General features: G+C 38.6%; 10 protein-coding genes and 2 pseudogenes across 14 annotated transcripts in view; 4 read left to right on the top strand and 8 right to left on the bottom strand.

Moving 5' to 3' along the window:
• Positions 1-2,998, top strand: part of LOC145487052 (THO complex subunit 3-like) — an 8,197-nt gene extending 5,199 nt beyond the window's left edge. The window contains exons 9-11 of the mRNA XM_081465763.1: positions 435-513; positions 1,123-1,233; positions 2,233-2,998. Coding sequence (XP_081321889.1) covers positions 435-513; positions 1,123-1,233; positions 2,233-2,295 — 253 coding nt within the window. The 3' untranslated portion in view covers positions 2,296-2,998. The remainder of the gene's footprint in view (positions 1-434; positions 514-1,122; positions 1,234-2,232) is intronic.
• A 1,100-nt stretch (positions 2,999-4,098) lies between these two features.
• LOC145487039 (extracellular tyrosine-protein kinase PKDCC-like) lies at positions 4,099-13,773 on the top strand. 2 transcript variants are annotated; one of them, XR_014049350.1, is made up of 5 exons: positions 4,099-5,466; positions 9,300-9,434; positions 9,899-10,328; positions 11,374-11,801; positions 12,320-12,407. XR_014049350.1 is itself a non-coding variant. In XM_081465749.1 (5 exons), the coding sequence occupies exons 1-5, from the start codon at positions 4,855-4,857 to the stop codon at positions 12,433-12,435; spliced, it is 1,494 nt and encodes a 497-aa protein (XP_081321875.1). In that variant the 5' UTR covers positions 4,099-4,854; the 3' UTR covers positions 12,436-13,773. The 2 variants fall into 2 exon arrangements, 1 of the variants encoding a protein (XP_081321875.1); XM_081465749.1 differs by having other exon boundaries at positions 11,374-11,574; positions 12,320-13,773.
• Positions 13,774-17,552: 3,779 nt separating this feature from the next.
• LOC145482872 (RYamide receptor-like) lies at positions 17,553-18,956 on the bottom strand. Its single transcript, XM_081461513.1, has one exon. It carries the CDS (start codon positions 18,627-18,629, stop codon positions 17,661-17,663), a length of 969 nt encoding a protein of 322 aa, XP_081317639.1. The 5' UTR covers positions 18,630-18,956; the 3' UTR covers positions 17,553-17,660.
• Positions 18,957-25,012: 6,056 nt separating this feature from the next.
• Positions 25,013-32,503, bottom strand: LOC145487029 (endoplasmic reticulum mannosyl-oligosaccharide 1,2-alpha-mannosidase-like). The gene is made up of 7 exons (XM_081465739.1): positions 32,036-32,503; positions 29,720-30,550; positions 28,769-28,957; positions 28,188-28,375; positions 27,900-28,023; positions 27,246-27,446; positions 25,013-26,619 (listed from the first exon to the last, which is right to left on the bottom strand). The coding sequence occupies exons 1-7, from the start codon at positions 32,147-32,149 to the stop codon at positions 26,293-26,295; spliced, it is 1,974 nt and encodes a 657-aa protein (XP_081321865.1). The 5' UTR covers positions 32,150-32,503; the 3' UTR covers positions 25,013-26,292.
• A 15,133-nt stretch (positions 32,504-47,636) lies between these two features.
• LOC145482863 (melatonin receptor type 1B-like) lies at positions 47,637-51,595 on the bottom strand. The gene is made up of 2 exons (XM_081461504.1): positions 50,734-51,595; positions 47,637-48,042 (listed from the first exon to the last, which is right to left on the bottom strand). Exons 1-2 carry the CDS (start codon positions 51,574-51,576, stop codon positions 47,851-47,853), a joined length of 1,035 nt encoding a protein of 344 aa, XP_081317630.1. The 5' UTR covers positions 51,577-51,595; the 3' UTR covers positions 47,637-47,850.
• Positions 51,596-56,769: 5,174 nt separating this feature from the next.
• Positions 56,770-57,833, bottom strand: LOC145498796 (fibroleukin-like; annotated as a pseudogene).
• Positions 57,834-58,875: 1,042 nt separating this feature from the next.
• LOC145487020 (protein GPR107-like) lies at positions 58,876-74,948 on the bottom strand. Its single transcript, XM_081465730.1, has 20 exons — positions 74,785-74,948; positions 74,581-74,691; positions 74,369-74,419; positions 73,448-73,557; positions 71,793-72,342; positions 71,024-71,128; positions 70,412-70,459; positions 69,471-69,556; positions 69,181-69,256; positions 68,646-68,719; positions 68,152-68,269; positions 67,718-67,786; positions 67,381-67,442; positions 66,670-66,713; positions 66,157-66,206; positions 65,135-65,182; positions 64,160-64,195; positions 64,025-64,068; positions 63,043-63,126; positions 58,876-62,477 (listed from the first exon to the last, which is right to left on the bottom strand). Exons 1-20 carry the CDS (start codon positions 74,881-74,883, stop codon positions 62,396-62,398), a joined length of 1,947 nt encoding a protein of 648 aa, XP_081321856.1. The 5' UTR covers positions 74,884-74,948; the 3' UTR covers positions 58,876-62,395.
• A 6,238-nt stretch (positions 74,949-81,186) lies between these two features.
• Positions 81,187-93,248, top strand: LOC145462018 (uncharacterized). The gene is made up of 2 exons (XM_081445684.1): positions 81,187-91,964; positions 92,737-93,248. The coding sequence occupies exon 1, from the start codon at positions 82,663-82,665 to the stop codon at positions 91,936-91,938; it is 9,276 nt and encodes a 3,091-aa protein (XP_081301810.1). The 5' UTR covers positions 81,187-82,662; the 3' UTR covers positions 91,939-91,964; positions 92,737-93,248.
• A 6,054-nt stretch (positions 93,249-99,302) lies between these two features.
• LOC145467515 (apical junction component 1 homolog) lies at positions 99,303-100,807 on the bottom strand. Its single transcript, XM_081451099.1, has one exon. It carries the CDS (start codon positions 100,597-100,599, stop codon positions 99,415-99,417), a length of 1,185 nt encoding a protein of 394 aa, XP_081307225.1. The 5' UTR covers positions 100,600-100,807; the 3' UTR covers positions 99,303-99,414.
• A 1,242-nt stretch (positions 100,808-102,049) lies between these two features.
• LOC145486989 (protein sidekick-2-like) lies at positions 102,050-130,758 on the top strand. Of its 2 annotated transcripts, none has more exons than XM_081465707.1 (19): positions 102,050-103,024; positions 103,621-103,902; positions 109,122-109,430; positions 110,016-110,300; positions 112,552-112,839; positions 113,171-113,437; positions 114,002-114,283; positions 115,286-115,552; positions 115,906-116,154; positions 116,692-116,976; positions 117,870-118,175; positions 118,820-118,890; positions 119,276-119,504; positions 119,597-119,893; positions 120,478-120,753; positions 121,335-121,559; positions 122,476-122,536; positions 124,531-125,358; positions 128,813-130,758. In XM_081465707.1, the coding sequence occupies exons 1-19, from the start codon at positions 102,946-102,948 to the stop codon at positions 129,480-129,482; spliced, it is 5,556 nt and encodes a 1,851-aa protein (XP_081321833.1). In that variant the 5' UTR covers positions 102,050-102,945; the 3' UTR covers positions 129,483-130,758. The 2 variants fall into 2 exon arrangements, with proteins under 2 accessions (XP_081321833.1, XP_081321824.1); XM_081465698.1 differs by having other exon boundaries at positions 122,470-122,536.
• Positions 130,759-130,824: 66 nt separating this feature from the next.
• On the bottom strand, positions 130,825-136,299 carry LOC145487003 (substance-P receptor-like). Of its 2 annotated transcripts, none has more exons than XM_081465720.1 (3): positions 136,080-136,299; positions 132,677-132,735; positions 130,825-132,060 (listed from the first exon to the last, which is right to left on the bottom strand). In XM_081465720.1, the coding sequence occupies exons 2-3, from the start codon at positions 132,717-132,719 to the stop codon at positions 131,102-131,104; spliced, it is 1,002 nt and encodes a 333-aa protein (XP_081321846.1). In that variant the 5' UTR covers positions 132,720-132,735; positions 136,080-136,299; the 3' UTR covers positions 130,825-131,101. The 2 variants fall into 2 exon arrangements, with proteins under 2 accessions (XP_081321846.1, XP_081321841.1); XM_081465715.1 differs by lacking the exon at positions 136,080-136,299 and adding an exon at positions 134,855-135,498.
• A 2,561-nt stretch (positions 136,300-138,860) lies between these two features.
• LOC145482853 (substance-P receptor-like) lies at positions 138,861-142,941 on the bottom strand (annotated as a pseudogene). Its single transcript, XR_014048826.1, has 2 exons — positions 142,859-142,941; positions 138,861-140,553 (listed from the first exon to the last, which is right to left on the bottom strand). The product of XR_014048826.1 is annotated as a substance-P receptor-like (transcript).
• Positions 142,942-143,843: the final 902 nt, after the last annotated feature.

The raw sequence follows: 143,843 nt of genomic DNA, 5'->3' as shown, positions 1-143,843 counted from the left end.
TTACATCGGAGAACTTAGACTACGGGTAGACCCTCTTTCGCTTAGTCCGTCGTGAGTGACACGAAAGAAAACCGCGAGAGAAAAATGGCTGCGTGAAATCTTGGGGGTGATAAGGGCTTCTACTCCCAAGGATTTCGCGCCGCCATTTTTTCTCCTGCGGTTCCCTTTCGCGTCACTCACGACGGACCAAGCGAAAGAGGGACTACTCGTAGTTCTAGTACTTGTAGTACTCGAAGAACTCTTCGTCCCAGTCCCAAATTTCTAGCAAGAAACATAAAATGGACATGGAAGGAAACATATCAGATCTCTTTCACAAGGCTTTACAAAGAATGTCTACAATAGTATATCAGAATGGAGCCTCTAAGAATGGTGCACTGAGAAATCTTTAATGGCTTTTACTGATGAAATTCTTGATTACGTTTTCTGATTCTCAGCTGGCCCGTTAGAACACTGAGTTTCAGTCACGATGGAGAGATGCTGGCGTCTGGCTCTGAGGATCTTATCATTGACATAGTATGTGATAAATATTGCAGTGCTATAAAACAACATCAATAATAACAAGAACAGCTTTCATATCAACAATAACAATTTAATAATAAGAACAACAGTAGAACAATAACAGCAAAAGAACAGCAATAAAAAACGTTACAAGCATGTATCAATACATTGGCAACAACAACTAACAACAACAATAACAACATTAAAAACAACGAGATGACAACAGCAGCAACAGCAATGATTATCAGCTAGCAAGTGTGATAATAACAACAATTGAAACAGTGGAAACCATTACGACAGACTTAGCAACATCAATGGTAACAACAACAACAACAACAACAACAACAACAACAACAACAACAACAACAACAACTATCTACAATGTACATGTAGGCCTAGACCAGTTTCATGTAGGCTATTGACCAGAATTGCACCTTTCGAACCCTTTTCTCGTTTTCACCAATCCCTACTTAGACATTTTCTCCAAAACTCTTATTCAAACTGACGACTGCTTCAACGCCAGGTGAAGTGAGTTTTTCTCCAATGTTGAGGTGCTTTTTATTGGTTTATTCGCGTAGGGCTGTAAGCAACACTTTATAGCGATGTTATTTTATTTATGTCTAGACGATGGTCGAGACAGGCGAGAGGATATGTGAAGTACCATGCAATGCTCCAACCTTTACAGTAGCCTGGCATCCACAGAAACCTCTCTTGGCTTTCGCGTGTGACGATAAGGTAAACACTGAGGCAATCTGTTAGAAAGAAGACGTGATTTTTATGCCATTGGGGCTGTTTTCTTTGGTTTTGCATTAAGGCAGTTTTCAAATTACTGTTGTACATGTAAAAGCCATTATACCAAAGTAATCACACATCACAAAAGATACAGCTAATCGGTTACTTTAGTGGACAAGTCAAGACTTGAAGTAGATACACATAGCTGACGCAAAGCGCGGGAAAACCAGTGAGCCACAGTTGGTTTTGGTTTTACTTCTCACAGAACGTAGTATAGTTATCTTTTTCGAAACTTGTCCAGACACAGCCGGGTGACGATAAATAATGAAAGTTCTGAACTCCGGGATGTTATTATTGAAAATGCCGATGTAAACTACGTACCTTTTTCCGTGAAACTAAAGTTATTCTTTAGTTTTGGATTAAAAAATGCCTAAAGATGCAGGCTTTTGACGGCTCACCTTTGTAGTGTCAACTTAAAAAAGTAACTGAAACTACTCGCCCTTGTTTTGTATGCCTGACTATAATAACTTGAAGCATTGAAATCGACTTCTGTGTCTCATTTTACTATTCAGTCATAGAAAACACGGGCGAGTTGTCTCTTTGTTAATCAGTTACTACACAGCAAAATGCGATCCAAAGTGCGATCGTGTGGAGGCGCGGAGGCCTCATGGTTAGTGCGCTCGTCTCTGGATCGAGCGTCCGGGCTCGAACCTTGGCCGGGGACACTGTGTTGTGTTCTTGGGCAAGACACTTAACTCTCACAGTGCCTCTCTCTACCCAGGAGTATAAATGGGTACCGGTGAATTGTTGGGAAAACCTAACAAATTGCGAGGGAGTGACCTGCGATGGAATAGCATCCCATCCAGGGGGAGTAGAAATACTCCTAGCCACTTCATGCTACAGAAACCGGAGTAAGCGCCGGCAGCTACGAGCCAGTCGGCTCCAAGGCTTCACTTTTTTTTTTTTTTTTTAATGTGATCCAAGTTGTTATTTGTTTTTCAGGATAAACACGATCGTGATGCCGGCACTGTCCGTCTGTTTGGACTGCCAACCAACTCTTCATAACCCTGGATAGCACTGAATTATCACAGTCGGAGACTGTGGTTGTTGTGGAACATACTTTGCAAACGCACTACCGCGTTCAAGACACTCTTAAACTGTTCATTGATGTTATGTTTTGGTCCATTTCTTCTGCGAGAATGAAGATCGCGTTGTGTTAAAATATCTGTACATTTTTAGTCTGGTTTAATGCAATTTTACTGTGAATGAAATGAGGAAAAGAATTTTGAGGATTCTTGTAAGCCTGGATTGAGTGCCTGGAAAATTGGACATCTCGTAACAGACTATTAGGTAAAAAGAGCTTGGTTTATATACCCCAACACTTTTCGTGGACCAGTGCGAATACTGCACAAGGAAATTCGCTTACAGCTATAAGCTTCTTCAGCTTTCATGTGTCGTGGTAGTCGTATGAATGCGGGTGCAATAAAGAATTTGCACTACGAGTGATATGTGAGAATATTTTTCAAAATTGCACGAGCCTTGAGGTTGGTGCAGTTTGGAACAATTCTGAACTAGCACGAGTAGTGTTTCATTATATGAACAAAAACGCCGCCTTGCAGTCCCTCGTCCACCGACCACCCTCCCGTACCCTCACTGCCCTCGCAAATTCGACGCAAGGATTGGGGCTAAGCCACCTCCGAGGCCATCAATGAAGAGGAGACCATACTGTTAGAAGAAATTGATGCTCGGACACGAGCCAACGCCGACGACGATATGACTAAGGAAATTGTCAAACGCGCGCATCAATTTGCACTGCAGTACAAATTAAAAATTAACGATAAATTGGCCTGCTCTCAGCCAATCACAATGAAGTTTTTTTTCTCGGTCATATAATAGCTGAAGTTACAGAGCCTCAAAGGGTTTGTGGAGCTCTCTGACTGGTTAAAACTCGCTATAAACTTCTTTTGACTGCATCGTCAGATCAAACCTTTTGAATGATACCAAAAATCACGCTTAGTGAGTCTATTATGAATTGAAGAGAGTTTTTCGTCCTATTAATTAATTTTCCCGTCGATTTGGACGGAAAATTAGACGGATAAATTTGAGACAGAAAAATCGTCACTAATTTGAATTCGGCAATTGCATTATTTCATTTGTTGTAATCGAGCCAGGGGTCCGTTTCTCGAAAGCCCCGGAAACTTTTCGGGCCCATAAAGCCATTTTTAGTCAATCTATCTAAAAACGGAGAAGTGTATGCGCCTGAAACTCCTTGTATGAAGGGAACTTCTCTTCATATTAAGGATATGTGAATAAAACAGCGCTGTAATCGTAAGGTTCGAGATTTTGCTATGGCTTTACGGGCCCGAAACGTTTCCGGGGCTTTCGAGAAACGGGCCCCAGATGTGATTACTTCTGTTTGACGGTCATTAGAAAAGGGCTTATTCTTTGGAATGGCCATCTTCATGCCATAAATTGTGAAAATGTAACCCTTTCACCCATTGGGTCAGCTATGAGCAAAATTTAGAAAGTAATAGCCTACTTTTTCTTTCTCTTCGAAGTGGAGTGAAATCTCCAGCATTGTTGCCTTCCTTTAATCCCGTAATAATGATAAACAATATTAATATTTTACTAAGAAAACAAGTTTTTCACGGCAACTGGCAAATTACGGTACACACTTTACAACATGCAATGACCTGTGAGAGGGTATGAGCAGAGAAAAATTTCTGTCATTACAAATGTGTCGTAACCCGAGCTGGTAACATATCAAGCGCTCACTCAATTAATTATAATTTCCTTTTGTGATATGTTTTGCGACTGTGATATAGGATAAATAGAAAAATCGGAAATTTCAGACACGGGATCATGAAATAAGCGATTTATGATTTCACCACCATTTCCGTTCGTATTTTCGCGGAGTTGTTCGCTTTAAGTTAATAATAAATGGTTAAATAAAAATAAATAAATAATAAAAAAGCAAAACTAAACTAAACTAAAAGAAACAAAACTTTACAGATTGATTCGGCAGGGTTTGACATACACATATTGATGATTTTAGATTTGCATCTATAAGTAACTTTTAAAACCTCACAAGTTAACAAATTGAAAATTCAATTTTAATTTTTCATGTTCATTGCGCTTTCCCAGAAAAATGTATTCGCCTCAAATTGCGCTGTCAATTCTCCTCTGCGGTGAACGAGTTCTGACAGCTGATATCTTTTTTGTGTGATGTTATTTATATCAGTAGTCGATGATTTGCAGTTCATTATCAAGGAGGTGTGTTTTATATTGTACTAATGGGTGTGATATTTAAAGATATTTAAACAAACTATCAAAGCCTTTGTCTAAATTTTGATGTTTTGCTAATGATTTCCGCTGCCAGACCCACTCTATTATCTACCACGCTTCTTAATCTGTAATAAACGCCGTTTCCCGTTTTTGAGGTCCGATATCCCGGTTTTTGTTTATACTACACATCACTGGAATCCCCGACGTTTGTCAGAATTGACTGAGAGACAGTTTCGAGTACGTCTGCGTTGTCAGAAGCTTAGAAATGGATTATTCAAGCGGGGAAGAAACACTTGAAGTGCATTTCCTTGCCTTAAGAATTACTGGAATCTGATCGCAATGAAGCGATCTCGGCGTGGCTTTCTGGTACGAACGTTGTTAACTATATGTTCTTTGTCATTGTTTTGCTGTCTGGTTGTGATCTTGGAGACCGTACACGAGATTAACACTGACCATCTTCTACGTGCTTCAGAAGTAAACAATCATTTTAGTGGTTTCCCTTCGGCGCTGGCTTCATACAACGTTCAAAACACGAAAGATGAAATATTACTGAATTTGCAATCTGAATTATTGTACCGGGAGCAAGGAAGAGCTCTTAAATCTTTTTCGAAGTTGAAACAATGGGAAGAATATCAAAATTCACCATTGTATAACACAACATTAGGGAAACTACCGTCATTATCAACTGGTCTTCTCGGTTGCAGCGAAATAAAAGCCATTAAAGTGGTGCGAAATATTGGTCGCGGCTACACCAAGACGGTGCAAAAAGGGCTCTACAGGGATGACGAAGTCGCTATAAAAAGCGTTCGCTTAGACAATGAGGATATTAAACGCTGTGTTTTACATCCTACGGGGAATAGAACTGTTGAGGAATGTTTTATTTTCGCAAAATACAAGTTGGCCAAGGAAATAATTATGCTTCAACAGTTGCGACATGCAAATATTGTGAAGGTAAGCTAAGTGCTGTGTCAGAATAATTGATTTGAGTTGCATCAGATGATAAAAATAACCATTGCCTTTTTCGTTGATCCTGGGTATTTTGGGCAATTTATGATTTTCTCTTTCCACAAGGCTAGCGAATGACTTCTTTAAAAAAAAACTTTGTCGCACCGTCGTAAAATTCAGACCATGTTCCTTGTGTACATACAAATTGAGACGCCTGTTTGCTCGCGATATGTTTGTTACCATAATGGTCGTATCACTGATGCGATAAGTCTTGTTATAGTTTTAAATATCATGACAGTATCAGAACTATCTCAACTAGAAGGAGCCATTTGAAAGTCCTGAAACATCTTGCCAACGATAGTGTTGTAAATAGCGGGAGAACAGAACGGAAAAAGGGAAGGGACAAATTACTCGAGGGCCTTTCACGTAACTTGAAATTGTAGAAATGCCCTCCACCACTAAGTCATATTCATATCACATGCTTGCAAGCTGATTATTGTAATCTTGAAGATGTGATTTCAATTATTGGAGGTAGGCCCAACGTTTTAAAGACTTAATTAACCTTTGGAGTGTTCTGTTCACCTTTTAATCCTCTTAGCCAACTAGCTAAAGAATTTGATACTTCGATTAAAAAAGGAAGGATGATCTTGAAATTCTTCTGTGAATAAATATTGAACATTCTATAGAGGAATTGTGTTATGGTCAAGGGGAAACAAACATAATGTCAAAAAAAATTATTGAAGAATTTGAATTGAGACTTGAAAAGTCCGAAATCAAATTAATAAGTAAATCCACTAACTAATGGTAGTGGAACATAACTGAAATTTCTGGCCTGCACAGTTTTTCCTCGTATTTTGTGTGTTTAATTTTGTAACACCAAAGAGTTTGTAGACGAGAAATGACTCTAAACTTTATTTAGCAATTTCCTTATTTCTTTATTTTAGAATTACTTTCATGTACTTTTAGTACTAATTTTATTCCTAATGTTCCAGTTGTGTTTAATGTGAAATTTATTCATGGAGCGGTAGAGATAGCTCTTAAGCATAGAGGCTCTATAAAATAAGGCAATCTTCTTTGAGACTGTGACAATTTAGAGCACTAAAGTGATTGTGTGCACTGGTTTGTTTCGGGTCGGGATTATCCATCGGAACAGGAGGCATTTTTTGTGCGTGAGGTGAAAGTTGATTCAATGAAAGCTGGTTGACTAAAATAGTCTTTCAAGCACTCAGTAAACTCAGTAATGGTTGCAACAATACATTACAGGAAGACAACAACTTCTATTCGGTCCAGCTGCCCAGGACGTTTTTTTATCCGATGCAGGAAACAGAAATAGAAATAGAGCCCAAAAGTGGCCTTTTATATGGTTCATTTAGTGATTCTGAACTATAGTGGATATTAAATGGCGACATTCGATACGGACGTGTGTAAGCTTAAATGCCACCGCATCCAGAGACAAGAACGAATGCGAAATGCGAAGGTTAAGGACCATTTTAAAATGATGTCTAGTCTTGGTGATTTTTTATCTATTCTTTTTTTTATTTTTCTATTTTTTATGTTTTGGAATGGGATGTAAGTCAGGAGAGAAATAAAACAGGAACAAATCAATTCCACCAAATGAATCAGGCTGACAGGAGAGGCTTATTTTAATGCCCATGTATTAGTTACTGTTATGTACACTACAGACACTACCCCATGTTGTCAACTTTACGTGCTTTTTTTATTTCCCATCATGCCTTTGAACTTTACAAGCAGATAAGGTGATAAACGATGACGCATACATGACAGTTACTAGCTTAAATGTTTCAATTAAATCTTCTTTACAAGGTCGTTTTCCCACTATTTAATGCAAACCTATAACTGCACCTTAATAATCATCTTCAAAATCTAAGAAATTTATGAGACCTGCCATTACACACTGTACTGTGGACACTGCACAAACCTGAAAGACAATGAAGTAAAAGTGTTAAAACTGTCATGAAAAACATAACTTCGCCAAATCCCCCTGGCTGTAAAGCTTTTCCTCAGAGCATACTTCAATTCTTTATTTTGATACCGCATTTTTCAAAACAAATATGACAAACAAAGGCTTTCTTATACCAGGAAGAATCGGTTAAACGACTGTGGCAGACCACTGGCGGACTACTGTGGCAGCATTTGCACACTTCTGTAACAGAAGTTACCCAACCCAGTGGCTCTTGAGTTTCCTTGGCGAAATTTCAGGCTCCCACGCTCTCACGGAAGTTCTCTTGTCAGTTTTTGGGGCGTTGCCGCCCGAGGAAAAAAAATAGCCACCCTAAGAAAATAAAGATGTATATTTTCCCATACTAACACTAGAGGAAATGTTTATGTCGCTTTTACCATGATTGTTTTGGGAGATTCCGAGGACCTTTGCGTAGTGGTCTCCGCGCGGTCACTTTTGTTTTAGGGGTTGAGCGTAAAAAACGATTTTTACCCGCTCTGCTGAGGATTTTATCGACTCCCTGACAAGCTAGACGATCAATGTTTACCGGGTCTATATCAGAGAAAATGGTGTTCACGTTTTAATAGGAAAGGCAAAACTAAAAAAAACTGAACGAACAAAATACAACGGTAACCCAGCCCAAAGCAGACAGCTTGGACAGACCTGGACAGTATGAGAGAATGCCTGCCTGTTGAAATATTTTTCCAAATGAAAGCAGATTAGGGAGGTCTACTGAGGGCCAAAAACGCATCTCATCAGGTTCACAATTTTCTTTTCTTCTCGAGGTTTCCAACGTAGAATAAGTTGGTAATATTATGCCATAACAAGACGTTTTCTAAGCGCGTTTTGCTAAGTCGGCACGTATCAAGCGTCATTACCGAAAAAAAAATCGAAATGACTCGCCCATTTGTAATTTTAAAACTGATTGAGGTCAGTAAAAAGTAGTTGAAAATCAATTACTAATGGGAGTCGTTAAGTTATTTTCCGCTCTCCGAAAGTACAATGATTGCTTTTCGGCAAAGATCTTAAAGATACTGAAATCGATGAAATGCGGGATATTTTGTTCGCTGTAATTGCTTTACAAATCGACATTTTCCTGCCTTTTGTCTGACCTTTTAGCTTCTCATCAATGCACCACCCCTGCATTGGTGGCTTAAGAAAACATGCGGTTTCAAGCGATACGGGGACATAACAAAAAATACCTCCATTTGCCACAAAGCACAGATGCACAGAAGACGAACGTTCACTGATGTTTATATGTTCCGATCGATAAAGGAACAGTTTTCTTAGGAAAAACTCGACGAAACTGTGAGTAATAAGATACAGATCATAAATAACTAAGATTTGTAAAACCAATATTGTGTTTATGATCATTCAGTCAATGTTTTCACTCGTGGCCTTGGCCAAGTTGTTAAACGTCTTGGGATTTTTCAGTGATTTTGTTTCGCTTACTAACGCTAATCTTTTAATTATTCTTAAAACGTTCAGTCTACAGTTATATTGGGACAATTGTTAAACGTACGAACGTAACTGCGGCACAACTTTTGAAAACGTGGAGGTATCTCTGGTTGACACCCTCGGGTATTCCATTTGGCTACGTCCCTAGATAGTCACCACTAGGTGTCCCCATTTAGTAGAGGGGTGGTCAACCTCGGTTAGCTCAAGTTTTGATTGATTGATTAATTGATTAATTGATTGATTGATTGATGTACCAGAAAAAAATTGTTCTATTCAGTTCAGTGAGTGCGTTAGTCCCAGAAATAATAATTACAAATTAATGGTTGTAAATTAAACAAATCGTCTCTTGTTCAAAATGATTAAAGCTTATCGCATATCATTGTGCAGGATGATTTGCCAAGTTTAAACTTTTTTCTCTTAGCTTCTAGGTTTCTGTTGGCAAAATGAGCTTAATACCGCTGACCTTATGACCCGTGGCCTTACTATGGTAACGGAAATTGGTTCGACGCTTGATGTCATCACCCTGGTACAGCTGCCTTGGCAGGAAAGATTCCGGGTAGGGATTTTTGTCTTTGTATTTAAGGTGGCTCAAAACTGTTTCCAGCAGTTAGATTTTGATAATTCATTACAACCGCTTTTTATCACCTGATGCTACAATCATGGTACCACAAAACTGTCCAATCATTGGTGAACACGTTGTTATCATTTTCGTGACACAATAGGTTACCATAGCATCAGTATGACCTGCTAAAACTACCCTTAATTACAGCTTTAGGGGCTTATAATTCAAAACGGCACACTGATTTTTTTTATATATATTATCAAATTTTAATAAGCACGATAAGACGCAATTTTTGGCAAAGTTTTGAAAAATTCTGTACATAGGGTTCAGAGCAAACTTAAAGTTGTGAAAATTAGATGATATTAGCTCATGCAATGCACGAATTAAATTTTGGCGTACACCTAGTTAATTCTAATCATACCAGGAAGTATTTCAATCAAATGTTTTTCCCTTTCCAGATCTGCCTTGGTCTTGCCAGATTATTGAGTTATTTAGCCCATTCTCCAATCGGTTCGCTCCTTATCCGGGATTTCAAGCTGTCACAGTTCATTCTGGTCGGCGGAGAGATCAAGCTGACAGACTTTGACGATGTTGACAATGAAGAACCCGAATGTTTGTCAAACAAGGACTGTGTTGTGAGAGGCGCTAAAGGAAATAAAACACTGCAATGTGATCGAGGACGCTGCCAAGGTGTAATCGCCGCCAAAAATTTAGATTACGCGAGTCGTGGTGTAATGAGTCATATTCTCATACCAGGAGCTCCGGAGAAATTACAAAGTTACTTGAACGAGATTAAATACAATCTTCAGACATTGACTTGGAGCAGTGACGAACTTGCGTGGCATTTGGAAAGAGTGCTCGATCTTCTACGTTTAGGAAAACATTTAGGTATAAAATAGATTACAAATTGTAATCCATCAAATATTTTCGCTCGAACGCGATTGGTCTAAACGCGTCACGTGACTAAATGTGCCTCAGCTAAAACTAGGGAATATTTGAGTGATATTCCTCAATTCGCACACTGCGAAAAGTATTATATTTGAAGGATAACAAACAAACCAGTTGCCATTTGACTTAAAAAATATGCTCGGATCGTCCTTGGACATAATCTGTACGCTCTCGGAAAACTGTGAGATTCTCGGAACAAATAATGTCCGCGGACAAATATCCGAGCATATTTTCACGCGAAATGGAGGCTTCTGTTTACTGCGACATAATTCTAAGGGAAAATTATAAATATATCCCATATAACCTCCTAACCCAACCTGGTGATGTTCATTTAACGGCTTTAGAAATAGTGTTGGGTTTCATATCGTTATATATCTTAGTTTTACTATTATATATTTCTTGCACGCATCTAAAATTTTCAAAAGTAACATCCCTTCCAAATCATGATAAACCCAAAAATACTTTTGAAACGCCAAATTGCTTCGAATAAAGAACTTCCCTTCCCTCAACCCAGCTACCCCCACTCTCTAATATGCCCCCCTTATTAAACGCCTTTTAAGCAAGTGTAAAGACACTGTAGGGGGGAAGCTTATTTAAGCCACTGCTTATTATGAAAGTTGACATTTCTTTATTTTCCAAGATGTGCCCCCATCAAGCCTGTCTTCTGAGATATTCGTAATTGAAAGGCTATTAAATAACAGTTCGGACATTTACAACTCACTAAGCCTACGCACATCATAGGTATAAAAAATGCCCATTGATTTGGTATTCTCATGCGTCTGTCCTGTTATTGATCATGAATTTCGTCACAACATCGTCAAAGTAGCTAGCCGTGGGTCCGCAGACTACAGTTATTGTAAAAAGTTTAATTGTTCTCATCCTTTTGAAGCCTTACATTTTAAACTACTTGTAATGAAGTATTATCAGGTCCTGAAAAATTTCCCTTTTAATTTTTACGCTTTTTCTCTTATCTCGATCTCATTAGAACCGTACACAAGTCCGACAAATTTCTACAAGGAACTTCCTAACGCCGACTTCCCAAAGTTACATGATTACGACTGTTTAAATTCGCGTTTGTTCGGCGCATGTCAGCTGGCAGTTTATGACGTCACAGAGGCAAAATACAAGTGCGACATGGACGATCAATGCAAAGCTTTTGTGACTACGGCGGAAACATTATGGACAGGTGAGTGGAGAGAGTCTCTATGATGAACTAGCTGTGCTCCTTGCAAGGCTTGAGTTGGTTATTTTCACGTTATATGGGTAGAGACTCTTCACTCCTGTGGCCTGGAATTGAGTTCGCCTTCACTCCAAGGGATTTAACAACTATGTTCCCAGGCTCCCTCCTTTGCCTCCCACGACAAGGGAAACAAAAGAAAGAGAGACTAGGATCGAGGCTGGGGATTTAACAAGGTTCTGTAGGATTTTTTCTGGGTTTTCGATCAGTTTCCCCTCTTCGAAAAGTAAATACTAATTTTCAGAACATGTTTAATTGATAATTTGTCTAATTGAAAAGAAAAGCAAAACAAAACAAAAAAAGGAACGTCTCGAAAAATAAGGGTGGCATAAATTTCTTTTAAAAGGCTAGTCTGCTAGACTGAGTGGCGTAAGAAACTTGGATTTATGGAGCGCATTAATTTCAGTAATTTTTAACATTTTGGTTGAAATTACTGTTCCCGTTTAATCAAAAAATAATTTTGGAACATTATTTTGAGCATAGATTTCATCTTTTTATTAATTCTTCACCCATTAGTGCATTCTTTAAAAAGTGCCGCTCGATCGATCGGCTTTGTGTTGCACTTCTTTTGGTTTACAAGTGTCGTTTGTTAAACATGTCAAAAGTTCCGCTTAAATTACCAGTGAGTTGCAGCTAAGCACACGGGTAGACAAGTCTATGGACAATAAACACGTCTACGCTCCTTTTTCCTCAGGTTACTTCATCGTGTATTTAAAGAATGACACATCACATGTCCAGCCTAACAAAGACACCACAATTTACATCAAACAGCCCATCCACGTGAAAAGTAATGTAGTTACGTTACCTTGACAACCAACTGCGACCAGCGTCTAAGTAATTAATATCAATCAACACGCACAAAAAGCAAGTTTTCTAGTGTTTACTTAAAGAGAAGTTGTCAACGTTCGGCAGAGGCAACAGGTAACCTTCCTTACTCCCGATATCGTCCCTTTCTGGCAACGAAGGTAGACAACGGTTGCCTGGCCTCTGGAGGAGCCACGAGGCACGTTGTTGCAGAGGTGTATTTGCGATGTGACGTCGTCCAAGTGCCTTCTGGCAGATGGAAGCGTTGCATTTGAGTTATTTGATGTCATTGAAGATAATAAAAGAATAAACCAAGGCTGATGCCGAGTGTTGCTTTCTTTGAACAATATGACGGCCTTGGTACGTTGGCGTTCAAACGGAAATGAACAATAGAAAAGAATAAAGATACCACTGAATGACAAAATCACTTCCAATATAAACAGTAGTCAGAAGTTATTGTTCTATAACAGAGCGCGTAGCATCTTCAGTTCGCGACAGGGGACGGGAGGGGAAGAGGGGTACTCCCACAAATTTAGGCTGGGGACGTGCCACGCACTTCATGAAGCCCTTACGCTATTTCAGACCAAAGCATGCGATTTTCGATACCCTGTTTCATACTGACTCACAATTCGATATCGTGTTCTAGAGCTCTAAAAGAAGCACACGTCTCTAGTCAAGAAATTATCAAAGTAAGCTTACCTTGATAATCTCTCGCTCTAGTACATGACCTCAACTAACCAGCAGGAATGGTATATATTTGCGTAATTCGAATTCCTGATTTTAATGGAAAAACCTAGTTGGCATCTAAACTACATACAAATGCTTAAAGAGAGTGTAAAGCATACCCTTTCACGGACCAAGAGTCAAAATCTACAGTATAATTCAGATTAAAACGGCTGAGAAACCACACCCTTTGGCGCCTTATATACGTATGTAAGAGAGCAGCCCGTTTTATAACCATCAGTTACAACACGTAAATACACTTCTTTATTCTCGTACTAGGCTCATCACGGCGTCCAGTAGAGAAAGGGTGCTTGATCTACGGGCATAATCTTTAAGTTGCACGCCATATGCATGAGATTTTCTTTTGTTCGTGGCCATAATGGCCTTTAAACTTGGTTAGAATTGGCCCTGGAAAAAAGGAACCACCGTAAACGTTCAAAGCCTCATAACATTAAATGACCCACGTAAAATTTGTCTACTAGTGCTACTGTATTTTCTCAATTAAACGCTGGGTCCCAAGATGGTAAATAAACCTCATCGGCATCTTTTTCGAGGTATCGTTTCTTTCATAACGAGTTGTACTTATCACTCCACTAAGTTGTAACGGGTACGACCTCAGAACCAAATTCTCTATAACTTGTTTTATAAATTAATAATAATAATAATAATAATAATAGATTTGTATAGCGCCACATCCATGGCTCATGGCGCTTTACAGTAAAAAATGTTATTAAAAATAAAATTTACATTAAAAATTTACATCAGTGATAAAAAATTACTAACAAATAAAATAGCTAAGCTGTAAAAATGAAAGTAAAACTAGGAATCATTAAAACCTTTAAATAAAAACTGACTAACTTAACTAAGTGACTGACTAACTAACTAGCTAAACTATCTAATCTACTAATTAACTAACTAACCAAAAGTCTAGTTATAAAATTTGTTAAAAAGATATGTCTTTATACAAGTCTTAAAATCTGATAGCGAGCCGCTCCCTCTTATATTGTTCGGAAGAGAGTTCCATAGGCTAGGTGCTACAAAAGAGAAACACCTATGACCATAGCCTATTAACTTGACAGGTGGTACTTTCAAGAGGTTTTTGGAGGAGGATCGAAGATTTCTGCTTGGTACATAAGGCTCTAGCAGTTCAGTAATGTAATTAGGGGCCTGGCCGTTGAGCGCTTTATAGGTTAAAAGTAAAATCTTATAATTGATGCGCTGGCTTATTGGAAGCCAGTGTAGCTGCTTTAAAACCGGCTTGATATGATCGTATTTCCTTGTTCTAGTAACAACGCGAGCCGCAGCATTCTGGACATTTTGTAGACGATCTATCAAAAATTTTGGTAGTCCATATAGAAGCGAGTTGGCGTTATCTAGTTTGGAAGTGATGAATGCATGTACTAACTTTTCAGTGTCTGCTAGAGATAGACAGACTCTTATCCTGCTAATGTTTCTAAGATGGAAGAAACAGGCCTTGCAGGTACTGGTAACATGCTTTTCCAGTGACATGTACTCATCAAAGATGACTCCAATGTTCTTTGCAGAAGTAGATGGCTCGATCTGTTCACCAGACACATCGACGTGGTCTATTAATGGGGGTGGACGATGTCGTGCGCTCAAGATCAAAAGCTCCGTCTTTCCTCTGTTTAGTTTCAGCTTATTGCACACCATCCACGAGTCGATCTCAGAAACACATGCTTCTATTTTAGCTATAGAACCAGGTTGTTCGGCGTAGTTGGGCTTAAATGAGAGGTAGAGCTGGGTGTCATCAGCGTATAGATGGTAGTTAAGTCCGTGCCGTTTGATGATGTCCCCGATGGGCGATGTGTATAACAAATACAGGATTGGCCCTAAAACGGATCCCTGGGGAACACCGTAGCGAAGTTCTTTCATCTCTGACTTGGTTCCGTCAATCATTACAAACTGCTTCCGGTCTTGAAGATAGGATCGAAACCATTTTAGCGCATTTCCTTTCACGCCGTAGCGTTTTTCCATTCTTTCTAGTAGCAGTTTATGGTCGACGGTATCAAACGCCGCAGACATGTCCAACAGTAGCAGGATAACGCATTTCTGATTATCTATCTCACAGAGAGTGTCATTTTGCACCCTCAGGAGAGCAGTCTCCGTGCTGTGAAAGCGTTTATATGCTGACTGAAAAGATTCCTCTAGATCATTATCGCGTAGATAGTCGCTCAATTGACAAGATACTGCTTTTTCAATTATCTTAGATACAACCTTCAGATTTGAGATAGGTCTAAAGTTTGAATAATCCTCAGAGTCCAGGTTGTCCTTCTTCAGCTTCGGTTTGATCATTGCTTCTTTCAGTGCAGCGGGCATAGATGCTGATTGGAGAGACATGTTAACGATGTTAGTTAACACGGGTAGAATAGTTGATTTACATTCCTTAAGAATAGAAGCCGGTATAGGGTCAAGATCACAGGATTTTTTACCGATTTTGTCCACAAAACTTTCAATCTCTCTTTCTGATATCACCCTGAACTCTGTGAATTCGGCTTGACATGGCTGTTTGTATACTTCGCAGGACTGGGTACCAGAAGTCACTTCTTTGGATAGCTCCGTTCTTATGGATGCTATCTTCTTGTCAAAAAAGTCGGCAAAATTGTTCGTAAGCACAAACGTTGAGGGTGCGGTCGGATAGCGTCTATCTACTCTGCGGTGTAATAGCTTGTCGACTGCGTTGAAAAGTATTTTTGGATCTGATGCATTCTCTGAAATAATAGATGAATAGTATGAAGCCTTTGCGTCCCTTAGCATTTTGTTCACTACCTGGCACTGGTCGACAAACATCTGTCTGTCGACGCACAGTCTCGACGATCGCCAGCGGCGCTCCAGCCTTCGACGTTTTCTCTTGGCGTTACTAATACCCTCATGGTACCATGGTGCTGATGGACGGAGAGTTATCATGCGTCGTTTTAAAGGTGCATGCCTTTGAAGTATTTCCGTCAGAGTATTTTCGTATTTTTCAGTGAGATCCATAAGATCAAAGGCGTTGGTTGTCAGAAGGTCAGATTGCTTTAGGTCGTCATTAAAACTGTCCATATTTACCGAGCGCAGTTTACGATAACTAATTTCCATTCGTTCCAGAGGTGGTTTCTTTAGGCGTAGCTTGCAGTGTACAGCAGAGTGATCGGACAGCATTGGATCGCGTATTTCAACGCTAGTAACTAGCTCGTCCTCGGCCCTAGTTATGATCAGGTCTAAGGTGTGGCCTTTCTTATGGGTGGGTCCATTTACATGCTGGACTAGACTGAGCGATTCTAAGATCTTGTTAAATTTTACAGTCTCCAAATTGCTGATTTTATCCATGTGATAATTGAAGTCACCCACTATTAGAAGGTTGCCAGGGGAAACAACGAACTGTTCTGCGAGGGTGCAAAATTCTTCAAAGAATAGAGAACAATTTAATTGATTTCCCTTGGATGGAGGCTTGGATAAATTACTGACTACAGACGAAGTCGGTGACACTATTTTCGGGATTTCTAGATGTTTTCTTGATAAATTTGCATTTGACTCATCAAACTCCAAGTATTTATCTCAAAACAATACTAGAGTATACTACTATAGAGTTTAAAGTGTGTAATAATATTCACTTATGTTCTTAAAATAAAATTTCCTGAAATTAAAGAGAGTGTGCAAATATCATGTTCATTCAGCTAGAATAAGTAGGATCTTTTGTGAACTTTACATAAAATAGGTAGTTGTTAATTTGACAACGTTTTATTTGCAATGCCTTTTATATGCTTTGCTGGGCTGCAGTGTATGTATGGTTGTATCCGAGTTCCTCTCAAGCAAGGGTGTGTACGTAACACTTCACGTTCGTTAGGTAACGTGAAAGGCTCTTTATGTCTTTCTTCTGGCCTATTTTTCCCAGTTTTAGCTAAAGCTTTAGTTAAAACTGTGGGCCCCAAAATTATATCACGCACAAAATATGTTACGCCTTGCCGAAATTTACCGCCTGTTTCCTAGACGCATTACCGCCGAGTTTGTCTTTCCTATATGTATATCCCAAGGTGTGTTATTACGAAATGTAAACTTTAGTATGAGTTAGGTATATATACCGGCACTTCGTGTTGTATTATACTCCCTGACGAAGTGTGCGTTAGCCACACGAAACGCGTAGGAGAAATAAAGAAGTTATTCAACTGCGTATACAGTTCGCAGAGTGCTGCTCACTAGTTACGTTTTCATTAAATTGTCACCTAGTAAATATGTGGACAACTTGAGCGAATTTATTTGGGCAAATGGCTCACCGCCCTCCCCCCCCCCCCCCTTGGGAAAAAGTTGCCCGTACGCCTCTGACGTGATGGCAAACTCAAAGACTGAAAGACTGAAAGGTTTAAAACTGTTCTGCAAAGTTTCTTCAAGCCATAGTGTACATTGAATCGAATAAAAGGCAGTTTTAAATCAACGTTTTTTACAAGTTTTAGGTCGACTGGACCTCTTTACTGCACATAAGTATCATCAGCTATTGCGCAGGTCGAAATCATTTATCTAACGAGAGCCTTAAGTTCTTTACGATAATTTCCGCTGAAAATAAAACAGATACAAGGATTTATGGCACAATTTGCTAGAGCTATGAAATGAGCCGCACAGACAAAGTGTAGGAAGCCACAATTCGCCAGGGGGTTGGTGGTCGTAAAGGAGGTAATAATCCAGCCGATAGCGAAGGGCAGCCAGCGTACTGGAAACCCTACCACAATAGCAATGGCCATCTTTAACACATTTCGCTCCCTTTGCTGACGTTGTTGTCTAGCGTTGGCCGATTGCTCGCCTGGAATCTTCTGCGACTTGAGCTTTAGATAGATGATAGTGTAAAGTATGGCTATCAACACCAACGGGATAAACTTGAATACAACTATATAGGACGCGATGTAATTCTCAGAGGATGAGGACTCTCTAAAGACTTCATTCCAATGCCGCTCACAAACCAGTTCCCCGGGATATTCAACAAGTTCGTGGACGAAGAGCTTTGGGGATTGGAAAGCGATCGCGACGATCCAAGTGGCGAGAATGAAGAACGGGCACAGTTTTGAACTGATGAGTGGGGAACGGAGGGGATATACCACAGCACCAAATCGATCGACTGCTATCAGAACCAGGCTCTGAACAGACACAGCAGCGGAGATTTCTAATATGAAGCCATCCATCTTACATAAGGCCTGGCCAAGGGGACCACCGATCAGCCAGGAGTTCATATAGAGCCTTTGTATCTCCTGAGGGATGAAGAAAATCGAAAACAGCAGATCGGACACGGCCACGTTTATAATGAAAAAGTTGATGGGTTTTCTCATGGTTTGCGTCTTGTAGACAATTATTCCGATGACGCTGTTCGCTGCCAACGAAACAATAAAGACCAGGCAGTAAGCGAAGGTCAATCCAATTTTTTGTGCTGTAGGATTCCAGTAGCAGCTCGATGGCTGTGTTCCATTCATCGTTGTACTCACGTTTTCCGACATTGCCGTTCGGTTTCTTTTTCCACTTTTATGCTCACAAATTAGTTTTCTTCTGGTTTGTTCTCTTAGCAAAGTCACTCTATTTATTTTCTAGCGAAGGCAGGATCTCTATTCGGCTTGTTGTCGTCATTCGCGCGGAAAGGATGATCGATTAGAAAATTTCCACGACATGTTTAAGGATTGGCAGATCTTTGTTGCAGCTGTCTGATGCTTATTTGCACCAATAGTTAGGGTTTCTTATTTCGTGCGTAGCTCAACAAAATGAAGCGACCTATCAGCTTGCGCCACAAATTGCTTTTCATTTCACATCTTAACGTCAATGAACTAAACTGGAAGCAGACACCATCCTATGACGGCAATTACATTGTCAGGTTATATTGTAACGTGACATAACAAAGCCACGCAATGAACACGATTTTATATCTTAATTTAATTTAAGGTGGCTCAATAGTCCCAAAATGGCTATTTGTAAGACATTTTCTACGAAACTTGTGTACCCATTACTGAAACGTTTGTTACAACACCAGATACAACACTTCTTGAAGTTTCTAATTCTCAAAGTTGAATTCCTTAATTTCCTAAGCAACCGCAACCATAAATTGAACCACACCCAATTTGGGGCTTTTCAAAGCTGGGTTTACGTTTAATTTTTCTGAAGTGAAGAAAGATAAAGAGCTGAAACTTGGCAGGCATTATCATCTTATATAAAGCTATGCAATGACCCACTTTAAGGGGAATATACACAACCAATCAGTGTTTATATATGCAAGAAGAAAGTGAACAAAATGAGCGTAAACTCTGACCAGGTAAAATGAACTTCCACTTGAAGTACTAGTCAAAATCTCGTAAAAGTGGGTCATTGCACAGCTTTTACACACCTAAAAGCACTGGGAAAATTTCATTGGATTATCTAAAATACTTTTTAAGATATTAGGTTTCTTAGTGGACAGAAACCTTGAAAACGGAAAGCGGAAAAAAAAAACAATACAGTTTCCATGGTAACCAAGTCTATGGCTTTCAAAAACTTTGAAAATCGACCAAAATAGCCCGCAAATACGGAAAAAAAAACAAAGTGATATTGATCATACTATGTCTAAACTTACCGAAAATTATTTTTCCCAACATTTGAAAATTTTTACCATTTTGGGATTATTGACCTTAACGTCAATGAATTGAATTGGAGACGGACATTATCCTATGACATCAATGCTGCAACAGATGGAGTAGTGGTAGCTGGCTGGATTGTTTTTAAATCTTTTTCAAGCATGATAAACAGTCGCTACATTTTCTTCTTCCTGCCATTAATTGGTCGTGCATCAAATTGTCCATCAAGACGAGTCAGTGAGAACACAGGATGTTCAACGATGGAACCCGAGTTCAACAAGAAAAACAAAGCAATCATCCTGATGCCTTATAAGAGAATGCGTGTTGTCGGCGTTTAAAGGAGCTCAGTCACTGTTTGCGCATATTGAAAAGTTTAGCCTCAACTTTTCAAATTCGTCGTTTGTAATTCGTGTGAATCTTCTCCATCCTTCGCCATTCTTGTTCCTTTATGGTTTATCATTATGTCTTTGGTTTTTTTTCTAACTTATTAAACTGTTATTTTCAGGTTTCCTACCATTTAAAGGTTATTTGGTATTTGGCCAAAATAACTCCAAATGCAGTGACAGAGCTCCTTTAAATTTAGAAGTTTAATGTCCAATTGGTGGTTTTCAGTGTCACGCCATAAAAAATAGATTAACATAAAATTCAAAACCGTTGAACAGATAAAGTCCAGAATCTGAGAAAAGAAAGAAGGTAAATATGCCAAGACTCTCGCCAAGATTCGGGTCACAACAATTTTTCTTATGCAAGATATGCGGAAAAACTTTTTACCTAAATTTACAGAGATTTGTATGGAGACGCCATGTTGGTGCCCATCCGGATGGGCACCAACATGGCGGCCGGAAACCAACAGAAACATCTGTCACTGAGTTTTGCTACAAAAGAGTGCATTTATCCCTCGAGGAACTCAAAAACATTAAAATAATACTTTTTCTAATACAAGAATTGTTCAGATAGCCCAAATTCCCCGCAATAAGTCCCTTTTTTAACCAACATGACAGCTCTCTTCACGTCATGTAAATGCCGCGTCACGCAAAAGCTTAGAAATTCAAGCGCAGTCTATCACAAAACCAAGAACCCATTCGGAGCAAAACTTTCTATGATTATTAGTTTTCAGCTGCTCTTATACATCATTAAAGTAAAATCTCAGGAAGATCAATAGTTTTGTAGTTTGAATTTTAGTGACGTCATGTGAAAACCGGCAATATAAAGACAACCTAAACCACCTAATCAAAGGCTGCCGCGCAAATGTGATATGAGTTTACTCTACAGAGACATAAAGTTTTCTCAAGTATCCAAGTCAGTCTTTTAACAACGAAACTCTTCTGTGCATTGCATATGACGTCAACACTGGCTAATAATTTCAGAATCGGATCTAAACTCGGTTTGTATCACACGAGAGTCTTTCTTTAAAAAAGGTTTTACACCTGTGTATGAAAATTGATGGATTTGGGTGGAGAGGAGAGAGGACAACGCGTTTAACTTGTTTTCTCAAAATGAAGGAAAAACCAAAAATATAATCATTGATGTCAAACAAAGAAGTATTCAATTACTTTTCTATCGATTATTTTCCCGAAAAACCCCATCAGGTCTACGGTGTGGGATTACTGGACCAGCTTAACTTCAGTTTCCATTTCATGTTTGTTGATAGCGTTTCACAGGCCACTAAAAACGATTGGTTTTATACGAGGCCTAGGAGCGCGCCCAAATTTCTCTCGGCCATATTTCCCCTGTTCGCTTTTTCCTATTTTCACCTAACAATCTGTGAGTAGCGACTGAAGTGAGCACACTTTGGGATAGCGACGAAGCGGCGGAAAAAAAATGTTTTTTTGTTGTTTTTTTTTTTTTAAACCAATGAAACCAGAAAATGGTTTCATTTTTGGAAAACTATAAGAGCGTTTGAATATATTCTGAATAAAATTATATTCTTTTCAAATGGTTGCGTGACATTTCCTCAGAAAAAAACAGGAAGTTGATGATCTCATCTCTTTATGGACTTTCCCGAGGAAATGAGTCATCAAATCAGCAATTAGCAGATGCGTCTTGCATAAAATTTTGGGGATTAAGCTATATTTACATTTGTATTGTCTTTCGAGCTGTGCGAACAAGCACTTTTAGTAAACGTTATGAGTAAATTTTGCTTCAATATAAATATCTTATATCATATTATAGAATGGCATGTGATAAAGAAATTCACGATGAATTGGCTAAAACAGAAGTAATATGTATATTTTGCAATGAACATATTGATAACATATTGCTAATAGAGATGATGCTTGTTGTGAAAATCAAATGATTTAAAATATAAATCATCAATATACTTGCATTCGAGTTCATGGGTTTGAATTTGCTAATGAGTATATGGATTTTCATGAAAATAAGTTCAAATGATCAAGAAATCAGTCTACCATAGAAAGTATCATCTTAACAATATAATAAATCAAATATGTGATAAAAATGAGTTGCATATCTCAACTTCCAATCTAATCAAAATACATCAAATTTTTCAAGACATTGATAAAATAACTACCTCAGATTAATGGAGCAAGAAAAAGAATGATTTCTATCTCTTGTCTATTGAAAAAGATCTTAAAGTTGATGAAGTTGGATTCCAAAAAGATATCAATCAGTCAATCAAAAAGGACTTTAGCTTTTTATGCTCAGTATTTTAGAAAATTTTAGTGAATTATATTCCAATTTGAATTATATTCCTTTTTATATGAAGTGATTCCATCAGTAAGATCTCTTGCGAAATTGTCTATACTGGACGTCATATCAATTAACGATTGTTGATTGTATTCACCAGATCTAAAAGAATCTTTTAAACTGACTAGCAAATGTTGATATGAATCAGAGCAGTACTTATGATTCTGTATCTTTAGATCCAGATCTTTGTATTTCATACAAACTTGTAATAAGAAGAATTCCTCCTGACGCTATAGCAGAAATGATTCCTAAGCTTCCAAATAAAATTGATAGTCTCCAATGTACCTTAGTCTTTTATATTTTTTATAGGCCTTTTTATGGCCATAAGCGCTAAGATGGTAGGTTTTATAATATGCTTTTAATTCTTGTATTTGTGGTTTATTTAAAGCGTTATTTATATGATTGAAATCAATATTTTTATTTTGTCTTTCATATATATAGGATAGATAAAATCACTCAAAATTATGTGCCTTTTGATTTCTACGAAACTAGGATTTTATGAAACTCTTTACTGTTTAAATCATAAAAATTTTTAGTGATGCCAATTCTTTGAATTTTATAATGCACATCTATTGAAAATATTTTTGTTGAATAAGGAGTTTGACTAAAATTATCAGTTGTTTGGATATTCGGGCAGCGAAGTTCTGCACTGCTTGAAGTTTGAGGAGGTTAGCTAGTAGTTGCTGCATTTGACCTGACCGACGAACAATTCTCCAGCCAGGTCTCGCTTAGTGAGAATGAAGTGGTTCCTATTCTTTATAGAGCGAGCATTCAAATGAGCTATTGTGATGTTCTCTTCACGACTGACGTTTCGAAGCGTTCGCGTTGCAGCGTTCATTAGAATTAGTCGCGACAATCATTCCAGGATTCACTTCAACGTCACCCGATAGCAGAATGCGTGCGATAGCGAAGGAAGCAGAGGAATTCGAGTAGTAAGGCACTTTAGATTTGAAGAGACCTTTGAGAGTGAAGTTCGTGGTCCTTCGAATTGCAGCCTTGCTTTCAAGTACAGCAAATATGGAAGATGTTCACGTTAAAGTTACATTTGATTCAGCAAATGTCAAGTATTTATCTCTAAAAATTGGGCCAATATATACAGGATGAAAAGTACTCTTCTTAAATAACGTAACCGGCGCTTGGCCTCCAAGAAAAGCCTGGTCTCAGAGGCAAGCTTTTTAAATGAGTCCCCGACGTTTGATCGAAAATAGGCAATAGGTATGTGGTGTGTCTTTACATTTGTCGATCCTTCCATCAACTCTTTCCATGCCATGTGACATAAACTATAAGCTCTGAACGATTCACAATTTGCCGAGTCCATATAATTTTTTCTTGGTTCTCCAGACCTGTCCTTGAAACCATACGGTTTACACGAAATTTTATGATTATTAATGGTAATAGGACTGAGTGGAGTCCAATTCGGTCTGTAATCATACGAGTGATTAACAAAATCGGACGACCGCGAAGCGGGAATCCGATTTGTTAATCACGAGTATTATTACAGACTGAATTGGACGACGCGAAACCCTGTTACTTGTTTACAGTAGTAGAAAAAAACTGTTGTTATTATGACAAAATTCGAGAAACGAACAAACCATCGATTGAGCGCTGAACGATTAAACGTCGTTATGAATGCTGAAAAACACAGCAGCTTACTCAACAAAGTGCACCGCAACAGCGCGCGCAAAATGACGCGTACTCTCCAATTACAAGCATGACGCGTACACCGTCCAATTAATGCTCAAATCGGGCTGCTGATAGCCAATCACGTTCGAGAATTTTGTCATAGTTTTGATTAGTATATTAATCATAACAATTACAATTTCCTCAAATGTGATTGGTACATAAACTGCTGTATTTTGCTCTAATTAATCTGCAAAGCTGTAATCGGACAGTTTAATCGGACAGTTGGCTGTAATCGGACACCTGTAATCGGACAGTTACATGAGCCAATCATTTTAAGTCCTCTCCACTAAATCCACCAATCACAACATTGATTACAATAACTATCGTAACCAATTCAAGAGACTGACTGTAAAATTACGGAGGTTTAGTCTCTGGTGACTGGTTTGAAAGAAACTTAACAGCCATTTTGCAAGCTATTCTCCATATTTTTAATTATGATATTTAAAAATGACTATTAAACGCTCTTTTTCAAATGAATTTTTGCTTTTGTGGGAAATTGTAATTGTTATGATTAATTGGTAATAGGACATCGTGTCGTCCAATTCAGTCTCTAATAACACTCGTGATTAACAAATCGGTCGTCCGATTTTGTTAATCACTCATGTGATTACAGACCAAATTGGACTCCACTCAGTTCCATTACCATTATTAATCGTATCTATAACAAAATTCTCGATCATGATTGCTTCTCCGCGCGCCTATTTGTCACGTAAATCGGAGCGCGATCACATGGGTGTCCAATTACAGGTGTCCAATTTGAACTTTTTTGGTAATTGGATACCTGTAATTGGATACCCACGTGATTCACACGTCAATAACGCGCGATTTAATGGCTTCCTTCGCAATGTTTCGTTCAGTTTTCAAAACTTAAGAAAAGGCATTTTCGCTCAAAAGAAGTTCTCAAAAGACATTTTTAATTCCGAAATTTGTATAGATACGATTAATTAGTAATTGGACCTCGTGTCGTACAATTCAGGGAGTAATAGCGCGAGTAATTTCAAATCGGCGTCGCGCTTTGCGCCCGTCCGAGTTTGAAATTACTCCCGCGATTACTACCTGAAGTGTGCGACACAAGGTCCAATAACTATTACTAATTCAAATACAGGTTGATCCCGCCAATTAAAACTCAGTTATTTCAAATTCCCCGTACGTTGTTTCTAACTCAAAACCATTTCCCATGGACTCGCTCTTTAGTCCTTTCCTATCGATTATTTCGAATTCTCACTATTTCGAACTATTTTCCGTTTCCCCTTAGAATTCGAAATAGCGAGACTCAACTGTATTTGATCACGAGAGATTTGGAAAAACATTTCAGGATAAAAAGTAGCCGCCGGCATGTCACCATTATCTGATGTAAATTATTGTAAGTTCAGTAGTGTAGTTTCACACTTTCCTTTCTTTATATAATAGTCGCCAAAAATTATGTGACCGAGCACTAACGTGACCTAATTAATATAGCCTAATCTAGCGTGACAATATCTTTGCATGACAAGCCGTGGAATACGTCCACGGACGGCTATCACGACATGTGAACCTTAAATAACCGGTAAAATTTTCATAGCATTACAAAACATACGGTTTCCACATTGTAAGTATATAAATTACATCATTCCTTTTTCTGACTTAAAATACAACCAGTTTGTACAAATCCAGGCGAGAAACTAACAATCATGGTCAAAAGTCTTGGGACAAAGTTCACACTTTTGGCGCTTTTGCACACACGCCAGACAAACAGTCGCGCGAATACAACTTCATCTACCTAGCCTCTCCCACCGCCCCACATACAATGTTGGAAACTAGCACCTGCAATAGGTCATATCTGAGTTGCCTTTTGCCACTGTGCCAAGTCAAAACGAGTCTTCGCGCTAAACCATTCGTATGAAACTGTGTTCCACCTGCAGGTTCATTTTCATGCAAATCAAACTCATAAATTTTCATATGAAAGGTTTTGCATGAGCATTCGCTTTTGAAACAGAGGCTCAAGATAACTCGGAAATGGCCTATCTCCTGATTTTCATCATTGTATTGGGTGGGGAGTGGGGAACAGCAACGCATTTTTAAAAGGATAGCAGTGCTTCAGTTGTAAAACACGGATAATCCGTTGCATTACATCAGTGTCCTAAGATTTCTGTCCGCGATTGTAGTCGATAATTCCTAAAATTAAGTTAGTACGTTAAGATTTCCTAATCGGCAATAAATGAGCCTCTGTATTGAATACAAACTTATCAAGAGGAACAATATCCACATCGCTCAGTAATAAGAATAAATATTTGAGAGTTTCTCCGAGAAAGAAGCTCTCCATTTTATCTCTAAACCCTTGCCTTGGGTCTTTGACGCTATTTAGAGATGAGTAGCCTCCGGTAGAGATTTTGGCGTGTTTCTCAATGGCCTGGAATATGTCCCAGCCATATTCCTGGTATTTCTTGTCTCCCGTGAGGCGGTAGAGAATAAATAAAGATTCCAGGGTCTCTGGTCGCAGCAGACAGTGAGCATCTAAAGGCTAAAGAGATTAAATAAAGAAAAACCCTTAAGCCTAAGTGACTCACAGTTCCCGGCGCTTAATTCCGGTTTCTGTAGCATAAAGTAGCTAGGAGTATTTCTACTCCTCCCTGGATGGAGTGAAAGTCCATCACAGCTTACTCACAGAATTCTGTCAGGTCCCCAGAACAATTTGCTGTTACACTGTACATAATGTATTAAATAGATACAATGTACACCTGGGTGGGGGGGAGGGGGGTGGAAAAGGCACTGTGAGAGTAAAGTGTCTTAACCAGGAACACAACACAACGTTCTCGAGCAGAACTAAAACCACTTGATCCACATTTCAGCGCACAGAGCATTAGCCCATCGTGTCTCCCACAACTTTTCTGGCCCAATCTTCCACTAGGGGCAAGGAACTGAAGTCTCCCACAAAAAGATTGAAGAGATTGAGAGAGATGTAGTTCAATAACTTAACAAAAGTAGAACTTAGGATCTCATCTGGGCACTTTTTGGTTGAATGGAAAGTGTCCTAGTTTACCTTGGGTGTAAAAAGACAACAAAATTGTGCGTCTAAATGCAGGGTAGGGCAACCTATTAATTCAATATGCCCGACCAAAATTTAAAGTACATGGTTAAAATACTTACCCTAACAGTAATGTCTTGCTGTCCTTGTGCAGACGGCCCTTGGTTGAAGTAAACCAGCTCAGCACTCAACCCAGTCGGCATTCGTTTGTACATCTGCACGCAGGTCTCTAACAGATCCTTAGCAAACTGTTCATATTTTTTGTCAAGGCCATTGTGGACAGCTAACATTAAAGTACCAGGAAGAAAACACACAAGGTGATCCTGCAAGGAGTTCAAATCACATGAAAAATCAGACCATTAGTTTTGTAAACAAAATATTAGACTGTGCTGGAGAACAGACACCAACACCCTTTGCAAAAGAAAGTCACATTATAGGGTACATGTAGCTGGACATAAGGAGCAACTGGGTGACAGTGTACTATAACACTTTTTAAGGGCTTGAAGGATTGACATGTCAGGAACTTAACTCCAGTTTTCCAACATAAAGAGCAGTGTTTCTGTCAAGTCACGCTGAAAATATGCCACGAGGGGCTGATTTAAGTGTCAAGGAACAAAACATGATCCCAGCCAGCACTGACACACGCCAGCCCTATAAACCTGGAGTCCTGCAACAGAATACACCATAGTCTAACTACTTGGCCACCACAAACACTGCTTAGCATCTACATGTCCATGTATTTGTGCAATAAGACTACCAATAGTTAATACATGTACCATTTTAGGGCTAAATGTTTGACCATGAAGAAGTTCACCAATGTAAACCAGATTGCTTGGTTGGGATTCCCGCTTTAAAAGTAACATCACTCCACCCATGGACTCTGTAAAATCATTTCTAAGCCTGAAAATGAGAAATTACACTGTTTCAGTTTGACCTGATTCTGAATGTTATGAGGTCACACCATATTTCTTAGTCATGAATATTTTGTGCCCAAAATACATGTAACTTGACCTCACAAACTTTGGACAATTCTACTTCACAACTTCACAACTTCACAGCCTTACCAGTCTTCTGTCTTTCCACTCTGTAACCACTGTTTTAACAGGTACTCATAGTAACTGTCACCACGAGCACCCAGAGTGATTGTTGCCGCTGGCCGGAACTTGCCAGTATCAGCATTTACAAAAATTGGCACTAAGCCTACTCGTTTTGGAAGGGCATGGATATGGTTTGACACTGTATCTACAGCTGCCTGAAAAAAAAAGTGACCAAACATTCTCCATCAGACAATAATACAAGTACATCAATCAAGGAGGGGGGCAGGAATGACTTTTAGATGTAGCCAATGTACATTGCACTGCACATGTACATTTTTAGCCATAAAGATCATTTGAAAGAAGGAAAACAGTACATTTAACATGTACACTGCATGTTGTACTTAACTTGATCATAAATACATCATAAAAAGTTCACTGAGAAAAGGAAAAATTGAATAAAAGATAAACAGGTTTGAAAAATTTAATGAAATGCAAAGATGTCACTAACAGGTGCACAGTTTTCACAGTTTCAATCTACAAACATTTTTAAATTTACAGTAATCTATTCAAAACATTGGTGGTGTACATGAAAAAGTTTAAATAGTTACCTTGTATTTGGTATTGCCCGTTGTGTAACTAAGATCTCTGAATTCTAGCTGTATGGTGGTCACCTCTGACACAGAACTATCAGGACCCCAGCGGGGAGGGTGTGCGGCATGAGTCAGTAGATTAACATCTGAATAAGGAATATTGGATCTTGACTCAAAAGCTGGCAAGAGACGATCTCCAAGATCAATCTGCAAAAATGTATCGACCTTAACTTGTATCAACTGAGAAATGTTTTATCTAAGACATTTTAACATTAGACACTACACTTTTAATTGTTTTCTTATGTAGTACTGTTCAATATACTCAGTGCAGTTTCAACTGAGGAGCCAGATGTGAGCTAGAAAATTCGTTTTACATGATTCATGTACACTATTTTATAACTTGTTTCATGTGTGGTATCAGCAGCTCTTCTCTTGACCATGAAGTACCTACAGTGTATAATGGCTCATTGAGCTATAAACACATGTAATATGCACATCATGTACTGTACATACTTTCAAGTTAACATAAAATTTTAGCTTTTTCAGCAGTTCTCTCAATCCCCATCAAAGAAGGTTAATTCCTCTTGTAAATACAACTCTGAGATTTCTTGTTAATAAAAACTTAAAATAAAAGTCTTACGTTTTGTTACAAGTGAATAATGGACAACTGAATGTTGAAATGACACAGTCGTTTACTTTTCAATTCAAATACAAACACATTAAATTTCAAATTATGATAATTACTATGATATTATGAGAATTTATCAAGGATTTAGATAACTGCATCTAAAACATCCTTGTTAGAAACATTCAGATTACAAATTCTGATTGGGGGAACTACACTGTACATGGAGATAAGAACATATATGTAGTTACTGTGCCTACTGTAGAGCCTAAAATTGGTATCATTACCAGTCCAGACCTACATGTAACTATTAAAAAAAACCCTTTTGTCAAATATATACTTACTGCCTTCTTCAGAAACAAGTCATCCTGTGACAAGTGATAAGCACTCAAAAGTCCTCCAAGTACACGAATGGTTGTCTCAAATAAATTCACGTCAACATTCTTCTCAAACGTCAAGCTGTTGGCAACCCAGTCACGTGCCTGTTGAAATTCCTCATGTAGATTCATAAGCAGCATGGTATCTAAGGAATCGATGATTGTAAGCCCTAAGCCAAACCATTCACTGCTTGACTTAGAAATCGGGCGCAGTTCATCATGACCCCATGCATATTTTCTATAGCCTTCCCAGGCATGTTTAAAAGCTTCTACAACTTTCTTTTGCCGCTCATTATGTTTCTCTGGTGGAAGGACGTTGACTCCGTTTATGTTTAAAGCAACGTTCTCGTGACTTTCCATAAGATTTGCTTCACCATCACCAGCAGTGTCTGCACCATTTTCATCAGGTTTGTCCTCATGGTGAACTACAGTATCTCCATGTATCTTGTTTTTGTTATCATTTTTACCATCATCATTGCGATTAGTGGCAAGCACTCCAGCATCATTTCTATTCTTTAGCTTTGGAGGTCCCTTCTTTAATGCCATGGCACGTTGCTTTTTGAGCTCTTCCAGATCTCTTAAACTGTTGTCAATCATTTCCTGCTTATTGACTCTGTTAAATTTAGGAGAATGTTTATCGGAAATCTTGTGACCTTTATGGTCTCCAGCTTCTTCCAAGCCCTCTGCATCGTAACTCAGTGACATTAGTCCCTTACGCCAAATCAAAAAAGTTACACAAGCAAGAACAAAAAGCAAGATAATCAGTGACCTTTGAAATGAAGACATGGCTCGCCATTTCTGCAATAGAAAAAGAAAGAAAGACTCATTCTACTTCAGTGATGGTAAATAATTGTTATTACATGTACCTGGCTAACTGGTCTGTGATAATTAGAAAGGAGAATTCTGCTGTTTCCCTAAGTGGTCTAAATTTTGCAATATGGACTGCTAAGATGGACCACCCACAAATTTATTTTGCCAAATTGTTTTTTCAATTCATAATTTGTGCAGTACCAGAAAATATCCATACTACCCCAACAGAAGGGATTTGAATTTCCTGGGGCGTGGGGGGTTCTCTAAGACCAAACAATTTAAAGAAATGTATCAAGTTCAATTGGAATTTCCAGAGGGGAGCAGGGGGCTCTTCGAAAAAATCCCTTCCGTGGGGGAAGAATGGATATTTTCTGGAACTACGAATTGCAAAAAATAAACAGTTTTTATGCTCAGTAGAAATCTGTTTGCATTCATGTTTGGAGGACACTGAATTTCAATTAAATGTTCACAAAACCTAAGTGAGAAACGTGAGTAAATCCTAATGTTTCACATGTGCCAATACTTTTTTATGTACATGTAGAAAGCATGCGATTATGAATGATGATAATCCATAATTTTAAAATGAGACACAAATAATCCAAAATATCTAAATTTAGTGGCCAATAATCTGTATCCCTTCTCTAAAATCCCGTAATAATCCATAATCCTAAAAACCTGAGAAAGATCACATCACAGAGATGAATCAATTTATTAACAGATTAAAAAGAGTCATTAATTACTTTATTGAACTAGATTGTTTAGTCTGTATTAATTGGCAAAAAAAATTGGTCTCATTCATTTTTTAGCAACTTTACAGGCCTCTGACTGTAAACCTACAACAAAAAGAACTTGACCAATATTCCTCCAAATAAATACGGACACGTGTCACACTCGTTTAATAACATAAATATTTTTGGTAACAAATTTATATGCTCCCATACACGGTGAACAAGTTCACTGAGGCAATCTACCATATGAGCTGCAAATGGTAAATAACAAACGATATATTTGAAATAGAATTTTTTTTTTCAAACGAAGTGCAAGATACATGAATGACCGCGAAAAAAATCATCTAAATAATTATGCTGCCACTGCAGAATAATATTTTGAAATTTCAGACGATAATATAATTGACTCTTGCATATATTTTTTAAATCGCAGAAAGGCTGAATTTGAAGGAGTAAAACACGTACGTTATGAATTATGTCACATTAAAACACAGTGAATGTTAATTAATTTTGAACCACCATACGTTAAGAAGTCACATCGAAGTCATTCTTCCCTGCTTCGAAGCGATGTGATGTTCTACAGAGCAGCTACATGTACGTTCTTATAAGCTAATTTCTTTAATAGTTTATCGATGTTTGTTTAAGAACATGGAACACAATTATGATAACAATGGACAATACAGGCACCAGATAGAGAAAACTGGTTAAAATGCTCGCATTGCTGACCAAAACCTAACGCGCTTACCCGATAAAGCGAAGTGTGCCGGCGTACTTTGCTGTTATCATCGCCACCTTCACTTCTCCATGGCATGGAAACCGAGATGAATTCCCTCGATCCTTCCCGCTGAGTGGAATTCATATCTTATACGAACTTCGAGGAGGAATTTTCAACAAAAACAGGTTATCTGTCAAAGGGAAATTATAAATGCTTGATCCTTTTCATTGTCAACAACGCCGATTGTCCGCCATCTTTAACATAATTGTTAGTACCCAGGCACTTGGCAACCACCTGTACAGCTACGTCAAGCTACGTCATATTTCATGAGACACTGGGGCGGATGAGTCCCAGGTCCCAATCAGCCAAACGAAACGACAATGGAGGAACGTTGCTGCCTTGAAAACACTAAAAAGACGATATCAATTATAAGATTCTAACGTCATCATACCACTGAAATATATATGGTGTAAAACTGTTGGAGCGATCTGTGCCCATGATTAAAGTTCTAAAAAAGGAGTTGAAACATCTAAAAAACGTTTAAACTGAATTTTAGATCGTTCTTCTGCGGTCTTCCTCAGAAGCGCTGGGCTGTGTCAATGGCAATCTAAATACTTGCTCGTATGTGTAGCCTTGCGATATATAAAACCTTGATGGAGTGCGCTAAATGCATTTCATCAACAACTGCGCAAAGACAGAGCGAGGAGCGACGTGTTATCAACGACCTAAAAGCTAATGGCTATCCTGGAAAGTTTATTAAATCGGTCGATCAACCAAATAACACAAAACCAAAGCCTCTGGAGAACCCAAAAGCATATGCGTCAATTCCATATGTTAAAGGGGTGTCGGAGCGAATAAGATGGATTTTGAAACGCGAAAACATCAAGACAGCTTTTAAACCACTAAAAACACTGGGTAATTTTTTAGGTAATTTTTTTTTTTGACTGGCCGACAAAAGAACAGTTGAACAAAACAAGTTGGAAGTCTCGCGGGGCTGAATGCAAGACTGGAACGAGTGGGAATGTCGGCTCCGCGGTAAACAGCATGCCAAAATCTCTGGTCGCGACTTACACCCAAATTATGCGAGCATTTTGCAAGCAGCGTAAAAACAAGGACAAAATGCTTTTTCTAGAGTCATTGCACTCATTCCTGGACAGGAACTTTGTTAGTCTTCTCACCAACCAGACACCTGTGAAAAATTTTACAACTTGGTGCTGCACGCTTTGATTCATCAATTAAAAGTGACCATCTTGAATTTCAGAGTTGCCAAGAAACGCACAATACAGACGACTATTTCTGGTTACCAAGAGGAAGATTGAACAACAACTCGTAATTTCGTGCAGCAGATGGCTGTCACCAAATCATTAACTGTTTTGTAACAACACTAAAGGACTCGAACTTGAGTCGAGTTCGAACTTGCTTCATAAAAAGCAACATTTTGTTATTGGTAAATCTCGCAGAGGAGAGGGAAGTGGTATGTTCAGTCTAAACTACACAGACTGAGGGTCATAAATTAGACTGCTGGAGGCCGTGTTCTCTAAGGGTCACTTAGACCAGTGTTTATTTATCGCGAACGCAAAAGGGCGGTATAATCCCTGCTGAATTTCGAGAGAAAAACAGACTGGGAGCAGTCTACTAAGTCCGAGAGGTTTACAATTCTATGATAAGGTGCGAGGCGGTTCTTCTTTTTTGATGGTACTTTGTATTTACGGAACATTAAAAAGAAAGTTTTTCATTAAATTAACTTACGCCGAGCGATGTCGTCAACAGGAATAAAAGAACGGAATGCAGATTTTATTTGTGAGTATGGATAACATCAATAATGCAATGGTCAGCAAGGCTCATCCTTAACAAAGCAAATTAATTGTGGGATGTAGACAGAATGGCTATCATGTATGTAGCAGGAGGTGTAAGCCTGTAGACCTGTGGACCTATGGGTCGTGAACAGAATATGTATCATGTATGTAACACTCGTTTGAAATTTTTAATTTTTCCTTCATCATAAAACAATCCATGTCAATGGAAAGACCACCTCAAAGTGTGATGTGGCAACGTTTTAACACGAAATCGTGCGTAGAATTAAAAGAAGCGACTTGATTCAGTAAAAAACACTCACATCTATCCTCGCTTTTTGGGTAATCATGACGTCACGACAAACCTCACTCAAACTAAATCTTTCAGTTTGGCTGAAATAACACACTTGAAAAATTGAACAAAACAATCAATGTAAATCCCAAATTTAACGGCTAATTTTGTCATCTCCCTACACATTTTACCGCCACTTTTCAACCAGCTCGTCATTAAATTTCAACACAAAAAGCTCAAAAACCCAGCTCTTAAATTTTATTTCCACTTTCGTCGGAAATAGGCGATAAAAAAGACTTTGGGTTTTTCTCGAGGCCCAGTCTTATCCAGATCGTTTTAAGTTTTTTCCAAATCTTGAAATACCTCGTTATATTATTCATATAGTGGTGTAAGTTATTACTACATATTGTGCCATAACGAGTAGCCCTATAAGGGAGGGTTATAACTTCGACAGTTGTTATGAAAATTTCTGATGAATTGAAAACAGAAAAAACAGAAACAAACAAAAAACCGTTTATCGACCATTTATTTCAAGATATATGTTAACAATTTGCTAACTAAAATTGAAATTAAGGTAGTGCAAATATACGAAGCTTGGTCAAGTTTTGATGTGCGTGATATTTTCAGTTCTTTGTGTAAAATGTCCTGCAGTTCTTTTAAATGGCGTGTTTTGGATGAATGTCGTATTCCTCTGCTTCATCTTCCTGATCAGTAAGAGCGTCAATGATGCTTTGTTTAGCATTTTCTGGAATCTCCTCCTGGCTAACATCTGCGGAGACTGGCATCTCGTTTTCGTCCATCTTACCCCTACGACGACGTCGACGCCGTCTTCGCCAAGCGTCACTGAAAAATAAAAGCAACAACTATAGATTACAGCAAATCCTAGATTTGGCCGGTTAAGAAGCGTTAAGAGCAGATCATAAGCTTATCACCTTGATCTAGGTGATATGCTTCTGGAGCAGATTCAAAAGGTTTCGCATAAACAGCTCTATAGAAACTATCGTAGCAAAAAATAGCTCAGGTTGCCAAACAAACAGACAGAGACAGTATATACACATCCAAAATTCGACACGAAAAGAAACTCTTTCAGAAATTATAAATAAAAAAAAAACCTTCAGTTTATTTCTAACCATTTGTTAGAAAATATAATATTTTAAAATCGAATGTAAGATTAATTGAAACCCTTCAAATTACCCCTGAAAGAAAGAAAGCATACGATGTAAAGTCCTTCTTTGTCCTTTCTAGTCTGAAATCACCACGACCCTTTTTTATCTTTTCTCTTTCCCTTTTTAATGGTAGCCCGGACTGCGCTTGACCTTCAAGTGAGTCTTAATACGTTATTAAAATGGTTCATTAAGTAAGGACGCAGGCTGAACTACAAAAGGAGTAAGTCCTTGCGTTCCTGACCAATTACCTTTTAGGTCATTATTGTCAGTGCATGCTATACAGCACATTCTACAAATCCTCATCTGGAGTTTAAGGAAGAAATTCTTTTTAAAAAGAAACGTATAACCCAAGGTTTAGGAAGGAAACTGAGCGAATCTACAGTTTACGTGATGCTATGAAAATTACCTGTCATCGATCAACAGAGATGCAACAACAAACATCAAAAGAATTGCGATCCAAAACTTGTTCATCTTGATAAACTCTGTATAAAATAAAATAACAATTACATTTGATGTTTATCCGTCGACAGTTATTACCTTCAGTTCTAAGGTGAGAACGTTTTATTCATGGGACACAGGAATGTTTGAGCAGAATAAGCAAAAAACAGAAAGGACTTGATACTCAATTTTCGTCTTACCTTTTTGGCGTTTAGTGAACAGCAGAGAGTACTTCTTCGATCACTGAAGTAATTTCAACTGAGTTCAAGCTGGGCTGACGAGTTATTTATATTGCCTGAGTTTAGTGTTGTTATATAACGATTAATGATTTGGTGACAACCATCTGCTACTGGTAAATTATGAGTCTTTGTTCAATCATCTTCTTGCCGACCAGAAAGCTTCTTCTGTGTTGTGCATTTCTCAACAACTTTGAAATACAAGATAGTCACTTTTAATTGATAAATCAAAGCGTGTAGTACCGAGTTGTAAAATTTGTCACAGGTGCCTCGTTGGTGAGAATACCACCATAACATCTGACCTAGTAGAATGGAATCGTATACTTAGACCAAATATGGCTTGTTGTTGAATGGCCTTTTCGTCAAGGGGAAACATGATTTGCGTGAAATGAATTTACACCAGAATGACAATATTTTGACGTACTTTCACTAAACAAATCTCACTGACAGATCACTTCCGTCCCTGCACTTATGTAAAAACTTTTTATCCAATTTAATAGCACAATTTGTGACATTTGGCAATATATTACAGAAGTTGGGAATGAGAAGCTTCGATTGTCAGGGGGAACACTGTTTCTATAACTAACCCAGTATGGTAAACTAATAATCGAACTTCGCTCTGCTAGAGTTTGCTAATTTTTTTTTTTTTTTTATTATGCATGCAAGTTAACCTGCTATTTTAGTGGTAGTTTTTTTTCGACGTTTAAAATCGCCACCAATAATGAAACTAACCATGATGTCCAATTGTGGTTGTTTCTTTAATTGTCCATTTGTATGGCGTGATTACCACAACACCATCTTTAACAACCAAAATGTCACGCTACTGGTGAATGACTGATTGCGCAAACCAAGAGTTATTTTTAGTAAACTCGTATGTTAAGAATGGGCAAGATTTGTTTGCAAAGTTGTAATAAGTAGTCTCGAAATATCTTCAAACATTTCATTAAAATGCAGCACTTTTATCATAAGTTTTGTCCGAGAGAAAGTTTAAAGTCTCCTTCTGAAAAAGAAAAAAAGATGAAATCGAAGTCCGAACAATTTATCATAGCCAGATATTTTAAAGTATTTGGGTTACCATGTTACAGGCCAAATTATGCATACACCAGGTGGCATGGGTGAAGGGATATTGTTCATCGTAACAATTAAACCTACCTGAGTGAACAATCAATATCCCATCACCCTCCCGTGTGTAGGTGATTTGAACAAAAAGACTGGGTGACCAAGCCATTTTCAAAAAAGCGTTGAACGTAACGTACAGTCAACGATAATAAGCTCGTACACCAGCGGTATCCTTACATAACCCCAACTCAAAGGATGCGTTTCTCTAAGAAAATCCAAGATTGGATTCTAAAATGCAAAAACGGATTTTGCGTTTCTTTACTAAACAAATTAATCCAAGATCGCTCGGAGAATCCACTCTGGGCAAAGATTCTTCAGTTCCTTTGATGCTCCATGATCCGAGTTTCCAAGTTCAGCAAAAATCCTAACCCTAACAGTAATCACAACTACAACCTTAATTCGTAAGCCCAATTTTCAGATTATTTTATCCCAGGTAAGACATGGTAAAATACTATATAAAGGGAAAGCACATCAATCAACGACACGTATTGTATTCTAGACTTTAACAGTTGGAGGTATTTACGTTATCATTTAAGTTTACATTAATTGCGCTGTCTATTGATTCAACTTGATAATTATGACTTGCGGATTAACGGTTATCTGTTCATGGCAGTAAACCATGTTAATGAGAATTTTTCAAACCAGGATAGCATTGCCTCAGTGACTCAGGACTCATTCTCTACCTCGACAAATGGACTCAAAAAAAAAACCTTACAAGATAATGTACAGCTACACTTTTATTGAAACAGACAACATCTCAGATACAACGATAATGCAGTGGGTATTCGTTTTAACTAAATCATTTACACAAACATCGAAAATATAATATTATGACAAACCAAACCTCTTCCGAAAACCAGATTATTACCGCAAGGTAAATAAAATAAAATAAACCAATAACTTTATATAAATGTCAAATGTAGTTAGCACTGTTGTGGTAATTGGGGACACTGTAAAAGAATAAACAAATATTTCAAACAGAACCTAAACTATTAAGAATCCCAACTAGTGGGAAGTTGACCAGTTGGCTCAGTTTACACAACCCGATCGAGGAGTTGAACTCGGAACTACCAAGAACAAATCCAGCTAGCGGTAAGACACCTGAAAAATCGCACACAAAAAAATTCAATGTAAAACCCAACTTTAAACGGCTAGTTTTGTTATTCCACTACACATTTTACCGCCACTTTTCAACCAGCTCGTCATATAATTTCAACACAAGAAGCTCAAAGACACAGCTCTTAAATTTTCTTTCCACTTCCGTCGGAAATAGGCGATAAAAAACTTTTTTTCTCGAGGCCTGTGTTTTCAAGATAGTTTTAAGTAGCTTCCAAATCTTGAAAGGCCTCGTTATAGTATTCATATAGTGGTGTAAGTTCTTACTGCATATCGTGTCATATCAACTAGCCCTGTGAGGGAGGGTTGTAACTTCGACTGTTGTTATTAAATTTCTGATGAATTGAAAACAGAAACAACAGAAACAAACAATTAACACTTTATCAACCATTTATTTCAAAACATATGCTAACAATTTGCAGACAAAAATTGAAATTAAGGTAGTTAAAATAAACGAAGCTTGATCAAGTTTTGATGTGCGTGATATTTTCAGTTCTTTGTGTAAATTGTCCTGCAGTTCTTTTAAATGGCGTGTTTTGGATGAATGTCGTATTCCTCTGCTTCATCTTCCTGATCAGTAAGAGCGTCAATAGTGCTTTGTTTAGCATTTTCTGGAATCTCCTCCTGGCTAACATCTGCGGAGACTGGCATCTCGTTTTCGTCCATCTTACCATTACGACGACGTCGACGCCGTCTTCGCCAAGCGTCACTGAAAATAAAAGGAACAACTATTGATTACAACAAATCTAAGATTTGGCCGGTTAAGAAGCATCAAGAGCAGATCATAACCTTATCACCTTGATCTAGGTGATATGCTTCTGGAACAGATTCAAAAGGTTTCGCATAAACAGCTTTATAGAGAGGGTCGGTAAAGGGTACTTTCGTGACCCGTGATCGGCCCATTTTATTTCCTGTGAAATGTGAAATGCCATTTTTTTTCCTCGTGAATCGTGATATCCATAGTTGCCGTGAGCCGTGATTTTCCAAAACGTTCTCTTTTCTTTTCCGTGAAGCGTAAACTGCCAATGTTGTATTTTTCGTGAATTGTGAAAGGGCTGCTTTATTTTCCGTGAAACGTGATCTATACCCCCCCCCCCCCCCTTTACCACCCTCTATAGAAACTATCGTAGCAAAAAAAAGCACAGGTTGCCAAACAGAGAGAGAGACAGTTCATATCCAAAACTCGACACGAAAAGAAACTCCTTCAGAAATTATAAATAACAAGAGCTTCAGTTTTTTTCTAACCATTTGTTAGAAAATGACATATTTTAAAATCGAATGTAAGATTAATTGAAACCCTTAAAACTACCCCTGAAAGAGAAAAACCATACAATGTAAAGTCCTCCTTTATCCTTTCTAGTCTGAAATCACCACGACCCTTTCTAATCTTATCCCTTTCCCTTTTCAGTGGTAGCCCGGACTGCGCTTGACCTTCAAGTGAGTCTTAATACGTTATTAAAATGGTTCATTAAGTAAGGACGTGGGTTGAACTACGAAAGTAAGTCCTTGCGTTCCTGACCGATTACTTATTAGTTCATTATTGTCAGTGCATGCTATACAGCACATTCTACAAATCCTTATCTGGAGTTTAAGGTAGAAATTCTTTTAAAGAGAAACGTTTAACCCAAGGTTTAGGAAGAAAACTGTGAGAATCTACCGTTTAAGCGATGCTATGAAAATTACCTGTCATCGATCAACAGAGATGCAACAACAAACATCAAGAGAATTGCGATCCAAAACTTGCTCATCTTGATAAACTCTGTATAAAAATAAAATAACAATTACATTTTGATGTTTACCCGCCAACAGTTATTACCTTCATTTCTAAAGTGAGAAAGTTTTACTCATGAGACACAGGAATGTTTGAGGAGATTAAGAAAAACGGAATCACTTGATACTCAATTTTCTTCTTACCTTCTTGGCGTTTAGTGAACAGCAGAGAGTACTTCTTCGATCACTGAAGTAATTTCAACTGTGTACAAGCTGAGCTGACGAGTTATTTATAATGCCTGAGTTTAGTGTTGTTATATAACGGTTAATGATTTGGTGACAGCTATCTGCTACTGGTAAATTATGAGTCCTTGTTCAAACATCTTCTTGCTGAAGGGAAAGTGTCTTCTGTGTTGTTCATTTCTCGGCAACTTTGAAATTCAAGATGGTCACTTTTAATTGATAAATCAAAGCGTGTAGTACCGAGTTGTAACATGATTTGTCACAAGTGCCTCGTTGGTGAGAATACCACCATAACATCTGACCTAGTAAAATGGAATCGTATACTTAGACTAAATATGGCTTGTTGTTGAATGGCCTTTTCGTCGAGGGGAAACATAATTTGCGTGAAACACCTGACGGCAGCAACGAAGTTCGTGATTGTTGCATTTAATTGATGAACATAAACATCTTTCTTGTGTAGTGCCGAGTTGTAAAGCGTATCGCAGGTGTGTCTCTTCTGAGACTACCATTACCCATCTGAAATTATCAAACAAAGACGTATATTTCAGTCATGTTCTTGTCAAGCACAAATACTCTCTTGTGCTGTGAATTTCTTGGCTACATTGAAATTCAAGATAGTCACTTTTAATTGATAAATCAAAGCGTGTAGCCCTGAGTTGTAAAATTTGACACTGGTGCCTCGTTGGCGTGAATACCACCATAACATCTGTTTGAGTACAATGGAATCGAATGCTTGGGCTAAACAAAAGTTTGTTGTTTCATAGTCTTGTCGTTCTAAACGCAAACATAATAGACTTTTTAGCTTGGGCGGTTGTTTTCCCATTTCAGACCACGTTATATTCTCTAGGGAATTGTTCTTTTATCCATCTAAAACAGAATGCTTCATTTATATCCACGGGACAATTTGAAAATTGTAAAGCGAGATTTCTCAAGAGCATCATCTCATGGTCGGAAATGGGACAACAAAACGCCCGAACTAAAAAGTTCTATTCGCGTGAAGCACCTGTCTTGTCGCAGAAAGTTCGTGATTTGTACATGTGATTGATAAACAAAAACATTTTTGTGTAGTTACCGAGTTGTTAAGCGTATCGTAGAAGCGTCGCCAGTGAGAGTACTTGTGCACTGTCTGAAATTATCTGCTAAAGGTAGATGTTCCTTTACGAAAAATAGAGGAAAATCAGTTGCCTGTTATTTGTTCAGTACAAGGAACAGATTCCTGGATGATATATCGTGTTTTTAATGTTTTAAGAGCACCAGCTTCCTATAAGCTTGATTAATTTGCAAACAATACGAAAAAAAAAAAATACACGAGTAAAGCAATCAGTAAAATATCGAGTAAGACGGAAGAAAACTAATGACCTTAAAATTGACACCAGTAATTTCTTGACGTACTTTCACTAAACAAATCTCATTGACAAATCACTTCAGTCCCTGCACTACGGTTCTTCATTCTTCAAGAAAATGGTTGTTCTGTTTTGCTCTGTAAAAACGTTTTCTTCAATTTAATAGCATAATTTGTGACATTTGGCGATATATTACAGAAGTTGGGAAAGAGAAATTTCGATTGTCAGGGGAGGGGGACACTGTTTCTATAACTAACCCAGTGTGGTAAACTAATACTTGAACTTCGCTCTGCGAGAGTTTGCTCTTTTTGTTTGATTATGCATGCCAGTTAACCTGCTATTTTAGAGGTAGTTCTTGTTGGCGTTTAAAATCGCCATCAACAATGAAACTAACCATCCTGTACAATTGTGGTTTTTTTTTTTTTCTTAATTGTCCATTTGCATGGCGTGATTACCACAACACCATCTTTAATAACTAAAATATTACGCTACTGGTGAATGACTCATTACGCAAACCAAGAGTTATTTTTAGTAAACTCGTATGTTAAGAATGGGTAAGACTTGTTTGCAAAGTTATAATAAGCAGTCTCGAAATATCTCCAAACATTTCATTAAAATGCAGCACTTTTATTATTTTGTCTGAGGGCGGAAGATTTTAAGTCTCACTGTTGAAAAAAATGTTAGATCGAAGTCCGAACACTTTATTATAGCAAGATATTTTAAAGTATTTTGGTTACAGGCCAAATTACTTGTACACCCGGTGGCATGGGAGAAGGGATATTGTTCACCGCAACAATTAAACCGACGTTGGTGAACAATCAATATCCCCTCACTCTCCAGTGTGTAGGTGATTTGAACCAAAAGACTGGGAGTAGTGGTATGGGCTAGTCCAGTACGGATTTGACAGGTATTGTGATGCAAATGAAAAAGTATTGTTATGGAAAGGAGTTCTATTGTTTTCTCGAGTTTGACGTATCCATGGTAACCAGAAGCCCCGCCCCTTTGACGTCATTAATCTCGTTTCCGTGTTGACCGAGTAAAAAGCCTGGTTTGTAACATAAACAAAGTAATCACGCAATTTTAAAGTTAACCATTAACTTTAATATCAAATGTTTCCCTAAAATTACAGGTCAGAGCCGTGTGCAACTCCCTAGTGGATTGCGCTCAACTTATGAATGAAACTATTTACAAAAGCGTTTACAAATGGCACAACAGTTCAATCATGTCCACGTCCTCATTTGTTATTCTTTCATAGCCATAGGGATATGTTTTGAAGGTGTAGGGATCTATCACTCGTTTTTCGTACACAAGCTGGTACTTTTTCGTCTGAGAGACTGTGGTCAGTGAGTACTCTTTGGAGTTTCGGACGATGTGATAAGGCTTGTAAATATCAGTTTGTCGCGTTTTCTCGAGAGGGCGTTGAATTTCGTCTAAAACATTTTGCCGCAACACTTGATAATTTAACTGCTTGCTACCTTCACTGTTTAAAGAGATTCCCCTCACTTTGCATTCTTCTTTTTCTTTCTTCGTGAGGTAACCATAATTTTTCGGTCCCGCGGACGCAAATTCAGTGATGAAGTCGTCTTCTCCCAACTCGTCCTTGAAATCACCGAGAAAGTCGTCTCCAGTTTACCTCATGAAAACAATCCTCTCCTTGACGACTTTCTCGGTGATAGTATTGCCTTGACTCACCACTGAAAATTCTCTTCCTCGATCGACAAATGGACTCAAACAAAACCTTACAAGGTAATGTACAGGCACACTTTTATTGAAACAGAAAACCGCTCAGGTACAACGATAGTGCAGTGTATATTCGTTCTAACTAAATCATTCACACAAACATCGAGAATATAATACCGTAACCAACCAGACCACTTCAAAAACAAACCACACGCTAAATAAAAATAAGATAAAATAAACCAATAACTTTATTGAAGCATCAAATGTATTTAGCACTGTTGTGGTAATTGGGGACATTGTAAATGAATAAACGAATATTTCAAACAGAACCTAAACTATTAAGAATCCCAACTGATGTGAGGTTGACCAGTTGGCTCAGTTTACACAACGTGATCGAGGAGTTGAACTCGGGACTACCAAGAACAAATCCAACTAGCGGTGAGACACCTGAAAAATCGCACACAAAAAAAGTTCAATGTAAAACCCAACTTTAAACGGCTAGTTTTGTTATTTCGCTACACATTTTACCGCCACTTTTCAACCAGCTCGTCATATAATTTCAACACAAGAAGCTCAAAGACACAGCTCTTAAATTTTCTTTCCACTTCCGTCGGAAATAGGCGATAAAAAACTTTTTTCTCTCGAGGCCTGTGTTTTCAAGATAGTTTTAAGTGGTTTCCAAATCTTGAAAGGCCTCGTTATAGTATTCATGTAGTGGTGTAAGTTCTTACTGCATATTGTGTCATAACAACTAGCCCTGTAAGGGAGGGTTGTAACTTCGACTGTTGTTATTAAAGTTTTGATGAATTGAAAACAGAAACAACAAAAACAAACAATTAAAACACTTTATCAACCATTTATTTCAAAATATATGCTAACAATTTGCAAACAAAAATTGAAATTAAGGTAGTTAAAATAAAGGAAGCTTGATCAAGTTTTGATGTGCGTGATATTTTCAATTCTTTGTGTAAATTGTCCTGCAGTTCTTTTAAATGGCGTGTTTTGGATGAATGTCGTATTCCTCTGCTTCATCTTCCTGATCAGTAAGAGCGTCAATGATGCTTTGTTTAGCATTTTCTGGAATCTCCTCCTGGCTAACATCTGCGGAGACTGGCATCTCGTTTTCGTCCATCTTACCATTACGACGCCGTCGACGCCGTCTTCGCCAAGCGTCACTGAAAAATAAAAGCAACAACTATAGATTACAGCAAATCTAAGATTTGGCCGGATAAGAAGCGTTAAGAGCAGATCATAAGCTTATCACCTTGATCTAGGTGATATGCTTCTGGAGCAGATTCAAAAGGTTTCGCATAAACAGCTCTATAGAAACTATCGTAACAAAAAATAGCACAGGTTGCCAAACAAACAGACGGAGACAGTACAAATCCAAAATTCGACACGAAAAGAAACTCCTTCCGAATTCATAAATAAAAATCCTTCAGTTTATTTTTAATCATTTGTTAGAAAATGAAATATTTTAAAATCGAAGGTAAGATAAATTGAAACCCTTAAAACTACCCCTGAAAGAAAGAAACCATACAATGTAAAGTCCTCCTTTATCCTTTCTAGTCTGAAATTAGACGACGAAGTCACCTCGAACGTTTTAATCTTATCCCTCTTGAAATCAGTGGTATCCTGAATAGCGCTTGACCTTCCACTGAGTCTTAATACTTTTTTTTAAAATGGTTCATTAAGCAAGGACGTTAATTGTTCCACATCTAGCACTTGCTGATCTTTAAGGTGGGCCTGACTTGCAACTACAGAAGGAGTAAGTCCTTGCGTTCTTGACCAATTATAAATTAGTTCATTTTTGTCAGTACATTCTATCCAAGACATTCTACAGATTTTTATCCGGAGTTTAAAGAAGTTCTTTTTAAAAAGAAAAGTATTACCCAAGGTTCAGGAAGAAAACTGAGAGAATCTACAGTTTACGTGATGCTATGAAAATTACCTGTCATCGATCAACAGAGATGTAATAACAAACATCAAGAGAATTGCGATCCAAAACTTGTTCATCTTGATAAACTGTGTAAAAAGAAAATAATAATAATTACATTTGTTGTTTACCCGTCAACAGTTATTACTTTCGTTTCTAAGTGAGAAAGTTTTACTCATGGGACACAGGAATGTTTTTGAGCATATTAAAAAATGAACAGAAATGACGCGATCCTCAATTTTCTTCTTACCTTATTGGCGTTTAGTGAACAGCAGAGAGTACTTCTTCGATCACTGAAGTAATTGCAACTGAATACAAGCTGAACTGACGAGTTATTTATATTGCCTGATTTAGTGTTATTATAAAACAGTTAATGATTTAGTGACAACCATATGCTACTCATAAATTACGAGTCCTTGTTCAATCATCTTGCCAACCAGAAATAGACTTCTGTGTTGTGCATTTCTCGGCAACTCTGAAATTCATCGTCACTTTTAATTAATAAACCAAAGCGGGTAGCACCGAGTTGTAAAATTTGTCACAGATGTTTCCTTGGTGAGAATATCACCGTAACATCTGACCGAGTAGAATGAAATCAAATACTATGACTAAATTGTTCAATGGTCTTTTCGTCATGCGCAAACATAATTTGTCTGAAACACCTAACAGCAGCAACGAAGTTCATGATTGTTGCATTTAATTGATGAACAAAAACATCATTTTTGTGTATTGCCGAGTTGTAAAGTGTATCGCAGGTGTGTATGGTGAGACTACCATCAACTATCTGAAATTACCTCGGTTGTGTGTACAGACCTCACTGCGTTCGGTCTGTACTCGCGACCTCGGTCAAAATTCTCCCATACAGACTTCCTACCCAGTTAATAAGAGTTAAATAAAAAAAAAAAATGGTAACAGCGAGAAATTAAGACTTAAGATTAGGATTATGATTCAAACTTTGACCAAGCTTAACTGGCGTCAATGTTTGATAAATTAGGGCTTGTTGTTCAATCATCTTCTTGTCAATCACAAATACTTTCTTGTGTTGGGCATTTCTCGGCAACATTGAAATTCAAGGCGGTCACATTTAATTGAAAAACAGTGCTAGGCGTGTATCGCAGAGTTGTATATTTTGTCACAAGGGTGTCTCATTGTTGAGAATACCACCATAACATCTGTCCGCGTTGAATATTAATGAAATCGAATACCAGGACTAAACCACGGTTTGTTGTTCAATCGTCTTCTTGTTAAGAGCAAACATAATTTGTGTGAAGCACCTGTTTTCATGGATCAACGAATTCGAAGTTCGCGATTGCTACATGTAATTGATGAACAAAGACATTTTTTTGTGTAGTGCTGAGTTGTATGTAAAAGTGTATCATCGAAGGAGTGTAGCCATTGAGAATACTTGCACACGATCTGAAATTATCTGCTAATTATGCATGTTCCTTTACGAAAATTAGAGGAAAATATGGTCTGTTTTTGGCTAGAAGGAACAGAATCCGGACTGATATATAGTTTTTTTTATTAAGCAACACCAGTAGCTTGCTATAAACTCAGTTACTATTTTGCAGATGATACAAAGACAAATATACGAGTAAAGCAATCAGTAAAACATCTAGTGCACAGAAAAAATAACGAGTTAAAAATTGACACCAGAATGGTAATATTTTGACATACTTTCACTAAACAAACTTCATCGATGCCCTGTGCTCCTGATATTCATTCTTCAACTAAAAACCTGCGTTCTTAAAAAAATTTCAAGTTATCAACTTAATGGTTGATAAGTTTTGCTCTTTAAAAACGTTTTATGCAATTTAATTGCATATTTTGGGTCATTCCGCGATATATTATATATGGAAGTTAGCAAAGAGAAGTTTCGATAATCAGAGGGGACATTGTTTCTATAGCTAGCCCAGTATGATAAACTAATACTCGAACTTCACTCAGTGAGAGTTTGCTATTTGTGTTTGATTATGTGCTATTTAACCCTATAGAAGCAGTTTTTGCTGATATTTAAAATCGTCTATAAGGAAACTAACCATCGTGCCCAATTTTGATTGTTGTAAAATTAAACTTGACCATTTCTGCGGCGTGATCACCACAACACCATCTCAATAAGCATGGGTAAGACTTGTTTGCAAAGTTATAATAAGTAGTCTCAAAACATCTTTAAACATTTCATCAAATTGCAGCACTTTCATCACTTTGTCCAAGAGAAAGTTAAAAGTCTCCCTTTTGAGATAAAGATTGAATCGAAGTCCAAACTCTTTATTGTAGATAGATATTTTAAACTATTTGGGTTACAGGCTACATTCGGTGCACACCCTGCCTGTGAGAGAAGGGATATCGTTCATCGTAACGATTAAACCCACATTGATATACAATATCCCTTCATCCTCCTGTGCGCTTAACAAATTGACATCAGTTTTTCATGCGTCTGTCCTTTTATTGATCATGAATTATAAGGCCCCGAGGTTAAAACCTCTCCACCAACCCACCCCTCTCCCTCCTCCTTCCCCCCCCCCCCCCTTCCCACCCAGCGAGGATTTGTAGGCCCATCTGTATCCCAAAAGAAAAACTATTCCGGTCATTTATTATCCCCACTTGAATATAGGTTCCCTTATAAATGTTTGATACCGGATACAAGGTGTTCTTGATATAAGCCCCTCCCTCCATTTATAGGTTCCCTACACACCTAAAGCTACTAAAACCCAGGGATTATACTATGAAGTTAAAGGGGCTCTAGAAGCCCTAGAACTTTTTCCTTGACATTTTATTTGCTTTCATTTGTGGAGCTATGGCCGTTTGCGGGTGTGTTATCAGTAGAGGGCCCAACAGAGCTGACGCGCGCTATGGCAGCAAACAATTTCTTGTACTCTTTTCGGAAGTTATTATTCATGACACCATAAATGACTGGGTTGATAGTACTGCTTAAGTACCACAGGCAGGTAGCAAATATGAAGACCTGGAACGATGAAAGAAACTTCATGTTAGCTTTAACGGCCTGACTTGTAAATTGATTTACGGGAGCAATTCAGTGTATTTAACGATTTTTCAAGGTAGCTAGATCGCTAAACGTGGCTGAGTGAAGAGAAAGTCATGGGTTGCCTTAAGCCGATCCAGTAATGGTAAATAAAAATTTACCAGAAACTAAATTCATTCCAGCGAAGTTATTGCTGATACGGGTAAATTTACATCGGATGTGTTATCAGTACCCTTTGCAAATAAGATAAAAACGATGCGTTGAATACGAAATTAGATATTTTCTTTTGAAAAGTGTAGAATTTAAATACATTTGAAATTAATGTGTTGAGCCATATAAAAAAAAAAGACTATCAACTTTTACATGTAAATTTTGGAGGCTACTATTTGTTTCCCAACTTACGTTCTCAGTTCAACAACCAGACTATAAAACTAGCAGCAATATGCGAGAAGTTTGTAATATTTGGGCCTGGCTGCCTCTTGTTGCTTAGTATTAGAGCCTTCAACTGATCGGCAGCAGGTCTTGGGAGCGAGGGGGGCGGGGGGCGCCTTGTTTTCAAGAACTTGAAAGGATTCCAAGTAGCTTGTAACTGGCAGATTATAGCACAAGATGTTTCACTGCCAAATTTTCAAGTTGAAAAAAAAAGGGAAAAAACTGGAAACACATGGGTTGCTTTTGATTATGGGGTCTTCCAGTGAGATCTGCATCTAAACTTCACTCACAACAAAGCCTGATTGTCATACCCTTTTCTTACTAAATATCGTGTAAGGATGTAAAAGACTTGGTCAAAATTAACATAATTGGGATTTGAACCTACTATTAACTGAGTAGTGATCGTTTCATTACATTATCATTATAGTTTTCTTTAAAGCTAAATACTTGTGACACTTAAATAAAGTCTTTCATTCATTCATTCATTCATCAGAACTGATCTATTGTAAAAACTGGAAATTATAACATCAAAGTAACGCTTTGAATTTGAAAATGAATCACTTTGCGTTTACATCAAAATGACAGCTCTGATTAAAGGTTTACCGTCATTGCTTTGAAACTGAAAAACAAGAACTAAAACAGGCAAAAGGAATCGACTTGATATTTCAAAAGTAATTATCCTGGTGGCTTAGTTTGTTCTTTGCGGCTCAATAGGTCGCCACCTTCATGGTCGTTACTCGTTAACGAATACGATGCGGTCTTTTGTTCCTCGTATCTCAAGTATAGACATCGCTGTCTATGAGATGAGCACAGATAAATTCCCTGTCACATAAATTAACCACTGACCGGGTAAAATGATTATATAACCACACGTGGAGATTTAATGCGCCCTTGAGAGCACGCGCGCAAAACCATGTCGAAAATCTCCTATCAAGATTTATGCTTTCATCATCAAACGTAACTGTGCTTCTTTTAGTCGATGCAATCCGTCTATTGAAACATTTTGCGTTTTGCTTTGCTTTTCGCCTCCACAAGGTTAAAGGTTCAAATAAACACGTGTTTCGCTCGTAGATGAATGCTAATGTATACCGAGTGTAGGGCTTCTTGGAATACATCTCTTTCGATGGCATAGTGGATATTTTTTTCTTTCGCGAGCACTGGAGATGCACGGTCTATACGATTGATCGTATCCCCGGGCTGACCCTCCCAAACTATGCTTTTACTAATTTTTGTCATAAATGCCTGTGGTTGTAAAACTTTTTCGTTTATATTGGGAAAAATTCACATCCTAACAAATAATGTATTGGACCGAAACTTGCCAGGCAAAAATCAAGATACATCAGTCGGGGAAAACTGTGCCTTACAAAATGATGCTCTCATTAAAGACGAAGCGATTTAGACAATATGCAATCTCGTCGCCTACTGAACAATTTGCAATCTTACGACAAGTCTGCGACACGAATTACCTACATCTGTCGGATACGATGCGAAAAAAATGCGACATTTTACATTTAAGGCACGTTTAATTAATGAAACCCTACAACAGTCCTACTGTCACCATTTCATTGTAAGTTTCCATTCTTGCATGAAGCGGGCAAAGAGCACCACAAACGGACTGGAAAAGCGCGACAAAGGTGCAAAAACGCGGTCCTTGTACTACAGGAAACGTTTGGAAATTATTGAATACTTCCTGGAAAGATTGAAATATTGATATCAAAGTAACATTATCGCATGCAGCGAGGAAACACTGAAATGTTAAAAAACCTTATAGGAACAAACTTCTATTTTCTTCTTCGTGATATTTGCTGCCTATCTATTAGCTGGGTTCCTGAAATATTCAATTTCACAAAAAAACTTGATAAATTATCCTGGTGGCTTTTTTTTTAATATTTCTGTATCTGATTTCTTGGCATTGAATTATAATAAAGATAAGGAAACGTATTGAACATATATTCTTCTTCCTGCATGCACTGTCCTGCATTTTTCTTTTCACATTTTGAATAACTTTGTTAGTATGTAGCGCGAAAGTTAACTGTTTGGGGTCTCCTGTCAACGAAAAGTTTTTTTTATGTTTTTTTTTTTTTTTTTTTTTTTTTTTTCCGGACAGTTTGTTACTTGCTTCTTACTTACCAAAATTAGAAAAAGCAGCTTTAAACTAAATTAAACAAACGAATACGCTTGTTACAAGTTAAATGGAAAGTTCGAATCCTTGGGGTAGTGGAGAAATGCTTGTCTGCTTACCTGACGAGGCAGAAGAAGTGGATTAATCTTGTCCATCGTGTCCATCACTTCTGACAGGATCCAGCAGATGGTGAATGCAAAGATGATGGCTGCTACTGACCTGGCCACCGATGCTTCCTCAGAATAGTTGCCAGCTCGACTGGTTTGGCTCAGAATCGGGGCAACGGCTGCGTTGTGTCGCTTCACGGTGCGGAACACCTTCCAGTAGCAGACCACGATCACTGCGTAGGAGAGGACGAAGGAGCCATAAAGCCAGGCGTTGAACGAGACAATAGCGGCTGGAGCCATCATTCGCCTCCAGCACAGTAGATATCCCGGGCAGAAGAAGAAGTCATCCAAGGACAGGATATTGGGGATGCCGTTGGTGATCAGCGCTATGGCCCAGATAGCTGAGATCAGCAGGAGCGTTTTCTTTTTAGTGAAGATCTTCCTGTAGAGGGTTTGCTTCTTAACACACACGTAACGATTGAAAGCCGTAAAAGCCATGATGAAAATGGAGACCTGAGCCAGGACGGCCGTAGCGAAAGCGTGCGCTTTACAGACGGCGTCGCTGAAACGCCTTTTGCTGTAGATAGCAGCGTCAACTGTTAGCGACATCACGGTCACCGCAGTTAACAGGTCCGTGAAGGCCAGCGCAAAAATTAGCATGGTTGTGGGACTATGAAGTCTGTGATTGCGGTAAACGATACAGCACAGCATAGCATTCCCCACCAGCGAGGCCACATTGATGATTAGGAGAACGGTGGACTCGATCAAAACAGTTGGTTTGCTTCTAGCCTCGAGTTGCTCTTGCAACAGAGCCAGCACATCGACACTAGCGTCTCCTGGGTCAATGTTGTTCATGATTAAACTGTGAACTGCGTTCGAAGGATAATATAAGTTACTGGCCCATCAATAATTAGCAGTGATTGTAGATTCGAAAACTGGCATTGAGCTACAAATAAAACTAGGTTAAACTAAGTGAGCTTTATGGTCATCAAAAGATTACGTGTAAAATCGTTAATTGTACTGCTACCTTTAAACCTGGTTCTGATTGGTTTGAAGTGGATCGATTTATTCCAAATTCTATTGATTCTATAGATTTGAAGAACTTTAAAATGCAAATAAAACTGGGTATAGGGTTTTACACCAGAGAGCCTTAATTATAGTCTTGAAAAGATAATACGTAAAATGGTCAATTATACTGCTAGCTTTAAACTTGGTTCTGATTGGTTCGAAGCGGATCAATTTATTCCAAATTCTACAGCCGAGATAGGAAGATTCATTACCTGACTAGGGAATTCTATAGGAAAATTAAACTCTTTAGGAAAATTCATTACCTGAAGAGGGAATTCTATAGAAAAATTCATTACCTGACCAGGGAATTCCACGTTAAATTTCACGCGAAAAACCAATATCGCACGATGCGCGCGATATCGGTTTTTCAAATGAAATTTAACGTGGAATTCACGAGTCAGGTTATGAATTTTTCATGAATCGCATGGCCTTCTTTTTAAATGAAAGAAAACCCCGTTTCATTTGCGTCTGTGCGAATGTTGCAGTATTCAACGCGCGTTGGAGGGAAACCATATCTCTCCAGAAAGTTGTATTTTAGGTCAAGACAGGGAGAAACTTGAATTCCACTTTCAAATAGACTTGTGTTTGTTTTTGGCTTCGTGGACGGCGAAAATGGTTTTAAAGGTCAGTTTTTCTAATCCTCAGTAGGAAAAAAGATGGCGACTGGTACATTTACCCACAGTTCTTGGCGGACAAAACCTTAACAGCGCTAGCATTCATAAAAACGTACAGAAGAGTTACAAAATCTTCAAACCTAGGCTACACAATGTCCTTAGTACATTGACAAATATTGTGAAAATTTGGCTTTCTTTGTGCCTCGTAGGCTGTGTTTGGTTCGCAAGGTATTGTGGTAAAATGTACATGTGCCATTTTTTTTCCTACGGTGGATTGTTTTTCACTTGTTGTTTTGTTGTCGCTAAAGTGAAATATCACGCAAAGCCTCGCTTTCAAAAGTCGCGAGTCCACGCTGAATACCTCACCTAGGTAACCAATCAGGGTGCGAGAATTCTCTAAGCTATGCGATTCTACCAATAACTGAACAGTTAAATTCGAATTGTTTCGGTCACATTTGAGCATTGTAGCCAGCGCGCTCTACGTAATGAAAGCGAAACTCAAGTAGTTTAAGGCCTGGGTCAAAGGCTTTTACTGGTAAAAATAATTTATCAGTTATATTTCTGAAGGTATAAATGCCAATGGAACCAGATTTAGCACACAGTTAGGTTTTGACGTCCTGAACATTTTAAAGTAGAATTGGTACTTCTGACAGGTCACGTGACATGTCACGTGACGTTTAGCGGAAAATAGCCATTATTTGAGGAATTGGTGGTGGTTTTTAGTAATAACATCCTGCAAAAACGCGTTTTAGATGCAGGTCAATTACTTCCATTCTCTCACGTTTGGAATGCATGACTGTCGCACTTTTCACAGAAAAATTTTATAGGGTGAAAGGTCCTTTTTTTCAACAAAATTCGAGTTTTGATCATTTATATCTTCTATAAACGAAATCAAGGGAGATCATTCCAAACGTAGCAAGGAAGATAATTTAGATTTGCATCGCAAACGCTCATTTATTGTTCAATAGAATGAAAATTCGCCACCAATTCGCCGATTTACCAAATTTTAACAAAATGATCACGTGACATGTCACGTGGTCAAAATAATATGTTAAGGCAAGGCACGACGTCGAGTTTTATAATCAGGGAAACGTTCAGCTTGGTAAAACAAATGTAACAAGAGATATAGCTGCCCAACCATAATTCTACTTTACATTCCTGACCCAGGCCTTAAACTGCTTGAGAACACGTCCCAGATAAACCTTCTAGGTTTGCCGTTTCAGGCAAACATAAACCTACTTATGGAGAAGCAGCAGTAACCAAAGCACAAAGAAAAATCAACTGAAACTTCCACAAAGCTTAAGTTTTTAACCAAAGAAATTGAATGTGATGTTGCAAACCCTGGTTTAGCACGTCTTCGTGGCTCGTTTGCGAAAGAAAGAAACTATTTTACGTAGAACTTCGGCAAAAAGTGTCGAAAGAGTTTAATTAAAGAGAATTAAAATATTTAATCACAGCGTGAGTTCACTTAAGCATTAGCAACCCTCTAATATATATGATTTAGGCCAGCCTAAAAGTGTAGCTCCTGGGCCGGGTTTTTCAAAGCCCGATTAAGCTAACCCATGAAAAGATAGAATTTTGATTTGAGTTTTTTAACTTCGCGGTGAGGTTTTCTGCATATTATGTTTGGCCTTCTGTTTTGAGTCTGAATAATCTCAAAATGCACAAATTAAAAAACATTTGTATAGAAGAAAAAAATATAATTCGGTTAACTTTTAATCCGGGTTAGCGTTAACCGGCTTCCGAACAACCCAGCCCTGTTAGCAACAAGTTAACCTGACATGAGCCTGCGATACAATCGTAAACCAGCACTTGGTCAGCGGTCAACTTAAAAAGCACGTGACCTCGATGAGTTCTAACCCTGAGCCCGCGATATGGTCACGTGGTACTGGTCAGCGGAATTTTGTCTTGACAGGTGTCAATTGACCAGAACATGGATCATCTTGCGCGACTCCGCCGCCGTTGTCGTCGTCGTCGTCCTGCGCACGTGCCCAAGAGCAACACCGCTAGCCATGGTAACAATGATAACATCAATGCATAGGTTTCCTTTGCAATATGGGTATGGTGCTCCGCTATAATGAAAAGACGTCAGATTCTCTGTAATTACGGTTGCCGTATTATTAAAAAGTAATCGGTCTGTTTTACTCGAAACAATTAAGGATTTATTTTACTGGAGAACATTTTGTGATTTTTTCTAATTTCCACCATTGTCTTGCGGTAGCTTAATCCCTAATGGTTTCTCAAACAGACCGATTTCCTACTTCTGATCGTTAAATTATGCGCGACCGTGACCTCAAGAAGCAACCATATGCATCGGTGGAAACTGGTAAAATTGTGAAGGTGCAAGGAGTGCCTAAAGTGTAAATCATTCAAATATATATACGAAAAAACCTTTTTCCAGTTAAAGGGGATGTGGTTTTGGTGGCTTCACACTAGGGCTTGTGAGTATAATCTAAGTACGCTTGTAACCTACTTTGAGTGTGAAGGGGTAAAATGTACTCCTGGGAATGTACTTACTTAGTAACCAAGGAAACTCTCGTAGTTCAAAGAAGCCGAAGTGCGCCGCCAAGCATGGTCTACACCACACTTGAGAATACACTTGACCAATAGGGAATGGAAGCCAACTGAAAGCGATGTACGGCGATTCTGACGAACAGACCGATAAACAACTTGCCAGTTGAGATCGATCGAAAAATTCAAAATGTATGGCTTGAGTCTGGAGGACTCCATGGAACATTCTTTTTTAGTATAAATCTACTAGCGTTCTATCACGAATGCCGTTCTCTGATTGGCTAAGCTACTCACCATCTATTCTGAGTAGCGTGGCAGTGGGTGGCAGTATGCGTTTGTTTACAAAATGACAGCCGTTTCTAGGCGTTTTCGAAGTGTTTGTGAAGGGGATTTAGATAAATTCATGAAGATTTATACTAAAACAAGTAGATTATTCCCTCTCGATCTCCATGCGTGATAGAAATCTCGAGCTCATAATCTAATTGCTTAATATAAGCATACGTAAAAAGGAAAGACAAGTCGATTCAATTTGTTAAACTGATAAACTTATTTAGTTGACTTTCATTTTCAGAGACAGCCTAACCCATCGCTTTCATATCATCCGGCACCAAATACCGTTTCAAGTTTCAACCAGGTCATTTCTTTGCACCCGAACAACTCCTTTGACCATTGGACGACTCACACGGAAATTCACCATTTTCCACAGCGGATCCATGTCTCGGTTAGCTGAAGCCCTACCCGTTGTTGAGCCATTCTAGAGAAATAAGAAGATGCCGCTTGTTCTGTTGTATTGCTTCCACGCACTCGTTAACAACAAAGCACCTATGTGTATTTCTTGTATAGTTAAAACCCCTTGAGTGAAAAGAAACGTTCTTTACGGACGTACTTAGGTACGTTCACGCGCTCGTTCGTTCGTTCGCTTGTTCGTTCTCGTGTTCGTTCGTTCGTTCGTTCACGTGTTCGTTCGTTCGTTAGTTCGTGAAGACGTAATTACGATATTCTCCTACGATATCCTCTCTTGACTGGGGTCAATTGACGTCCCACGATAAAACTTATGAACGTGATTGTATATATTTTTGCAGCTGACAATGAGACATTTTGATAAATATCTGAGTCATTCTCGGGAAAGTGAATGTGTTCATTTAAAGAATTGTCTTGGTAAGGAGACTTTTCTTTCGGCCTGTCTAAGTTGCCGAATATCAGCGCTTTGTTTTGCTCCTGCAGAAAGGCTCCACCCGAGACAAGACGAGTAAAGAAAGGATGAGTTGAAGGTTACAATCTCTACCATCAACACTAAGAAAGTCGAGTGATCCTGACCACTACCAGTTTCTATATGATGGTCACAATAGCTAGGACTAATATTAAAAAAATGTCTGAAATGATCTGGATTACACTTCAATACACTACATGCGACGATATTTATCCTCAATTGCAACGATCGCCTCAATCGTAGCTATCGGAGCGATCTACCTGGCAAATCAGACCAGGTATGAATCGTCCTCTAACGTTAGCCAAAAATATTATCTTCTCAGTTTCTCCCCACTCCCCCGTGCCGAAAAAAAATTGAAGCAAGTTTCTCCATGAAATGCAGTGCCGCCACGCATAAGTTACTACTCACATAATTGTTTTATTTTTTATTGACCGAGTCAGCCATACAGCGACACTTAAACTGCGTTAATACATCGTATAAACGTATGTTTATGTTTTTTAAAATTAAATCTTCAGTCTTACGCCAATTTTGAAACAAAGCGTTTAAAGCCTCTGTAAAGTAACGAACATTCTACAAGGAAGTTAATTTAAGTGCTGCATGAAAAATAGTCCCGACACTGAAACTTAGAATTCCTTAGGACGAATCTTCATTCCAGAGCTCTTAACGACGTAACTGTGCCAATAAATGAATTTACTGGAGTACACAGCATTGAGGTTTGAATGATCGCAATTGTTGTGCCACCAGGCTCCTTGCCGCTGAGAGACACAGTTGTGGGACGACTTGTCATTATCGCGATCTTTGGTAGAAAATGCTGAGCCACTATGATAGGTGAGGCCATCGCCAGCAGTACCTGAATCAATAACAGAGATGAATGAAGGTGGGCACGAACACAGCATGTAATGGCACCCACATCAGCCCGCGCGCAACATATACCGGTAGCTGTGATGTAATTGCGTTTTGCCTAGCAGTTTTCATTCAGAAAGTTAGCCAATTCAACAGAAAAGCTCACCTGAATATTTCCCCACACTCATCTGGTATTTTCCACTTTCTCTCGCTACAAAAAATGAACTGTACTCTGCAAATAATGCTTTCCCATTCCTGTCTTCCAAGTCAACACGAAGCTTGTTACTGCTGCTCACGGTCAGGCGGTGAATCTTGTCCAGTCCGAGCCAAAACTCGCCGTTCAGATTGCCGAAGCTCCGTTTGTAATCATCCCACGCGAGGTAGAAATCCACAGAACCGTCAAATCTCTTCTGAAACACTGTCCATCCCCCACCCGCTGTTTTGTGATCACAGAAGACTTTAAATCCACCAAAACCATCAGGATCGATTTTGTACACTCCACTGATCTTGTGACCGGACTTGTAAACTTTGGCACAGTCCTTGTAAGCTGTAGACAAACAACAAATTTAAGTACCTCGTTTTCTGTTGAGCACGCTTGAAAGTTGACAAAGTTTTACAAAGTTCCATTACAAACCTTTCATTGCGTTTATTTCTTCTCTGAGTTCGGTCAGCTGCTGGTTCACTTCAGCAAACATATTTTCGATTTTCTTGGAGTTTGAACCTGCGATGAAGTAATTGTTATTGAAATTATAAGGTGAAACTTTCTTCGCATTGTTTTCACTTTGTGTTGACGAAAGCGCCGGGTTTGAATTACCAAGCGCTGCTACTATGCATCCTAACAAGATAGTCTGAAAGAAGTATTCCATCATTTGTTATTAAACGGTACCTTAAGCTACGAGATTGAATGAATCCAGGCTATGCAAAATTATTGATGGAGTATTTATTGCTTGAATTCTTCAGGCAAGAGTTTTCGTGTCTCGATCTTTTGTCAATGGAGTACACTTTTCACCAATCGGCTTACTCCACTTTTCTTTGGAACTTCTTGAATAAGCAATGACTGTGGAATGTAAATCGTCATGAAAAACATTACGCAAATTGACAGCATGTTGTTTCCAGGACATGGCCCAAGGATTAACCCCTTCATTATAGAAGATCACGCAGTGTCCAGTACGGTTACCCACCGGAGTGAACGATATCGCATTTATATTAACAGAGATAGTGTTTCGAAACTTTCTACCGGAAGTTTAGATTCCGATTAACAGTCACTCTTCCGACGCCGGTTTTTATCTGTCAAGAGGGTCTTCTTCCATAAAATTTATCGTGGACACTAACTTGTCTCTTTCCGCTCGTGAGGCGTTTCACATATAACCTTAGGGGCTGCATGCTGTACACTGATTGGTTAAAAAAAACTCTCGCACTACTTTTTCAGCCAATCAGAAGTAAACTCAGAACCAACTGCGTCCGCTCGCACACAGTAGGGAGTTTACGAAACCACGACGGCAACGGCAACGGGAACGTCACTGAACAAAAGAATTAATGAGCAGAACAGTGGCTGTGCACGTGCGTTATAATCCTTGGTACATTTCTTTACCGTCCTTTGCAAGACAACAACGTGAAATGACCAAATTTTGCGTTGTCTGGAGAACGTGGACCACGACGGCCAATATCTTAAATTTTTATTTCAAATTTATCGCTGTGTTCCGGATTTAGTTTTGCGATAGTTTTGACAGTGATAAACAACGTAAATGACTTTAGAGTATCGCGAAATTTGTAGGTAAAATATAAATCCATTTTTTTAATCGACGTTGTGCTCGGCGTCGCCGTCGTGGTTTCATAAACTCCCTAGTTTCCCGCGCTTAGCGCCGGTCAGTTGTAAACATAAATTGTTGACACTAAATCGCACATTGAGAGAATTTATTCAGGAATACAGGTTTTACAACTTTATTCTGAAATTCTGAGTTTTCTAAAAAGCTACCTCTTACACCTAAACAGTCAAAACAAACTCTAAAATGTCCTTACACCCAACTAGAACAAGTTCTAGACAATGTAACAACTCTTCCCTCTACATATTGGCATTGGCTCAGTAGGTTAAATCCCTTCTTAGCAAGGAAATAAATTATATAGAGTACATTGTCTTACAACGTATTAGTAAGATAGGCAAAAATAATCTTTCACATGTAATTACGCAAAAATAATCTTTCACAAGTAAACTATGTAGCCATCAGGGTAAAAGATAAATTAAGGTTACTTCAAACCTTCGCGGGACTACATTGGTCGATATTTTTTGGTCAAGAAAATTAAAATCCGCGAAGCTCAAGTTTGCATACTGTGAACGCTAGGGGTTCTGTTATTTCATTGGCTCGCGGCTTTTCAAGTTGACACATTCCTCTGTGAAGGCGTGATGTGTTTATAAATCTTTAGAAGGCGAAAACTCGCACTCGTTTTTCGAGAGAATCCCTTCTCTTTAAATGAATTAATAGGGTATGCAGATTTGACGGTTTTCCGTGAAATTTGGTCAGAACATTCACTGATAGATATGGAACAAAAGCGTGTCGGCGATTTCCCTTATTTTAAATACTTTCCTCGTGGCGGCCTTTAACGCAACAGGTTACGCGAATTTTTCGATGGTCGAACTTGACAGATCTATAAAAATACAACCAATAGAAATAAAAGAAAATGCTGACACGTTTTTGGAGATTGAGGCTTTGTGATAAACACTGCACAGTTATTTTGCATGAACGATCGCATTTGATACCCGATTAATTCGCTGGAACGTCAGTCGGTCATTTTGGAGTTGACGGCCTCTGCCGCCTTTGGAAAGCAAATCCAAAACAAAACATTATTTTATCGAATTCCACAGTCTATAACCTTTCTGTTGATATATAGTTTGTGGGGGTTTCCTTGAAAACAGCGCGCGTACGAATTTTTTTCTGGAGTACACCCGCGAAGGTTTGAAGTAACCTTAATGCAGTGGGGTGTAACGACGGTTTACGGTCGCATCTTTGATGCCAAAAGATCAAATAGCATTATAACAATTTGACCGTTCAGTTAACCAACACTGCAGATATCTCGAGAAGTTTGTAATCAAGCTTCCTTATGTTTAATACTTCCTATGCACGTTTACGACCGACTTAGTTTCACGCGTAGGCCTCTCTATTTTGAAACCGTAAACTTGAAAATTTTGCCAAAAACGACTATTCTCATAACAGCAAAGACGAAACGATTGCTTATGTGCAGTAAACAGCATTAGGCTGCCTGAGGTTTGAGAAAAATTTCGCGTAAACGAAGCTTAAAGAGAGATGGGCAAAAGGGAATGGGGTTAGTGGTGAGTTTTGAGCACCTGTAGTAACCACGAATAAGGCGTCATATCAATCCGTTGTTATACATCTTAGATCTGTGTTAGCTGTGCTACCTGGCTGAAAAAATAATTGCATCACAGACTTCAAACACCAAACTTTATTTTACTTGCTTCATTCATGTAACTGCATGTTGTGCACTCTATTTTCATTTGAGCAAATATTTCACTTGTTTATTTCTGTGAAAATTCAAATTTCAGTTTCCCAATACAAAACTCAAGTTCATGAAAGACTCTGTCTTGTCTCACTCAACCAAACTTAGAGTTACTTTCATTACAGAAACAGAGTTTCAATCAAATTTCAATGCTCTCGTTGATAAGAACATTAAATTTGATAGCGCAGCTTGCAACTAAATATTACATATTATGATCTTAGAGCAAAAAGTTTCAAATTAATGCTCCCGATTTAATAAATTACCGCATCATGCTTTAAAACGCGTTTACAATATATTACACATGCATTCATAGCGCGTGTTTATACTGATAAAAACAGACAGTGGCACGACGAACAAGCAGTTTATTTTGAGAGTTACATCACGAGAATAAACCTCGTAACGTCCTGGAAACTTGTTCTTTAGTGAACACGTAACATCTTGGGACATAAAAAATACAACAACATTCAGTTAGAACATAGTTAATAGAGGAAATGGTTAAGAAGCCCGGTAAACATCAAAGAAGCAAACAAACAGGCTAAGATTTATGTTGGAAGGTCTTTGCCCCTGCACATAGTTTGTTTTATGCTCATTGGCTATGCATGATTACACAATTGCATAATTGCAATGCTTCTATTGGTTAGTTGTACGAGCACACATAGCCACCATCTGTATTTTGCCAGGTTTTTATGCAGGGTCAACCCCCTAAAATAATTTTGCCAGGTTTCAAAACCATTTCCCTCAATTAACTATTGTCAGAATTCCAACTATGGTTAGTGTAGCTTCAACATGCGGTTCATTTCTCCTCCTAGCCGGCATTGGAAGGTCGGATATCTACTTTAATTCCTTCCTACTCAGTTTATACGGTGGCTCGTAACTTGTGGTGCAGCGTAACTTAAGCCCAATTTAAATTTTGCTGAGTAACAGATGTTACATCCTGACTTACTTATCACCAATTAGTATCCTAAAAACAAAACAAAGGAAAACACTGGGGTACCAAGCCCGACGTTCAGTTATAAACACTTAACAAAGCAAATTAAAGGTGTTTTAACAGATCATACTGTTGTCATGGTAACCTGTTATATCAAAAAGATAATCAAAACTTGTCTACTAGTGATTCGTTTGCTACGATTATTATAATACCAATCAATATTTAACAATTAGATATCACGCATAGAAATCGAGAGCGAATAATCTAATTGTTTTAGTATCTAGTAGTCGTTCAAAACCTTAATCTAAATCCTCTTCAAAGACACTTCGAAAATACAAAGAAGCGGCCTCCAGCGCACGCTGCTACGCTACTCACCGTCTACAACAGAATAGATAGTGAGCAGCGTAGCCAAATCAGAGAACGGCATTCGTGATAAAACGCTCGTAGATTTATACTAATAGGTAGTAGTATATGAAAAAGGGATGACAACCATCACAAGCCACCCTATAGAGATCATATAGAAATAAATATCTTTCATTATAACCTTCCTGGAAAGCTCTATTCTAACAATTTGCAACGCAAAACACCTCCGTCAACTTCTCACTACAGAAACAGTTACGCTACTCTCCACAACCACACTTTGGCGGTCGCCGAGTTCTACAAATTAAACCTCAAACCATAAAAATTCAAGGAAATGTTAACACTTTGCTTGAGGTAAACGAGAAGTTTGTACTTGTTCTATATATATTTAATTGATAAATAAGGTCGGGTGAACCTTGTACATATTTCACATTATCAGGTACCAAATATATTATCCATAATGTGAACATCTAATTTGCTCATCTACACTAGACACCTACGCGCATACTGTTTCTGGAAAGAGCCGCACGCAAAACTTGTGGTACGCGCAAAGACAAATCTATACACACAATATGCGAAGTAATTGTCAGTTATTTGAATTAAGGTAGTACACAGTCACACAATTATTATTTATGCTGTTTCGAATATTCTCTTGCCGTTTGACGAAGGTTGTAGTCTGGTAACTCCATCGGCGATACCTGCATTTGTGAGCCTGAAATAATCAATGGAAAGTGTAAAGAACATGAAAGGCTGCACAAATAGTTAAAATCAAAAACTGCACGTTATGCAAGTCTGAAGAAACAAACTTCATTCAACCGTGCTGAACGTCAACAAATGTCCTTGAGCTAAGACGAACAAATTCTCTTTGAGGCGTCTCTACAGAAAGGAAAGTTAAGGTATTTTTCATTGGTGTTTTAAGTGGCAGAGTGGTTTAATTGAATATCGTCTTTAACCTTTCCAAACTAATAGCGCAACAGGTGTAAATATCCAGTCGGAACAAAACCCATGCAGGGGGTGAACCTTTAGCCACTGCACACGGAACACGCAAGAACACTACAATAACCCGTTCGAAGAATTGCGGTGTTCGGTAAGTCCCAGCCCTTCAAACGGGATCAATTAAAAGTATTTCGTCAAGATTGTTACACTTCACAAACATTAATTACCTCGTTCACAGATCAGCACAAACGGGTGAAGTTTTGCATTTTTAACACCTGCTTGCTGGTTGTTAATAATTCGTCCTGATACAGTAATGAGAATTTCTCAGTGAATCAACTTACACTTCTTCCATCTCCATTTCATCATCACTGTCTCCTTGTGGTACATGCAGGTAAGGGTTGTCCGGAGCAGGACGGAATTTATATCTACATCCATCCAAATAACACAACCAAGTATTACAGTTAAAACATACAACAACCTAATAGACAGTAACAAACTAATTTATAGTGTTGGAAGACACGTAAAGCGTCTAACGCTTCCGGGACTAACATTTTCTATTTGCAAGAAAATCCAAGTGTACCTTTCCCCAGTCCAACAAAATGGCGCATGACGTTCGTACGAAAAGAGGCAGCGTGGCCGAGTCGTTAGAGCGCCGGACTTGAAATCCGGAGGTCGCGGGTTCAAGTTCCGCTCTGACCACCAAGCTGGAGTTGTTTCTCGGTAGACCCTCAGTCATGCTTGTAATTAGCCAACTGGTCTGCCTCTCGCCAGTTGGGATTTTTAAGCGTATTATGTTTATCTGAAATATTTCTTTCTTTCAGTTTAAGGGGCATGCCTGAGAACTAGCTAGGTGTAGCTAACAGCATCGACCAGTATAAACATTCAACATTTACCAACATTCTAATGAACATTACCCACCGCATGCACATTAACTAAGGGAGTGTGTTGACCAAAGTATGTCCTCCTTAATTCTCCGACTCCTGTAGATAATTCCCCACACAACATTATAGTGCCCCCTCTCTCCATACCTAGCAGCAACTGTCACAGAGAATTCCCCCTCACGGGTGTAAATTTTCCCTCACTGAAATCCCCTTCCTGAGTAGGACCTTTCACCACAAACAGTCTGCAAGCACTGAGCATGTTTGGTGTAAAATTCCTAACTGCAATAATGGTTTTCTCATCGCACAAAGTAAATTGGGCTATATTTAAAATCTACTCCCATATGGTGAGGTAAATATTGTAAAATATCTCATTGTCGATATAGTTTTTGCTTTGATGCAACAAATAGTGATCCAAAATAAAGGAATAGTTTTCGTTTCTTACCCAGTGAGAACAAAGAAGACATAGGAGGCTGCATTATTGAAGAACTGAAATAAACCAGAAGAGATATTCATGTTAAGTGAAAGATGAAAAACTTGGAAAATCAACGCTGTCAAAGAAAAGAAAGAAAACACTTACATCATCCAACCACATATATTGAAATGGCACTGTTATCTGAAATGAGAGGGAAAAAAATAAATAGCACCAAAACGCCGTCAATTCATCGTCGGGTTTATGCCCGTCTTTTGTAGCCAAAATTGATTAACCCGTACGTTGCCTGCACCATCCCTCACAGGAATCTTACATTAGGATAGCAAAGAATCCAAGTCCAGGTGACTTTGGACACGAGGCAAAAAGAACAGAAACTCACTTACAAGTTATTCACCTGACTACAGGTTACAAGTATACATAATACATATAAGATGTAAAAACAACATTGAAGTAGATATCAAATATTCTTATCTGAGAAAGAACATGCATTTTCTATAGGATTCCACCCCCGTCAAACAACATATTCAATTTTCATTTGAAGCTCATAATCAAATTATATATCATTATGCACAAGCAGTTCAAAAGTGTTCGACATATCAGTTCATGCTATGGGTTGGTATAGAATGTATTGTTAAGGTCATTCCCCAGTATTGCAACGCGCATCCCTACTGCGCATAATTTCACGCGTGATTAGCGCGCGCGTATTAAAAAATGGCGGCTTTTTCTTTACGGCTGGACCTCGCCATAGAGGTAAATCGCCATTTTCTCGCAAACGAGTATGGTGACCTTTCATTTGTTTCTGTTGTTTTGAACTGAGTAATAAATTTCTCTGTGTAAAATAAATATGGACCAATTCTCAGTGTAGAACCAAAACGTGAATTTAACAAGCAATCGTGACTACAATCACGGTGCTAATATAAGGATTTATTGGATATAAACAAGGTGCTGTTGCTCCTAAACGAACATGGGGACCCGTCATTTTTATTTCAAAATTTAAGTTCCTATAACATGAACAATCAATAAGCAAAGTTTCACAAAAATCTCAGTGCAGGTTCTATTTCGGTGGAATGACCTTAAATCAAATGCTGTTGGTTAAACTCACGAGTAGACAGCTGCACTCACCTTGATCAAGTACACGATTATTCTGGTGAAATAGATGTAACAGACAATCTAAAAGAAAAAAAAAATTGATAGATTTAATAAAGAAATGACAAAAAAACTTTCCATGTCCATATTAAACAAACAAAGCCAAGAATTTATCAATCAATAGAGGAAGCAAAACCAAGCATTAACCCTTTGACGCACAAGTAGCCATGCCACTTAATGGTCGTGCTCTTTGTACCACTTGTGACATCATCAATTTAAATGTCACCAGATATTATTGATAAGCAGATGGTAGAGCTAGGTTAGGCCTTTCCGTACAATGGTCAGGTTTAGATATCGACGACATTCCGACGTCGCAAATCGAAAAACAACGTTATCAGTTTTGGTGCAAAAACGGTGGTAAAGTGGTACACTATGCCCATGATTGACCAAGGTCCATTTCTAGGCTTCGCCCGTAATTAACATCCAACTTTTCACGGCACCCAGAAAGAACATGCAGCGCACAAGGTAGCCAGATTAAAAGGGCCGAGCAAAACAGAAAGGAAAGAGGCAACAAACAATATCGAGAACGGGTAATGACAAAAAGGAAAAAAAAAAAGAAAAAAATAACCCTAACCCGAAGTCCAAATTTTGGCTTATGCGCATGCCCGGAATTGAAATCTTGCTCAATTTTGTACGTAATCTTGGAAAAACCTCTCCTTTTAGTAAAAAAAAGCTATCTCAGCAAAACTTAGGCTTATTTAGCGTCATGGCAGCCAAAAGACCTGACTGAACGCTAAAAAACGGAATTCTTGGCGAAAGTTTGGTATTCAGAGGGTTAAGAAATACAAAGTATCAGCCAATTGTGCTACGAATTACACACATTGTATAGCTACTTTAATTATATCAATGAGCTTAATCCATCCTCTGTCATAATAACCAGCTGGGAAATGTAGCCTCCACCAATTACTCACTGAAGTCCATTACGGCAGTTAGTAGTGAGAACAAAAAACATCCGATTCCAAACAGTAGAGGTTCAGGAGCAACGTAGCTTGACTTACCATCACATAGAAATGTCTAAAGAGCTTCAGTTTGGCTAAATTGAGCGCAGCTGTAAAAAAAGGTATTTAAGAAAATTTAGTTTTTTTTTAAGAAAGATAAAACGTACACCAGCCCCATTAATTTAAAGAAAGAACATTTGTAACATACCGGTATGGAAGAGTTAAGAGAATGCAGGTAAAGCGGTGTTGTTAACAAAGTTTGGATGTATGATTTAGTTAGAGATTGTGATCAGGTTCATTTAGTAAACGTGTTTTGTGTTTTCTAAATTATCCTGTAAATTATTATCTTTATTATCCCCTACATTTAAAATTTCTCAGACGTAACATTCCTGATCACTTCTGATATGAAAAATTCCTTGTAATAATACAACCCCTCCCTGCCCTGAAAATGAGCCCAACAAAACAGATAAAATAAGCCTTCTAAACAGATGCACATGAAGGAGCCCAGGACTTATCAGAATTTTAAGGTATTTTAATATTTTACAAGAATGCGTATTTTCACAGCTGCAATACCTTTTCCATCAGTTTGAGATCCTTCTTGTAAATGTCTTATTGACCTGAAATATGAAAGTACAGTATTTTAGCATGTAAAATTGCACAATACAAAATTACATAGTACAACTGTAGCACTAAGGCATTGGCAATCTTTTCAAACATTTCTCCCCTTTGTGACAAAACAAAATGCATGCTAAATTAGCCAGGATCACAAAGACTGATCATCTACATGTACATGCAAACCTTCATTTCTAAAGATCCTGGATAATATTCTTGATCCTGCATACGAGCCAAGTGGCCCATCAGGCCCTAGCTTATCCCAGTTTCTGTAGCATGAAGCGACTTGGAGTACTTTTACTCCCCTCTGGATGGCTGGATGGGATGCTAGTCCATAGTAGGGTTAACCCCAGATACATAATTATGTACCCACTTATACACCAGGGTGGAGAGAGGAACTGTGAGAGTGAAGTGTCTTGCCCAAGAACACAAAACAATTTCCCCAGCCAGGGCTTGAACCTGGACCGTTTAATCTGGAGACAAGCACACAAACCATGAGGACACCGTGCCTCCCACATTGTACATCTACATTGTAGAGCTAGTTAAATAGCTATAAACAGACTTTGAACTGCAGTCATCAAGCCTTATTCAAAATATTATGAAGGAAAAGAAGACTCTCTCACCAGAAGTAGCTATGGTGACAGACTCAAAGGGTACATAGTTGATACTTACCACACAACAGGAAATAGGATTGCTCCACAGCAGAGCAGGTCCACCAAAATAAAGAGCTCTTTGTAAGAACAGTCAAGGAATCAATCTTCAAGTGGCAACATAACTCTTACATTCTACTATTTTGTTCATAAAAAAAGACTACAGAGAGAACTTTAAAGCAGCAACACTGAAAGGAATAAGCACAAATTAAATCAATTTATCTTACAATGCTCAACTGATGCTTGCTGCAAGCCTCTTCAAGACTTGACACACATGATTATTAAAGTCATAAGAGGTTCAACAGTAATTACCAATTCTATTAGTATTGATAATGTCATATTAATAAATGAGAGGATATCCATGTTGTGTACTGCATGTTTGCTTCCTCTGTTGACTCCATCACAATCTGGGCTGTGTTTGCTAGAATCTACATAAAATAAGAAAAACAGAATTAAATTTTTTTTGTTGATATATTATTTCTACCTTCAGTAGGTGTACATGTTAGGTGTAGCTACAGTATGTCTATAATGCAGCCTTGTACATGCACATGTACATGTATGAACAGTGATAAAATAATAATCTTCAGTGAAAAAGCCATCAAACAGTGATCAGCAGAAGTCATATATGTACATGTAAAATCAAAACTACTAGAGATTTAGTGCATCAATGTACTTCACCTGTTTACATGTACATGTAAGCAGATAAAAATTGGTGTTACTGGCCATCTTGTCTAAATCAGAAAATCCCTCAACAAAAGATCACTGACTTATAAAAAAAAAAATGTGTACTTGCCTGTAGTGGTATAACAATCAAAAAAATCTTCTTGTCTCTATCAGACAGGACGTGCTTGATAAAGAAGTACCCGGTACCAATTAAGACAATTGTTGTAAACAGTAATGCTCCTTTTAACCTATAGTGGATCAAAAAGACGGCATGATCATCAAACAAGTAACATACACATATAATTCACGAGCAATTGGATGTACTGTGTGTAGTGTAACTGTTAAACTTATTGGATACTTTGCAAGAATATCATTGTGTTTGCTCCATACCAGTTGATGACAACAAAGTATATGTATTATCAAGACAATGACCAGACAGCTGTGTTGGGCATACAAGGCATGGGAAGGGCTATGTTACTATAGCCCTAGGGATGAAGCTAAGGGTTGGCTGTCTTCATATTTTACTGGCTGAAAGAGACCTTAAATATGGCTGAATTTTCCCACAGAAACAAATACTTAAGGTACCCTTACATTTTACAGTACACAGTTGATTGCATCACTTACAGATGTGTGATGTAGTATAACACTTCCCATGATTCTGCTGGTTTGCCATCTCTATTGATAAAGTGAAAATTGACCTGTTTGGCAAAGAAAGTAAATCAAGTTGACAAAAACCTGGCAAACAGTGCTTATAAAGAAATTACATATAAGTTAATTTACAAAACACTACAGACTCAAGATCTGTTTTTTAATCAATCTTGAAAGGTGGTCGAGTGTTATAGTAAACAATGACTGTGACTGACAAAAACTGTGCCTTGCACTACCTCCCTCCCTTCCACTTTACCTACATGCAGTAATGTCTTTTAATACCTACCAGACATACGTATGAGTGTACTGTACATGTATGCTGTTGTACCTCATTTGAACCCAACTAAACTGTAAACTGGTATGCTGAGAGACTAAATTGAAAGAGTTGTACATGCACATTGCAATTACTCTAAATGTACAAGTACAAGAGACTACTGTTTATTACATGTACTGGTAACAATACATGTAATACATGTACTGGTATACAATTTATGCAATTGACAGTACTTACTGCTTGAAACATCAAATCAAGAGATTTTAACAGGGCTAGAGTAAACATCATATAATGAACTTTGTATGTAAATTCTCTGTTAGAGAAAAAACAATAGAATACTATCAAGGGTGGAATAATGACTCCCAAAGCAGAAATGTAACTTTAAGGACCAAGAGTATTCATTCATGACAAATGCATGCAATTACCAAATGTTACATGACTAAAATTAATATTTTATACTTTCTGCCTGATTTTGAGAGAAAAACAGACTGTCAACAGTCTGTCAAAAAGTTTTCTACCACATTCACCTGTTTTTCCTCAGGATATGAAGCCAGTAAATTGATGTTCCAAAGAACAGCACAGATAGGACACCAAACATATAGGGCAGCGGCTCCTGTAGTACAACATGATTTAACACTGTTTAGGCCCAAACTATGATTGACTTACATACTACAACTGTCCAATTTTCATTTCCAAATGTTAGAGGGCTTTTCAGGGCCAATGGAAACAAACGATGAAACAAATGAATGAACCTAACATACATAAAAGTTCCAACTGGAATGAGACAGACCACTTGGCTATTTACAAGCACACCCGAGGAGTTAAACTTGGGATTACTGAGATTAACAGCGGCTACATGTAGTGATCAGAACGAAACTTGAACCTGTGACCTCTAGATTTCAAGTCCAGTGTCTTGACTACTTGGTCACACTGCCTCCAAAATTCTTAAAGTTTAAGAGTCATAATGTCACTTCGCACTAATTCCATCCCTTGTGATGACAATGTTCTTGACAAAGAAGTCCATTGAGATTTTTTGGGGGGAGGGGAGGCATCTTTCTGGGCAAGTGGATTTTGGGAGTCCCTCGGCCAAATGGCGAGTGCTGACAACATTTAGTTTCCAACACTGAAAATACCTCAGACTTCTCTCCCTTGTGGACAATTGACATGACTTGGATGTCAATTTCAATGTCCACATGCCAGTTCATTTCCCAATAATTTATTGCACCCTGTTAATCAGTCCCAAAACATAGTTAACCCTAACAGTTACAAAATGACTGCTTAATATGTACAGTACTTTACAACTGTGGGTAAGAGAATCAAAGACTTAGTGTGTAGATAATTTAATAAGTTTTTTGGTGTTAACATAACATGATTGTATACAGTACAACAAAAACAACAACAGATACATTTTGCAGCAATGAACAAATAACAATACATGTAACAACAGAAAATTTTCTTGAAACCTCACCTCTCCAGCAGACAAATAGTTGTCCCCATTTTTCTCTTCAATGTTAATCTGTTTAAACCAAAAAGAAATGAAAAAGAGAAAGTTTACAACTACATATGAAAGGCCTGATGAAAAAGAACTTCAGCGGAAAAAAAACAAAAAAACAGGACATTGTTTAACACAGTAAACAAAACTGCATGCAAAATTTAGAGTGTTTTCGACAAAGTTCACTCGTGGCCAAAAATACTTAATGCCCTTTTTTCTACCAGGCCTTTCATATGTGGGTACATGTAAAGGTAAAAGAGCAATAACTGAAGTAGGATACTTACATGTATCACAGACAAGTAAAAACTTAAGCATCTCTCGTGAAGTTAAGTCTTAAGGCTTGATTTCTTGTGATATTTCATGCCACGTTTTTCACTCATGAGTCACCCCCTAAAATTGCTGCATGCATCATTGCACATGACAATTTCAAGGGTACACATAAGATGCAATTTATTCTTTATGTACTAACCAAATGTGAATGTGCCAAGAGAACTGACAAGGCATGACTCTTGTGCAAGCATTAGATCTGAGTATTATTATAAAATAAATTTTAAAGAAATATTTTGAAACAAACACGCCATACTGTACCTGAATTGTCACTGGTACTACAGGATCGGTCAGTCCATTTCGACAGTTGTGGAAGTACAAGTTGTATAATCCCTCTTCAGCCTTGCTTTTAATCTGCACTACAAACTAATAAAAGCACAAGAAACATCTTAGCTGACACTGTACATGTATAAAGTTATCAGCTCACTAACTATAAGTGTGGTTCTCCCAAAAATCTGACGTTTGTAGGAAATAATATGCAGTAGCCAGCGCTGAGCATTCAGAATCTTCCAACCAAAGAAAAGGAACATCATTTCAGTTCTCATTACATGCCCCAATGAAATGCTTTAATGTTTAATGCCAAAGGTATCATCTCCCAGAAATTTACTCTACTGTTCAAACACCACAACCATGGTGAGAGGCCTTATATAACACTTGGCATGAAGAGGAAAGGTAAAAGTGAAAGGTCATAACTGTGGTGAAGCTTGGTTTCCACAATGACAGAAGCATTTTGGCGTAATAAGTACACAAATATCAGAAGTATCATTTTACATGAAGTATAAACCACCGCCCATACAGTGTATGCGAGCCTGAGAGTAATTCACTTGTTGCAATCTGCAATTTTTTGCCACATAGGTGCTTATGGAGAACACAGCTCATTAGCCCACCTTTCAAGGACTTCAAAGCTCCTACAGTAAACTGTACTTCATTCACACTGTGAAAGTTAAAGCTAAGCATCAGCCTATGGTTGATAAAAGTTCTTTTGGGGATACACAACACACACATTGGTACAACTGTATCCAGAACTTACGTTGCCGGAGTACTTGAATTCAGAGACATTAGTTTCCTCTACGTTCAGAGGCAATGATTTGACTTCACTTTTCACAGGAGTCACAGGATTTGTGACAGCATTTCTTCTTCTTCTTTGTGCTCCATTGCCTTCAGCTGTATTTGACTTTTCATGGTCTCCTGGCTGAGCAACAGATGAATGGTTCAGAGCTCCAGTTGTAGATGCTGCTTGAGTTGTTAGAACTGAAATAGCAGTGGTTTGTTTAGTAGAAGGAGAAGATGAAGTGGTGCTGCTTTTTGCAGCAGAAGAACTCGTTGCTGCTTGAGTTGTTAACGCCGAAGTAGCAGAGGTTTGTTTAGTAGAAGGAGAAGTTGAAGTGGAGCTGCTTTCTGCAGCAGGAGAAGAACTAGAGGTCGCATTGTTTGGTACAGTAGATGACAAAACTGGAGTTTTGGAGGTGCTTTGTCCACCAGATGATGACACTGTTGTTACGGTGGCCAGTACAGGCTGAGCAGGTTCATTGTTGATACTCAGGTTCAGGAAATCTTTGCCATATTTATCAATTGTTATACTGAAAAATTAAAAGATCAAAACAAAACAGATTGTACACTGATAGTAAAATTAATTATCGAGTGAATAGGTTGAGGTCTCGTTCACTTAGAATATGATTTGTAAAATATTTACAGTCAAACCAGATATTCTTTTGACTGGAACTTCACAATGTTGCAGAACACTGTTCTAAGACTTATATTATGATTGACAGTTTTCTGGAAGTAAACTTTTGACTTGCAAATTCACCTTTACTTCCACAAGTTCCTCCTGAAACTTGAACTGCTCCTGAAATTCTGGTTTTGATTTATAGTTTCCCTTCAAAATTTGCCTTTTTCGAAGAACCCTTCCCCTTCTTGGAATTTCCAAAAGTCCTCGTTAAAGTGGGTATGAAAATTTTCTGGAACCACACATTTTTTCTGGTGTGTGCTTTTGAACAATTCCCAAATTTACTTTTCCCATATAAAATAAAACAATACATGTACTGCCTCTGTGTCAAAGAAGGCAAAAATAAGTGCTCTACAGTATGATCAAATGCTGATCAACAGATTAACAGAGATAACCCACAGGTTGAGCTCAAATTGCTTCACTGGGAATCATGCTTAAAACATAAAAATCGTCCTTGGCCACAAGTTTTAAATAAACTTGACGTGGGGTTTCAAATTTGACAATTTTAACTGAAACCGTCACTTTTAATTTCTACAGTCTGTTGATAAAATGGTTACTGGTGAATCTTCACAAGTCAGGGTTTTAAAATCCTTATGAACTGCCAAGGCAAGTTTGAGTGTTCATGATTAGAAAGAAGAGACCAAAACTAAACACTTTATTGACTCTACTCACGGAAACCACTTTGTTTATCAAATACTTGTACATGCATTTTCATGCTTTATGTACATAATTTTATATTTATTCATGCTGCCATTTCTGTACTGTATGCATACAGGTGTAATCTGTCACTTAAAAGATGATGAAATGAAGGCATTGAAATGCTAAGCAGAGTTAGAGTTTTTATCTCTAATTTTCTTTTAAAAAGTTTATCAAATTGGATCCTCACTTTCTAGAACTATATTTTCTCTCCCTTTTATACCAAAGCTAAATTCACTTAAGCTCAAAAACTTTGCACTTACTGTTCTTCACGACTCTTTAGATCAAACTTGATAAGTGCCAGAGATATTTGGTTGGTATTAGTAAATGACTGCTGGGTATCCTTAAGAATGCACTTGTCACTGTGCTGTTCCTGAGTAAGGAAAAATATTACATCAGCAGAGAAAGCCTCATTAGTATACACTGGTGTTGCTGTCTTAATTCTGATTGGCTAAAAGCACCCAGATAAATCTTGTTGGCATGGCTTCATTGCATCATGCCTGTAGGCAATTGTTTTCCCATATGAAGAGTAAGCAAACAAATATTAATAACTGAAAAGACCCCTTTTAAATGTGGGTCACCCTCACAAGGCTTTGTACAAAAGTGATTTGTACATAAAGCCATCTCCTAGGATATAAGTATGGCTTTCAACACATGCTTCTCTACAGGATGTTTGCTAAAATGGCATACATGTATTGTTTCTTTAAATTGGCATATTGATAAAAATTAAAGTTTGTCAGGCAAGCTTATAAACAAGACAAAAACACTATGTCTGAGGTAAATATGACAGGAATCAAGTGATCACAAAGCAAGATATCTCCATTTCAAAATTTCACATTTATGCTTTCCACGACTGGTGGAACAGCTATACAAACACAGCAAAAAAACAAAACAAAACAAAACAAAACAAAACAAAACAAAAAACAGCATTTGAAGCAGATTTCAACACACTTCATTTAAAAACATAGCATGGCAGCTACTCAAGTTTTCTTGCTCTTTCTTGGAAGTCTGGTTTATTTCATTACTCTTTGTAATTTTGTTGGAAGAATTTCTAAGGGCGAGATTTAGATGCAGAAAAATTGAAAAGGAAATTCTAGCAAACAAATTAAAGACGTTGAGCACAGCATGTCTTAATTTGTATAATATGTTAATGGCTAGTTTCAACAGAAATAAAATAAGCTTACCATGTAGGGTGAAATTCCGTCGCTTCCTGTCTTCTCCAAGGAAAAACCAAACTAAATCATAAACGAAAATAAGATCTGAAATGACGGTTCATTCATTTCAAATGAAGACAGAAGCTAAGTGTTACTGACCACGAATCAAGTGAACATATCATAATTAAATTTTGAGAGCTTAGATGTATAATTAGAAGTTATAGACACAACTCAATACTTACAAGAACTTTATCATGGTTGCCTCGAACCACCATATCAGAAAAGTTCACTTTGAGGATCCCATTCTGAAGAAATCCGAACTTACTCAACTCGATTGTCTGCCTCACTTCATCCTGTATGTTGCAAGCGAAACTGTTTAGCAATAACTCAACATTTTTGCCAGTCAAACGATACAAAAAATCAATAGATTCATACAATAACTATACCTTTAGTAGTATTTGATGGTTTCTACCGCAGATGGCGGGGAAAAGAAGAATAAATACATGAAAAACAAAGTGAATGTTCCCACTTAAACACGTCGCCATTTTGTTGTGATATCGATGGCGCTGGCATGACGTCACTGCTCCTTTCCAGTCCTTTGACCGGGAGCTTTGTTTGTTTACAGACAAAATGGTGGACATCTTCAAAGACGAGCAGACGTTTTATTTCTGTGCTTTCACCTTCACGTTGGCCACAATAGTCGCAGCTTTCATCCTTTCGAGGTTCATAACGCTTAATCCGTCGTACCACTCATGAAAGGTAATATTTGTAGCAGTAAAAGTGTAAAAGTAGATGGAGGGTTATCCCGGAAGGTTTTGCAAGCAGTAAGCGTTAAGAAACTTAAGCTTACTTAGAGAAAGATAGATAGACAGATAGATAGATAGATAAACTTTATTTAAACACGATAATAATTAAAACTAAAAGCTTGTGGGGTCGTGTATTTAAATTTAACTTTGCTAAAAATTTAAAATTACGATTAAAATGTTTAGATTACAATTCCTAGATTTACAATAAAATTAATTATTTAATTAATTGCTAACTAGAACTATTACTAAGTTAATCTACTATATGATTACAACAAACTAACTAAAACTAATTGTATATAAAGTCACTATGTCTGTGGCGGGTTGTCGAAGCCGACAGGGCGTTAAAGTTAAAATCTTTAAAATAGGCTCTATTCATCCAGAAAACAGCTGGATGATTCGGTCGCTTGTTATTTATATATTTTCTTACTATGGCAAACCTTACCAATATCCTTCATGTTAGATAGCTGGCTCCTGACCTTGCAAAATTAGTGTCTGTTTGATCGCTTTTTTTTTTTCAATAATTATTTAGTATTAAGGCCTTTCCAAGTTTCAGGAAGGTACATGTAGTGTCTACCGGTAAGCATTGTGGTTTTTCCCATCCTCATACCACCTGTTGCTACAGTTGCTCAAAATATGTTTGAAATTCAAGAGATTGTTTTCTTCCGATTATCTATCGTGGTGTATTATTGGAACCCAGGGTGTCCAGTCAATGGAAAATGATGATCAGAGAAGCAATCGATATCAATCTATAAAATTAGTTACTGTAATTGGTATCGATTGGTATTGGTCAATCCATGATCAATCGATAGTCACACAAAAGCCATTCATCGACTGATGTTGATTGGCAAAAAAAGAGTCATACCCAAACTACTCAACTCAAAGGATAGATCATGTTATAGAGCGTTTTCACATGACGTCATCAAATTCTTAAATCCAAACCTAAAGAGCCACCAAAGTTTTTATCCTTATCAGGCATAAGAGATACTAAATTTATGTCTGTTTACATTTTTCCAGCTTAATAGCATTCTCCATTTGGAAACCAGATTTATGGCAGTGCGTGACAAAGCTACGATTGCATTTTTCAAAAAATATATATTTATCTCGTGATTTTAGCCATTTAAAATGTTAAAGTATTTGGAAAAGTGCTTTTTTAAATGTTTGTGTGTTCAGTGCAGATAATCAGTGTCCTAGATAACCAAAGTGAGTTCCAGATGTTAACACTATTTTCTGGCGTCATATTGTTGTAACACAGAGGAACACCAGCATGGCGGCTCCATACTGCTCTTAAGACTCTGTAAATTTGAATGTGCAAAAGATTTCGGCCAATATCTCAACTTTGGGACAATACACACACCTTAAACTTCGAGAACTGTCTTCTTTATTCATCCTCTATAATATCACAATTTCTTGACTTTATCCACTGAATGGTTTTTGGTTTTATTTTTTATTGCATGACAATGAAAACACTCTGTACGTGCTTGTGCCAAGTTGTTTAGTTGCTTGTAACCCAGCCGTCACTGTTCTGGCGATGTTCTTGTTCATTTCAAAAAGGCTCTTAAAAAAGACTCTTTAAACCACAGGAATTTGAAACCCCCCCCCCCCTTTTTTGTTTTCATGTGGACAGAAAACATTTCAGAGATGGAGCTTTTTGAAAGTGATGACCTCGCAGTAATCATGTGATTTCCCTGCTAGGTTTTTTTCAAACGCAAATCCAAAATGACCAGTGATTGTTGCATTTTTAAATTCCTCCTGCATAATGTGGACAGAAAGCATTTGAATCCTCCATTTTCAAATTCCTCCCGTGTAATGTGGATGGGGCCTAACATGTACCTGATGGTCATATCTCCTCGTTCTTCACCATCATCAGGTGAATCATTCAACTAGACTCTCTGACTAAACTCCTCAGGCGTTACCAATAGTCAAACTCCCATGTTTTCCTAGGGATTCAGATCATCTTGGTGGAGCTCTGCACAGCAAAGCCACACCAGTAGAGCACAATCAGTTTGAAAATCTTGTAACCTATGGGTTTTAACTTTGACTCAGTCATAAGCTAAACATTATTATTAAGTTCATTTTCAGGCTTTGCCTGGGTGTATGTTACTTTGCATGTTAATCTGTATAATAATTTGCACTTGTCTTTCTTTAATTCAGAGCAATCAAGTAGATGTTACAGGGTGTAGCTGGCCAGTAAACTAAAGAGACTGCTGCTAAACAGAGCCGCTGGAAACAATAGTATTTATTCATTTATAAGTCAGCAAGAAGAAGAGAACATCATGTACTCATAATCTATTTACTAACTGGGAATTTTTTATAATATTATTGTAAATTACTCAATTCAGTTATTGTGGATATTGACGTTTCTCCAGCTCTTACTTTCATCGTGCAACACTGTTTTGTCAATTTTTCTCGAATAGTGATAATTAAAATGGTTTTATTGAAGATATAACTACTGACTCTGCTACTAACAATATTTAACAAGAGGCCGATGAGCTATTTATTGTACTTAAGATGTAATATAAAAATGTATTTATTAAAATATTTACCTTATCCTTGAACACTTCTTATTTATTCAAATATTGGGTTGCTATGAATGAAAAATAACACCATAGTGCATTGCTCAGCTGGTTCACATCAATTTAGCCTATTGAGATGATCCCAGCTTACAATATTATGTAGTGAAAGATATATTCTACAGAAACCTTAGTTTTTGAAGTTTTTATTTCATTATTAGTTTTTCACTAACTAACTTACATGTAACTAGCATGCTATTCATTGGCTCAAAAATCTTGCACAGCTTTCTTATCCAAATCAGAAGTACAATCAAACCAGTCGTAAGTTTACTACATGTATTGGAGTTTTGATTGGTTCACAGGATTGTCTGTGTTCTTCACGACTAGCCAAAAGTGATAACTTGGGTTTTTGTTGTACGACAGTCATTTTAAAACCGCTTGATGAAACTGTCAAGTTTATAAATCTCACTAACAGGGCATACTGAGAGGACGATGGAAATCTGCTAAGCTGTATGCTCTGTGCTGGCGATTTGTTTTAAAGGATGTTTCTCTTTTGTCGACAGATTTGAATTACCTCTTGCGCCCAAACTTTAAGAGGTCCTGACCGGTCTTAGTTTATCTGGCTTAACCAAATACATTACTACCTTTTACTTCTCCCCCCACTCCTCCCCTCCCATAATGAAAATAACTGCCGTTGCTTTTGTCCAGCTCATTCCTAGTAACTTATCTGAACTTTTATAAAGAAATGCTACATTTCACAAATCGTGCAAACTTCAAGCAATGTGTTTAGAACAGGTGTATGAAATGTAACACCGGGCCTGAGGCTTGAGACTAAAATTACAACGATTTAAACTAAGGGATATGGAATTTAAAATAACTTTGCCATATTGCATAATAGTAGGCTTATCTTGATTTTTTCACTTGTGCAGGCCATGCATCATTGAAACTCGGGGTCCGAATCACTTCGGTGGCTCTTGGGGCAAAATTGAATGCCATCTACACTATGTATTCATTTAGCTTACTTAGGTAGAAAAACCAAAAAGAGGTGATAATGTGCACATGCAACAAACAATCAGGAAACCGTAGACTTGGGAAATTAAAGAGGCTGAATAGAGGTGGTATTTCTTATTAGAATTCCTTTTGCAATCTTTCCTTTGTTTGTTAACCAATCAGATGTGAACAGATAACTCGTGCGTCTGTCCAGGGTCAAGCCTTCCGCCTGCATAATCAGTTCGATGTTCAATACCAAATTCGACATTTTCTGTGTAAATTCGTGGTATCTTCCGCCAAGTTTGGGCATCAGTCATCCAGAGAGCTTACCTAAGTATTGCCTGTGATTGAACTACATGTGGTCGTGAGTAAGACACGAAAAAGGTAGTTTATGCTCGCGCCAAAGCTTGGACATGCGCCGAACTGTGAAACTCTTATCTCTTTCATCATTCCTGAAATACAACCCGAGGGGTTGAACCTCATGTCAAAAGCTGTCTAGACAGTAGATGAATAAGCTAAAAATTTCTCATTAGAGTGTTATCATAAGTTATTAGCACATTACTCGTCTCAAACTGTGATAAATGTCGATCATCAAGAAACTGGTGATATTCTCTGTTGCCTGCCTTATTTGATGCTTACAGGTAGCCCTCATTCAGATGCCCGAAAATCGGCCTAGGCATATAAACCAATTAGCAAGTTGCACGAGTTCCAGGTGACACGGAGAGTTTGTTAGTCAGTTTGTTGTCATTATGTAAAGTACCTCAGTTTGTTTAATTTCTTGGCAACCGTTTTGTTCCTTCCAGCTATGCTACTTCAGTGTTTTGTAAGAGTCTTCTCAACATTATTACCTTCATAATCCACTGAGTTTGGTCACGGAGACTAATTCTATGGGAAACTGCATGTTCTTTGCCTTTGCAATAAGTTCCAATAACTTTTATCTCTTTATTACATTTTAATAAATCTTTTTTTGGCATTTAATATCCGCAAAATGTAAAATTGACTTGTATTGCCGACATAATTAATATTCGTCTTCAAAAATAGCAACTTTTTGAGAACACTCTGGTTGCCCTTGGTGACACATTTCACCTGTCTATCTGTTTTTTATATTCTGTTCGGACTTTTTCACACAGGTATTTCTTTTATCAAATACCACAGTGCCAGGAATTGACACGAAACTTTATTACACGTTCACGACCTGGAAATATGGCGAAACGACGACGAAGAGGTGGCTTTAATTTGACAAACCCAAACTCAATGACATAACTTTTAACGTCTATAAATAGCTGCTTGTTATCAACTCTCTACCGTTAGTTTGGTTATAAGAAGTTTGAGGCCCATCAGGACAACACCCCTTGTCTTACTGGACATAGATTTAGTGAGGGGAAGATAGCTCATGATCACCGAAGGGTTCTCACTTTCGTTCTTATTAGTTCTCTCAATAACAACAGCTGAATTGCAATTTACCACTAATAGTCATTCGTGCTCTTGACAAATTTGTTACGGTCTGGTGAAAATGCCTAGAGGGACTTCACGTTTGAGATGCTGTCACGCAAAATGAAAAGATACAATCATGGACATAAAAGTGAAGGCGGTTCTGTGAGAAAAGGTTAATGTGATTTAAACAAAGAAGTAACTCATGCGAACCATAGATGGATATGCAAAAACAGACTTCTACAGCATGAATAAATGTTACCAGGAAATTTTATTTAAGCCTGTTCTGACGCAGCTCGTCAATTATTTAGTACCGGTACGTGATGCTCTTAAAGGCTCTAAAACTATATAAGGAAAATTTGGCGAGATTGCACCACTGAATTTAATTGTTGGAACGGTTCCAAGTTAATTTTGGTCCTGATCTGAAATAATTTTTCGCATTGCCCAAGGACTCTTCAATTCAATTCCAAGCTTATAGTTGAAATAATATGAATTAAAATTCGGGAGTTTTCTCAAGTTTTTAAATATCGCAAATATTTCACCAGCAGGATGGGAAAGGCAAAACTGTGTTAAAGAACAAGCTAACGATGTATTCACATTGCTAAAATTTGGGTAGATTTAATTTTTAATTATTCTGTCTATTTAAAAACTTGACAGTGATGCCAACGAGTGTATATTTGCGACCACGTTCCAGTCAAGTGCCTTCCCGAGTGCATTACCATCCACATAAATTACATAATAAGTACAATTAAGAAAATGATTTAACAGCATTCTTGTGCATTCCAGAGCTACAGCGATTCAGGCACTCTTGCTCTCCCGACGACAGGACTGTAGAAAGGCAAGATAATGTTGCTAAGCTTTCCTGCACATAATATAATTCATAGTTTTCTTTCAATCGCTGAAGGCAAAACTGATGAAAGGTGTCAGAACCTGTCCTCAATCTATGATGAGTTACCTCATTTCCGATTTTAGAGACCATCTTCAGTACAAATTAAAGGTCTTATAGCATTTAATTAAAACACCTTTAAAATAGCAACGGATCCGAGAAGGGACGAGCTTCTCTAAAACTACATCCGCGGAAAAAGAAGATAAATACATACTGTTGTGAAAGAGAGAGTAATCTACATATTTGATAACTATATCGAAGGAAAAAAAAAATATCAAACTTGATCTAGAGAGCTGACAGCGGGCAGTTTGTGGATCAAAAAACGGGTTATACTGTTTAATAAGTGGTTCAGTGGCACTCTTATTCCATTAGCATTATCGAAATAGAAGCGGGAAAAATTGGTCTTACTAGATCATAGGCCGCTTAGCGTAGCAATAGGCAGCTTATATTACAGTGAATCAGTCCACTTTCCATATAGAAATCATTTGAAAACTGTAAAGAGCCCATAACAAATAAAGAGAATAAACAAAATAAAACCAGTGACAGTGTTTTTTTTTTTTTTCTGGCAAACAATTTGGCTCTGTATATCTTTCCATAACGTTCGTCGTAATTTTACGTAATTAAACATATTGTTTTGCCCCAACTTCGCAATTTTTTTTTCCCAGGTCAGTCATCCAAAGGAAATCTAAACGATTTAGAATTAAAGATTCCTTCAGTCAGAGTTCATTTCCTTTGGTGCGTTTTGAATTTCCGGTGGGGTTTGGTGTAGAAAACGTCGTAACAATCGCTCTTGAGTGTTTGTCAACATTTGAAAACTTCAGACATACTTACGAAACTCGATGGATGAAATAAATTAAATTTCTGACTTAACTCTGGCCTTGAATTGCTAATTGTCATAAAGCAATTAATTATATAGCTTCACAAACGTCTCTTTCGTTTCGAACCCAAGGTGTTCAGGCTGGAGACACATTTCTACACATCGCGTGTGCCCATCTGTCGTTAAAAATATTAGCAAATAAAATTCCTCTGGAAATGTATACCAGTATTAAGTCTGATCGTATTTATTTTCACGCCTGTCTGTGCCCTGTAGGTTACTTAAATCCACGACACCGTCTGCCTGTTGTAGCTATCATTGTTGTTATAAATATTTTTTTTTGGAATTGCTCACTCACGCAAGCTCTGCCATTGTTTTGTTCACGTGGTTCCGAACCTATCAAAAGATTATTTTACTCCAAGATAAACACGACCGAAGGAACGCTTTGTAGCCTCTTCGTTCAAGCGACGCGTCATTTCGAGAAAAAGTGAAGGTGGAGTTATACATTTTTTATGACCTGGCTGGAATCCGATCGTCGCACAAACTCGTAGCTGGTGGCCGCCAAAGTGAAGACATAATGCACAAATTTTAGGATTCAAATTAGCCTTTAGTGCCACCAATTGATATGCAAATCTGACGAGCTACTAGAAGTTGCACGCTTCGCTTTCTCAGAACAGAAGCGATTGTCCGCGATACGGGACAACAGCAAGGCGATCAGATTTCCAGCGTTGCCCGTAGAGATGTAACTCCTGAGCTTGGTCACTACAAATTGTTTATATTCTTGGCCCGACGGGAAAGGTTTCGTGCCGTCGCCGTAGAAAGCAGAAGAATTAAGTACCATAGCGCGCATTCTGCCGTTTTAAATCTATCGAGCGACTCCCGGCGACATGTGGATGGCGGTGATTTCTTCGGCTGCGGAAGACTACATTCCGAGTCAGGATGAAACCGAAGAAGGAGAAATATCCATCTTATTCTGGTCGTTTGCGTTTGTTTTTCTGCTCATTGTGACCGTGTGGTTTTACATCACACAGATTGCTACGATCCGAAGGTCCGCCGGTCGGCAAATTTCTGATAAGGAAATCGATCGAGAGGAGGAGGTCGCGAGGAAAATTCTAGAACAGTTGACCGACGATCTTCGGTTTAAGAGTGATATTTCGAAAGAAGACACGTTGGATAATGCTGCTTCGGCGCCGAGTGGGGAGAGAGAGGAGTCTAGCGTTTACGAATACATTGACGATGAAATTCACATTCACTATTCAAAGTACGGGTGGGATGACGAAAGTTTCGAATCGTCTGATGGTTCAAGTGGTCTGGCAGCCGCTCGAAGACCCTCTATGGAAAACATGGATCTTATCTTCCCTGGATTCTTACCTAGTATTGTTGAAGAGGAAGAAATTGAAGAGGATAGTGACAGTGAAAGCAGCGAGAAATCTCAAGACACGGATGTCGATGATAAGTTTAGCGCCGACCTTTCATATTTACCTACAGCCTACAAGCAGCTAGTTAATAACAATGATGGAGTGTTAGAAAGTTCAGTGAATATAGAACATAAGCTCGATCTTTCTGAGAGTGGAACAAAATTTGCCCCGTTTATTGAAAGCCGCGAGACCATGACAAAGGAACTGCAGCCGAAAGAAGATCGTGTTGTTATTGGTGAGCCCGCTGAGTCGCAATCGCTTTTCGCTTTTGAGAATGTTAACCACCCCGCGATCGTCAAATCAATCTCCGAACCTGTAAATATAGAACAAAACGGCTCTTCTTTGTTATCTACCGAAATTGACAATCGTTGTCGAGTGTTAGATGCGGAAAACTCTAAAAATATTCTATCACCTGAGCCAGCAAGTCACATCTCCACGCAACAAAGCGCGATACCAACGAAGTGCCGAACTGTTGCAGAAGTCACTTCCGGTAGTTTGGATTTTTCTGCACCGAAAGACGAGAAGGAAACAATACTGGACAGTGTTTCTGACGTGAACAACAGTGCGATCGAGAGCACATCATTGTTTACAATATCGAGCTGTGATCTTGCGCCAGCTCTCAAACAAGATGCAAATGAGGAGCCCAAATTACATGCATCAAATGAGCAGAAAATTTCCTGTCCTCCGAACGGTCTGGATCGTTATTTCACACGTGATATCCGCTTCGAAAATTCAAAGAACGAAGAAAATGCCCATGGTAACATTGAAAATGAACGCGACACGGAGCTTAGCGATACTTCAGCGGAGGAGGACACCAGTGGATTAAAAGGTATTAAAATGGACATAAACAAAAGCGATCTCGCTGACTTTCAATTGAAGGGTTTCGTCGATGAAATAGCGGGTACAAATGACCACACGAGACACGCCTGGACGTTTTTCTCCATGTCGGGAAGCGACGAAACAACCAAGCCACAGAAGGGAATTTCGAGCCCGAAACAACAACTCGATCAAGTGGCAGTTCCTAAAATAATTATCGATTCTTATGACGATGGTTTGAAAAGTGACATTAAAATCGCTAACGATGATTCTATGGATATGAATGGTTCAACACGATACGCCAACTCGTTTGAAACCGACACGTTTGAAACTGACATTGATATTGACGATGTTGATTTGATCGACAGCGACGAACTACAAGACGAAGGAGAGTTTAGCATTTATTTCAAAAGGCACGTTTCTGTGACAGATCTAGACAAAATTCTCTCGGAAGAAGGCCAAGCCGAAGTGAATGACGATTCTAGCAAAGACGTAGTGGAAACCGATCTATCCGTGGACAAAGTCGAGCAGAGAGATGTTGATATTTCATCTACGCGTACTGTAATATCATCAGATGAAGAAACAAATTATTCTATTACAGCACCCGAGACAACGCATGTTGACGATGGATCAGACATAAATATTCAAAAGTCAATTATTGTCACTTCAAAGTTGAGCGATTGTTTAGATAAACAACCAAGTGAAGAGCTGCAAGAGTTCGAGCCTTCGATAAAGAGTTACGAGGTGGAAACGTTAATGGATGACGTTTCATTTCAAAAGGATGGTGTTTATGGCGAACTAGTCCTGTCGAAACTTAACGACCATCAGAGAGATTACCCTGATGATGTTAGTTTTGATTATTACGGCGAGGACTGGTCTGAATTTATCGAAGACTACAGGCGTGAGCGAAAGCCACGTCTATACACAATCCCGGAAGACGAAGAAATTAGCTCAGCAGAAGATGATAAGGGAGAGGAGTTCGAAAGCAATCTGTGGGATCAAGCGGGGTCTAATTACAGCAATGGTAATGAGTTTAGTGTTCGTAAAGACCCCAGGTTACAGGCCCCTATTGCTACCATGGACGCCAGTGACTCTGAGTTTGACCTGGATGATCATAGCAGTTCTGAAGCAGAGAAATCCGGCCCCGAAATTGACGAACACTCTGAGAAGAGATATCAACCAAAGTTGCCAGAGGAACCTAGTCACTTAGACGAAATTATAACCTACAATGGCCTTACCAAAAATGGTGGAATCAATGAGGCAAAGAATTTAGCCAATGAGAAGGAGAAGAAATTAAAAGAACCTGTTTTCTTAGACAAAATTATTTCTTGCAATGGCGTGACTGAAAAACCTGAAATCGGAGGCGTGATCGATGTGGCCAGCGACGAACAAAAAAGGTCAAACGAACCGCCTGAACTGTCGGACAAAATGTTCGCTTACAATGGCGTGAACGGCGATATTGGTGTCGTTGGAGACAGTACAAGATCTGTAAAAATTGTAAAGAAAATCAAGATTTTTGTCAGAAAGGAAGTCATGATTACTAAAGACGAGCAGGAGCTTCAGAGTCCAAAACAGTTGATTGAAGAATTTAGCGATCACAAAAAAGATAAAATCGATACGGAAAATGCACGTAACGAAACTAGTGCGAGGAAAGAAGTTGAAGAGGCAGAAATCGTTCCGAAATGCCGTGAACCAAAGATGCATCCTTCGTACGATGTCATCAAAGCTGAGATTGACTCGGATGCTAACTTCACGCAGCCAATGAACTTTGAGGAAGAACAGTGTGACATTTCTGAGGTTATTGCTAAGGAAACGGAAATGATTCCCAAAAAGGAATCTTACACGCCTCCCAAACCTGAACAAAAAGTCGTGGACGAGGTTATCGAAGTAAGCGTTAAGAACACCCCAGAGCGTGACGTCACGCAACTTCTCACGCAAGCACTCGCACAAAGCGATAACCCGAAAACCGACGCAAAGCCCGAATCAAAAATTGTGACCGATGTTGTCAAGGTGCTCCCATTATCCTTAGAAGGTGACGCCCCGAAAAGTGTCGGAATAGAAGATTCTTGCAAACCACTGACAAAGAATGATAACAGAGAAATGAACAACACATCTAGAGCCGAAAACGTCGAGAGCTGCACTTCACCCACGCAAAAAGAAGCCCCAGTACGTGACATAACTCAAATGTCCCCTAAACGAACCAAACAGAAGCATCTATCTAAAATGGTCGCTAGGTTCGAATCAAAAATCGAAGCTGAAACTTTTAAAGCGCGCAGGTCGTCTGTGGAATTCAAGGTCCCCAAACGTGACGTCACGCAAGATGAGGAGAAGCTACCTGTACAGAACGGTCAAACGAAAGTGGACAACAAACCTGGGTCGGAAATGAAGCCTGAAAACGTGAAGGCGAGTGTTTTGTCTGTAGGAGCGAGCGTTCTAAAACGAGACGTCAGGCAAGATGCTCAGAAACTTCCTGTGCAGAGCGTTCAAACGAAAGTGGACGACAAACCTGGATCGGAAATAAAGTCTGAGAATGTCAAGGCGAGTGTTTCGCCTGTAGGAGCGAACGTTCCAAAACGAGACGTCAGGCAAGATGCTCAGAAACTTCCTGTACAGAGCGTTCAAACGAAAGTGGACGACAAACCTGGATCGGAAATAAAGCCTGAGAACGTCAAGGCGAGTGTTTCGTCTGTAGAAGCGAACGTTCCAAAACGAGACGTCAGGCAAGATGCTCAGAAACTTCCCGTAGACAGCGTTCAAACGAAAGTGGACGACAAACCTGGGTCGCAAATGAAGCCTGAGAACGTCAAGGCGAGTGTTTCGTATTTAGAAGCGAGCGTTCCAAAACGAGACGTTACGCAAGATATCGAGAAACTTCCTGTACTGAGCGATCAAACGGAAATCGACGCTAAACCTGAATCGAAATCCACGCCGGAAGCCAACCAGCTGAAAACGACACCTGTGAAAGAACACATCCCAAAACTTGGCGTCACGCAGTACGTCAAGAAACTCGGTCAAACAAATCGTGACGCCAAGCCTGACTCGCAATCGACGCCAGAGACCATCCAGATGAGAAAGTCATTTGTGGAAGAAGACGTACCAACACCTGACGTGACGCAGAATTTGGAAACAATTCCTGTAGAGAGCGATCAAACGACAATCGTCGCAAAACCACAGTCCAAATCGACACCAAGGACTATCGAGGCGAGATCTTCATCTGTTGAACAAGACGTCTCAAAACGTGACGTGACGCAGCAGCTCGAAAACATTCCTGTACAGAGCGATCAAATGACAATCGAGTCGAAATCCACCCCTGAGACTATACAGGCGAATGAGGTGTCTTTGAAAGAAGACATCCCTAAAGTCGTCTTCACGGAGTGCGTCGAGAATCTTCCTGCCGAGAGTGATCTCACGGATGCCGACGTTAAACCCGAGTCGAAATCTACGCCTGAGACTGTCCAGGCAAATGAGTCATCTTTGAAAGCAGACACCCCTAAACTTGTCCTCAAGGAGTACGTCGAGAACCTTCCTCCCAAGAGTGATGCGACTAATGACGACGTTAAACCCGAGCTGAAATCGACGCCAGACACCATACAGGCGAGAACGTTACCTGTGAAAGAAAACATCATAAAAGCTAACGTTAAGGAATATGTGGAGAGACTCCCTGCACAGAGCGATCAAACGCAAATTGACGCTAATCCCGACTCGAAATCGACGCCAGCGACTATCAAGACGACAGCGTCATCTGTGCAAGAAGACGTCATAAAACGTGACGTCACGGCGTATGTTGAGAGACTCCCTGAACAGAGCGATCAAACACAAATTGACGCTAAACCCGACTCGAAACCGACGTCGGCGACTATCAAAACGACAGTGTCATCGGTCAAAGAAGACGTCATAAAACGTGACGTCACAGCATATGTCGAGAGACTCCCTGCACAGAGCGATCAAACGCAAATTGACGCTAAACCCGACACGACATCGACGCCAGCTGCTATCAAGACGACAGCGTCATCTGTGGAGGCCGTCGCCCCAAAACGTGGTATCACGAACGATGTTGCGCAAACACCTGCGCAAAAGGATGACATTTTACTGGAAGCTAAACTCGAACCAAAAATAACACCAGAGATCAAGGCCAGAGCGTCGTCCGTTGAAGCCGTCTCCTCAGAACGTGAGATCGTGAAAGATTTTGTGAAAGTACCCGCACAAAACGATCAAACAAAAAGTGACCGTACGGATAAAGTATCTAAGACTGTTACAAAAGACGACATTCAAGCAAAACCCAAGAGATCAAATGTTGGATTGAAATTGTTTATATCGGGAAAGAGGCGCAAAGAAGATTCAAAAACTGCAAGTGAAAATGGCATGTTGTCTCCGAGCTCTAGCGAAGAACCTGCTTTAACTGAAGAAACTGAAGTTCAGTCACCCGAGTCACCTCCTGTTACAATAAGCATTCAGGGAAAAGATTCGCAAGAGGATAGAGAAGGCAGAAGAGTCCGCTCTCCGACAAGGATGTCGCCGACACCTTGGGAGAAGAAACCTCGAAAGACCTACCTCGCATCTCGCAACATACGACTCAGCAAGAGCCATGAAGATCTCAGGTTTGTTGAAAGAGCGCCGGGAGAAATGCAGGATATTATCCAAGAAGAGGAGCCTGCTACGCACAACGTCCAGGCTGGCCAAAGTGTTCCCGAGGACGATGTGAAAGAGTTAATCGAGCCAGATTCTATTCATACCGCTAAAATCACTGTTCAAGAGGTCGTAGGCGACAAGCAAAGGATTCTTATTTTGAACGTGAAGAAGAAGGTTCATGGAAAGGCGAGATGGAAGTCCCTGAGTGATCTTGATTCGATCAAAATGGCGGTGACGCCGCCCCGAAGACGTAGCGATTTGGGAAACGCACTGGCGAGTTTTGCCGAGGAAGAAAAAAAAGTTGAAGGGCGTAAGGGTCCGACGGTTTTGCCTGTATTGGAGGTTAAAACGCGCCGCAAGTCACTGCCTGAAATGGAAGAATCAATATCTGAGGAACAAGTTGTTTCACCTCGAAGATCACCCATTCTCAAAGTGACAGCACTGCAAGATCTTGAATCTGTGACAGAAAAAGACGCACCGACCAGAATAATTAAAGCCAGAGTGATGCCAGTATTGGAAGAGGGAGAAGCACAAAGTGACGAGAACGTAACAGAAATCAGAGACAAAGAGACTTCAAGGCGAGAATTTAAAGCTCGTGTGACACAGATATCTTCAAGGGAGTCCAAACCTCGGGTAGAACGCGAGGACGTCGATGGCAGCGAGGAAAACAGGGCACAGGAGAGAATAATTAGTGCGCCGATTGTGTCGCCCGTTGTTGAAGCTATCCCGTGGCTAGAGCGAGAGACTGTTACAGAAATTTCAGATTCTGCAACCAAGGGAAACACCATCAAAGTCCGGGTTGCACGTGTAACTCCTGCAGAGGAAGTCCCGCCACAAACTGAGGACAGATTTTCTCGACCTCGTTTATCGCCAACAGTGGAAACACTGCCAAAGCTGAGAGATGAACGTGAAATTGAAGCTCGTGTATCGCAGATATCGCCCATAAGAGAAGTCCGTTACAGACAGGGTCGGGAGTCTGGATACGGAAGCTTAGAGATAAAGGATAATGACGCCGGAACTCCGAGTGCGTTTAACACCCTTGGCAGCGTTCGTTCTGATCCTGTTTCTACTCTGGGAGGTGTTAACGAGCGTAGCGTAAGCAGCTTAAGCAGCATCGAGGATGCATTTGACGGAGAAATTCTGGGAGAGAGCCGAATTATGGTTACAGATTTAGACGCTTTACTAGCTCAACAAACTGCTGCAGTCACAGAGGAGAAGCCGCGACCACAAAGCCCTGAAACCCATGAAGTCACAGAGAAAGTTCATGTGTGGGCGCGGATGGAACCTGTTCCTCAAAAAGCCGTCCGTATCAACAGTAACGAGCAAGACGACGATGAAAATCTGGTTATACATCACGTCAAATCAGAAGAACCTATTGTCATCGAACCTGTGATTGTCACGGAGGCAGCTAGTAACGAGGAATCGAACGTGATTTCAGCTTTCCTAGTCAACGATGGTTATGACGATGACGAGCTGGATGAAGTTTTCTTGGAGGATTACCCACCGTACGGTTTCCCTAACAGTCACGGCAACTCTGTGCGGAAACACAGCAGCGATGCTGACTCCGAAACGTCATCTGTGAGCAGCCTGCCGCTGAAACCTCGCCATCGGCAAACAAGGGCAGCTCTCGAAGCCGCTAACATCGGAGCCCGAAATCGCACCGAGTCAAGTGGATCTTCTAAAACTGCCACACCTGTTGCCGAGCTAGAGAATGAAAAGGCCGCTACTTCATCTGGTTCAAGCACGCCGGAAATCAGAGCGCGCGAAGTTTCACGGGAGGAATCGTTCTCGTATAAAACACCCGAACGATCTCCTCCTGCGGCAAAGGAGACGCTAACCAAGTTTACTTCGGCCTTTATTTCTCTTTCGCGAACGACAAACGTCCGCCGCCCTCGTGCGAGGTCGGAGGAAAAATCCGCTCCTAAGTCCGATGAGGAATCTAGTGCACAAACTAAAGGACCGGGGTCTAGCTTACAAAAGAAGGGACTAGGAACTAGTGTCCAGGACGTTCAGATAATGCCAGGACTCCATATAGACCAACAGCGTTTTAAGGACGCCGCGGATAGTCGAAAATCAATGCCGGACTTGACAAAAAGACAGCACCCGATAAACGACTCTCCGTTTTTACGGGGATTGAGCGCTCATACACGCAAGTGGCTCAGTCAAAACGCCTGGATGGATTCTAATGAACAGCAAGATGAGGACGATCTTATGACTTCAGATCTTTTCCTGTATCCGTCAAATCGTTTTCAACCCGGATCCAACATCGACGCCAGTTTCATGTCATTAGCGGGGGAGAGAGACTTTCCTGATGATATCTCGGTGTCGTCGTTGTCAACGCGCCCTCAGAGCCCAATGTCGGAATTCTCGTTTGCTGGGGAGGTCCCTTACTGGGGAATGCGGCGAGGCTCAACGACTACTGTGAAGTGTTCCAATCCTCGATGCGAGCAAGAGGAGGTTTTGTTTCCGGGCGAGAAAACCACTTATACATCTTGCCCCGCTTGTTTCACATATTACTGCACAAGGAACTGCAGGCGGATTCACTGGTCGGAACACAAGAAGGTTTGCTTCTTCGGTCGCATCAACAGCTATATTCGCTCCTTCATTTATCTCTGCCACAAGAAAGAAGCTCTGAAATTCCAGCTCTCTAAGGCGGCCAAAGAAGGATTCAAAAGGAAAGGACGTGGCTGTGTGCTGGTAACGTTCGCGTCTGCGCAGTCGGCGCGCAAATTCATGACCACCGGTTGCTCGTTTTTCCCCAGTCCTCCAACGTACTCATCCTTGCAGGATTTACAGGCGGAAGGTGTGGTGAGCAAGCACAGGGTGGCTTTAATTCAGAATATCAGGGACTACGACCCCGAGGGGGAATTCGTCCTCAATCTCGCCATCATTGCTGGTAAGATGGAGAACCTTCCAGCGAATCCTGTTCCGCGGAGGAAAGTGACTACCGTTCTTCAAGTGATCAAGATTCCCTTAAGTAGCAAGCTCAAAGAGGATGTCTCGTCTTCTCCGAGCGACCCAAAAACTGAAACGAAGCTGTTTTACTTGCCGAAGTGCGCTCGACATGAATTCGTAAACGAGAACGAAGCGCGAAGACATTACTGCAGAAACATTTCCAAGAATTTGAAACAGTATGGAATCCGACTGAAAAACGACTATCCCGATGTGTATGAGAAACTTTGCCTTTACGTCGACCAGAACATCCGATTCAAAGAGCCCCTTACTGTCTATGGCAACCAGGGCAAGAAGATTGTGATGTGTAAAATCATGCCTGAGGCTGGTGACGACGGAAAGAAATGAGGAGAGCTTTAAAATTGAATCACAAGGTAATTCAGTTTTCTTTTTTTGGAATTTTCCACCAAATGCTTTTCTGAGTAATACTTATGGGTTATTGACCAAGGGTGAGGTCAAGATGGCTGGTTATTGGCCTCGTTCTGTTTTTTTTTTTTTTTTGCGTTTTTATGAACCTCGATTCTGTCTCGGTCCATAAACTTAAAAACGGGAAAAAAAAAAAAACCGAGGCCAAACTCCAGCCATCTTCACCGAACAAAGCTTGGTGATTTAGATAGAAAGCGAACACTATTGTCTTGCGCCGGGACAAGGTAGCGCCATCTTGCCTGCTCGGGTAGTATATCACGGCGCAGGATTCGATTCATCTTGTCCGCTCACGGAACTAGCTATATAATTAAGGTCCCATACTTTAAGGACCATTGCGTTGATGAAGGATCCAGTTTAGTGCGCGTGCCCAAGGTGATAACGGGACATTGTCTAATATTCCAGGTGTCTTAAGCCTACTTTCCTCTGAGACGCACCTGAAGGGAATGGAGTTGTTTACATTTAGCAATATAAGGCCGAGACCCGGGAACATTAAATTCAGCTACCTTTTTGTGTCTCATCGAGAGAGCTAGGAATTGGCCAACAAATTCGGTAGCTTGTGTTTCACAACTTTTCTCGTATACTCGTGTGATGTGTCTATTTTCTAATTACCTTAGAGATGGGCTCGTAATTGAATTGTAATGTTTTAGTGGGTGATCTTGTTAAAGTGAACTATGTTTAAGATGGTCTTTATTCTAAATTTCTTTTTCTTTTATTTTGTAGAATTGACTACCTCGTGTGACAGTGAGTAAAGAATGCATTTTAAAGCCCTTCTTCAGAAAGTGCTCGCTCAAAGGAACATCATGCAGGTCGTTTAATACGTAGCATTCATTGTGTCACAACAGTTCAAGTATACCAGAAAGGTCGCTTACTTGAAGCTACCGTGACAAGCATGTCACTGCTGACAAGATTGCCCGCGCAGCACCTGATTGTCAAGGTCAATGAACTCATAATTTACACGATTTACTTTTTAGTTTTTTTATACACTTATTGAGAGTGCTTTACAATATTGCTTTAAATTGTCTTCAATTTTATCATTTGGGGGCTTACCGACCTTTAAGGGTCATTATTTTGAGTGTTTTTACATGATTCAAGGATTTCAGTGTTGTTTTCTTGTAAGACATGGAAACGCTACTACTTTGAGGGAGTCTTCGATTTTATTTCTTAGGGAAGTTCAGTGTACGATTTTGTTTCATTAAAACACTCTGCTAGCTTTTATAGTGCCATTTTATCATCCCAGTGTATCAATTTTTTGTCCAGTGGTGCTTGCTTTAGTTTAATAACCGCCATGGTTAGATTTTTCTCAATTATTTTGCGTCGTAAACATATTTACGTTATGGTAAAGTTCTATACGCCTGGGTCAATAACGTTAGGCGTTTCTTATCAATTTCATGGCAAGTCTCGTGTATTATTTCTACAGTTTAACTTCTTCATCACACCTTAAAGCAGTTTTTCATTGCTTTAATACAATCAAATTCCTGGAAACTACAGTATTAATGTATCAATCTGAAATTGTGATTATAAGCTTTTATAATATTATCAAATAACGACCAAGACAACCTTAATAATCGATCAAACCGATTTGAATGATTTGTTAATAAATGCTTTCCTATACCGTTAATCCTGGCGGAGATTAAAATTCAATAAATTCCGTGCTATTGATTACACTGTAACACTGTTCACGAAACACTTTCTTGACGAAAGCTAAATTCTTTTATCTAACTGCGCCAGAGTTCAAACGAAGTCAGATAATCAGGCTTAAGTATATATTCTAGGGTAGTCGTTTTGTGACGGAAATTCTCCGTTGAAGGGCAGAGTAGCCTGCAGGTCAGGCACATTAATTTAGAAGATTTTCGTAATCATAGTGCAAAGGGCAAGACACGCGCGCGCGGTCATGCGCTCGCCACGTGTGTCTCGCGCAAAGTCACGTTCGTGTCGTAGACGCTACAGATAATTATCCAAAATCTACTATTCATTTAATCAAATCATCTTTCCTATAGCTGTTTTATTCTACTGATAGATCTCCACGTAGTCGAAACGTAAGGGTTGACCTTACCACGGTTTTTTTGCAAATAAGATAAATTCATTAAAGTAAATTTTGATTTCCAAAATAGGACTTAGTGAGTCACATATATTATGTCAACAAAGCTGTGTAGATATCTCAAAACCATAAGTAGCATAAAATCCTCGAGGCGAACATTCAAATGTTATACATAGCATCCACTAGTTGAATTCCAGCCGCGAGCTTTTTCGCATACGCAACAAAAATACATTTCAACAAATATATTTGGTCATTATAATATGATTAAACTATCATGCAGCGCCGAGTTATTCATCGGATTGTACTCCTTGTGAATTCTATACCAACCTCCAGTCCTTCTCCTCTTTGTGACTTCCGGTATTCCGGTGGCACCGGAAGTCGCAAAGCTGGATCGAAGGACAATGAATTTCAGTACTTGTAAGGCACTTGATTGGTCAGGAACTGGCGTTTCGGATTCCATCTGTCTGGAGATGGAGAAGGAACTACTAATCCTAGGTAAGGATTACGAATTAATCTTCTTTCAAAGTATCCTGTCTGAAACTCGCTTAATTAACAGAGATCTATTTGCAAATGTTTTTGTTAGATTTTTGGTAGTGTTCAAGCCACTAAAGCCAGACACGGCGCGTCAGTGTAGTTTAACAATGAATAAACTTTTCATTAAAAGCGCAATAGTGGCCTGGCTTACATTGTACGATTTATTTGTCTGACGAGCTGAATAGCCATCATGAGTTCAAGTCTTAATTGTAATAATCAAATCGTTGTTGGCCAGGGGTTTATAAGGCGTACCGGTTTTCAGTTATTGTAGGTACTGTATTTTGATTTTTTTTATTTTTCAGAGGATTATCGAGATTAAAATATAGGCGACATTTTAACACATGGTTTTAGAGGGCGTTTGAATGTTATAAATTTCGGGTTATGATGAATCTGGGAAATTTTAAAGAGGCACCGTTGTATACCAAAAGTTCCTTGGCCGATCTTGAGCTATAACCAATAGGTTCCACTGAACACCAAGTTCCAACCGAAATAAACTATGTATGAATTATAATTACAAATCGATTGTGTGGTCTTACAAATCCCCATGGAAGTTGTAGATCATGCAAAGTCCCTGATCTTTAATAAGACAGTGCCTGAACAAATAGTTTCTTAAATGGATATTTTTCAATAGCAAGCTTACACAAACAACTTTGGAAAGACCTGTTGAATTGCCGATTACCCTGGTATCCCGTGTGTAAGCCCTTAGCATTAAACAACTTCGCTGTGGCTTTGAAAAGGGCTTACTCAAGAGTTAGGGCTTTTAATTATGGTAAACAAATGTTTCGTAATAAATTAGCAGATCACTAACTTACAAGCATATCGTTCTTTAACGCTAATTCCACTCGTAACACATAATTTATTTTCCATGTATAATTTTCAGTATGCAAGAATTGTAAAGAGCCCGGGAATTTTAAGGTAGCTATCATCTTTTTTTTATGGTCAGCTCTGCCCTCGAACGATAGATTTTGTAAATAGGTCCGATTGCTATGTAATCTGTTTGGGTAACTGATGATTAACATCAGTCATTGTAAACACCTAAATGAAATAAATATTACATTGTTATAGAATTCTTTGTTTTTCTTTTCCACTTTTTTTTAACTTAAGGATTGTTCAAAGTTGACAAAACCTTTCAACTTCCCCTTGACCTTAGGACAACTGCATGTCATAACTGCACTGTCATGTTACGTCACTGAAACTCGAATTAGAGAAAAATTGAATAACCGTTCTACGATATGGTACTATTGGTGAATCTTACATGACATCTCCAAAGGTTTGAATTCATATTGATAGGCTATTTACACTAAAGATTTCTAGTGCGGAGAGTTTTTATTTTACGAAATGTCAAAAATAAGGAAAAGCGAGTGGTTTATATATAAGAGAGGTTTGCTTGTTTTCCGCATTTCATTAGCGGTTTTCAACTGGCGATATCAACATCATTGTGTTTGGTCTTGCGTTTGGTCTTCTCTTCAAGTAGTTGAGCGATAGAAACTAAGACGTTTTGGCCTCGTCCACAATGCGCCGGCGGAATTTGAAAACGAAGGTTTCACTCTGAAAATTAAACGCATCAAATGTTTTTCGGACACACTATGCCGGAGGAATTTGAAAACGCAACCGGTCATTTTGGATTTGTGTTTGAGAAAAACTCGGTCAAGGAAAATCACATGGTGATCGTGACGCCATCGTTTTCGAAAAGTCCCGTTTTCAAAATGTTTACCGTCCACACGAAAACGTTTTCAAACAGCCTCCGATTTGAAGAGCGTTCTCGAAAAGCTCCGTTGTCGTGACGGATTAGTGTGGACGGTAGGCCTAACTGTGAAATAAAGTTGCGTTTTCAAATTCTTCCGCGTAGAATGGACGCTGTCTTAAATTCTTTCCACGTTATCAAACAGGAATGAATTTACAAAAACTGAACGTGACTATTGTATGCTTCCTGGCGTTCTCAATTCCTACGCTTGGCTCAATTTGCATGCATTTTTATTCTTCGAGTTTCTGACTGGCTTCAGTCACTGCATACATGTATGTAATTCGGGTCGACAGTGACTATTTTTCTGCCCAAATAAGGTCCTTTTAGAGCCCCGTCACGTCATTGCTGGATAACAAATCCACATTCCGAGTGGGCGCGGCGACAAAATGTTGGTCAATATTGGTTTAATGTGCGTACAATTCCGCGTGTTTTGTTTATGTATCGTGAAGACATCATTTCACAATTATGTCCGACCGTATTATAAAAGGGTCATGTGTTTTTATTGCGTGCTACTGTAGCCAGCTAACGCTATTCAACTCTGTCTCCTCACTTTCGACTCTTACTGTTTTCCGGAGGTCTATACGTCATGACCGCTAACCAATAAAGATTTCCGTCCGGACCTCCTGGTCAGTTAATAAGTACTCGTATTATCACAAAATGATCTCTTACTCCGGCTCATGAGACATACTATATCGCCTGCTTGTTAGCTTAATTTGCGAATTTCTTCCTATGGACTTCGGTCCTAGTATTCACGGGACACCGTACTTAATATATCATTACATGAGCTACTCACTGCATTTCTAATCATTTACTTCACAAAACTGTATTTCAGTCAAAATAGAAAAATTAACAACTGAAATTAAGAATTAAAAAGGCTTTCATAGAAAGAGCTATTAAATTCAAAATTTATTCATTCGACTTCAAAAACCCAGTGGGTCTTATTTACCAAATACTTTGAGTTTTTGAGTTTATTTTGACACCCCAAAAGGACGGTTACAAACTGTCCCAAACTGTCATTTTTCTAAATTACCTACTGAGACTGACGAATTTTGTTTCATCAATCGAAAAACGACGCTCTATAGCTGTAATTTGTACTTCGTTTGTTAATAACATCGTAGGTTTCAGGTTAAGTACTTCAGTTAAACCGCTTGAGTTCGGGAAATGTTTTCAATTCCTGTTTGTTTTATTACACGAAATGCACACAATTATGGCTTTTTGAATTATGCCATTAATATTCCAAAGTGCGTCAGATTATGTTTGTTCTTTATCGGTTATGTGTTTTCCTTTTAATTTGTTCGCCGAACACGGACGGTAAAGCTGATAATTTACGGGTAAAATGTATATCCTTCAATTTTCATGGTCAACTAAACTCCTCTATTATTACAGAATACCCAATATGTCCTAACTTTTTGGTTGAAGTGTCCCAAATTTAGAAACGTTCACTATACTATGAAACCCTACATACACAAGTCCCCTGGCCCCTAGCTGTCATAATGAAAACATTTGCACCGCATAATTTCAGCTATGTTTTTGTCCAGTAGATGCACGATGCAAAACACAGGAAAGACAATGTCACAATTAATTTCGTTTACCTTCAGGACATATTCATCTTCTACAGTTTCAATTTGGTGCGAAAGACCAAACTGACAGGAAGCAGCTGCTATTTTTCCTTGACACGTCGAACAAAATAAAAGCAGTTTCGTGAGTTTAAGAGAATTCATGACATACTAACGTGTTAAAATTGCTTTTCTTTTCGACAAGTTTTCCCGCAAAAAAATTGTTTCAGTGAGTAAGGCCCAGTTCAGACGCCGAACTTTTCATGAGCCGAACCAAATACATCGAATTAAGTACATGAAAAGTTCGGTGTCTGAATCAGTTAGGAACGGCTATTTGAATTTGGAACGGCCCTGCCGTTCTTCCCGCCTAGCTCAGCAGGGAATTTCGGCTTTGGAACGGCTTTGATTCAGACGTCGAACTTTTCATGAGCCGAAGCTAATGCATAAATTATTATAACGTTTTTTCCAAGCAGTTTTCACTTTGCCTGAAAATCGCTGACGAATCAAGTTCGACGTCTGAATCAACAGGTGCAGTTTTGATAAATTGGGTCAGTCCAAATTCGAATTAAGTTCGGCTCATGAAAAGTTCGGCGTCTGAACTGGGCCTAACATGTCAGCTTGAATTGAACTGGTCTTTGTAAAACGTCATGCACGTTTTCATTTTCTCAATTTCATTTGTTCAGTTATTGAACGCTCCTTCTCAATATGCTCAATCAGAGCCAACTCTTTCTTGATTTTCGTTTATTCATAAAATTTTGATCCTGTATCTTTCAAATTTGAACGTGGCTGTTGTCATGCGCGCTTTAGAGCACACACCCAATTAAGAAACGTTAGTAAATTCAGAGACAACAGAAAAAACAGGCCGCGAAAACTAACATGATCGATCGATCTCTGAGTTCTAAGCCGAAAACAACATTTCCTTCTCATATACAAAGAAACAAATTAATATATAGTCGAAGAAAACATCTCTGTTTTCATCAGACAAACCTTATACCTGTATTTGTTATGTTTCCGTTTTTGTCACAATATTTACGTCAGTAACGCATTTAGCGTAGAAATGAAAATAATTTTCCCCTCCAGTGAGTATGCAAATTCCCACCCTCTTTAATTATTTAATAGACTGGTCGAGTGATGTTGTCATTCGCAAAATATCTTTCCCCCTGTATTTTCGCTATTTTCAAAAGTGAACATGTATTTTTGTGCTGCAAAAATAGACAGCCGCCAACATTTTTGTTCTACTGAATTTGGCGCAAATTTGCGCTACAAGTTGTGATATTCTTAGACGATTTTTTGTCTATAATAAGAAAAAGATTTCAAAACAAGTGGTTTTGACAGTGTTCGTTGCGCGTTGAAAATACAAGCTCTCCCCGCGGGAAAGTTAGCTTTCTTGATTTTATTACTAGACGGCTTGTAAACTAAAAGCATGATTTATTCATAGATGACAAAATAAAATGACACAATCGTAGTGTTTGACAACAATCACGCATAAAAACTGCTACAGCGACAATAAAATCCTGTTTACAGTTTTAAAAAGATTTTCTTCTAGCGTTATCTCTAGCATTGTAGGTGCAAATGTCAAAATCTTGGCTGTTCTGCGGGCTAAATGTCCTGGATGCTTTTCTATTCGTGAACGGAACCTTAACTTGCGAAATAACCGCAGGTTCTTTATTTCGAGGTATTGGAGTCTTGGGGAGATTTTTGCCAACGACCACCGCAATGTTCAGAATCATTTCTTGAGCCGGGCAGTAACTATTTAATAGACCAAGAAGCATTTTCTGGTGTTTTGAATAAACTCCGGCGTCTTTAAGTTCTTGATACGAAGAAAAAGTTGGCGTGTTTCTAGGATTACGAAAATACTCTACACCGCTTTTTATGAAAAGTTCTGCGGCTTTCGGAGAGAGAAGGATAAGCATAACAGCTCCGCGTCCTTTCGCTATGAAGCCCTCACGCGCAATTTCAGTCAAATGGTACAGCAAGTCGCGATTTTCATTGCACATATTAATAATCGATTTTATGTGGCTATCAACTTGCCCATAGTGGCACACAACTCGATGCTCGTTCCAGTGAGCCTTTCGGCATTCGATACAACAGTAGTGAGTAAAACATGAGGGGCAAGATTTGAAATCCAAAGCGACGATTCCCAAGAGTTCCTCCTGTTTTTGACATGTAGGATTTTCGCAAGTAAAAAGTTTTCTTTCCATTAAGCGAGGAGGCTTCGGCGGCAATCCGCGGGGAGGTTTTTGAGGCGGTGTTTTCCCATGACTTCGACGAGGCAGCGTGGTAGATTTTGATGGCGATGGAGAACGAAGAATTCTGTGATTGTCGTTGACATCCAGCGAAAGTACGCTAGCGTTTGCGGCGAAATCCCCTTGAAAATTATAGTTTGTTCGCGAATCATCCGGTGAAGGATAATTCCCGTTTAACGCGCTGTAGTCTTCCATCTTTTTGCCTCGCTTCTGCTTAATTTTTGACGGCGAGACAGGGACCATGTCACCATACTGGGGCGAGCGACGGCGGTTTGTTCGGCACCCGCCCTTTCCAATACATACATACATCATTCGCGCGAGAGTAGGGTAAAAAGTAAATTTTGTTTTGCTCCACAGACGTTCGCCTCCTGTGTCACTTGTAAGACTAAACATATTGCTGAATATATTGGTCTTTGTGTAGCAGCTGTTTGGAGCAGCGAGACGTGACCAATCATTGGTTAGCATAACAATTTACTGTATAATCAACCAATCATTGATAGCGTCGTGAACTGTGGCGCGCCACGTCTGTTGTCAGAGGACACAAAAGACCTACAATGTCCTCATAAGCCCATACAGAGAGTAGTCAATTGAAAATTAAGGCCATCATAGCGTTATTATTTCCATTGACTTGGAAGAATTGTTGTTTTCTTAAAAAAGAGTTCGTTCTTCAGTTATTTCCTTTGTGCTCCCCTGCTGATTTAAACAGTGTTTCCTTGATGTCAAATGGAAACACTACGGAGGCATTCGTGAACTGTATAACACGTATAAGTTAACGATCATTGACATTTTTTAAGCAAACAACGGCAAACAAAACTGCGACAGTTATATTGATTTGCATTTTTCCCATAACTTCTCTAAAACGAGCCACTTTTTGCCTTTTTTAGACATTTACAACGTTCAGTAACAGTTTATTTAAATTGCTTGCGACATTCAGATACGCAAATACAATGGCTAATTGCGAGCGAAGAATTTGAAAGAACCAACTCGAACTTACCGTTAAGTCACGTCTGAATTCTTTCTATGATAATTTTATTTAATTTAGGATGAAGTCAATTGCATGGATTCTAGAAATAACTCGCCTTCTAGGAGCTATTTTTGTAAACCCTCAATTTCCCAAACCGGAGTTTCGTGGACGGTCCTTGTGCAAATAATGTTCGACTGATTTTGCGAATTGCAAGAAATTGAACAAGCTGCTCAGGCAAAAGTTATAAATTAACTTCTCGAGTTCGGCAGATTCCGTCCAAATGTCGAACTAGAAGTTTTCAGAATTTAACTGGGAAAGAAAAAAAAATGGAGCTAAAATAACTGTTAGAGCTAAACTTAGCCAAAGGTCTACAATGAATGGAGTTTAACTCAAAAGCAGAAAACTGGTCAAGACCTCGACCTTAATGACGCGGCTGAGGTTTGCGAACTGCAAAACTTAAGTTAATTACTAATACAGTAGCTCAAAAAATGTAGAGCTATGATATAGTAATTAACGCCCAGTTCGGCTGCAGCGCGCGCGGCGCGGCATTCTCTTTGTAAAATCCTGGGGAAGGTTCTCGGCTATCATGTTCAAAATTTACCGACGTCTAATATCAGACCGCCGATATTTCAAGTGTTTTGAAAAACTTGAAAACTCTTGAGACGAAACATGTTAAACTGAAGTAGCAATATTAAATGAGTTTCCTTGCTCAATATCATGCGTTGTTGACATATCATCAGTCTAAATGTAGAATTCGATATAGTTCTCATACTGTATTTTCATTGATGATTCCTTCGAGAAAAAGAGACAAAGTTTTCACAATTAAACAGATCTTTAGATCTCTTGCAAGACAAATCAGTACCTAAATAAACGTTATAATAAATATGTGCTGCCATCTTAGTTCTAATTTCGAATTCCAGTACTTCTTTCTTGCGAGAATCCTCGCTCTTAACCTGTCCTCTCCGTCGTCTTTTTTAAAGTTGTCATCCTTTATCTTGGATCTTGGCCTTCAACACGCTGAAATGACACAAGCCAGTTGGCCTGGGATTCGACCAGCGAAATCACTGTTCCTGTAATTGTTCCTCTTTTCATCTGAATGCATGTTTTCGTTTGTTTGTTTTTTTGTTTGTGTTCTGCTGCTTCGCGGGTATATGGCTGCCCTGGTTTAATGCTCAGTTCCGCTTTAACTCCGTAAAAACTGAAATCTTAGTTTAAGATTTTTCGTCTTACCTCAGCACTAGATCAAAAGATGACAGCTTACGTCAGGTTTTGTTCTGGTGCTTTTGTTCCGACACTGATGCACCATTTTCGGGTAGGAAATAGAGCGCATGCATGCACTAGTCAGAAATGATTACGTTGTACTTTTACTAGTCCAAAGTGGGTTTCTTGAGGGGGCTGGCGGCGTTGTGTTTTCTTTCACTTCTGGACCTGGCACTAAGTAATACGTCAAACCACCCGAAACTGAACCACACCCGAACTAAAACCGAAGTCAAGTCGAACACCAACCGACAACCGATATGCCTCTCGCAGGCTGATCGCAGGCGCATTGTTGCTAATCAATATTCAAGCGTCCTCTGGCCTCCAGCGCCGAAGAACCTTAACATTGAAAATTCCTGAAGTGATGCATGCTTTCTTCTCCTTGGCAACCGACCGATATTGCCCTCTAATGTAGTCTTAACGAGTCTGGAATATGATCTTTATGATGTGTAGTCGAAATCAAGGCTTGCACTGTGGTGACAGAACATCGAAAGATCGAAGCTACATTCCATTATCCTGGTGACGTTTCTTAATTATAATTCTATGCAAGATCGTTTGATGAAGTCCCTTGCTGTGCGAGTCTATTTAAAATGAGCTTTAATACCTTGCTTTACACTGTGGTGATCGCGACGATATGCTCTGCAAGACTATCAGCTTCTGCAAGTTTTAGTAAGTAAACTTAAAAGTAAGCTTCTATGTAAACTCCACTTTCGGAAGTATAAGGTATAAAAACTTAGTAACTAGGGATCAAATTACCAGCTTATATTGTGATCGTGTGATGTCTTGCAACTCTCTAAAATAGAAAGTTTCATGACAAGTTGCGACAAGTTTTAATTAGAAAATAGCTGAAAAACTTTAGGAAGATTTCGCCTTTCTTCTCCTTTATTCGAGAGGAGTAATTGATGTGTTGCCATGCATTCCATGCACCCTCCGAAACGCGGAAACTCGAGTTAAAATCGAGACTACTTTAAAATTTGGTGTCAAAACATAGTACTCCTAACATAATTGTATTGTTTATTTTGAAATACTGTCCCCCAACAAAGGTACTTGAGAGAAAAAGACTCAACTTTCTGACATTTTCTGGACATCTTTGTTTGACTGGGACAGTAAAGTATACATTAATAGTAAATCAGTAGGTAATAGTTTGGTCAAAAGCTGATAATCATGTAGACGGGCGTACAAGGGCCTTATTGACTGGGTGGAAATACTGTATGCAAATTAAATAAGTTGCTGAGCACTGGGCCTACATGATTTCCCTTTTTCAGATTTCACAATTGAGCCCTCAGACCATGTTGTTGCTATTGGACAACCTCTTCTGCTCAACTGTCAAGCACAATACAGTGGTCCTGACAGCGTTGTCATATCCTGGAAAAATAATGATGCCTGGCTTTTGAATCCTGCTAACAAACCTTGGAAACAGTTTGCAAATAGCTCTCTTTATTATAGTAGTATTCCAGCGCAAAGCATTGGAACATTCATCTGTGGCGCAGCTGTTCCAGGCACTCAGCTTATCATATACAGCAGGACAGCGACAGTTCAAGCCGCTTGTATGTATAACACTCTATAACAGCTACTAAGATTAACCTCTTGTAACTGGATACCCTCATGACCAGACTAAGTTCCCAGTTAAAACTGGTTGCATTTGTACATGTATTCACAGGACATCTGGGACCATATCTGATTGTCCACTTGCATTCTAAGGTGTCTGGTTATGGGATGTGTCTGTTAATTTTTCTCAAAAGATAGTTTTTGAAAATTGACTGTCTTGTTTTACCACTGTGTGGTAAAATCATTGTGTCATTTGCACTAATTAACAGGTGTGCTATGATATGACAGTTGAAAATTGGCTACATTAAGAGCTGACCACAGTCCACCTCATAAATAATTTGACCAGTGTATATAATTTGATCTGTGTATGTTGCGGGAATGATTTTAACAGTGCAGTTAGGTACATTCATCGGGTGCTGCTGTCACATTGGCGACAAACTGTGATGGATGGCACAGTCTTCTGGCTGGCCTCAGGAGTCCTCATGGGTCTGAAGAGGATATGAAGAGTGACTTCCTGTAAATACTATGGATAGGTGTGCAAAATGCAAAAATCGAATTCCCTCAAACTTTTTCACAAGAAAGCCCTCTGGAAACTATTTAGGAAAATACAACTTTTAGTTCATTTGGATTTATATTTTTTAAGTAAAGCGATTTTTTAATTTTCATCCTTACAGAAGCCCTCAAACCACTGAAAAATGTGCTTCGTATTTGCGACTCGTGTAAGAAAACTAAAACAATTATCACATCTATTTCGATATTACACAATTCAATGACCCTTCCTTTACAAAGTACAGTTATTAGAATTGGAAAAGATTCAAACCTGAATTTTTAAAAAATTTTCAAATTTACCCTCCTAAACAGGACCTATGGGGGATAAGGTGGTGTAGCAACAAAAAGAACTGTTCCTGTCCAGAGCAATGGATACAACATGAAAAGAACAAGAAAGGGGATCGTGGGATAAATCGGGTTCAGTTGAGAAGACTCCACCCTCAGACGCAAATTTTGTTGCCTGTAGGCTCTCATGATAAAGTGTATTATTGTTTGTCTCACGATGTAGTCACGCAATAAGGTCGACTGATTGCACGGTATCATTTACATTACAAAGGTCCGCTGTGATTGGTGCATTTCGATCCTCCTATTGTTCTATTGTTCCGATGAGTAGCTGTTCCCTCAGTGGTCCGCTCTTGTACTGTTCTCCTATCCTGTTGTTGTGTTTTTTGATTGTGGGCATCCATGCTTCAGGAATTTCAATTCCACTATCCCCATTGATGTTATTAGGGTGAAGTCTTATGTGAATAGCTTCCTTGACTCTACGTGTGTACCAGTGAGGATCTCGATCAATAAACTTGACCTCATTCCAGATAGGATAGTGGCCGGTCTCGTGAGTGTGTTCAGAAACGACGGAGGTCTGGGTGCGGGCAAGTCGTATATCCCTGTCGTGTTCTTTGATCCTCTCCTGCATAGATCTCTCTGTTTCCCCGATGTAGACTTTGCCACACTCACAGGGAATCCTGTAGACAACACCATCTTGTTTAGCCAGGTTGACGGTGTCCTTGGGTCGCACTAAGTGTGACCGAAGTGTCATGTCGGACTTGAAGACGGTGTGAATGCCTTATTGTTCTAGGCAGCGGCGGAGAGACTCCGAAACTCCTTGGACATAAGGTAAAACGGCGGTGGATTTAAATTCCCCGTCGGGCTCTCTTCTTGAGGTTTTTTCGTGCCTTTGTGATCTTCTGTACAAACGAGGAGGGATATCCGTTAGAAACAAGTACAGATACCCAGACCTCTGCCGTTTGTGAACACACCTCGAATATCTTTGCCACATTATCCAACTTTAACAAATTGAATATGTGCAGGATTTGAAACTTTAGGACCGCACGTGATGCACATACCACAGATGATTTGAGAATAACTGCAGGTGGCCATTTTTTAGTTGTTATTGCCATGTGATACCACACTTGAGGATCACACGACCGCGGCATAGAAATAGTAGATCCAGGTTCTTCATTTCACTGTAATGGGAGTTTCAAAATTTTGTAGACTTATTTCACAAGAGTCTTTATCAAGTAGTCTCGAAGCATTATGATGTCAAAAGATATAATAAATATATTTTGATGAATTTGATTTGCAAAAGCGATTTGTCAATTATTGTCACACCATCTTAGCGCTATCACACCCGGTGTAACACTGCTGAGTAAATCAAGCCATGCATGTGGACAGTAAGTCAAAAACTATATGTTGTTTTAAAATCTGAGAAGAAAACCTTCTACTTGGCGATACCATTTTGTTTTAATCACCAGAGAACACGAAACGCCTTGCAGCACACGAAATAGAACTTAGATGGAATAAATTTAATATCCACAAATTTCCGCTTTTCAGCGTAAAAAAAATATTACTTTCGATAAAATTGCCCACAGAAGAAAAAAAAATAACTATTAATCATTTAAATGGGAGAAAGAGTTGCATTCAGTCTAAAATTCCAACTGTTGTTTAGGTTATCTCTTGTATTCATGAAGACAACTGTAAGTTCAAAGGTCATAAACTTCAAGCGAGTACCATAAATATTTTCGGTCGTCTAAATTCGTAGTTTGAGTTGCCCCAAAATTTTATTTCACAGAACGATAGAGGAAGCCTTACTCTTTCTATAGAATACCATCTTTACAGCGGAATCCATGTACCAGGTAGGGAGTTTTGCTGTTGAAATTTGCCAAAATCAAGCTTTCTGATAATGCTGTTTAGGAGGGTAAATTTGAAAATTTTTTAAAAATTCAGGTTTGAATCTTTTCCAATTCTAATAACTGTACTTTGTAAAGGAAGGGTCATTGAATTGTGTAATATCGAAATAGATGTGACAATTGTTTTAGTTTTCTTACACGAGTCGCAAATACGAAGCACATTTTTCAGTGGTTTGAGGGCTTCTGTAAGGATGAAAATTAAAAAATCGCTTTACTTAAAAAATATAAATCCAAATGAACTAAAAGTTGTATTTTCCTAAATAGTTTCCAGAGGGCTTTCTTGTGAAAAAGTTTGAGGGAATTCAATTTTTGCATTTTGCACACCTATCTGTAGTATTTACAGGAAGTCACTCTTAAGTACATGTGTAGTAGCAGTAGTACTAGTTACTGTAGGTATAGCAGGGATCAGTGACAGGGCTCAAATTTTTGGATGGTGACTGATCCTTTTGACTAGGCAAAGAAATATTTTAGCTTCATCACATTTTATTTTCTGACTGGTCAAAATATTGAAAAAAAATATTGCAAAAATGGAAAATCTGTCTTCTAGAAACCTGTGGCTGCAAGTTACTTGACTTTGTAGTTTTATACTTGTGAACATTATTGCATTTTTACAAAGAGACAAAATTTAGGATTTGCAGCTGAAGATTTGACTGTTTATTTATTCAAGACAGTATGCTAATGTGTGAGACTGGTCAATATGACTGGCGAGTGAAGTTTTGGGCCAGTCAAGTCACCTTTCTGCTTATAAGAACCTTTTACCTTCTGTAAACAGTGTGCAATAATGAAAACTGAAACTGAAACTGACACTTCATCAGCATTTTTGACATCCATTATATGCTGCATATATATATATATATATATATATATATATATATATATATATATATATATATATATATATATATATATATATATATAGGCAATTGTGGAAAACGAGGACGGACAACTTCGAGCGAAAAAAAAATATATATACAGTAATCTAAAAAAAAGTTTAAAAATTTAATAAAAATAAACGTTTCGGTCAAAGACCTTCATCAGTTTTTTAGATTACTGTATATATATATTTTTTTCGCTCGAAGTTGTCCGTCCTCGTTTTCCACAATTGCCTACAAATTTCATTACTCGAGGTTTGGACTACGAATCCTTTTGGATCCTTCTGGCGCGTGGCATCCCTGTTGGCTCGAAGCATCTTAACTTTATATATATATATATATATATATATATATATATATATATATATATATATATATATATATATATTTTTTTTTTTCTTGCTGACCAAGAAAAAGACTTGTGAGGTAGCGGTGCATTTCAACAGAACACCGCACGACTTAAACGACTTTTCTTTCCAGTGTATTGATCAAGTGCAGATAAATGCAAACAATACAAGTAACATCGAAAAGCTTTTAATCACTAAAGAGGCATATTGGAGTGCACAGTTGTTCTCTCTGGCACCTTTTGGCTTGAATAAACGTCAGGAATTCCACTCGAAAAAAAGAATAAACTACAATTAGCGTAAAAATAACTTGCAAATTTGGCGGTTATCTTAGTTCAGGTGTTCAAAGGCCCTGACCTTGGATCTTGTTAGCTTTGTTAGCGCTAGGTTTTCTCAGGGGCCCCCATCGGGGAATTTATTACATTATTGTTGTTTAAGGGCCCTGTTTAGGGCGCCTGTTGTGCCTTGCCGCGGCATAGTTTCAAGGGCTTTGTTTGGGGATTTTGGGACCACCTTTTTTGAACATGGAATATTTTACACGTGGATCCCTTCACACTTTCGGCTGACTCGACGAATCGCGTTACTTTTTTGATATTAATCTTATTTGTATTATATTCGATTATTTATTCTTATTTGGTTTGTGTCTTTTGAGTTTTGTACCGCATTGTCATAGTATCTCGCTTAGTAATCACCGATTGTTTATCATTGGTTAATTTTTTCGTTTTCATGTGTTACCACGCCCTGTTATGTAATCATCTTTGTAATATTATGTCATTTTTTATACTGTAAACTTATTTAAGGTTATTGTAATTTATTATTCACTTGCACTGCAACTGATGAAGGTCTTTGACCGAAACGTTTATTTTTATTAAATTTTTAAACTTTTTTTTAGATTACTGTATATATATATTTTTTTCGCTCGAAGTTGTCCGTCCTCGTTTTCCACAATTGCCTATATATATATACATATATATACATATATATATATATATATATATATATATATATATATATATATATATATATATATTTATTGAAAATAGAGAAAATCTACACTTTTATCCCGACAAGCCTGTTTCGTGATCGCTCACTCCCCAGGGGATTTTAAAATCACGAAACAGGCTTGTCGGGATGAAAGTGTAGTTTTTTTCTATTTTCAATATATATATTGCGCTCTACTTTAATGTATCGAGCACTGTACTACGGAAAAATCGAAACACAGACTTCCTATATATATGTACACACACATATATATATTTTTTTGCAGACATAAAATCTCAATACCTTGCACATCCTGTTAATGTGACCAAAAGATTCGGAGAGACAGCAACATTTGATTGTACCATTGAAGAAAGTTTACCCTATGCATCCATCCAATGGTACAAAGATGGAAATCTCTTCACCCAAGGTGAAGTGGCAGGTCAAATCCACATTCCAGGTACAAAGGCAACATCATCTGCTTTGTCTGTGAAGAGCATAACATTCTCTAGTGCAGGATGGTACTGGTGTGTGGCTATCAACCCGTTATTGCCCAGTCAGCCACAGAGCAGCAAGAGAGCATATTTAACAGTACTCCGTAAGTACTTACTCCAGACAGTTTGTAATTGGGCAGATGATCTGCATGCAGGTGCAATACCTCTTTATTGATACTTTTTTTTAATTTATCAAATCCTAATTGAACAACAACAACAACAACAAAATCCTAATTGAACACAGTAGTTTTTCGTACATAATGCTGGTCTGCGTTAATAGCACAGGGCTTGAAGAAAGTGCCCTCCAGTCTTCGGGGACAAGTGCACTTAATTTCCTGCCGGGCAAGTAACTTTTCTTTCGTACTTGCCCGCTAGGCAAGACCGGCTTAGGCAAGCCATCTACCAACTAAAAAGATGTAAACTTAACTAAGCCCTGCCCAGGGTAAGCAAAATTTGAGAGGTGCTTATCCAAAGGGCAAGCTGGAATTTAAGTTTTATTTTGAACCCTGTAGTGGGTCTCAAAGCCTTCAGAGCAATATTGTTGCTACACAATACGTCAGCTTGAATTGTTAAAAATCTTTGACTCTGAAATGATAGAGAATATAATTAAATTAAATAGTCATTGGTTTTGACTTTTTTGTAGTACAATATTCAATACATACTGTAAATCTGTGTTTTTCTTTTGACAGCTTCTCAGGATAAGCCTCATTTTGGCATTCATCCAACAAACATGATTGTGCCAGAACATCTGCCAGCCATAATGCAGTGTCAAATTTTGGGTGTCCCACCACCCATAATATCTTGGACAATGAATGGACAGACAGTCAGCGATGTGTCCGATCGCTACATTCTAAGTAATGGTTCTCTTTACTTTTCGGCACCTGTGAATCATTCGTATGCTGGGCAGTATGTGTGTAGTGGAACAAACTCTGCTGGATCAATCTCTAGTGGGGCTGTGTTGTTCAGAGTTGCATGTAAGTAAATAACATATTTTGTTATCTAGACAGTCAAGCATTTTACTGGAAAATGTGTCACTCATAAAATTCATATGAAACTACAATCATGAACCAAGTGGCTTACTTTCCTTATCCTCTCTACCAGCTTTAGTCAATTGCCATCTGACAGCGTGTGGGCAAAAAAAAATATTGCGGAAATTTTCGGGGGGAAAATGCAGAGAAATGCGTCGATTATGAGGAAAGCGCACTGGATTAAATTATGTGGAAATTTCAACAGTTAACAAAATTGGTAATGAATCCTTTCAAGTGTTTGGTCTTACCCAGAGTTTAAGCTCTTTAAACTGCCAATAACACTTAACCAGTTTTTTTTTTCCTCAAAAGTAAACAGTGAATGTAAGCCGTAACACACAGAAAAATGACATTTGAAGTTATCCTTGATTTTTGAAATGCGATAGAAGTCGCGGTTCTTGAAGTCAAAACTGCGTCTAAAGTGGATTGGCACTAGTCAGAGTTGTGACGTCAACCTGGTATCTTGATAACAACAAACAACAAAGAAGTAGTGAGTCACAGCAAGTTGCCAAATATATTAGCCCAAATGTCGAAAAGTGACTTGCTTTCTGAGCAAAGCATACTGCCCAGATGATTCGGAGTTCAATTACATCCCTGACCCATACGTGACTGAAGCAGTTGAAATTGAAGTTGAAGTCGTCTCATCGGCAAAGGTAAAGCGACGAATGAAGTCATCTTCAGTGAAATGCCTGGAGGATAAAGAAGAGTTTCGGGTCGGCTCCCATTTGGCCCTCTTCTTTTTCACAAAATCGACCCATTTCTTTCTAAGTTTTCTAGCTTTGGGCCAATCATTGTTATAGAAAGGTGTAGCATGCAGAACTAAACCCTTCTCCACTTCTGGGAAGGCAGAACATCCACCAGCTACACATCTGTAGACCTGGCATATTAAAGTTTGCCACAGTGAAACAAGTGAGAAATGACCAAATGCTTTGTAGACGTGATACTGGGTCAACGCCACAAGCTAGTTAGTACCCAGTCTCTCAACTGCTACTTTTTGTATTCAAAATGGCAGAAGATGCACTCTTTTCGGGGATTTTGTCCGCCGATCAAAAAAAAGAAAGACGAAACAAAGAATAGGATTTTTTTTCTTGGCAAAATGTCTTAGAGAGACATAAATTTTCGAAATTCATTGAAAATTGCAAAGTGTTATAGGCACTTTTAATTAATAAAATAAACTTATTAAATATCATGCATGCCAACTTTGACATAATATTATGCTTGATCTGTTTCTATTATTTGTAACACAAAATTCGTTGTTGCGTTCTTGGAACATCTGTAACTTTGTAACCAGGCAATACATCAGACAATGAAAAACTAGTTTCCAGGCTCTTTGCCTAAAGTCGGTTGGAACTCCTGGAGGTTAAAAATTCATCATGAACGAAATGGCATGTTTCATCGCTGTTTCAATTTAGGAGAAAACTACCTCAAAATAATATTATCAATCTCGTCTTCACTCAGTTCTGAGAATTTTTTTTATATAAATGGATTCTGGTGAAGTGTTGATGGGTAAACTATCCAAATGCCAGTGAGTAGTGAACTAGTATAACACACATCCCATCCAGGGCAACAACAATTAGTTATTTAATGATTATTATTATTACTTGCCTGCTGATTCTTTGATAGCTACAGTGCATAACAAAGAGACATATACGCGCGTATATATGCGCATATGTGCGCGTATATATATGCGTATATGTGCACGTATTAACATCCGCATATACGCAAAATATGCTCGTATAATACGCGTATGCGTAGTTCGCATATATCTGAGCTGCACTGTATTAGCAGTCTGGCGGTGATGATCATGATCCATAAATTTGTTTTTTGACATAAATCTTCAGTTTGTGCCTGGCAAATAGTTGACATAAAATTTACATCCTGACATGTGGCAACACTGACTTGTCATCAATTTACTGAGGGAGCATATTTGTTGTCTATTAATACATGTAGGGCCACTGATCTTGACGGCCACCGGTTTATCAGTTTATACTGATATATATATACGAATCGGACTCCAAAGCCATCTCAGAAAATGTTTAAGGAAATGTACAATTACTAACACACGCTAAAATTATGGACTAGATTGTCCGATAATGCCAATACAGAATATACTGTCATGCATGTGCTACCCTCAAAAAGTAAAGTTGATACTTACTTACTCAATAACTTTGTTACCTTTTTTTTCATCCTCTGATTTTAGATTTTGATTTTGCTTTTGTTGAGAATCCAGCCAACAAGACAGCTGTAGTTGGTGATGCCGTCAGCATGAACTGTGTCCCCCCTGTCAGTTTTCCTGTTCAGGTCACAATTCAATGGTATCATGACTATCAGCTAATTACTCCAGGGGGAGGCATTTCTGTTGACAATTCTGGATCAATAAAATTTACGGCTATTAAAAAATCTGATGAAGGAATGTACTTCTGTGATGGAACAAATTCTGATCTTCAAGCCACCAGAACATCGGAACTGGCCTATGTTACTGTGCATGGTAGGTAACCATTATGTTTAAGAAATACAGTCATGAGGAAAACATTTCCCCTGTTTAATCAAGTTTTAGAAACACGAGTGGAAGTTTGGAAGTAAGAGCAATGCAGGGCTATGTTTTAGGGGTGCCCTTATGCCACAAGTGACTAACTTTTGCCTTTGCGCGACTAGAAAAAGTTTCTTTTTCATATGTGGGCTTAGGTGCTGGGCACCTAGAATTTCATGGTTAGGAACCTTTGGGCTCCTTGTAAATATTTTTCATAGACCACAACCTTGTAATGCTATGGGAACACAAACCTTGGAAAGAAATTAATTTAGTCTGTGTTTCATTTTAGTTCCACCTACTTTTCAAGTTCAGCCCAGGGACACCAATGTCACTGAAGGTTCTCCTCTAACATTACACTGTCAGGCCACAGGCTTCCCAGTGCCAATGCTAACTTGGCATAAAGATGGCAAACCTGTGGATACTAATGATGTGACCTTGTTGTCCAATGGAAGCTTGCATATTTCCACCACTGTCATGCAGGATGCTGGGAAGTTCAGCTGTAATGCAAGCAATGTTGCTGGTTCTACTACTCTGTCTGCAGATGTTGTTATTTATGGTATGTGTGGATTTTTAGTACTAGTGACAGGGTTTGAATCAGAGTCTGTGGCTAAAGCACAAGAGTCCATACCAGTACAAATACCACAAAAAAGTGTAAACGTGTAAGGGTGGAATTTATGTTTTACTGACTAATTCTTAGAGGAGCTACATCACGGTTTCGCATCTTGAAAAGTTTAGCCTAAATTTGTCAAGTTCGTTTGTTATAATCTCCATGTTAGTCTTCTTCATCCTCAACCATCTGAGTTCCTTTATGAGTTATTATTATCTCTTTGGTGTTTTTCTACCCTAGTAAGCCACTATTTTCAGGTTTCTTTCAATTTAAAGGTAAAATTTTTTGTACATGTCCAAAATAACTCCATGATTGAGCTACTTTTATTAATTATAACATTTATATATGCTTTTGACTATAGTGCAGAGAGAGACTTTTGCTTCTCTGACAATAAGCTGTACTTAATGTGTGCTTCAATGTGTAAAGTGTAGAGTGTGGGCAAAGTTACATTATAGGCTTTTAATTAGGTCAGTTTTGAGACTATTGACAAAGTGTTTTATTCTTTTTTAAAAGTTCCGCCATCTCTTGTCACATCTGCTGCAAATGCCACCAAAACGGTTGGAGAATCAGTCAAGTTTGGGTGTTCATTTAATGGAATCCCAAATCCGGACATTGAGTGGTTTTACATGCCTTCTGGAGGATCAAGAGTGCAACTTACACAAACAGATCATTATGTCATTACAGCTGGGTCTCTTGAAATCAGGCAAATGTTAAAGAAAGATGAAGGAATGTACATTTGTAGAGCTGTCAATGTTGCTGGGAGTTTGGAATCATCAGCGTATTTGAGGGTGAAAGGTAAATTTTATATTTCACCTGTTAACAAATTCATTTGATGCAAATTCACTCAAAAGTACTACTGGATTTGATGGGCACTTGCATCCATAAATAAGAGGACCATCGGCCTCATAGTAAGTGTGTTTGAGCCCTGGCCGGGGACACTGTGTTGTGTTCTTAGGCAAGACACTGGACTCTTACAGTTCCTCTCTCCACCCAGGTGTATAAAAAGATACCGGCGAATTAAATGCTGGGAGTAACCCTGTGATGGGCTGGCATTGCATCCAGGGGGGAGTAGAAATACTTCTAGTCGCTTCATGCAACTGAAACCGGGATAAGCTCCGGCTGTGTGGGGCGCTTAGCTCATATACAGACTTTACCCTAACTTTTTTTTTACATACGTAATTAAGCTGTAATTTGACCCTTTTTTTTTGGCAGGACTTCACTTTTTCGATGTTTGTAATGGGAGAAAAGAAATGTGCAATTCAAGGCCACCGAAAAAAACGTTTCCGCAAAAATTAACAACGCTAAATTTAATCCTTTTCCGTAAAACCTGTTTGTTTTTATCGTCCCTTTACATGGTTAGGTAGCGTTTATCCTTGTCTTCCATGTTAACTTTTGCGTTGATGCTTTCGAGCTCTTTCTTCGAATCATACAACCGAGAAAGTCTGACCTTTGTAGAAAGCAGTGGTGCTCTATTAAAAACGAACCTCTCTAACCTGTTTATTCTTTGTTTGGGTTCTACCCAAGAATTTTATTAAAAATGCAGGTCAACATTTGAAAAATGTAAGACACTGAAACGAGTTTTAGAGAATTCTTAAGTCCTTGAATGTGTAAACTCGTAGCAGTTTGACACAATCTTTTCATTTTTCCTAAACGCAGTGTAGTTCATGATTCCTTCACCCTCAGTATCACATTTTCTTCACTTCTTCAAAGGATCACTGTCACTATTGTATGTAAAGCAACAAATCTAACGTGTGCTAAAGTGTTTTAATTATTATTATTATTTTTTTTAACTTTCAGTTCCAGCATCTCTTGAAATGAATCCAGTAAACATGACTGTAAATGAATCATCTTCAGCCTCGTTCCGGTGTAACGCGTCAGGTGATCCAAAACCAGTAGTCACGTGGTTTAAAGGTGGGACGCAGTTGGCTACAGGTGGGAGGATTGTGATTGGTGGAGACAGCCTGACAATTTTGAACACGGTCGCAAGTGATACCGGACAGTACCGCTGTAATGTTAGTAATGGGCTAAACTCTCATGTGGGAATGGCTTATTTGCTTGTGCAAGGTGAGGGAAACTAAATTTTTTGTGCCTTCCGATACCGCTTTAAAATTTTTTGCAAATTCCGTAAAGCTCGTTGAACGTTTGCAGAGCACACTATCGAACAGCTCTTATCTGGGTTTTCCTGCTTTAGATTTCTTGAGTCTAGAACTTTTGAATATATTAAAATCAAGCTTGATAGCTCGGAGCCTAGTAAGATGCATGGACAAACAAAAGAAATGAAAAAAATATGATCATGCGAGTTCCTTTTGTTGGTATCCTCTACTAGACATCACCACTAAGCTGGAGTAGCCATTTGACTCCGTTAAATTGCCTTACCTGCATGTACTCTCAGTTAACTTCCTGTTTGCTCTCCGTAGTTGCTCCAGACATCACATCATTTTTCGTGCCCAGACTGGTTCAGCTCGGAATGAATGCTACTTTAACCTGTGCAGTCAGCGGTATTCCCCAGCCTGGGATCACGTGGTACAGAGATAGCGTCTTGTTGTCCGTGACAAGCAGCGTTTTTGTAATTGATCGCGTGAGTGTAGCTGACGGTGGCGTATACACCTGCATTGCTTCAAATGCGGCGGGAAGGATGTCAAAACATGGAAACTTGACCGTACAAGGTTAGTGTAAGACATTCAAGCGCCTTATGTTCCTACTATTTGAAAAGTTATCTCGTACTCTATTTCATTGACAAGTGTTGTTATGTGTAGAGGATTAACAGCAGCTCATGATAAATTTAAGTAGAAAAGAACTGAATCACTTTTAGACATCAAAAATTAATTGGCAAACTACCTGTACGCTGCCACTATTAATAGATAATTTTCAAGCTTAGTGTAGGTTACATCGGAGAAGAGGAGAGTGTAGTATCCACTTCGAAAGGCGTTCAGCAACTACCCGGCATCAATTAGAAGACTATTACTTTGTAACGTGAGCTTTGATTGAAAGTTTACATCTCTGCTTATACTGTTTTGACGTCAACTTTTTGATCAACAAACAGTAGGCAACGTCATGCAAGCTATCTTGCTCATCATATTTCTTTTCTATACGCATCAGAGTATGTATAGATGTACGTCTGTTTCTGACTCGTAACGGATTAATTAATAATTTAATTAATCTGAAATTATGACAATAATCTGTGCCTGTTTTACTTCAAACAGCGGCTCCTAGTGCTCCATTTCCAATATCGGCCATCCCAGGATCCTCTACCGTTATTCAGTTGTCATGGAGACCAGGGTTTGATGGACATAGTTCTATTACTGGTTACAAACTAGAAATGAGGAGGGAGTCTGGGAGTTATATGGTGCTGGAGGAGAATATCTTTGCGACGTCATTCACAGTGAGAAACCTTGCTCCCTACACAACTTACACCTTCAAGATTTCTGCGCGGAATGCTGTTGGGTTAAGTCCTGGAGCGACAGTTACAAACCGAACCTTGGAAGATGGTGAGTGGTAATGTATTTCGGGGCTTCAAATAACGGCCGGTCAACCGACAATGTCTGGTCAAAAATAGATTTTGTCCTGTCAAATCCTTAGATGGCCGGACAATTGGTCCGGTCGTTTACGCTGGTAAGGAAAAAATTTAGAGTTTCAAGGTTTAAATATTTAAAGGTTCAATATTATTGGCGTTTGTGAAAAAGGAGGGGAAAAAGGCGGATACTTAACTACCAGACCAAGAACTTTTGATAAGTGATTCGTACATGTAATAGTCATAAAATTTCCGGCTATTGTTGCAAATTTTCGCACAAACGTGATACTGATTTTGCTGTACCATGCGTTCCACTTTTCCTGCATTGAGATCGATGCTCATGTACAATAAATGCTTTGAAAATTTACTTGTTTCATATTTAAACATCATGTGAAGGGGGGAGGGGGCACTTTTATAGCGAAAAGACGTAATCGATGTTTGTCCGGCCAAAAATGGGATATGTCCGAGCGAAAATAGGTTTGACCGGACAATTTGACCGGCACCAGCCGGGAAATTATTTGAAGCCCTGTATTTCTTGTAAAATCTCCAGGGAAGACCGACTATCTCTATTCACAGTTGAGGCGGTAGTCTTGCCTCTACAGAAGGAAACCGCGACTAAACGAGATGCGGCCCACAAGATAGAAAATGTAGAGTTTTTGGATTCAAGTTTGCGACGGGCACACCCAAAGCAGACTTTTTTAAAGTAAACATCGATGCTCGTACGGGACTTTTAGCGCGATGCTCAACGAGTTTGCGGTCTCTTAAGAGTCTCTTAGCCGCGACGAAATGCCGCGTCAGACTTGCCACGAACCATTTTCTCACAGTTCTTTATTGTATTGATGCACTTATCTCTCATTTTCACTATTTCAGCTCCTTCGCCACCAACAAACCTAGTGGCGGTATCTTTGAATGCGACTGCCATCAGCATCACGTGGAAGAGACCAGATAATCCAAACGGTCAGATCACTCGCTATGAAATCCAATACAGTACTGTTGGTAGTAGCGGCGTCATGAGTGATGTGCTATCAGGCGATCAGATTCCTGGGCTTAAGACTTTGATTGGTAGCTTAAAGCCATTCACTCGCTATCACTTTAGGATTCGTGCAGCCACTGGGGAAATGGATGTTATGTGGGGAAACTATTCAGCTGCAGCTGAAGTGACAACTGGTGAAGCAGGTACTTACTTGATTTACGCTTTGACCTTGATGAACATTTCTCTTTAATATGTTTTTTCGCAGAATAAAGGGGACTAATCACAAACTCATTTTTTAACACTTTGTCATGGATGTCAAAACAATATGGAATGTCTTCAATACCGTCCTTCACACTGGAGTCAATTGACTTCAAGTTAAACCAACACAGAGGCGCGATGGCCTAATTGTTAGCGTGCTGGACTCCGGACCGAGGGTTCGGGGTTCGAGCCCTGGTTGCGGTCATTGTGTTGTCAGTTCTTGGGTTAAGCTCTTTACTCTCACAGTTCTTCTCGCCACCTAGGCGTAATGGGCACTGGTGAGTTGTTGGTTTAACGTTACTACAGTGCTGGGCTCCCGCTATGCACAACATTGGTAGCAACCTATGCAGGGGAATTGAGAATAACCCCTAGTGGCTTCATGTTATGGGAACTGGACTGGGCTCCTGCGTTTTTAGCTTCACGGGCTTATACCGGGACGCTTTCTGTAGATTCTCTTAAAGCATCCGACGAGTTCACGTTACTTCAGTATTGACCAGTTAGTAAATAAGTTAATTGTGGACCCACAGTGTCGGCTTCACGCAATTTGTTTTACATTTACAGTATTACAATTTTCTCGTCATGTTTTCAGCTCCAGAAGCCCCTCCTCAGGATGTCCAACTTCAAGCATTGTCTGCTGTTTCAATTTTAGTGAAATGGAAGGTAAACCTAAGTGGTTTAGCTGTAGATCACATCTGTTTTGTTTTTCATTGACCTGGATATCTTTTTAACAGCTTTCTGTTGATTTTCCAAACATTTCTAAAACATCCGTTCCATCAGTGGAATTTTAACTTGACCGGTGTAGCCTTCATATACATATGTAGGTGTTGTGTATCTTTGTTGTCGTCCGTAAACAAGGTTTTGAACATTCGTCCACCGTCGTTGGCTCTTGTGCTCGTAAGAATTCTCGTTAATTCCTGTTGCCTGATATGCAGCGAAGTATAGTTTACCGTTACGATTATTTTGTGACTGATTTGCTCGTTACTACGCAAAATCGATACTTTAATCTTTGATAAATATCTGACAGTATTGATGTTTTTTCCAACAGAGTATCCCCTCAGAATTTACAAATGGCAATGTCAGAAAATACATCATATTCGTAAAGGCAGTTGGTCCTTACAGATTCTCTGAGGCCAAGAACTTCTCCACGGACACATCGCTGAATTTTACAATAAGTCAACTATTTCCATGGACAATATACAATGTTTCTGTCCAGGCCTTCACGGTCCAGACCGGTCCCATGAGTCCTTGGGAGCAAGGTCGGACTTTGGAAGCTGGTATGTTAAAATCGTGGAATTGTCTCGAAATTACCACCATGACAACTATTTATCTTGTTAAACCTGCTAATCCCATTTTCTTTTTTTTCCAGTACCTGGTCCACCATCAAATGTCACCCTGGTGTCTGACAGCCAGCATAGCATTGTGGTCTACATAGCACAGCCACTTCCACTCATGCGCAATGGTATCATTGTTGGTTATACCGTGTTTTACAGAGAGTCCAACTTGTTACCTGATGCAGGATATCTGTCTGTTAGCACAACTGCTTCCTCTGTAATGCTGGTCAATCTTACAGTGTTTACAGAATATTCTGTCAAAGTCGCCGCTTCCACTAGTGTGGGGATGGGGGATGAAAGTGAAGTGAAAACAGTGGTTACACAGGAAGGAGGTAGTTTGTTAAACTTCTTGTTGTAAGTGTCTAGACTTTTTTAAAGGATGAAACAGGTTATGTATTGGATCGGCTTGTACTGGTCATTGGACTTTTACGCCTGCTCTAACTACATGCAGATGCAGAGATTAGCTAATAAGCGCACAGACACATTCACTTAGTGAATAACGTTTTTTTTTTTTTTTTCGGGTGTAAATATGCACAGAGAAACTCTTTGCCTCGGGTAGGTGCGGGTCTGTTTCTTGCAGGTTTTGTGGTTTCTGTTGTTAGGTATTTTTCCCATCAAAAAAAAAAAAAAAAAAAAAAAAAATCTGTTGTCGCGCATTCATTCCGTCTCACGCGCGGTAGACATCATACAAGCTTCACATATGTTACGCTGATGACGTAGCACTGCAGATATTTGACTAGCCTCTCTTTTTAATTGGCTAAATTGTGGTAAGCACTTGGAGCTAGGTGACTAGTAAGGATTGATTCGGTTCTAATCTCAAACACACTGACGCCAGGAGATTGGGATGAAAATAGTTTATTTCTCAGGCGACAAAATGGTGTAAAGACACATTTGCTATTATTTTTTGACTGTTTAGTTCCTGGTACAGTTAATGACGTGACTGCGACAGTGGTGGATCACGATACAATAACAGTCACATGGCGTCCCCCTGAAAAACCCAACGGCAGAATCATACAGTATAATGTCACATACATCATTGCTGACGAGAACTCAACACGCAGCCTGACAACAGATGGAGAGTTAACGGTGGACATAAATAACTTGACTCCCAATACTACTTATTACATATTTGTTACGGCAAGGACGAGCAAAGGGTTTGGTAAACAAGGGAAGGCGGTGAATGCTACGACACGTAAGTAAAAAATGACTAGTTTGAACTCTGACAGTGCAACTATGACTCCCAGATAGGCTTTGACAGGGAAAGCAGAATATTGCATCGTCCATTACATTCGTTAATAATAGTCATTAAAAGGCTCTACTTGTTCACTGTAATCACAGGAAATTTGCGATAAAGTGAACGAGACATACTGTCATACACATCTCAAGACAGGAGATGTTTCCTGAATAAAATCCAACCAGGAAACATAGAATGTAGGAGCACACATCTTCTGTGTAAAGTAATGGCCAAGCTCAAACATTGCATCTCACAATAAGATACCAAAGAGCATGAAAGCCGGAGCTATTAGTGGCAAACATCTTGTTTTCCTTCGAGTTATTACGTGTACATCATTACATTTTGTCATAGTGGTCGATGTGCTTTTCGACATCAAGCCTTCATCCTTCCGCGTAACGGTTCGATGCATGTCAACAGTTGTTTCGATAACAACGTGATAAACTTGGTGCAGGAAAACGATGTGTAACTTGCCGAAAGGACTTTTTGCTAGCATTTTTTAATTTCTAATGGTTATTGTTACGATCTTATGTTAAACGCAGGCCTTCTTCCTCCGTCAACTGCCGCGCCTACTGAACCGCAGACCACCCCCCCTGAGGAATCAAACACTACAACTGTGGTAGTCCGCGCCGGGACAGAGAAGAGAACAGGTGGACTGGGAGAGGACCAACTGGTCATTATCATCGTCTGCGTGGGACTTATAGTGCTGTTTCTTTTAATCGCGGCAGTGTATTTTCTAGGCTGTAGGCATTGGAGGGAACAAAAAGGTATGAAATGTTTCTTTGTGTTTAAGTAGTAGCCTCTCCTGAAAAACTTAAGACGGATTCCGCTCAAAGGTCGAGTAATAAGTGCAAAATTTATGTACTAAAAATCTACTCACAGCACAGTAACTTTTTGAATACTATTTAAAACATCCCACTGTAATTCATTTCTCTAGGTGACCTCGCGATTAAATCCCCGAGCATTCTCGAGAAAGTTAATGTCAAACCTCGTAAGAATGTTTATTGCGTGTTTTATGGTGCTGTCAACTAACGCGAAACGTCCGTTTTAATTGAAATATGGATATCTTCAAGTAAAATTTTCTTTCGCGAGGTCAGCTTGGGAGCTTAAGTCTTGACAAGGTTTACTTACCTTTATTCAAAATATTACCATGCTATGAGGTTTTTTTGGTAAATTTATTTTCGCCAGTATTGCTCGACTGTTCTGCGGAAATCATCTTAATGTAACAGCTGTATAAAAACGCAGAAAGACCATTTTGCCAGGGGAGGTTTTTTCAACAACCATTTCTTTTTTTCTTATGTTTGTGAACTTCGCAGGGGTAACAAAACTGAAGGATGACATATTTGATATTTGAAGACATGATTCAACTGGACGACTTTCAGTTTTAAGTTGCGACGTCGAATTCAAAATAGAGCTAGTTAGGACAGTTATATAACTACTAGAACGCAATATTGATAAAATGAAGCTTATTTAGTCTCAAAGAAACGCTGACTTCCTATTGATACAGTTTTTAACAGGAAGAAAAACAGGAAGAAAAACAGGAATAAAAACAGGAATAGAAACAGGAATAGAAACAGGAGTAAAGGGATTGTTTATGTTAAGGGAGATACTACATGCTTTTTCTTAGCAATGTTGTTTTGGAATATCTAAAAAAAAAAAATGGCCGATTCTTTTTAGCTGTAGCCGCGACGTACAAGAAATCAAAAAAGCGACGTGATTTCAGAAGTGGATATGAAATGGATAGGTGAGTTAACGATTCTTTACATCCTCTGACACCTGAGTTTCTTTTTCTTGGTCTCGGAGGATGGACTGGACAACGCCACAGTAATAAATTAAAGGAGCTACGTCATGGTTCGCGCATCTTGAAAACTTTAGTCCAAATTTTTCAAGCTCGTCGTTTGTAATCCGTGTTAATCTTCTCCATGCTTAACCATCCTTGTTCCTTTGCGGTTTAATATAATCTTTTTGGTGTTTTTCTATCTTAGTAAATTACTATTTTCAGGGTTCTTTCAATTGAAAGGTAATTTTGTACATGACAAAAGCATCTCTTAATACTGTGACGGAGCTCCTTTGAGTCCATAAATTACATTTGTCTCCAAGTCTCCAATCAGCCTTTTTTGATTTTCGTTTATTGTTTCCTCGCAAAAGAAGTTGCACTTTATAGTAGTAAAGCTTCCATGGCCTTTTGTTCCTCAGTAACAAGAAATGTAGACCATAGCCACATCTTGGTAACTTCCACATTCAGCATCTATTTCTTTCTCTTTTTTTTTTCATTGTATTGTCGTGCAGACAGGTGACATTAGTAAATGAGAATGTGTCAATTAACTACCAAATTCTTATGTACACGTAACGTTGTAGAAGATCTATAAAAGCTCTTTGGGAAATTGATATCTGTAGATTGGGAATTAGAGAGTTAACGCAAACGCTTTGACGCCTACCCAATACTTAAGACAATTTTGGGTGTCATAAGTCTTTAATTTTATCATCCCTTCCCGCTCTACAAAGGTAACGTTGAATTACTTAACTATAACTGCCCAGAAGATAATCCAATTGTACCTTGATACAGTAATCTTAAATGATAAAAGAAATCTTAAACCTTCACTTATTGTTCAGTTGTGTTCTCCTTACGGTAACCCGAATGACGTCACTAACATATTTTTTCATTGGTTGTAAAGTGCTTTAGGTGGCAACGGCCACTATAGGATCATGGGATCGTTCTCTGTTCCTCAGACAACGTAAACAGTAAAGGTAACTAGATGTATAAACTACTCGTCTTAAAATGCTAATCCTTAAGATTTTAAGAACCATTGATAGTAAACTTTTTTGTTTTATCAAGAGTGAGATGAGGGGAATCTTAAGAGAGATCGTTCCATAATCACAAGAAAAATGAAGATGTCTCAAAGAAACTAAACAATTGTAAAAGACAAAACTTGGCCAAACAAAATATTTTCGTTTTAAACGCCTATCGCGTGATTACTAAATAATTCGTTTGAATTAATGGTCGATTATCAATCTGTCAATCAATCAATCAATCAATCAATCAATCAATCAATCAATCAATCAATCAATCAACCAACCAACCAACCAATCAGTCAATCAATCAATCAATCGATCGATCGATCGATCGATTAAACCAATTAATTCATCAGTCAATCAGTCCATCGATTAATGTTAATGAAAACATGACGAGATAACATTCTAAGGGAAATATGTTGAATAAATCAGTTGCAACGATGCTTCTAAACGTTTTCAGAGGCCTGATAACTGAAAACCATAAAACTTATAAAGTAACTCAAAACTAAAGGAGGTCGTGTACAGAAAAATAACATAATGCAAGTTTCTGTTGAAGCATTTACACTAATATTTGAAAAGGAATTAAAGGTAATCTACGATAAAGTTTAAAACAAGGTTCGAAGGTAAAAAAAAGAAAACATATTAAATCAGAATTTACAATTAGATGATAAATACAAATGTAACTGTAGTCAGACCCCTTTTTTGAGTCCAGCGAATCGTCCGATAGTTGCGCTTGCAGAGAATTAAAACCGAGTTGCTCTGATAGGTTAGCTCCGGAAACGTGAAATGGTTACATGGAAAACGTCTCATGAAAGCCTCGCACAGCAGTTTATATTCAACCAATTCAATTCTCCAATTGAATAAACTTTCATTTCGACCGACTCAATCTTACAGAAGGTCCCCGTGCAGTTTAATATTTGCTATTTTTCTCTGTCCTTATTGCAGACCAGCGTATCCTGGTTTCCCAGCTGGCAGCGCGGTTCTTGAGGTGCAAGAGGAACCAAGTATAGCAGACTCTAACGTTTCGAGCGATTCGTTCGACTCTGATTGGAACAGCAGTGTAGCCTCGCCTTCACCAGTGAAGCCGAGCCACGAATACGCTGACCCAGAGAATCGTGGCTCTCCGCACGCATCAGGTCACGCTCCGTTGGCGAACCTTCGCAACAAAAAGGCTTCCATAGCTTCACAGGATAGCCAGTACGATCAACCGTATTCGAGTGTCGAGGAGCTGGGCGGAGGCTGTGCAACCTTCGGACCCCTCCCGCCAATTGCTTTCCGCTCCTCTCCTATCGAGGAACGAGACTCTGAATCGCCTGGGAGTCGCAAGTCTTTTACAAACAAGCTTTACAACCCGGCAAACGAGGAGGGAAGGGTTAATGTCGGAGAAGGGAGCAGAACTTCTGAAGGTTATCAGAATAGAGACATATCGGGGATGGAGAACAGTGGATATGATTCAGACGAGGAGCTCAATCAAAGTATTGGGGAATCCCTTGGTAAGAAGTCGAGTCCAAGCCCGGTACCGCCTAATCTTGAAGAATTGTACGCCAAAGTCGACAAAACCAAGAAGAAGACTTTTCGCAAGAAAGAGGTGACATCATCAAGTGACACTGAAAGCAACCAATCAACAACTCTGAACGATTCATTCGCAAAGCCGGACAAAAGCAAGAAAACATTTCGCAAGGTGTCCAGCGACCCACAGGGCAACCAAGTATCCAGACGAGCGCACGGGCCAAATCATGAACCTGTGGTCGTGTACGATGAAAGAACTAACTTGTAAGTTGAAGGGTTTAGTCATTCATTGGAAGTGAAATGGGAAAACCACAGTTGGCATTAATGCGAAATTGCATGGCAAAAGCTTGTTTCAAAGGGTTGCTTTTGACCCCAACCTCGTCCTTAGGGTCTTATTAGGCGCTCAAATTCAAGATGGCGCTCGCTGCAGTCAATATACGGTCGAAGTGGCGGCCATATTGGATTGAATGCCAGACTCCATGGCCGAGGTGGGAATCGTCCTCCAACATCGCGAAAATTTCCTTTTCTCTGCTTTTTTTTCTTCTGATTCAAATTTTATTGAAACGCATCTTACTATTGCTTTCTAGCCGACCGTTGGATGACAACCCTTTGCAATCATTTAGTTTGTTTTCAAAACTTGACCAATTGGTTCCTTTGAACTTTGAGATCCTTTACAGGAAAAAAATCCATCTTTCTGGGAAATCATTTAAAACCGTTTTGAATGTTTTCAATATTTCTTCCATTTCCTGCAATTCACACATCTCTTCCATCAGTTTTAGATCAGTTCATCAGTCATTATTCCTCTGCATACAACGTTCAAAATAGGAATTGAATGATAACTGAGAGTATGAAAAGTGAACGTCAACTCACGGGTTTTACTAAAACGAAAAATCTGACGAAGGATACAGGTACAAGCTGTTAATTGCATGATATTTGGAAACTTTGTTACAAATGATAAAAAATCATCTTTTTTAGTCACTTTTGAAGTCATTTTCAAGACTGGAAAAAGGGTTATTCATGCATGATTTTTTCCGCTAAGATATGACATTTATTTTTGTAACTCACAAAGTATTTTATTTCTTCTGAAGGTGTGTCATCGATACTGCAGTGCGAAAACCAATGTTATCTTATTTCTATAGCGTTCCTTTTTTGTGTGGATATCTGTAATGTTTGTTGAAAAAGCGGCCGACTTATCTATTTTTGAACTAAAAATCGAGAAAATAAAGTAAAAGCCAAAAGGTTATATTATACTTAAATTTAAGTTTTTATTTGAAATTACTTGACGTTACTTTAAAAAAAAATCAGCAATTCAGTGCTAACACTAAAGTGCATTGCTTTTTGAATATATTTTCATAATTTGGTGGTTTTGCCAAAAACATAATGAACCCTCGATATCAATTTTATTGCACAGTTGCACAATTTTATTGCGAATTTCCCGTTCTGTGCAAAACAGTTCTCGACTGAGTTATCTTACATTGGATATTATCGACTTTATAGGAGCGAAGTTTTTAATCAATAAACGTGTGTGGCTGAAGAGTTGTTTGCTTGACTTTATTATCCACCTCGTCACTGTGTTGTACATGTATTCCTTTGGTGCCATTTGTACGCATTCGTGTGTCATTTTTGTATACCAATTCATTTCTTCTTCAAATGCACATCAGCTTAAGTGTTGTGCGGCTTGCGAGGTACTTTTTCAAGCTTTCCATAGGTCCATTCCATGTTATTCTGAACACATTACTTCATCAATTTCACATGCATTGTGGAGGTTCACTAGTCATCTCCAATCATCACATTCATTTCACCTATGGATCTGACTTGAACCCACTATGTGCACCCTTTTTCTAATCAGGTACAGCATCGCTTTGTTTGTTACTTTCTGGAGCTGCTATGCGCTCAAATCGCGTTTAATCCACTGGAATTTATTTCCCTGTTTTCGCAAATGCCAACATTGCTTCCATTTGCATTCCCTATCTACACTGCATAATACTTTGACACTGTTTCTTTTGGCCAGTACAAACGTTTTCAAATCTTAGTTGGTATTGGACACTTTCACGAACTCCATTTTGGCGCCAGAACATTTCTAGCCCTTAAAAAATAGATCAGAAAATACAGGCTTGCACCCTGGAATATACCTGAGTATTTTTCTCTTTAAAATGATGGAAAATTGACAACAGGGTGTGTATTTGAACTGTAGGCCACGTGTGAGAATTAAGCACCAGATGAGAATGATAAACTTTCGCTTTTTTGATGGATTGATGCTCAATAGTTGCGTTTTGATAATCCCAAATTCGTAAAGTAGTCACGCACTACTGCAATAGACGAAAGTCTACCCTCTGTCCGACGGGCCGCTCCTAGCCTCATCCCACTGCGGTTGACCGGTTTCAACAAACGGCTGCGAGACGGAGCCAATTAACGTAAACAGAAACAAGATGCTTGTAGTTAGGACCTTTGTTTTTATTGTAAGGGCTGCTTGTTTACAACTGTGTTTATAAGTTGCCTTTTGTAACAAGGTCAATTAGTTGGTCCCTGTAGATTTCTCTAAATTGAAATTTTCATGATCTGCACATTGTTTTAAATCTCTTCTTCACCTTGTAATTTTGTCTTCGGTGTTTACACCTGACTGTAGTGATACAAAGCACTTGTCAGTTTATTATGCGGTTTATGATTGCTATTGTTTACAGTTAGGTATTTTGCAGAGGAGGTTGGACTTATTTAACCACTGGCATTAATTACAGGCTTAACCTCCCATGAGATCAACAGATTATGGTTGACTTATCAGTTAGTGTTGTTTTCTTAAGAAAAATGCATTAAGACTGTAATAACTTGTAAAGTGTTCTTGCACGAGGTGTTAATGTTATTTCCCTATCAGCCTTTTCAAAAACTGCACTTCTATTATCAGAGCAAGATTACACGTTTTTCATGTTAATTAAGTTTCGTTGTTGTCGAGCTCTTTTGAAATCATGGAATCATCGTAATTGATGTTGTAACTTACTGCTTTCATGCCTGGGCTTACTATGACGCTATACACCGCTCATATGAATTCACTGATTCCATTGGCAAGCTTTGAGTTTCTATCTTGTGGGAGATTTAAAATAATACGTTCTAAACTAAACTAAAATACGTACTAAAGAAGAATCGGTATTAGGCCCAATAATGAATATTGATTTACTCACTTAACATTTACGGCAATAATGCAGAAAAATAAAACGTAAGAAACTATGCTCGAGTCTAGTCTCTGAGAATTGCGAGAGGACGCGATTTTCATGCGGGAAGTTGCATAGCAACGGACGTTTCGAAGTTACTACGTTTCTAGTTATTTAGAGTCACGAATAGTGTTACTTCATAGATATTTGCAACAAGATGACTTGTTTGCCCGCCTGAAGCCCCACACAACCACCATCCACGAGTACATGCTGCGCTTTCCCCCCAAATAAAGAGCCTAAGAGGTCATGGGTTACATGCAACAGACAGGTCGATGACCATGAAAGTTCTGTGTCGGAAAAAAATGTTCCCTACCGGCGTTTTGTTAAAAATTGACATGATTTCTCACTTGTTTATTTTTTATTTTTTGTTAACTAGATAAAGAAAAACAATCTTCTCAGACAAGACAATAGCTGTATGATCATTTGAATCAACAAATTGATTCTCATTGAAAAATTAATCTTATTGTTCTGAAATGTATTGTTTTCCATTTCATTCCATTTTTGTGTTCATTTAGCAACGGCGAAGCTGAGCCCGATGACTCACACCCAGCAGCTGAAAAACACGATGCCAAGAGCGTTGGAGAAAGCACCTTCTCAAGCGACACGATCACGGTGTCCGACCTGAACAGCAGCGAAGCGACCGAGCCAGTCAAAAGTGAGGATTTAATCGACTGGAATCTCGAGCTTCCACAGGCGAACGATAACGAAGAGCTGCCCATTCAAGATCCTGTTCCGAGATCACCTTCTCCGTTCACGCTCCGGAATAAAAAGATCTCGTTGGGTTCTCAGGAAAGTTTGTACGACGAGCCTTATACCAATTTGGAGGAGATCGATGCTGGTACCACACCGGTTCCCGATTTCACCCCCGCCCCACCTCCAACGTTTGGATCTACCGTCGATGAAGCTCCTCCCGAGGAACAACCGAAACTTCTCCACGTCGCGCCGACAATTTCCCGATCGTCTTTTCCTAATGAGCCTTATGGAGTCGTGGATAAATCGGAAGAGGAAGCTGTTGTCATGGAGGTGAAGGAGATTGAAAATGATAAAGAAGCAGAAAATACCATCAATGATTTTGATGAAGTTCTAAACGGTCTTCTGGGTAACGAGTCCCCGAATGAACCTGGGGAGAGGCACAACTCGTTTTCTAGTTCCAACGCCTACGATTCCACCGTATTGATGTTCTAACTTTTAAGCGTTAATCATTTTCTTGCCGCTTAATTAAAGGAGTTTAGTCAAGGTATTTTGTGTTATTTTGGCCTCGTAAAAATTACCTTTAAATTAAAGGAAACCTGATAACAATACTTTACTAGGATAGAAAAACACGAAAGAGAAAATTTTAAACCATAAAGGAACAAGGATGGTTAAAGGATGGAGAAAATTAGTAAGGATTACAAACGACGAACTTGAAAAATTTAGGCTAAACTTTTCAAGATGGTACAAACCGTGACGTAGCTCCTTTAAGCTGGATACCACGTACATGTACTTTCGTGGAGTGGAGTGTTTGATTGGATATTACTGCTAACGCGTACTGTGTAGTTGTGAATACCATCCAAATTCCAGATTTAAAGACTATCAAGGGACTGATATTCCTTCAGCAGGATAACTCTATTGCCATAGTCCAGAGGGCGTTAAAACTTGAGGTACTTATACGTTAGGTATATCGAGTCAGTTTTTTAATAGTGAGTGTTGCCACCACTTATTTGAGTTCTCCCAAACTTTCACGACTGCTTCTACAGCTGGATAGGAACACAGAGAAATGTTCTTTTCTCTTTTAGAAGACAGAGAAAAAAATAGCATTATTCATTTTGATTATCAAAATATACAGTCTATTTTCTCGCACCTTATTTCGTTAAAAGCGTGTGGTAGGTTCTTCGTTTCTATCGAATGATGTGAAGTTTTAGTTCAAGTTTAATTTAGCATGTTCTTTCTTAGCGGAAGGAAATTGTAGAATAGATTAGATTTACTTGGGTCTACTTATTTGAACAGGTCATTTCAGTTATATTGGTGATTTGAGGAGCAAGTTTTCTTAGAGGTCTAGTGAATATTTGCGATGAAATGTCTCTTTCTTAATTTGTGTTTTACCAGTTAGTACCTTGACATGTCAGACCTATTCTGATGGAATTTCATTGTGCAATAAGCGTTGTAGTATTACAGTTTTTGCTATAGGGTTTATTTATAATAAGTGTTTCCGAAACATATTTGTGTATTTAATATTTATCTATGATTTTTTATTTTGTCCATGTCATCTTTTACTAGATTTTATTTGATACGAGGTCAACTAAGAAAGGATATTATGTGATTGCATAGTTTTAGGATTTAAAAGCTCTAGTTTGATTCTTTCAAAGCCCAGCAAATAGATTTATTTATTCCAAACTACCTACAGAAAGTATTGATCGCTCGTAGAATGATGTACTAAAAAATTGATTAGGAAAACAAATTAATAAACTTTCATGTATTTCTACGTCTCAAAGTATTCGAAAAGCCTATGCCCACCGTCCGCACGACCAATCAATCAATCAATCAATCAATCAATCAATCAATCAATCAATCAATCAATCAATCAATCAATCAATCCGTCATTCGGTCAGTCAATGAGTTAATCGTGGAGTTTAAAGGTTGGACAACTAGATTTGGTAAGCATTTGTAATTCAGAGTTAACACTACCCTTCTTGCTTTCTCGACTGAACGCAACGACATATGACTGTGAAATGTCGTTTAAGTTTGATTTTTAATACTTAAATAAGGCATACGAATCAAGGAATTGAACCAAGGAAAAAAAACATATATAGATCTGTGTAAGAATGCTATGTGCAGCACTTCGGCTTCTTGCAACATTTTCCAAATAGTACCTTTAACTCCAGCTTAAAATTACTGTTAAAAGAAAAGTAAATTAACGGATTTATCGCACTGTAAGCGTTTGACAACCAAACAACAAACTTAAGTGCAGGATACGGCAAACTGATCTTATGTAAGCTATACAAACCAACAAAAACATGAAATGGACACCAACAGAAAACAAACAAAACCACAACAACAATCATCATCCGGGAAACTTTCTTGGCTGTCTTCATCACTTCTACTTGTCTTTGGTCGTGATTGGTTCCTTCCCCTGGTGGATTACGTGACCATAAACGGTAAGACACGATCGAGTATAGGACAGTCATGGCCAGAAGAGGTACAAGAAAGTTAAGACGCAGTAAACACAGCGCTGTTATGTTCCCTGCATTCATCGTAACGTGCGAATAATCAATTACGCAGAAAACATATCTGCCGATGAACGCTAAGTGTGTCATAACTTCCATTCCAGCCGCTGACCCAATTGCCCAGATCCACAATCCCATAATAACAAGCCGGATATGACGTGTTATCGGAGAAGACTGCAAGGGCCGAGCTACCCCAAAATATCGGTCAATGGTAATTGCTGTCAGGGTCCATACGGAACAAAACGGTGGCAAAAAATATACCCAAACGGCGACCCTACAGGTCACCAGGCCGTTCATTCCACCAAACCACTCTTTGAAAAAGAGGGAATCACTAAACATGGCTGTCATGCTGGTCAACGTAGCAATCAAGTCTGCACATGCTTGATTGAGTATAAGACGATTGGTTGCTGTCTTCAAAAAGTGTTTCGTACGTATGATATGAATGAGCAGAGAGTTGCCTACCAATGACGTCAACATGAGAAGGAGGTAGCCTAAGTATAGAATGCCCATTTCCACTGTCAGCCGTGACGTTAACGTTAAGGATCGGGTAGTGCTGTCGCCTAAAATTGATATAGAGATACGAGCAGGTGTTTAGTGATATGAGAGTTTATGGTGTAAAGTACAATCTCTTCTATTTCATCGTAATGCCAATGGAAGACGTCCAGTGTGTACATAAGCACACCCACTTCTCTCACCCACTGGTGACTCTTTCAACTACATGCTTTGAAGATCATGAAAGAAGGAAAAAGCCCAAAACAGATAACTGAAGCACACTGGCCAATTGAGATAATAAAGTTGGCAAGAGGAGATGAAGGGTGATTATATTTAATCTCTCATATTGGCATTATTCTCAAGTTAATCCCTCTGAAGTTATTTTTGAATATGGTATCCTGTCATCCTGTGGGTAATGTTACCACATGTACAAGCATCGCTTGGATGTTTTTGTGAAGGACGAAAACGATATAATTTGCTTCACAGGGCTGGCTATTTCAAGACCCTTTTATAATTTCGTAAGAAAGAAGTGGTCTAAAACAACTTCGAATGGATTAACATAGAAATACGGCATATATGGGCGACTAACTCTCCAACTTTCCACTCTCTCTCAGATGTGACCAATTCAAAATTTTTTGTCTGCCTTCTTTTCGAACAAAATGCAAAGGAACGTAAGATGAGTACTTTGATTGTCCAAGTCCTCGGTGATGTTGGTCGGAATCTCCATAATTCATAAATCCTTACTAGAAAAAAAACATACAAAATCTGACGTTAAAAATCTCACTTGCAAGAAAATGGTATTTATGTTGCCGCTTTTATAATTAAGGCAAGGGATTCAAACGGGTAAAAGGGTGCTGATGGTACAACAATCTGACACGGAGATCGAGTTCAAGCCCTTTAAAACATTAGATTCGCAGATACTGTTGAATAGATTTAAATGAAATTTGAAAAATTAGTTGGATATTCATTAACCCTAAAGTAATTGCAATAAAATCAAACTAGATAGGAAAAACAATCAAGCCAAAAGGAAACAGATAGCCGAAGCAGACATAACTGCGAGGACGGAAGGTTCGTAATCTTTAAGATCACGATGACATTCAAACAGACCGCCGTATAATTTCGATGATTAGTTGTTTTTAATCTCCTAATTTTTTTTCACCGCTTTTTCACGGAGACGAGATTCTCATTGACTGTACTTAGATCGTAGGCACTCCAGCCTTAATAAGGCTAGCAAGAAGTCGAACTGACAAATAATCGTCAAGTCATTATGCACGCTATTCAAACCGACGACTGGAGCTTTTGAAGCTAGCAATAACTTCGAAAACTTATAACTTTAGAAGCCTTAGACCAATGAAGTCCACATTTGTGAATTTGTTATCTGAGAATCATTTGGTATGACATGTTTTGGATCCAGGATGCTGGTGTTTCAGTGGCAACCATATTTTGATAGGCATGTTATTCAAATGTTGGATTTTGTTGTTTTCAATGTTTTCAACCTCGTAGGCTTTTAACTTCAAAAACATTAGAGCACCGAACTCCAAATTCGCGAGTTTTCCTAAAATTTATCTGGGAACCATTTGGTATGACATGTTATCTACATCTATACTTAGTTAAGACGGCAAAAATCGTGAGATATCACATCAACTGTAAAAATATGAATAAAAATCAGTCAAGGATCTTACTGTTTTCAGGGTTATTATATTTTGACGGTCATGTTATTGAAATATTGTATTTTGTTTTTTTCTTTTGAAATAGAATCTCGCGTGTAGTAACTTTCATTTTTTTTTTTTTTACTTATTTTGTACTGTCGTTGTGGGTTTGACGATATTTGAGCCATCTTTTCGCGACTTTCGAACGTTTTGTAAAAATCGACAAATCCAAGATGGCGGATCTAAGATGGTGGCTGTTCAGAAATGATGGCGTCAACTCAAACGAAGATGTTAGGGAATGCGGTATTTTGCAGTTGGTTAAAATAGTCGCACCCTGGCTTGAGAGGTCGACAAATTTTTCTGAGAAAGTGGACTTAGGCAGACGAACTGCAATTTAGTCTTGCATGAGGTTTGCATTTCTGTCTTGTTTATGCTAGTTCTATTTGCAATTGCATGGTTGTTATGAAACCTCTACTTCAGCGACAGCTGTTAAAGACATTGATGCTAACTCACGGGTATAAACAGCAGATGTAAATTTTAGAAGAAAGCTAAAAACGTTGGCCCAAATTATAAAATGTGAGCAAGGTTTCAAAACCGCACGTTGGTTTGTCATTATGAAAATGAAAGAATGTTAAATGCAACCCATGGATTTAATTTTAAAAGGAAACCTGAATGATTTTTCTGAATACATGGTTAGTAAGCGGATCTATCAGTAAGGTTCCTATAAAAAATAAAAATTTTATCATGGTGATAAATGACCTTCGTTGATCCATTATATTTATACGCTAGGAAGAAGGGAACACACAGAACACAAATTGCACGTTACAGGGAATCCAGTATTCGCTGAGTGCAAACGTTTCGCACGCGCGGAATGATAGACCCACCAACCTTTAGAATTTTCGTAGTTTTGGCAAAAAAATTATGCGTTGTCGTACCTCAGATGAGAGACCCAGCCTGCGTTGCTATATAAGTTAAACCGATACCTATTTTGTAGTAAATGCAGGATTAAACTCCCTGACGAATAGCCAAATACATTGACGCCCCTTTGGCTTTGTGTTGACGAAGTCTTAGACTCGGATTTAATTAAAAAAAAGCATAGGTCTTAGACACTGATCTATCTGCATGTTTGACACGCCTGGAGAGTGAAGGAGTTACCCGGCTACACTATTCAGCTCCTTCGCGTCTTCTACCTCATAAACTTAAATGAACTCACCTTGGCTCTTTCTTCGACAATCGGCCGCTTACTGATTCTGAAAAGTTCGCCTTTCGCTAACAAATATTATCATAAACCGTCCTCCCTCTAACTGTGTTGTCTGTGAACTTACATCTATTAATTAATGCGCGTCTTCCAGCTAATTGCTTTCTGAGATCAGCGACTAACCTTAATTTAGGGTGCCGTATGGTTTTATGTCATAAGGCTCACATCATTTTACTTACGTCCAAGATCCTTTCGGAAGTAACTTCACTGGAACATATTAATACATCACGTCGGTCATACTCTAATTAAGTTGCTTAAATAATTAAAAAGAAAGCTTTTCGTTTCCAGGAGATTTTGAGCTGGGAGAAACAACGATTGTTCCATCTAGCTTAATAATGTGCGATTCCATAAAGCGAAAAAACGTCTAAGAATTTGCAATATTTCACACGCAATGTGTTCGCGTAGATTTTCAACATCCTGACGAAAAGTACGTGCGGTGTGCAGGGCATCCGAACATCAATTTAATAAAATTATTCACATTGTCACGTTGGTAATATAGCACACAGCACGTACATTGCGGCCATGTTATCTGTCTGTTTGATAAAGTGATATTAATTTAAGATTTATGTAAACATTGCACTTTGAGGGGTTCACGTTATAATCATACCCAAATCATACCCTATTCCAGATCAAATTGTCAATTTCCTTAAAAACCGAACAACAACATTGTTAGATCACAGTGACAAAAGAAAACTTCGCATTCCTTATTTTAGTGGTACAAAAAAATCTGTCTTTGAATTAACATAAAAGAGGATATCACTCCTGCGAAATGAATACGAATATTAACATTAAATGATAGTGATATGATCAAGGATGTTTTTTTGGCCACCGACAAAATCATTAAAAACATTTCTGCTTGTTGGGAAAAATTCATTTGATTGACTCTCCGTAAACCTTTTCAGGTCGATAGATATACAAAATTTTTGGAGCTAAATTTTGAAGACGAAGAAGAACACAAATCTTTTTGGTTAGCAGAAGCGAAAATAGCTGAAAGCTTTCTCCCTTGAATAAAACTTACCTCGCCTGATCGTATTGATTCTAATCTAGTTTTACTCGTGAACAGACTTAACACATTCACTGCGTCGTCACAAGAGTAGTTATCATTACGTGTTACGGTTTCTTTACATGGAAATAAAAACTGCCTCATGCATCGTTAGTATTCCCCCTACGTTTGACTTACCTTAAATTTTAATCGTTGCAAGCAAATCGGTTAAGGTTGGTTGAAATTCAGCCAGAATCTTTAATCAGTAGTTATGTTTCGTGTGGGTTAATTTGCTTTTAGGCAGACACCTGCTGCTCTGACAATAGAGATTAATTTACCGATATAATTTAACCAGCTAAGAAAGCGAAAACCAAACATTGCTTTCATTTTGTACACTTTACACTCAACCTAAAAGCAGCCTCCCATGAAGGTTGTGTGGAACCATTAGCTTTCACTTCGACATCTATCTGATGTAGGAAATTGATTGTTTGTCAATACGTTACCAGTAAAGAAATTTCAATGACATGGATATCTTAAGGACATTTGTACCTTTCTTTTTTTAACTCCCTAGGCAGCGCAAAAAACAAGAACTCGCCAAGTTACAACTTAACTCACCCTTTGCTTCCTTTCAATTCCCTTGCATTTTGGGCAAGATTTCTCGGCGATTTCTTAAGAATGATACCAATAATATTTCTCATCATGAACAAAACAAGCTAAATCATGAATGTATTTATTACAGTGGCTTCTTAAAATATGAGCTGATAGATTAATGCTTACTCCGTGCGCGCCATTAATTTAAGCATAGTTTGCTTTGTCTGAGCGATTCCGCGAAAGATCAGCCAAAGAGATGAAGAAAAAGTATTTCTGTCTTTAGTAAAGAGTTATTTTATTTTGTATAATTGTTTGAAAAAGCGATTCGCCAAACCTTTTCTTGATAGTTTTTGCACCCTTAAATTTTTCAATTTTGGAATTTTTTTGGCATTCCTAAAAAATTCAGTCTTAAATTTCAAGATCGAGGATCCAAGGAAAAATACAGTTAAAAGTTATAAGATCGTTTTGCAGGAACATGGCGTCATGATTGGCACATAAAATGTCTATTTTACGGACCTCTTTGAGGATACATGGGCAAGGGGGCCAGTTTATTGTAGTCTTAAATAAAAATAAATCATTCGGCATAAGAAGATTACATTGAAGCGACGTGAATAGACCACAGTTTTCTCGGTATTGGACTGGAACTGGCTTGCAACTGAGGCTAATGCGCGGAGTCTTTTCAAATGTAAATAGCATTTATCTCTTTTTGATGATATTCCCCCGCACGAGCCTCCGTTGCAAGCTAGTTCCAGTCCACTACCGGCCGAGAATACAAATATGGTGTATTGAACGATGCTTCTTACTCTATAATGCGGGGAGTCTTTTCAAATGTAAATAAAATATATCTCTTTTCAATGATATTGTCCCGCATGAGCCTCCATTGCAAGTCACTACCGACCCGAGAATTCACATTTTACTAACGCAACTTGTTATAAAATCCTTCAATGTCGAGTTGTTCCTGTTGAATCAGTGAAAGATGTAGCTGGAAATATATCGATTGCCGGATAATATGTCTAATGTTGATATATCTAAGTTTTCACACTGTTGTGAATATATTTAACATACAGTGTAAATAAGACGCGATTGATGGGTTCTCTGATAGTGAGGTTTACTAAACTGTTCAAGACATTTTGCCATCATTAAGAAGTGTGTTATTACAACAAAAGGTAAAAAGTAAATAAAATACAATAATTAAATAATTACGTAATTCAGATATCAAACCTTTGATCTGAGTAATTCGGATATCAGACCTTTGATCAGATATTTGGTAAAAAGTATCCCTGTACGGCTGGTATTAAAACTTCAAATTTGTATTCGGTTTGGAACAGAATTAGCTGAGAAATTAACAAGTATGTGTGATTTGCGCATACAATCCCTGCAATAGCGTTCCTATCTGGGAACTAAAAGCGGATTGGCATTGACCCATCTTAACAAGACTAATGCCTTAACAATTAAGTTAGTTAACAGCAAGTTAGAAGGGGGGATCACCCATTCGCGCTTGGATGGATTTTGCACAGTCAGTCAGTGCAGTGATTCGATTACTAACTGATTAGAATTTAGTAATTAACCAAAACACCTCCAGGGACTTCACCTCAGTATTCTAAGGCCTACCAGAGTAGGTTAGAGTAAGAATAAATGAACCAAGACAAAAAACCCTGAGAAAAACAAAAATATATGAAAGAAAGCATAAAAATTATCAAGACTTGGATTATTGGATTTTTTTGTGCCTATAGATAAATAATTACACAAACAATATATAAAATAAATAAAACTATAGAAGTTTAATAACGAGTGAACAGCTCATACAAGGAAATCCCTCTTACTTAAATTAATGTTTTTCTAGCGTAGTATCTGCTGACAAGTGTGCACCTCTTAACAAGAAATGTGAATTATACCCAAAATATAATGACCTGACGAGAAACTAATACACCCGGCCATGATCAGAAGCGGGATCATTCTAGCCGCCCAATTGAACGACTTTTTTTTAACCTTTCGACCATCCTCTAACCTGCGAACTTTGATAACCGCCTCGTGCATGATCGTTCTTTCTTAAAGTTTGTACCTCAAACCGATGTGAATGTGATATTGCCTAAATTAAAATCTCAGTGAAAATTGGGCTCACTGAATTAATTAAGTTTAAGTTTAAGTTTAATAATACTTTGTCATGCTAGCACAAGTAAATAAATCACAGAAATTACAAAAAGTACACGACTGGAGAATAATTGGGGGAAACTAAATTCCCATACAAAGAATATTCTCCAATGTTAAACATTCTAAAAAAATTAAGCAGTGAAACTTAAAATTTAAGTGCGGCCCAAAACTAGCTTAATTGAATTGCATACTAAAATTGACACTAAAAATTATGAAATAAGGTTTAAATACGGCGCAAAGCTAACCTAGTTAACCTAATTAGTACATAGCCAAATGTTGAAGATAAATAATAAAGAACGAAATCAACGACGATTTAATAATCGGAACTTACATGTAGCGAGGGAAAAAGGGAGAACAACTCGAAAGATCAAGTCTCCGTTGCTCAGTCTCAGCCTCAAACCGGGCTGTGATTCGATCACTAACTAATTAGAATTTTGAAATGATACAAATCAACGGCATGGAGTTAAGCTAAGTGTTGGAGTCAACAGCTGCTACACTTTTATTTAAGACTGACTTTCATGATATCATCTACCCATATGACTACCATAAAGACTAATTAGTTAAATAAAGCCTACTGAAGCAAGCATAAAGAAAAGTAGAACGATTGGTTTCTTGCCAGCTTAGCCAGCCAGCCGGTCAGTCAGTCAGTCAATCAGTCAGTCAGTCAGTCAGTTAGTCAGTCAGCCAGCCAGCCAGTCAGTCAGTCAGTCAGTCAGTCAGTCAGTCAGTCAGTCCGTCCGTCCGTCCGTCCATCCATCCATCCATCCATCAATCAAACAGTCAGTCGGACGGTCAGTCATTCACTCACTCAATTAATTCACTCAATCTCTCGTTGAGTGAAAAAAAGGACAACTGGATAGGACAAGCATATGCAAAAGCCATGCCTGTAAAATTGCGTTTAACTTTGACTTTTTGATACTTCAATAGGACACACGAACTAAGGAATTTGACAACAAAATTGCTAAAAGCAGGCTCTCTATGTGCAGCACTTCGGCCTTCTGCAACATTTTCCAAATATGACCTTTATCTCCTGCTTAAAATTACTGTTGAAATAAAAGTAAACAAACGGATTTACTGCACTGTAAGCGTTTGACAACCAAACTATAAACTTAAGTGCAGGGTACGGCAAACTAATCTTATGCAAGCAATATAAACCAACAAAAACATGAAATGGACACCAACACAAAACAAACAAAACCACAACAGCAATCATCATCTGGGAAACTTTTTTAGCTGTCTTCATCACTTCTATTTGTCTTTGGTCGCGATTGGTTCCTTCCCCTGGTGGATCACGTGACCATAAACGGACACTCACGATTGAATATAGCACAGTCATGGCCAGAAGAGGTACAAGAAAGTTAAGAAGCAGTAAACACAGTGCCGTTACGTTCCATGCATTCATCGCAACGTGTGAATAATCAATGAGGCAGATAAAATGTCCTTCGAGGAACACTATTTTTGCCATAATTTTCATTCCAGCCGCTGACCCAATCGCCCAGATCCACAATCCCATAATAACAAGCCGAATATGAAGTGATATCGGAGAAGACTGCAAGGGCCGAGTTACCCCAAAATATCGGTCAATGGCAATTGCTGTCGGGGTCCATACGGAACAAAACGTTGGCAGAAAAAACACCCACACTGCGAACTTACAAGTCACCAGGCCTTCCTTTCCACCAAACCACTCTCTGTGAAATAGGGAATCACTAAACATGGCGCGCATGCTTGTCAGCGTTGCAATCTGCACAAGCTTGATTGAGTATGAGATGACTGGTTGCTGTCTTCAAGAATTGTCTTGTACGTATGATGTGAATGAGCACAGAGTTGCTTGCCAATGACGTCAATATGAGAAGGATATAGGCTATGCATAGAGCGGGTAATGCAACTGTAATCATTGACGCTAACGTTAATAGACGAGTAGTGTGTTTCCCTGGAATTGATATAGGGATGTTAGTTTTTAGCAACATGGGAGTTTGGGGTGTAAATCATATTTGGTTGCGTTTCAAGACAAACTCCTTAGGCCTGTAAGTCAGTTATAGAATTAATCCCTTAGAGCAGGTTTCAATTGAGTGCCGTAAAACCAAAACCAAACCAATTACTTACTAATTAAACTACTCCGTCAATCTCAAACCTTAGTAAAACCAAAATCAAAACCAAAATCAATGTAATTGCCTGATTACTTTCGACACTCGATTGAAAATCGCTCTATGTGGGCAACAGCAACACGTATTTTACGTGGGACTCCAAGGTGGGACTCAAACGTGGAAAACCATTTGTTCCGCATTATTTTTCAGATTAATTTTGGATATGGTATCTTGTACTCTCGCAGATAATGTTACTTCCTTCGTAGCCGGGCTGTTTTTGAAAGCCACTTGGCTTTCATGTAATTTTGCCAGGGTGGCTATCTTAAGACCCTTCTGGGGTTTCGGAAGCCAGGGGTAGTTTAAAAATAATTTGAAGGAGAACAATTAAAAATAAGGCCTGTATTCACTCTTAATTTTCATCATCCCTCCCAAATGTCACCAATTCAAAATATTTTCCTATTTTCCTTTTCTTCAATGTGAGAGGTAGCTTTAAATAATACCTTAATTTTACAAGTTGTCGGTGAAGTTGGTGACAGTCTCCATAATTCATGAAACGTGACAAAGAAAAGATATCAAACAAAACTTGACGTAACATATCTTTCTTAGAACATAACAGAAATAGTTACGTAGCTCCTGTTATAAGGCTAAGGATCCAAAATAGCTCAGAGGCGCGGCTAATGGAGAAATGTGAAATTGAATTTAACACATATTTTCAAGTCCCAACCCTTTGCTTCATAGCTACCGGCAAGGGGCAAATTGATAATAACATTGAGTGACGGAACATTCGTAGTTTTCATGCTGATCGATGTATAATTTCGATGATTTGTTTATTCAAGTTCTTTTTCCTTATCCTGCTTTGTTTTTCATCCCTTCTAAGGGGAGACAAGATCCTCATTGACTAAACTCAGATCATAGGAGCGGGTAAATACGGCGGGCAAAAAGGCAAGGACAAATAGCCGTCAAGTCACTAAAAGCCATATTCAGCACCATGTGATCAGTGAAGGATCTTGATGTTTCCATGGCAACCATATTATGACAAACTTTTGCAAATTTTGAATTTAAGTTTCTGTTTTTAATGAAAATGCTTTCACTTCTTATAGTAACTCTTACATGCTTGCTTATTTGAGCTTTCTTCATCGGTTTTGATCATTTTTGAGCAATTGTCGGAGGTATTCTAACTTTTTGTAACAATCTTAAAGTCCTAAATGAATCTAAGCTGGCGGATTCAAGATGGCGGCTGTTCGGAATGGTGGCGTCATTTCTACCGAAGCTGTCAGTGAATATGTAGAGGTACCGCATCTTGATTAAATACAGCTGCACTCTTGAAATGTGGACAAACGTTTCTGAGAAATTAAGTGGACTTCAGAAGAAAAGCAGCAATGTTGTCCTTGCGCTACATTGGCTTACGATTGTCTTTTATTAATGCTAGTTTCATTTCCGACTGGTTGTTTTTTCCCCTGCTAAAACGATTAGCTTCACCGACATCTTTGCAAGTAAGTACTGACAGCTACCAGGCATAAATTTTAGAAAAAATTAAAACCTGGATGATTTTCTTTCTTGAATACATGGGATTTGGGCATGCAGCCGGCAGTAGCTATCTTTAAAGTTGCTAAAACACATATATTTTTTTCACTGTAACAAAATGACCTTAACTGATCGATTATGTCTATTCGCTAGTCAGGACAAAAACTGGGCGTTCCAGGAAATCACTGAGTTTTCGCCAAGTGTGAAAGTTTTTTATACTCAGATGATCATGAAGTCCCCAATATTTTGTATTTCCACAGTTTTAGCCAATTTGTCACGCGCTATCATAACTAAGAGATCCAGATAGGCTCAGTTTCCACCCAAGGCTGGGAATTGAGCGAAACATCCAGACAGAGTTGTTACTAAATCGATGCGAATTTTCTAGTAAGTGCGAGATAAAAAACTTTACGAAGCACCAAATACAATGAATCGCTTCTGCTTTGCGCTGACGAAATCTTAAGCTCGGATCTGAATAAAGAAGCATAAGTCTTGGACACCGAAAATTAGTCATTGATGTCTCCGCGTGATTGACCAGCCTAGAGAGTCAAAGAGTTACCCGGCTACACTACTCAGCTCTTGGTTATAAAATAACTGCATTTTCCACCTTACAAACTCAGATGAACTCACCTTGGTCCTTACTTCAACAATTGGCCACTTGTCTGATTCTGAAAAGCTTACACCTTGTTCTAACAACAAGTATCAGAGAGAGTCTCCCCTCATGTCTGTGATCTTGCTTTAAATTGTTTCAACTAACACATCTCGAGCAGCATTTTGCTTTTTAACGTTGGTGACTAACCCTTATTTATGTTGCCTTGGTTTTATGTCATACGGCTTACAAAAAATTTACTTAAGCTCAAGATTCTTTCGGAAATGAATTCAGTGAACCTATTACTCTAATTTGGTTGTGTAAATAATTTAAAAGGAAGTTTTTGTTTCCAGGAGATTTCTAGCTAGGAAATAAAAGAAATGTTCCATTAGGCTTAATAATATGCGATTTCATGAAGCGAAAAAGCGTCTAAGAATTTCAGGCAATATTTTGCACGAAATTTACTAACTTGGATTTTTCAAACCATGACGGTTGCCGATGGTACTGGCTCGAAATCTTTGATTCTAATTTTACTTGTAAATTAATTGCACATTGCGTCACAAGATTAGTTACCATCAAGTGTTACGGCTTCTTTACAAAGTAATGTGGATTGCCTTATATATTATTATTATTATTATTATTATTATTATTATTATTATTATTATTATTCAGTGTATTTTTGACCCACCTTACATTTTCAACGTCGCAAGAAAATCAGTTAAAAGTTGGTTAAAATATTTAGCCAGGGCCTTCAATCAAAAGTTATGTTTCGTTTGGGTTAATTTGCTCTTAGACAGACACCTGCTGTTCTGGCAACAGAGCTTAAATTCCCAATATAATTAAGCCAGATAAAAATACCAAAGCATGATTTTTCTGTACTTTAATCTCAACCGAAAAGCGGCCTTCTATGAAGGTTGTCTAGAGCACTTTGCTTTCTTTTCGGCATCTGACTGATGTTGTAAATTGATTGTTTGACAATACCGGAATGAAGCACTTCCAAGTGCCATGGCTATTTTAAGGACATTT

The sequence above is a fragment of the Orbicella franksi genome, chromosome 1, assembly GCF_964199315.1.
Source record: "Orbicella franksi chromosome 1, jaOrbFran1.1, whole genome shotgun sequence".
Classification (NCBI taxonomy): Eukaryota; Metazoa; Cnidaria; class Anthozoa; order Scleractinia; family Merulinidae; genus Orbicella; species Orbicella franksi.
This window is presented reverse-complemented; position numbering and strand designations above follow the sequence as displayed.

Excerpts from the sequence above, each read along its gene's own strand:
- LOC145487039 (XM_081465749.1), top strand. The coding sequence starts at position 4,855 with ATGAAGCGATCTCGGCGTGGCTTTCTGGTACGAACGTTGTTAACTATA. Across the intron at positions 9,435-9,898 it reads CTTGGCAGGAAAGATTCCGG|ATCTGCCTTGGTCTTGCCAG; the intron begins GTAGGGATTTTT and ends TTCCCTTTCCAG. Across the intron at positions 10,329-11,373 it reads ACGTTTAGGAAAACATTTAG|AACCGTACACAAGTCCGACA; the intron begins GTATAAAATAGA and ends CGATCTCATTAG.
- LOC145482872 (XM_081461513.1), bottom strand. The coding sequence starts at position 18,629 with ATGTCGGAAAACGTGAGTACAACGATGAATGGAACACAGCCATCGAGC.
- LOC145487029 (XM_081465739.1), bottom strand. The coding sequence starts at position 32,149 with ATGAATTCCACTCAGCGGGAAGGATCGAGGGAATTCATCTCGGTTTCC. Across the intron at positions 28,024-28,187 it reads AGTGGAAAGACAGAAGACTG|GCTTAGAAATGATTTTACAG; the intron begins GTAAGGCTGTGA and ends TCTCATTTTCAG. Across the intron at positions 27,447-27,899 it reads AAACATTTAGCCCTAAAATG|GATCACCTTGTGTGTTTTCT; the intron begins GTACATGTATTA and ends AACTCCTTGCAG.
- LOC145482863 (XM_081461504.1), bottom strand. The coding sequence starts at position 51,576 with ATGAACAACATTGACCCAGGAGACGCTAGTGTCGATGTGCTGGCTCTG. Across the intron at positions 48,043-50,733 it reads CACTTCTTCTGCCTCGTCAG|GTCTTCATATTTGCTACCTG; the intron begins GTAAGCAGACAA and ends TCATCGTTCCAG.
- LOC145487020 (XM_081465730.1), bottom strand. The coding sequence starts at position 74,883 with ATGGCGACGTGTTTAAGTGGGAACATTCACTTTGTTTTTCATGTATTT. Across the intron at positions 69,557-70,411 it reads ACTATTTGTCTGCTGGAGAG|GAGCCGCTGCCCTATATGTT; the intron begins GTGAGGTTTCAA and ends GTTGTACTACAG. Across the intron at positions 64,196-65,134 it reads TAATCGTGTACTTGATCAAG|ATAACAGTGCCATTTCAATA; the intron begins GTGAGTGCAGCT and ends CTCTCATTTCAG.
- LOC145462018 (XM_081445684.1), top strand. The coding sequence starts at position 82,663 with ATGTGGATGGCGGTGATTTCTTCGGCTGCGGAAGACTACATTCCGAGT.
- LOC145467515 (XM_081451099.1), bottom strand. The coding sequence starts at position 100,599 with ATGCTAACCAATGATTGGTCACGTCTCGCTGCTCCAAACAGCTGCTAC.
- LOC145486989 (XM_081465698.1), top strand. The coding sequence starts at position 102,946 with ATGAGCTTTAATACCTTGCTTTACACTGTGGTGATCGCGACGATATGC. Across the intron at positions 112,840-113,170 it reads GGCCTATGTTACTGTGCATG|TTCCACCTACTTTTCAAGTT; the intron begins GTAGGTAACCAT and ends GTTTCATTTTAG. Across the intron at positions 114,284-115,285 it reads AGCGTATTTGAGGGTGAAAG|TTCCAGCATCTCTTGAAATG; the intron begins GTAAATTTTATA and ends TTTAACTTTCAG.
- LOC145487003 (XM_081465720.1), bottom strand. The coding sequence starts at position 132,719 with ATGGAGATTCCGACCAACATCACCGAGGACTTGGACAATCAAA. Across the intron at positions 132,061-132,676 it reads CGAGGACTTGGACAATCAAA|GCGACAGCACTACCCGATCC; the intron begins GTACTCATCTTA and ends TATCAATTTTAG.